Raw genomic sequence first — 144,179 nt, forward strand, 5'->3', positions numbered from 1 at the left:
GTAGATAGGCCGGCCATCATGGCTAGCTATTTTGACACCCACCAAGTTTGGTACTCACCAATCTCAGAATTACTATAAGAAAAATTGGATTACCTTTGCTGTTCTTTGTCAGAATGCACTCCCAGAACTTCTACTTCAACCACAAATGTTGTTTTGCTTCTAAATAATCCATAGTTATGTTCAAATATCTTCCGTTTTGTTTGTGCGTTCAGGTCCCAATCCGAACGGTGACGCGCGGACGCATGTCGTGACAAAAAATTCTAAATATTCCATTACCGTACTTTGAAGCATGTCAAATGCTGTTTAAAATCAATTTTTATGCTATTTTTCTCGTAAAATAGCGATAATATTCCGACCGGGAGACCTTGTTTTCGTTCAAAGGCTGAAAGAAAAACATGGCCACTTCTCGGGGCCGCGCATCTCCTGTCTCTGAGCCACCAGCCTGATCACTCACAAACAACGCTCCTGTACCTAGCCCAGAGACAGCAGAGATCTCATTCCACTTTCTGGCGCCTTCAGAGAGCCTATGGGAGCCTTAGAAATTGTCACGTTACAGCAGAGATCCTGTATTTTCGACAGAGATGCCACAGAAGCACAAGAAATGGTCAGAGAGGGCACTTCCTGTATGGAATCTTCTCAGGTTTTGGCCTGCCATATGAGTTCTGTTATACTCCCAGACACCATTCAAACAGTTTTATAAACTTTAGAGTGTTTTCTATCCAAATCTACCAATTATATGCATATTCTCGTTTCTGGAAAAGAGTAGTAACCAGTTTAAATCGGGTATGTTTTTTATCCGGCGTGAAAATACTGCCCCCTACCCTAGAGAGGTTTTAAATGAGCCGTAGTAAACATGTTTTATTCGCACTAATCAGTCAACACATTCCTGTCTTTGTATATCTCAATATAATAGTATTATTTAATTAAATCCATTTAAAATAATCTTTGTCTGAAAATAAAATATGATCCTCAGCTACGTTTCCCTCCAGTCAGCAGACGACGATGTGCGTCTTTCAGGCGATGCTGCCAGTGTGACGTATAATCTAGTGGACGGAACGGATCAACAGCAATGAGTCAACCACCTTGGTAGCCAACAGCCGAAACATTTACACTGTTTCTGTGCATATTTGCCTCTGTGTTTTAAATATACTTCTGACGTCTAGTTAATTGCCCCCATTTAAATGTTATAGGTACATTGTAAGTCAACTAGCTGGCGTGATAAGTTAGCCTAGCACTAAACAAGTCGCTCATGCTAACTAGCTAGCTAGCTAACATCCCCGACCATGAGCTCACTGATGTATTCCCCCCTGCTAAAGAAGAGGTCTGTTGGACGGAGAAAGAGGGTCTGGGGCTGAACATTGTCGTGAAAGATGAGAAGGAAGAGGAGGATGTTACAGTAAAACAAGAAGTAGAGGGTGAGGCTGTTACAGTGAAAGAAGAAGAGAAAGACGTTTCAGTGAAAGAAGAGAAAGAGGAGGATGTTACAGTAAAACAAGAGGTAGAGGGTGAGGCTGTTACAGTGAAAGAAGAAGATAAAGACGTTACAGTGAAAGAAGCGGAAGAGGTGTTCAGAGTGAAAGAGGAGGAGGATGTTACAGTTAAAGAAGAGGAGGAAGAGAAAGAGGAGGATGCAGTTTTTTGATTGAAGAAGGAGAAAGAGGGAGAGATAACGGTCATATTGACAGAGGAGTCAGGAGATCTGATGACCATCAGTAAGTACTGTCTTAAAAACGGGCTCCAAAGTTTTTGAACGAATGTGTTGTTTTAAAGCAGCATGCTACTGAAATTCTATACTTGAAAATGTTTTTCTATACTATAGGAATTTATGTTATAATATAATGTTAAAGCTAAATTTTAAAATGGGTGATTAATGCCCTGAATGCTGATTGGCTGACAGCCGTGGTATATCAGGCCATATACCACGGCTATGACAAAACGTATTTTTACTGTTATAATTACGTTGGTAACCAGTTTATAATAGCAATAAGACACCTCAGTGATATATGGCCAATATATCATGGCTAAGGGCTGTATCCAGGCACTCTGTGTTGTGTTGTGCATAAGGACAGTCTTTAACCATGCTATATTCAATCAATCAATCAATCAAATTTATTTTTATATAGCCCTTCGTACATCAGCTGATATCTCAAAGTGCTGTACAGAAACCCAGCCTAAAACCCCAAACAGCAAGCAAAGCATGTGAAAGAAGCACGGTGGCTAGGAAAAACTCCCTAGGAAAAACTCCCTAGAAAGGCCAAAAACCTAGGAAGAAACCTAGAGAGGAACCAGGCTATGAGGGGTGGCCAGTCCTCTTCTGGCTGTGCAGGGTGGATATTATAACAGAACATGGTCAAGATGTTAAAATGTTCATAAATGACCAGCATGGTCAAATAATAATAATCATAGTAGTTGTCGAGGGTGCAACAAGCACGTCCGGTGAACAGGTCAGGGTTCCATAGCCGCAGGCAGAACAGTTGAAACTGGAGCAGCAGCACGGCCAGGTGGACTGGGGACAGCAAGGAGTCATCATACCAGGTAGTCCTGAGGCATGGTCCTAGGGCTCAGGTCCTCCGAGAGAAAGACAGAAAGAGAGAAAGAGAGAGCATATTTAAATTCACACAGGACACCGGATAAGACAAGAGAAATACTCCAGATGTAACAGACTGACCCTAGCCCCCCGACACATAAACTACTGCAGCATAAATACTGGAGGCTGAGACAGGAGGGATCAGAAGACACTGTGGCCCCATCCGATGATACCCCCGGACAGGGCCAAACAGGCAGGATATAACCCCACCCACTTTGCCAAAGCACAGCCCCCACACCACTAGAGGGATGTCTCCAACCACCAACTTACCGTCCTAAGACAAGGCCGAGTATAGCCCACAACGATCTCCGCCATGGCACAACCCAAGGGGGGGCGCCAACCCAGACAGGAAGACCACGTCAGTGACTCAACCCACTCAAGTGACGCACCCCTCCCATGGACGTCATGGAAGAACACCAGTAAGCCAGTGACTCAGCCCCTGTAAAAGGGTTAGAGGCAGAGAATCCCAGTGGAAAGAGGGGAACCGGCAAGGCAGAGACAGCAAGGGCGGTTCGTTGCTCCAGCCTTTCCGTTCACCTTCACACTCCTGGGCCAGACTATACTTAATCATAGGACCTACTGAAGAGATAAGTCTTCAGTAAAGACTTAAAGGTTGAGACTGAGTCTGCGTCTCTCACATTGGTAGGCAGACCATTCCATAAAAATGGAGCTCTATAGGAGAAAGCCCTACCTCCAGCCGTTTGCTTAGAAATTCTAGGGACAATTAGGAGGCCTACGTCTTGTAACCGTAGCGTACGTGTAGGTATGTACGGCAGGACCAAATCGGAAAGATAGGTAGGAGCAAGCCCATGTAATGCTTTGTAGGTTAGCAGTAAAACCTTGAAATCAGCCCTTGCCTTAACAGGAAGCCAGTGTAGGGAGGCTAGCACTGGAGTAATATGATCAAATTTTTTGGTTCTAGTCAGGATTCTAGCAGCCGTATTTAGCACATATTGGCCGTATACCACACTTCCTCTGGCCTTATTGCTTAACTGTAACATGTGTATACCATCAGAGTCCCTCCCACCACAAATTCACAACTTAATTGTCTCACAGAATGGCAAACAAGTTATAAATGAAACGTTTGACGTGTGTCTATTGTAGGCCTTGCGTAGAGTGTGTATACTCGCAAAAAGCAGATTTCTAAATAATGTTGGAGAAATACATAAAATAAGAAGCATTATTGACATGAAATGGACAGTGGTTTTGGGGAGACTGAACATATTAGCAAACGTCTGTGAGTTTGTAAGTCTTCAAACAAAGGACCTATTTTGAAGGAAAGGTGTGTATAAACAAAAATATATAATTTAGAGAAGATAGTAATGTCCATTATTACTTTAGAGATGAAGTGGGACACCAACAAAACGTTATTAACAATGGATCAACTGCAGCCTATAACATTGACTGAAAAAGTTAGTAATATCTATTATTATAGATCTCTGCTCAGCCTATAAACATGACATTATCTATTATTATAGAGCTCTGCTCAGCCTATAAACATGACATTATCTATTATTATAGAGCTCTGATCAGCCTAAAAACATGACATTATCTATTATTATAGAGCTCTGTTCAGCCTGTAAACATGACATTATCTATTATTATAGAGCTCTGCTCAGCCTATAAACATTACATTATCTATTATTATAGAGCTCTGTTCAGCCTATAAACATGACATTATCTATTATTATAGAGCTCTGTTCAGCCTATAAACATGACATTATCTATTATTATAGAGCTCTGTTCAGCCTAAAATATGACATTATCTATTATTATAGAGCTCTGTTCAGCCTGTAAACATGACATTATCTATTATTATAGAGCTCTGCTCAGCCTATAAACATGACATTATCTATTATTATAGAGCTCTGTTCAGCCTATAAACATGACATTATCTATTATTATAGAGCTCTGTTCAGCCTATAAACATGACATTATCTATTATTATAGAGCTCTGTTCAGCCTAAAATATGACATTATCTATTATTATAGAGCTCTGTTCAGCCTGTAAACATGACATTATCTATTATTATAGAGCTCTGCTCAGCCTATAAACATGACATTATCTATTATTATAGAGCTCTGTTCAGCCTATAAACATGACATTATCTATTATTATAGAGCTCTGTTCAGCCTATAAACATGAAATGATCTATTATTATAGAGCTCTGCTCAGCCTGACACATGACATTCCCTGAGAAATTAGATTTGGAGCTCTACATCATTTGTTTTTAAATCTCAACGTCACCAAGTTTATTATTAATTATCTAATGTTGTGAAAACTGACCTCAGGTTATTGAGGGATCTATTCTAGATTAAACCTCATAGGAAAACAATTTTATTTAATGCAGGTTTCATTCAGGACTCTCTGTTTAACTAAATAATCTGTTTGTCTTTGGCAGGAGAGAGACCAGACTCTGACAGCAGGAAGAGTTCCTCAGAGGAAACAGACCCGGAGACGCCTAACCAACACCACTGTTCCCAGTGTGGAAAGAGTTTTAGGTGGTTAGGGAGCCTGAAAATGCATGAGAGAACACATACAGGAGAAAAGCCCTACCACTGTTCCCACTGTGGAAAGAATTTTACTCAGTTAGGGGCCCTGGTTGGGCATGAGAGAACACACATGGGAGAGAAGCCTTATCACTGTTCCCACTGTGGAAAGAGTTTTAGGTGGTTAGTGAGCCTGAAAACGCATGAGAGAACACACACAGGCGAAAAGCCTTTCCAATGTTCCCAGTGTGAAAGGAGTTTTAGGTGGTCAGGGAGTCTGAAAAAGCATGAGGGAATACACACAGGAGAAAAGCCTTTCCAACATACTAATACACAGGAGGAGAAGACATACCACTGTTCTCATTGTGAAAATACATTTTCCCAGTCAGAGGACCTGAAATCACACGAGAGAATAGAGAAGCTGTGTTCTGACTTGTGTTTTTGACAGAGAATTTGTCCACGGACAGGATTCATAGGGCCAGGGTGTCCGCTATGGACACCTGGAAAAAATCAGCAGTGGACATTTCTGAACGTTTTTCCAACAGACCTGTACATCCATGAATGGATTTCTATAATGTGTAACTATTTCTGATGTAGGTATTGTTTAATAAATGTACTATGTTAGGTATATTTATCTGTCGTTTTATTTCAACAGATTTTACTGATGCTATTAGATTGCTGGGTGGGGGGAGTTTTATATATACAGTGCCTTCAGAAAGTATTCACACCCCTTGACTTGTCCCACATTTCGTTGTGTTACAGCCTAAATTGAAAATGTATTTTTATTTATTTTTATTTCACCTGTTAACCAGGTAGGCTGGTTGAGAATAAGTTCTCATTTGCAACTGCGACCTGGCCAAGATAAAGGAAAGCAGTTCAACACATACAACAACACAGAGTTACACATGGAATAAACAAACATACAATCAATTATACAGTAGAAAAATCTATATACAGCATGTGCAAATGATGTTGGATAAGAGAGGTTAGGCAATAAATAGGCCATGGTGGCGAAGTAATTACAATATAGCAAATAAACACTGGAATGGTAGGGTGTGCAGAAGATGAATGTGCAAGTAGAGATACTGGGGTTAAATGGATTCAATACCCCATAATGTCAAAGTGGAATTATGTTTTTGGAAATGTTTACAAATTTAATTAAAAGCCTAAATAAGTTCAGGAGTAAAGATTTTGCTTAACAAGTCACATAATAAGTTGCATGGACTCACTGTGTGCAATAATAATGTTTAACATGATTTTTGAATGAATACCTCCTCTCTGTACCCCACACATACAATTATCTGTATTGTCCCTCAGTCGAGCAGTGAATTTCAATCACAGATTCAACCACAAAGACCAGGGAGGTTTTCCAACGCCTCGCAAAGAAGGGCACCTATTGGTAGATGCGTAAAAAAAAGCAGACATTGAATATCCCTTTGAGCATGGTGAAGTTATTAATTATACTTTAGATGGTGTATCAATATACTCAGTCCCTAACTCAGTTGCTGGAGAGGAAGGAAACCGCTCAGGGATTTCACCATGAGGCCAATGGTGACTTTAAAATAGTTACAGTGTTTAATGGTTGTGATATGAGAGAACTGCAGATGGATCAACAACATTGTAGTTACTCCACAATATTAACCTAATTGACAGAGTGAAAAGAAGGAAGCCTGTACAGAAATAAAAATATTCCAAAACATGCATCCTGTTTGCAATAAGGCAGTAAAGTAATACTGCAAAAAAATGTGTTGAAGAAATTACCTTTAAATCCTGAATACAAAGTGTTATGTTTAGGGCAAATCCAACACATCACTGACTACCACTCTTCATATTTTCAAGCATGGTGGTGGCTGCATCATGTTATGGGTATGCTTGTCATTGGCGTCACTAGAGTCGTCACTACAGTCCCTGGTTCTAATCCAGGCTGTATCACAACCGGCTGTGATCGGAAGTCCCATAGGGCGGCGCACAATTGGCCCAGCGTCGTCCAAGTTAGGGGAGGGTTTGGCCGGCCGGGAGTCCTTGTCCCTTGTGGCAGTTAGCATGCACGCTGACTTCGGTCGCCAGCTGGACAGTGTTTCCTCCGACACATTGTTGTGGCTGGCTTCCGGGTTAAACGAGCAGTGTGTCAAGATGTGCAGTGCGGCTTGGCAGGGTCGTGTTTCGGAGGACACATGGAACTCGACCTACGCCTCTCCCCCGAGTCCTTAGGGGAGTTGCAATTGGATATCATGAAATTGGTGAGAAAAAGGGGTAAAGGTACAACAACAAAAAATAGATATATATTTATACACTCGTACTGAAATTAGATTTTTTGATGACCTGGCAGATGTGTAAAACCATGTAAACACCTGCAAGACTTCGGTTAGAAGTGAATCACCTGCCTGAACATCCTAAGAAGCACACAGAGACCTGCATTTTGAAGTCGCTTTAATAATACTTGTGAAAACTGACTTCAGGTGATTGAGGGATCTAGTCGAGATTAAACATCGTAGGAAGTTTTATCATGTGGAGGTTTCATTCAGGTCTCTGTTTAATTAATTAAATAATCTGTTTCTCTTTGACAGGAGAGAGACCAGACTCTCCTTCTGACAGCAGGAAGAGTCCTTCAGAGGAACCAGACCCTGAGACGTCCAAACCAGCAGGACGACATCACTGCTCCCAGTGTGGAAAGTGTTTTACTCAGTTAGGGAGCCTGAGAACACATAAGAGAATACACACAGAAGAGAAGCCTTACCACTGCTCCTTGTGCGGAAAGAGTTTTAGATGGTTAGGGAGCGTGGAAAGGCATTAGAGGACACACACAGGAGAAAAGCCTTTCCAATGTTCGCATTGTGGAAAGAGTTGTACACAGTTAGGGAGCCTGAAGGAGCATGAGAGAATACACACAGGAGAAAAGCCTTACCAATGTTCCCATTGTGGAAAGCATTTTGCCCATTTAGGAAACCTGAACCAACATGAGAGGACACACACAGAAAAAAGACGCACCACTGCTCCCACTGTGGAAAGAGATTTACCCGGTTAAGGTACCTGAAAGAGCATGAAAGAATACATACAAATACACAACAGGAGAAGACATACCACTGCTCTCATTGTGGAAAGACATTTTCCCAGTCAGAGGACCTGAAATCACATGAGAGAATAGAGAGGCTGTGTTCTGACTTGTGTTTTTGACTGAAAATTTGTGATTTTGTTTGGACTGTCAGGCGTGAGTTCACTTTGTGTAATGTTAGTGCACTATTTTTTTATTGCGATTAATCCATTGTCTGAGAGCGTTGAAAATACACTGAAAACATCCAAAATACATCCTGTATACTGTTAAAATCTACAATGCCATGTAAAAACAAGATGACATTGAGGTTAAATAAAGGGTGCTTTACCAATGTAACATATTTTGACACGTCCACTGTGGGGCTCTGTAGAGTCATAATATCCATAATAACTACAGGTCAAACAGGGAAATGGTTCACATCGTTTTTCCACCATTCATTTTTCCCATAGGGCTGTGTTTTGTTTAGGCTCACCGTGGTGTGACGTTTTGATAACCATGTAAATCTCTCTAGGACAAGGTGACTGAGGACACACAGTGTGTTGTGAATGTATTGTAATGTTTTTAAAATGGTATAACTGCCTTTATTTTAGCTGGACCCCAGGAAGAGTAGCTGCTGCCTTGGCAGGAACTAATGGGGATCCATAATAAACCCCCAGGAAGAGTAGCTGCTGCCTTGGCAGGAACTAATGGGGATCCATAATAAATACAAAAACTTGTATCAATATATTTGTCTTTCTTTACTCTCGGATTCAAAAATGCTAATTAGCATCAAAGTAGACGACATGCAAGACTACAAATCCCTGCAAGCTCCTGCATGTCATCTCTAGCCGACACCTTTCACAGAACAGTTCACTGAATTGTCCATTGAAATACATTTTGACAATTTAATCATTGCTACATTAAGGCCTGATTGGTGGAGTGCTGCAGAGATGTTTGTCCTTCTGGAAGGTTCTCCCATCTCCACAGAGGAACTCTGGAGCTCTGTCAGAGTGAACATCGGGTTCTTGTTCACCACCCTGACCAAGGCCCTTCTCCCCCTATTTCTCAGTTTGGCTGGGTGTCCAGCTCTAGGAAGAGTCTTGGTGGTTCCAAACTTCTTCCATTTAAGAATGATGGAGGCATCTTTGTTCTTGGGGACCTTCAATGCTGAAGACATTTTTTGGTACCCTTCCACAGATCTGTGCCTCGACACAATCCTGTCTCAGAGCTCTATGGACAATTCCTTTGGACCTCATGGCTTGGTTTTTGCTCTGACATGCATTGTAAACTGTGGGACCTTACATAGACAGATGTGTGCCTTTCAAATCATGTCCAATCAATTGCATTTACCACAGGTGGACTCCAATCAAGTTGTAGAAACATCTCAAGGATGATTAATGGAATCAGGATGCATCTGAGCTCAATTTCGAGTCTCATAGCAAAAGGTCTGAATACCTAAGTAAATACATTTGCAAAAATCTCTAAAAACCTGTTTTCACTTTGTCATTATGGGGTATTGTGTGTAGATTGATGAGGGGGAAAAAAGATTACATTTTAGAATAAGGCTGTAACGTAACAAAATGTGGAAAATGTGAAGGGGTCTGAATACTTTACTTTTCTACCGCAGTTTTGTACATGATCAAATCAAATGAAAGTTTATACACTGTCATGTGATACGTGATATAGAAAAGTCCAATCTTAGGAGAGTTCATGGGAGGCACTATACTGTGTGTCTGCAGGTGTCTATCTGGTCAAAACCACTGATACAGGAGCCCCTCCACCTTCTGGTGGGATGGATCATGTCTAGAGAGAAACCTAGATTCAAAAACTTAGATTTGTGTGTATTGGGTATATGTTGTGAAATTGTTAGATATTACTTGTTAGATATTACTGCACTGTCGGAGCTAGAAACGCAAGCATTTCGCTACACCCACAATAATATATGCTAAACATGTGTATGTGACCAATAAAATGTGATTTAATTTGAAATAAATGTCCTATTTATCAAAGGTGCTGTTGGCTGGGGTCAAAATGACTACAAAGGATTTGAATTTGCTAAAAGTCCATGTTGACACAGAAACACTAAACCATGATTTAGATTTACTAACAACAGGTTGATTGACAAAGTCATGATGGCGATGTGCGTCTTTTAGGTTCAGGCGATGCTGCCAGTGTGACGTCTAATCTAGTGGACGGGACGCTCCTTCAACAACAAACAGCTAGTCAGACACCTCGGTAGCTTTCTAGCAAACATAGCTACAACATTCACGCTCTTTACACTGTTTTGGTGTATATTCGTCGCTGTGTATTAAACACACTTCTGTTGTCTGTACTTGTTGGCCCATTTAATTATATATTTACGTTGTTTGTCAGCTAGCTGGTTTGCTAAATTAGCTTAGAACTGGGCTAGTCGCTAATGCTAGCTAGCTAACATCCCGGACCATGAGTTCACTAAGCTACTCTCCTCCTGTTAAAGAAGAGCAGGTCTGCTGGACGGAGAAAGAAGAGAAAGATGTTACAATACAAAAACAAGTAGAGGGTGAGGCTGTTACAGTGAAAGAAGAAGAGAAAGACGTTTCAGTGAAAGAAGAGGAAGACGCATTCAGAGTAAAAGAAGAGGAGGAAGAGAAAGAGGAGGATGCAGTTTTTGGAGTGAAAGAGGAGGAGGGGGAGATGACTGTCACATTGGAGGAAGAAGAGGAGGTTGGAGATCTGTTTAACACCAGTAAGTACCGTCTCTGCAGTCGTTGAACCAATATGCAGTAAAGGGGTCCTACACTTTAATGTTGTTCTGTAGGAATGGCTGAAGCTACACTGTAACGTGTAGAACATCAAGAGTGGACCATCAACAAAACGTTAACAATCGATCAAATGCATCCAATGACAGTTCCTGAAATACTGTAGTCCTCAATATCTCCTATTAGATTAGCCCAAGATGTTCTCTTAAAGGGGCAATCAGCAGTTGTTACATCCATTTTGGGACTTATACATTAATGATATGTACCCATCTGTTTCTTGAAGAAGTAACTTATAAATGCTTAGTTAAACTGTCGTACCCCATCAGAACCCAAAATATAAGCTTTTTTTTATTCCAATGTTTGTCAGTAAATATAAACAAACACTGTATATCCTCAAAACATGGTTAAAACTAGAATGTTGATATCATGGATGGTTGCATTTCTCCAGCCCCATCCCTCAGCTTTTTACCGAAACGGGCAGGGAGTACGCTTTGTTATTGTTTCTACTGCTGATTGCTGCCCCCGTTACTCCTCAAGGTCCAAGGACTGTATGTTATTTTCAGAGGTAGACTGGCTCTGGCAGCTAAAATAGTCAACTATTCCATCTAAATGTGAATCGATTCTCAATTGCGATACGTTTCTAGAAACATAAATTGCTGAACTTTCATATCAATTCAGAATAGTTTCACACAATATTTAAATATCACATCAAAATAATTTCACATAATACTTTCCGGACTAGTCTCCCAGTCCCTGCTGCTGAAAAACATCCCCACAGCATGATGCTGCCACCACCATGCTTTACCGTAGGGATGGTGCCAGGTTTACTCCAGACTTGACACATGACATTCAGGCCAAAGAGTTGGCAGTCATGCCAATTAGATGCTTTCATCAAGCCAGAGAATCTTGTTTCTCATGGTCTTAGAGTCTTAAGGTGCCTTTTGTCAAACTCCAAGCAGGCTGTCATATGCTTTATACTGAGGAGTGGCTTCTGTCTGGCCACTCTACCATAAAGGTCTGATTGGTGGAGTGCTGCAGAGATGGTTGTCCTTCTGGAAGGTTCTCCCATCTCCACAGAGGAACTCTGGAGCTCTGTCAGAGTGACCATCAGGTTTTTGGTCACCTCCTTGACCAAGGCCCTTCTCCCCCAATCGCTCAGTTTGGCTGGGTGACCAGCTCTTGGAAGAGTATTCCATTTATGAATGATGGAGGCCACTGTGTTCTTGGGGACCTTCAATGCTGCAGAATTATTTTTGGTGCCCATCCCCAGATCTGTGCCTCGACACAATCCTGTCTCGGAGCTCTACGGAGAATTCCTTCGACCTCATGGCTTGGTTTGTGCTCTGACATGCACTGTCAACTCTGGGACGTTATATAGACAGGTGTGTGCCTTCCAAATCATATCCTATCAATTGAATTTACCACAGGTGGACTCCGAACAAGTTGTAGATACATCTCAAGGATGATTAATGGAAACAAGATGCACCTGAAAGCAATTTTGATTCTCATAGCAAAAGGTCTGAATTCTTAAGTAAATAAGGTTTTTTTTATTTTTTTTTTAACCTGTTTTCACTTTGTCATTATGGGCTATTGATGACACCCCTCTGAAACAAGATAGCCTAACATCAGAAAAAAAACTCTTCTTTAGCCTACTCCTCCTGCAGCTGCTTGCCTTTGTAAATTCTGATGTTATGCTCCTAAAGTTTCTGGTGATGGTGATGCGTGGTGCAGACCTCACTACCCTCTGGAGAGCCTTTCGGTTATGGGCGGAGCAGCTGCCATACCAGGCGGTGATACAGCCCGACAGGATGCTCTCGATTGTGCATCTGTAAAAGTTTGTGAGTGTTTTTGGTGACATGCTGACCATTACACCGGATAATCGCAGCTAGCTAGCTGCTACCGAGTGGCCCAGCCTAGAAGCTAGCCTTGAGTCAGGCCCATCTCCCGGCCTGCTCAGTGGACCCTATGATCACTCGGCTACACAGCTGATGCCTCCCAGACTCTTCACTAAGACGACTAGAAGCCACTACATCACCGGATTCCTGCCGTAAACTCTGGACCTTTGCACCAGATTGGCTATAGTGGCTAACGCCCTTGTCCCGAAGCTAGCACCAGTTAGCCTCGAGCCAGGTGCTTCTCCCGGCTAGCAAACAAAATTACTCCAGCTACAATACCTCTTTTGCCAATTGGCCTGGACCCTTTGTCAACACGGAGCCCCGCCGATCCATCACGACTGGTCTGCCGACGTAATTCCGTCCGATGTGCCCTCAACAGGCCTTTGCAGGACGTCGGTGATGCCCTTGTCCCGAAGCTAGCACCAGTTATCCTCGAGCCAGGCGCATCTCCCGGCTAGCGTAGTAATGACTACCTAACGGCTGCCCTGGTTCATATATTCCTGTTCACTGGACCCTATGATCACTTGGCTACATAGCTGATGCCTGCTGGATTGTTCATTAATCACGGGTCTCCATTTTGTTTATTTTGTTTATCTGTCGACCCCAGCCTCGAACTCAGGCCCTGTGTGTAGTTAACTGACCCTCTCTGCCCATTCATCGCCATTTTACCTGTTGTTGTCTTAGCTGATTAACTGTTGTCTTACCCGTTGTTGTCTTAGCTAGGTCTCCCAATCAACACCTGTGATTGCTTTAGGCCTTTATGTCTCTCTAAAGTCAATATGCCTTGTATACTGTTGTTTAGGGTAGTTATCATTGTTTTATTTTACTGCGGAGCCCCTAGTCCCACTCAACATGCCTCAGAGAACTCTTTTGTCCCACCTCCTCCAGAGATGCAACCTCTCTTATCGTAACTCAATGCCTAGCTTTACCTCCACTGTACCCACACCCTACCATACCCCTGTCTGTACCTTATGCCTTGAATCTATCCTACCACGCCCAGAAATCTGCTCCTTTTATTCTCTGTTCACAACACACTAGACGACCAGTCCTGATAGCCTTTAGCCGTACCCTCATCCTACTCCTCTGTTCCTCGGGTGATGTAGAGGTTAACCCAGGCCCTGTGTGTCCCCAGGCGCTCTCATTTGTTGACTTTTGTAACTGTAAAAGCCTTGGTTTCATGCATGTTAACATCAGAAGCCTCCTCCCTAAGTTTGTTTTACTCACTGCTTTAGCACACTCCGCCAACCTTGATGTCCTTGCCGTGTCTGAATCCTGGCTTTGGAAGGCCACCAAAAATTCAGACATTTCCATCCCCAACAACAACATTTTCTGTCAAAATAGAACTGCCAAAGGGGGAGGAGTTGCAATCTGCTGCAGAGATAGCTTGCAAAGATATGTCATGCTTTCCAGGTCTATGCCCATGTAACCGATGTGAAATGGCTAGTTAGTTAGCGGTGGTGCGCGCTAATAGCATTTCAATCGGTGACGTCACTCGCTCTGAGACTTGAAGTAGGGTTTCCCCTTGCGTCGCAAGGGCCGCGGCTTTTGTGGCGCGATGGGTAAGGAACCTACACTGTTACACCCAAACAGTTCAAGCTTCTAATTTTAAAAATGAATCTCTCCAGAAATATGTCTCTCACTGTTGCCGCCTGTTATAGACCCCCCTCAGCTCCCAGTTGTGCCCTGGACACCATATGTGAAACGATTGCCCCCCATCTATCTTCAGAGTTCGTTCTGTTAGGTGACCTAAACTGGGATATGCTTAACACCCCGGCCGTCCTACAATCCAAGCTAGATGCGCTCAATCTCACACAAATTATCAAGGAACACACCAGGTACAACCCTAAATCCGTAAACATGGGCACCCTCATAGATATTATCCTGACCAACTTGTCCTCCAAATACACCTCTGCTGTTTTCAATCAGAATCTCAGCGATCACTGCCTCATTGCCTGCATCCATTATGTGTTCGCGGTCAAACGACCACCCCTTATCACTGTTAAATGCTCCTGCGAGCAGGCCTTTCTAATCGACCTGGCCCGGGTATCCTGGAAGGACATTGACCTCATCCCATCAGTATAGGATGCCTGGTTGTTCTTTAAAAGTAATTTCCTAAATAAGCATTTTCTTAAATAAGCATGCCTCTTTAAAAAATGTAGAACTAAGAACAGATATAGCCCTTGGTTCACTCCAGACCTGACTGCCCTCGACCATTACAAAAACATCCTCTGGCGTACTGCACTAGCATCGAATAGTCCCCGTGATATGCAATTTTCCAGAGATGTCGGGAACCAATACACACAGTCAGTTAGGAAAGCAAAGGCTAGCTTTGTAAAACAGAAATTTGCCTCCTGTAGCTCTAACTCCAAAATGTTTTGGGACACTGTAAAGTCCATGGAGAATAAGAGCACCTCCTCCCAGCTGCCCACTGCACTGAAGCTAGGAAACACTGTCACCACCGATAACTCCACGATAATCGAGAATTTCAATAAGCTTTTCTCTACGGCTGGACATGCTTTCCTCCTGGCTACCTCAACCCCGGCCAACAGCTCCGTGCCCCCCGCAGCTACTTGCCCAATCCTCCCCAGCTTCTCCTTCATCCAAATCCAGATAGCTGATGTTCTGAAAGAGCTGTAAAACCTGGACCCGTACAAATCAGCTGGGCTAGACAATCTGGACCCTCTGTTTCTAAAATTATCTGCCGCCATTGTTGCAACCTCTATTACTAGACTGTTCAACCTCTCTTTCGTATAGTTCGAGATTCCTAAAGATCGGAAAGCTTCTGCGGTCATCCCACTCTTCAAAGGGGGTGACACTCTAGACCCAAACTGTTACAGACCTATATCCATTCTGTCCTGCCTTTCTAAAGTTTTCGAAAGACAAGTTAACAAACAGATCACTGACCATTTTGAATTCCATCGTACCTTCTCCGCTGTGCAATCCGGTTTCCGAGCTGGTCACGGGTGCACCTCATCCACGCTCAAGGTACTAAATTGTATCATAACCACCATCGTTAACAGACGGTACTGTGCAGCCGTCTTCATCGACCTGGCCTGTTGTGCGGACCTCTGGCAGTCTCTATGGGGGTACCACAGGGTTCAATTCTCGGGCCGACTCTTTTCTCTGTATATATCAGCGATGTCGCTCTTGCTGCGGGTGATTCCTTGATCCACTTCTCCGCAGACGACACCATTCTGTCTACATCTGGCCCTTCTTTGGACACTGTGTTAACAAACCTCCAAACGAGCTTCAATGCAATACGGCACTCTTTCGGTGGCCTCCAACTGCTCTTAAACGCTAGTAAAACTAAATGCATGCTCTTCAACCAATCGCTGCCCGCACCCACCCGCCCGACTAGCATCACTACTCTGGACAGTTTTGACTTACAATATGTGGACAACTACAAATACCTAGGTGTCTGGTTAGACTGTAAACTCTCCTTCCAGACCCATATTAAGCATCTCCAATCCAATATTAAATCTAGAATCGGCTTCCTATTTCGCAACATAGCCTCCTTCACTCACGCTGCCAAACATACCCTCGTAAAGCTGACTATCCTACCGCTCCTTGACTTTGGCGATGTCATTTACAAAATAGCCTCCAACACTCTACTCAGCAAACTGGATGCAGTCTATCACAGTGCCATCCGTTTTGTCACCAATGCCCCATATACCACCCACCACTGCGACCTGTATGCTCTCGTCGGCTGGCCCTCGCTACGTATTCGTTGCCTATCCCACTGGCTCCAGGTCATCTATAAGTATTTGCTAGGTAAAGCTCTGCCTTTACTCAGCTCACTGGTCACCATAGCAACACCCACCCATAGCACGCCTCCAGCAGGTATATCTCACTGGTCATCCCCAAAGCCAACACCTCGTTTGGCCGACTTTCCTTCCAGTTCTTTGCTGCCAATGATTGGAAGGAATTGCAAAAATCGCTGAAGTTGCAGACTTATATATCCCTCACTAACTTTAAGCATCAGCCATCTGAGCAGCTTACCGATTGCTGCAGCTGTACACAGTCCATCTGTAAATAGCCCATCCAACTACCTACCTCATCCCCATGTTGGTATTTTCTTTATTGCTCTTTTGCACACCAGTATTTCTACTTGCACATCATCATCTGCACATCTATCACTCCAGTGTTCATTTGTTAAATTGTATTACTTCGCTACTATGGCCTATTTATTGCCTTTCCTCCATACTCCATTTGCACACACTGTTTGTTTATCCCACGTGTAACTCTGTTGTTTTTTTGTCACACTACTTTGCTTTATCTTGGCCAGGTCGCAGTTGTAAATGAGAACTTGTTCTCGACTGGCCTACCTGGTTAAATAAAGGTGAAATAAAAAATAAAATCTTAACTTTATTGACAACACCCAAATGGATACTGTCATTAACGCAGTTCTTCAAACACATAATTCATAATACTGTAGCAAACATTATATTAAACAGGACATTCAAACGAGCCTTACAATTATAATCCAAAGTAGTGTGAAATGTACTCATAAGCAACCTGGAAATGGAGGTTACTCCCCTGAGTTTCCCCCATTCACATTCAGAATACATTGTGAAAAACTAGAATTTTGCTCACCATTTTTGCTCCAGGCAGATATAATACATCCATAATTATCGGTTTCCTCATTAGCAGGGAGGAGTTTCTGCAATCAAATTGCCCTCGTGCCGCAATTTTAGCAAACACAGAAAGGGGCCTATATTGGAGACCAAAAGTCGTCTGGCACACTGTTTAGAGTTTCAACAACATGAATATCTTATTTCTAGCCTACAATCATCGATGTTACTACTAATGTGAAAACAAGACAAAATATGACTATTCTTGCTCATTTTAACCTCTCTAGGGTATGTGGGACGCTAGAGTCCCATCTGCGGGAGACACTATTCAACAGCCAGTGAAATAGCAGGGTGGCAAATTCAAAACAACAAAAATCTCATAATTCAAATTTCTCAAACATACAACTATTATAACCCATTTTAAAGATACACTTCTCGTTAATCCAACCACATTGTCCGATTTCAAAAAGGCTTTACGGTGGAAGCATAACATTAGGTTATGTTAGGACAGCGCCGAGACAAGAAACACCACACAGCCATTTTCCAAGCAAGGAGAGGCGTCACAAAAACCAGAAATACAGCTAAAATTAATCACTACCCTTTGATGATCTTCATCAGATGGCACTCATAGGACTCAATGTTACACAATACATGTATGTTTTGCTCGATAAAGTTCATATTTATATCCCAAAAAAAACATTTTACATTGGCGTGTCATGTTCTGAAATGTTTTGCCTCCCAAAACTTCCAGTGAATGAGCACATCAATTTACAGAAATACTCATCATAAACGTTGATAAAATATTAAACTGTTATTCAAAGAATTATAGATGAACATCTCCTTTATGCAACCGCTGTGACAGATTTTTTTTTAAATTCACGGGGAAAGCACACTTTGCAATAATCTGAGTACTGCACTCAGAAAAAGACATCAAGCAATACAGATACCTGCCATTTTGGAGTCATCTAAAATCATAAATAGCATTAGAAATATTCACTTACCTTTGATGATCTTCATCAGAAGGCACTTCCAGGAATCCCAGGTCCACAATAAATGTTGTTTTGTTCGATAAAGTCCATAATTTATGTCCAAATAGCTCCTTGTTGTTTGCGCGTTCAGTAAGCTACTCCAAGTGTAGGAAGCGCGGCCAAAATGTCACAACAAAAATCTTTGAGATTGGGGATATCCCACCTAGCAAAATGTCATTGAAAAGACGTTGAAAATAAGACTATGCAATCAAATATTTCCTATTTACAATTCATGTAACATTTAGTAATGATAATTATTTATGCAACCAACTGACCATTTTTGGTACAATTATATTGACATTGTTGCCCTGCTTTTAGAATATCAGGGTTCATTCTCAGATGTGCCAACCCAAATGTACTAGAGCATGACATTGGGGACTGGGCCCCGATCCAACAACATGCCTATCGAGTGAACCCTGAAAAGAGAGAGAAGCTCTGCTGTGAGGTGGAAAGTTACTACGGATATTGCAGGAGTTTCCTCTTGAAATTAGACATGTCCGTGGTAAGGACAACTTGGTTGCTGATTGTCTCAAGGGTGGGCAGTTAAAAAGTTTTGTGTTTAGCCAGTGCTTTGTTATGGATCACAATTTATTTTGACTGCACGTATTGGAGATGAGTTTTGTTTGGGCTCGTTCCAAGGGGACGAGAGTTCTAGAAGCTAGTGAGTTTTAGGAAGACGAGAGTTCTAGAAGCTAGTGAGTTCTAGGATTCTATAGAAAGAAAAAGGAGAAAAAAATAATACTATTGTATATTATTATTTAGAAATGTTTTTTTCTTGTTTTTAATTGTTGACAGCCAGTAGACACCATGTTTATTTGTATAATCAAGCTTTGTAGTTGATTATAACATGAAATGGAAGTTGTTTTCTGTTGGTGGTGACCAAACTTGTCCAACAAAAACATAGGATATATTTGTTGTCATAAGGGGGAAGGTGTTACAGGCTTTGGTTTTTCCATTTATGTTTTGAGGTTGGACTTTAGCACGTCTAGCTCGTTAGCACGTCTAGCTCGTTAGCACGTCTAGCTCGTTAGCACGTCTAGCTCGTTAGCACGTCTAGCTCGTTAGCACGTAGGACGCACTGATTGGTGTCACCTCGTTAGTCAGTATGTGTTACACCTGTGCTGGCTTGTCCATCTCGTTAGTGGGAAGGTGTTTCACCTGAGCTGGTCCAGGTTCTATTTAAGAGTGTCTGGCCCAGTGCTCCAGTTGTCTTGATACATGTGGAGAGTCAACACCTTTAGTTGCTCCACCTTTTTGGTTTACTTCCTGTCTAAGTTTGGTGTGGATTTTTCTTTTGTTTGCCTCTTCTTGGGCAGATTTAGTGGGTCTCATGGTGGGTGTCTTTTAGGTCCCAGTTGTTGTTACTAGTCAACTCCGGTGGACACCCCCATAGTGTCTTTCAGAGACCCTCCTAAAAAACAAGCTTATTTTCGGTGTGATATTGCATCCGATTAATATTTTAATCAATGGCATTTCCTTAGAATGCTCATTAGTCTTTCAGTTGTTATTCTTCTGTTTTTTATCCTCATATTTGTGTACTAAATATTTCGATGTCTGACATGTGCTGTATAAATAAAGCTTGATTTGATTTGAACATATTGCCAAACAAATTAACCCAATGACTGACCAATCAATAGACTCTTGGTCCATCTTAGTATGAAAAACTGTATCAATCCCACTTTTCCAGCCTGCTGAAGGCGTGGTGGAGTGGTAAACACCACCCTCGGCTCTACCAGGGGCTTGAGGTGGTCTCCCACAGCTCTGATTATGTCATGTTCTGTGGCCTTGCCGTTCCATTTCTTCACTGCAACACAGAAACACATTTAGTCATATTATATAAAACACTCCAAGTAATGGATATGGAGCATCTGTAGCCTCAGTTATACCTGGCACCTTAATGTGACTTCTGTCATCCGATCACTCCAAGCTGCATTAGGTTCAGATCTACCAGGATGGGCCTTTGACAGTCTGGACGCAGTCAGGCCATTGAATATAAATAAGCAACGTAAAGGGGTGCGGTGAATGAGTGGGGAAAAGTACATTCTACACACATTACCTTCATAATAAAGAACAAATGCATGTGACTGAGGGGAAATTAACTTTCCTTCTGACAAAATAGGTGAGAAATTACACCAATATCAGTAGACAACTTGCACTGCTGCTGAAAAACATCTCCACAGCATGACGTTGCCACCACCATGCTTCACCGTAGGGATGGTACCAATTTTCCTCCAGACGTGACACATGACATTCAGGCCAAAGAGTTCAATCTTGGTTTAATCAGACATGAGAATCTTGTTTCTCATGGTCTGAGAGTATTTTAGGTGCCTTTTGGCAAACTCCAAGCGGGCTGTCATGTGCCTTTTATTGAGGAGTAGCTTCTGTCTGGCCTCTACCATAAAGGCCTGATTGGTGGAGTACTGCAGAGATGATAATCCTTCTGGAAGGTTCTCCACAGAGGAACTCTGGAGCTCTGTCAGTGACCATCGAGTTTTTTGTCACCTCCCTGATGAAGACCCTTCTCTCCCGATTGCTCAGTTTGGCCGGGCAGCCAGCTCTAGGAAGAGTCTTGGGGTTCCAAACTTCTTCCATTTAAGAATGATGGAGGCCACTGTGTTTTTGAGGACCTTCAATGCTGCAGACATTTTTTGGAACCCTTTCCCAGATCTGTGACTCGACACAATCCTGTCTCAGAGCTCTACGGACAATTCCTTTGACCTCATGGCTTGGTTTTAGCTCTGACATGAACTGTGGGACCTTATATAGACAGGTGTGTGCCTTTCCAAATCATGTCCAATCAATTGAATTTACCACAAGTGGACTCGAATCACGTTGTAGAAACATCTCAAGGATGATCAATGGAAACAGGATGCACCTGAGCTCAATTTCGAGTCTCATAGCAAAGAGCACTTAAGTAAATATTAAATATTAAATGTAAATACATTTGTAAAAATTTCTAAAAACCTGTTTTGGGTTTGTCTTTGTGGGGTATTGTGATGTCATTATGGGGTATTGTGATGTCATTATGAAGTATTGTATGTGGATTGATGAGGGCAAAAAATATTCAATTTTAGAATAAGGCTGTAACGTAACAAAATGTGGAAAAGGTGAAGGTGTCTGAATACTTTGCGAATGCACTGTATATCGCTGGCAGAGTTTTCTACCATTGGCAAATTTGTACACAGTCATGTGATACGTGGTATAGAAAAGTCCAATCTTAGGAGAGTACATGGGAGGCACTATACTGTGTGTCTTCAGGTGTCTATCTGGTTAAAACCACTGATACAGGAGCCCCTCCACCTTCTGGTGGGATGGATCATGTCTACAGAGAAACCTAGATTCAAATACTTAGATTTGTGTGTATTGGGTATATGTTGTGTAATTGTTAGATATTACTTGTTAGATATTACTGCACTGTCGGAGCTAGAAACACAAGTATTTCGTGACACCCGCAATAACATCTGCTAAACACGTGTATGTGACCAATATAATGTGATTTTGATTTGAAATAAACGTCCTATTTATCAAAGGTGCTTTTGGCTGGGGTCAAAATGACTCCAAAGGATTTAAATTTGTTATAAGTCCATTTTGATGCAGAAACACTAAACCATGATTTACATTTAATAAGAACCAGTTGATTGACAAAGTCATGAAAAATTGGATGAATTGATAAACCACATTTTGGCTATGATAAAAGATATGCCTCTGGGGTCGAAATGATCCATGTCAGAAGTATGGTTCAATGCAAATATGTAGTGAGTGTAAAGTTTGTTTTAAATACTCACTCATTAAAAACGAATCAATTAACACATGCTTCTCTTTGAACGACTTAATATAATATTATACTTTTATGAAATAAATGAAAAATAAACGTTTGGTTCCTCAACTGCGTTGCCCACTCCAGTCAGCAGATGGCGATGTGCGTCTTTTAGGTTCAGGCGATGCTGCCAGTGTGACGTATAATCTAGTGGACGGAGCGCTCCTTCAACAACAACAGCTAGTCAGACACCTCGGTAGCTTTCTAGCAAACATAGCTACAACATTCACGCGCTTTACACTGGTTGTGTATTAAACACACTTCTGTTGTATGTACTTGTTGACCTATTTAATTATATATTTACGTTGCTTGTCAGCTAGCTGGTTTGCTAAGTTAGCTTAGAACTAGGCTAGTCGCTAATGCTAGCTAGCTAACATCCCCGACCATGAGTTCACTAAGCTACTCTCCTCCTACAGTAAAACAAGAAGTAGAGGCTGAGGCTGTTACCGTGAAAGAAGAAGAGAAAGACGTTTCAGTTAAAGAAGAGGAAGACGAGTTTAAAGTGAAAGAGGAGGAGGATTCCGTTTTTGGAGTGACTAAGGAGGAGGAAAATGGATATCTGGGCCCGGTTTCCCAAACGCATCTTCAGGCACCCAATGGTTCTAACGATGAAAGGACCCTGATTAACACTAGTAAGTACTGTCTTAAAAACAGAGGCACAAACTCTGCAGTTGTTGAACAGATGTGTGGTGTTAAAGGGGAAATCTGCAATTGCTATATCCATATTTTGACTTTTAAATTATTAATTTATAGCCATTGATTCTTGAAGAATATAACACATGCCTCATGAGCTTAGTTCAACTGTTGTACCCCATCAGAACCCCAAATAAGCCTTTTTTACTCAGTTTAGAAACAATGTAAATCAACACTGTATCGCCTCAACATGGTTAAAACAATAATGTTGATATCATGGATGGTCAGTCCTTGCTTCCATAGGTCTGTCTATGAATTAGAGACCAGTTACATTTCTCCAGCCCCATCCATCATCTTATAACTAAAACAGTGGTGGAATTACAGCTTTGTTATTGTTTCAACTGCAAATTGGTTGATTGATTGTTGTGTGGCTTTTTTAAAGGGACAACCTAGGATTTAAACAACAACAAAATGGCTGCCCAGAGACTTGGTTTGGCAAACAGTTGAGGGATGGGGGCTGGAGAAATGTAACCACTCTCAAAATTAAATGTATTTATATAGCCCTTCTTACATCAGCTGATATCTCAAAGTGCTGTACAGAAACCCAGCCTAAAACCCCAAATAGCAAACAATGCAGGTGTAGAAGCACGGTGGCTAGGAAAAACGCCCTAGAAAGGCCAAAACCTAGGAAGAAACCTAGAGAGGAACCAGGCTATGAATGGTGGCCAGTCCTCTTCTGGCTTTGCCAGGGTGGAGATTAACAGAACATGGCCAAGATGTTCAAATGTTAATAAATGACCAGCATGGTCAAATAATAATAATCATAGTAGTTGTCGAGGGTGCAACAAGTCAGCAACTCAAGAGTAAGTGTCAGTTGGCTTTTTCATAGCCGATCTTTGAGAGTATCTCTACCGCTCCTGCTGTCTCTAGAGAGTTGAAAACAGCAGGTCTGGGACAGGTAGCACGTCCGGTGAACAGGTCAGGGTTCCAGCAGGTCTGGGACAGCAGGTCTGGGACAGGTAGCATGTCCGGTGAACAGGTCATGGTTCCATAGCCGCAGGCAGAACAGTTGAAACTGGAGCAGCAGCACGGCCAGGTGGACTGGGGACAGCAAGGAGTCATCATGCCAGGTAGTCCTGAGGCATGGTCCTAGGGCTCAGGTTCTCCGAAAGAGAGAAAGAGAGAATTAGAGAGAGCATATTTAAATTCACACAGGACACCGGATAAGACGAGAAATACTCCAGATGTAACAGACTGACCCTAGCCCCCCGACACATAAACTACTGCAGCATAAATACTGGAGGCTGAGACAGGAGGGGTCAGGAGACCCTGTGGCCCCATCCAGTTCAGACATCTTGGCATAACAATTATAAGGTGTTGACTTGACAGTCGCTGGACCCAGGTTTGAGTCCAGCTCAGGGCTACCCCCTGAATTGACTACACTATGAATACAAGGACTGGCCATCCATGATGTCATAATGATAGTTTAACCAGGTTTCTAGGCAATATAGAATATTCTAGAATTCATCCACAATGTCATAATGATAGTTTAACCAGGTTTCTAGGCTACAGTGGGGGGGGAAAGTATTTGATCCCCTGCTGATTTTGTACGTTTGCCCACTGACAAAGAAATTATCAGTCTATAATTTTAATGGTAGGTTTATTTGAACAGTGAGAGACAGAATAACAACAAAAATATCCAGAAAAACGCACGTCAAAAATGTTATAAATTGATTTGCATTTTAATGAGGGAAATAAGTATTTGACCCCCTCTCAATCAGAAAGATTTCTGGCTCCCAGGTGTCTTTTATACAGGTAACGAGCTGAGATTAGGAGCACACTCTTAAAGGGAATGCTCCTAATCTCAGTTTGTTACCTGTATAAAAGACACCTGTCCACAGAAGCAATCAATCAGATTCAGAACTCTCCACCATGGCCAAGAGCAAAGAGCTCGCCAAGGATGTCAGACAAGATTGTAGACCTACACAAGGCTGGAATGGGCTACAAGACCATCACCAAGCAGCTTGGTGAGAAGGTGACAACATTTGGTGCGATTATTCGCAAATGGAAGAAACACAAAAGAACTGTCAATATCCCTCGGCCTGGGGCTCCATGCAAGATCTCACCTTGTGGAGTTGCAATGAGAACGGTGAGGAATCAGCCCAGAATTACACGGGAGGATCTTGTCAATGATCTCAAGGCAGCTGGGACCATAGTAACCAAGAAAACAATTGGTAACACACTACGCCGTGAAGGACTGAAATCCTGCAGCGCCCGCAAGGTCCCCCTGCTCAAGAATACATATACATGCCCGTCTGAAGTTTGCCAATGAACATCTGAATGATTCAGAGGACAACTGGTGAAAGTGTTGTGGTCAGATGAGACCGAAATGGAGCTCTTTGACATCAACTCAACTCGCAGTGTTTGGAGGAGGAGGAATGCTGCCTATGACCCCAAGAACACCATCTCCACCGTCAAACATGGAGGTGGAAACATTATGCTTTTGGGGTGTTTTTCTGCTAAGGGGACAGGACAATTTCACCGCATCAAAGGGACGATGGACGGGGCAATGTACCGTCAAATCTTGGGTGAGAACCTCCTTCCCTCAGCCAGGGCATTGAAAATGGGTCGTGGATGGGTATTCCAGCATGACAATGACCCAAAACACACGGACAAGGCAACAAAGGAGTGGCTCAAGAAGAAGCACATTAAGGTCCTGGAGTGGCCTAGCCAGTCTCCAGACCTTAATCCCATAGAAAATCTGTGGAGGGAGCTGAAGGTTCGAGTTGCCAAACGTCAGCCTCGAAACCTTAATGACTTGGAGAAGATCTGCAAAGAGGAGTGGGACAAAATCCCTCCTGAGATGTGTGCAAACCTGGTGGCCAACTACAAGAAATGTCTGACGTCTGTGATTGCCAACAATGGTTTTGCCACCAAGTACTAAGTCATGTTTTGCAGAGGGGTCAAATACTTATTTCCCTCATTAAAATGCAAATCATTTTATAACATTTTTGACATGCGTTTTACTGGATTTTTTTGTTGTTATTCTGTCTCTCACTGTTCAAATAAACCTACTATTAAAATTATAGACTGATCATTTCTTTGTAAGTGGGCAAACGTACAAAATCAGCAGGGGATCAAATACTCCCCCCCCCCCCCCCCCCCCCCCACTGTATATAGTATATTCTAGAATTCATCCATGATGTTAAAATGATAGTTTAACCAGGTTTCTAGGCTATATAGTATATTCTAGAATTGCCAGTGTAGATTTCCTGTGGGGCGCAAATTATTAGAGCTGTTGATAAGTCATTGTATAATTTTCAGTATTTTTGTTTTCATGCCATTACATCAATATAGCCCAACCAGAGGAATAAACTCTTCCTGAACAACCACGTCCTGCTGGCCTTCATACATTCTGACGTTGCTGGTAATAGGCTACACAAGCAGTTGGCAACCTACATTTGGAGTGGAAATTTATCTTACCATTTTTACTGATCTGGTGCCAGTTATGATTTTAATATGCACATTTTACTGGAACAGTTTAATTGAATTTATAATAGTATCTCAAAATCATTGTCTGTGATTCATCTACATTCTATCTAAATCTAAATGAAAATTATAAAAATCTAAAAGTAACTTTTATTGCCAACTATGTAAAAAATTGCCTACATAAAGCCTGCAGGTAGAAAATATCCTCTGCTATTATTTTGACATTTTACATTCTTAAAATAAAGTGATGATCCTAACTGACCTAAGACAGTGAATTTTTGCTAGGATTAGATGTCAGGAATTGTGAAAAACTGAGTTTAAATGTATTTGGCTAAGGTGTATGTAAACGTCCGACTTCAACTGTATATTGCTGTTCACTGGACCCTATGATCACTTGGCTACATAGCTGATGCCTGCTGGACTGTTCATTAATAAGGTTCTCCATTTTGTTTATTTTGTTTATCTGTCGGTCCCAGCCTCGAACTCAGGCCCTGTGTGTAGTTAACTGATCCTCTCTGCCCATTCATCGCCATTTTACCTATTCTTGTTGTCTTAGCTGATTAGCTGTTGTTGTCTTACCCGTTGTTGTCTTAGCTACCTCTCCCAATCAACACCTGTGATTGCTTAATGCCTCGTTTATCTCTCTAATGTCAATATGCCTTGTATACTGTTGTTTAGGATAGTTATTGCTTTATTTTACTGCGGAGCCCCTAATCCCACTCAACATGCCTCAGAGAACTCTTTTGTCCCACCTCCCACACATGCGTTACCTCTGTGGTGGTTAATTTCTTTACTATCAAATGAGGAGAGACTAACTTCACACAAGTCAGAGTTATACTTAAACTAAATCTTTAATAATAAGAGCTTTGCAATAGCAATGATTTATCAACGATTCACCATTTTCTAATGATCCGTTGACAGTGGCAAAACAAAAGTACAAAGATCTTTTATAGCCAAGATACACATCTTTCAACCTACATGACGAACAACAGATACATAGAATGGTCACAAGGTTAACATTTGTATGAAAGATATCTATAATACATAGCAGACAGCATCTGCTGTGTCAACAGTTTTCATTGTATAGACCAGTGTCTGGTCCTCCTACTCCAAACTGGAACCGTCTCTTCCTGGTACGGTATAGAACAGAACCATTAACTCATGTTCTCTGGAATGCTCTTTAGGTTTTATTACCCAAAGACATCGTAAATCACCTCTGTCAGTGTTATCTCATAGAGGCCCATCCTCAGTAGAACACACACACAATAGTTAACAGAATACTCTATTCTGTCAAATAAAACAACCATTATAAGCATTATAACATAATCTTGCAATTTCCCTGACACATCACCTAGCATAACTGTTGCCTCCAGAGATGCAACCTCTCTTATCTTCACTCAATGCCTAGGTTTACCTCCACTGTACCCGCACCCTACCATACCCCTGTCTGTACATTATGCCTTGAATCTATCCTACCACGCCCAGAAATCTGCTCCTTTTATTCTCTGTTCACAACGCACTAGACGACCAGTTCTGATAGCCTTTAGCCGTACCCTCATCCTACTCCTCTGTTCCTCGGGTGATGTAGAGGTTAAGCCAGGCCCTGTGTGTCCCCCGGCGCTCTCATTTGTTGACTTCTGTAACCGTAAAAGCCTTGGTTTCATGCATGTTAACATCAGAAGCCTCCTCCCTAAGTTTGTTTGACTCACTGCTTTAGCACACTCCACCAACCTTGATGTCCTTGCCGTGTCTGAATCCTGGCTTTGGAAGGCCACCAAAAATTCTGAAATTTCCATCCCCAACTACAACATTTTCCATCAAGATAGAACTGCCAAAGGGGGAGGAGTTGCAATCTACTAGAGAGATGGCCTGCATAGTTCTGTCATACTTTCCAGGTCTATGCCCAAACAGTTTGAGCTTCTAATTTTAAAAATGAATCTCTCCAGAAATAAGTCTAACTGTTGCCACCTGTTACAGATCCCCCTCAGCTCCCAGCTGTGCCCTGGACACCATATGTGAATTGATTGCCCCTATCTATCTTCAGAGTATATTCTGTTAGGTGACCTAAACTGGGATGCCTGGTTGCTCTTTAAAAGTAATTTCCTCACCACCTTAAATAAGCATGCCCCTTTCAAAAATTGTAAAACTAAGAACAGATATAGCCCTTGGTTCTCTCCAGACCTGACTGCCCTCGACCAGCACAAAAACATCCTGTTGCGTACTGTACTAGCATCGAATAGTCCCCACGATATGCAACCTTTCAGAGAAGTCGGGAACCAATACACACAGTCAGTTAGGAAAGCAAAAGCTAGCTTTTACAAACAGAAATTTGCATCCTGTAGCTTTAACTCCAAAAAGTTTTGGGACACTGTAAAGTCCATGGAGAATAAGAGCACCTCATCCCAGCTGCCCACTGCACTGAGGCTAGGAAATACTGTCACCACCAATAAATCCACTATAATCGAGAATTTCAATAAGCATTTCTCTACAGCTGGACATGCTTTCCTCCTGGCTACCCCAACCCCGGCCAACAGCTCCCCACCCCCCACAGCTACTTGCCCAAACCTCCCCAGCTCCTCCTTCATCCAAATCCAGATAGCTGATGTTCTGAAAGAGCTGCAAAACCTGGACCTGTACAAATCAGCTGGGCTAGACAATCTGGACCCACTCTTTCTAAAATTATCCGCCGCCATTGTGGCAACCCCTATTACTAGTCTGTTCCACCTCTCTTTAGTATCGTACTATTCTAAAGTGGTTGTTCCACTGGATATCATAAGGTGAATGCACCAATTTGTAAGTCGCTCTGGATAAGAGCGTCTGCTAAATTACGTAAATGTAATGTCCGAGATTCCTAAAGATTGGAACGCTTCCGCGGTCATCCCCCCTCTTCAAAGGGGGTGACACTCTAGACCCAAACTGTTACAGACCTATATCCATCCTGCCCTGCCTTTCTAAAGTCTTCGAAAGCCAAGTTAACTAACAGATCACTGACCATTTTGAATCCCACCGTACCTTCTCCGCTGTGCAATCCAGTTTCCGAGCTGGTCACGGGTGCACCTCAGCCATGCTCAAGGTACTAAACGATATCATAACCGCCATCGATAAAAGACAGTACTGTGCAGCCATCTTCATCAACCTGGCCAAGGCTTTCGACTCTGTTAATCACCGTATTCTTATCGGCAGACTCAACAGCCTTGGTTTCTCAAATGACTGACTCACCTGGTTCTCACCTGGTGAGCCTGTTGTCCGGACCTCTGGCAGTCTCTATGGGGGTACCACAGGGTTCAATTCTCGAGCCGACTCTTTTCTCTGTATATACCAACGATATTGCTCTTGCTGCGGGTGATTCTATGATCCACCTTTACGCAGACGACACCATTCTGTATACATCTGGCCCTTTTTTGGACAATGTGTTAACAAACCTCCAACCGAGCTTCAATGTCATACAACACTCCTTCCGTGGTCTCCAACTGCTCTTAAACGCTAGTAAAACTAAATGTATGCTCTTCAACCGATCGCTGCCCGCACCCGCCCGTCCAGCATCACTACTCTGGACGGTTCTGACTTAGAATATGTGGACAACTGTAAATACCTAGGTGTCTGGCTAGACTGTAAACTCTCCTTCCAGACTAATGTTAAGCATTTCCAATCCAAAATGTGATCTAGAATCGGCTTCCTATTTCGCAACAAAGCCTCCTTCACTCACGCTGCCAAACATACCTTCGTAAAACTGACTATCCTACGGATCCTTGACTTCGGCAATGTCATTTTCAAAATAGCCTCCAACACTCTACTCAGCAAACTAGAATGCAGTCTATCACAGTGCCATTCATTTTGTCACCAAAGCCCCATATAGCACCCACCACTGCGACCTGTATGCTCTCTTCGGCTGGCCCTCGCTACATATTCGTCGCCAAACCCACTGGCTCCAGGTCATCTATAAGTCTTTGCTAGGCCGCCTTCACTCAGCTCACTGGTCACCATAGCAACACCCACCCATAGCACGCGCTCCAGGAGGTATATCTCAGTGGTCATCCCCAAAGCTAACACCTACATTGGCCGCCTTTCCTTCCAGTTCTCTGCTGCCAATGACTGGAACGAATTGCAAAAATCGCTGAATTTGGAGACTTTCACCTCCCTCACTAACTTTAAGCATCAGCTATCTGAGCAGCTTACCGATCGCTGCAGCTGTACATAGTCCATCTGTAAATAGCCCATCCAACTACCTACCTCATCCCCATGTTATTTACTTTTTTTTGCTCTTTTGTACACCAGAATTTCTACTTGCACATCATCTGCACATCTATCACTCCAGTGTTAATTTGTTAAATTGTAATTACTCTGCTACTATGGCCTATTTATTGCCGTGCCTTCTTACTCCATTTGCACACACTGTATATAGATTTTTCTATTGTGTTATTGACTGTTCGTTTGTTTATCCCACGTGTAACTCTGTGTTGTTGTTTTTGTCGCACTGCTTTTCTTTATCTTGGCCAGGTCGCAGTTGTAAATGAGAACTTGTTCTCAACTAGCCTACCTGGTTAAATAAAGGTGAAAAAAAAATGAAATTAAAACATCTTAACTTTATTTACAACAACCAAATGGATACTGTCATTAACGCGGTTCTTCAATAATTACACATAATTCTTAATACTGTAGCTGTTTTGTTAGTCACATGTTCAACTATCATCAGCTGATCCAGGAAATCTTTTTCTGAATGACAGTCACATGACAAACATCACGACATGCAACAACAACCAAAGTGCTTCTTCATTCATTACTCTGGTAAAGACAGTTATGCTGTGCTCCACTTTGGATCCAAGATCCTTAACAAATTGATGTTTATAATGTTATTGTCTGCTTGATTTACTGTAGGGTCTCGTTAGTCAGTTTGCACACAGAGATACTTTGCTCATAATGTGTAGAGAACTGTTCCTTGATGGATAGGCTATTGTACAACACACAGAGCTATTTTCCTATATTTGTTGTTAGAAGTCAGACAGTTCTCTCCCCTCTGCACAGGCCATACAAGCGCTTCACACCGCGTGGCCGCTGCCACTCTAACCTGGTGGTCCCAGCGCGCACGACCCACGTGGAGTTCCAGGTCTCCGGCAGCCTCTGGAACTGCCGGTCTGCAGCCAACAAGGCTGAGTTCATCTCAGCCTATGCTACCCTCCAGTCCCTAGACTTCCTGGCGCTGACGGAAACATGGATTACCACAGATAACACTGCTATTCCTACTGCTCTCTCTTCGTCTGCCCACGTGTTCTCGCATACCCCTAGAGCATCGAGCCAGCGGGGTGGTGGCACTGGAATCCTCATCTCTCCCAAGTGGACATTCTCTCTTTCTCCCCTGACCCATCTGTCTATCTCCTCATTTGAATTCCATGCTGTCACAGTTACCAGCCCTTTCAAGCTTAACCTCTTGGGGCTAGGTGGGACGCTAGCGTGCCACCCGTGGTGCACTCCATCAACAGCAGGTGCATTTCAAGAGCGGCAAATTTGAATCCAAATAAATGTCAAAATTCAAATTTTTCAAAAATACAACTATTTTACACCATTTGAAAGATAAACATCTCCTTAATCTAACCACGTTTTACGATTTCAAAAAGGTTTTACGGCGAAAGCATAAATTTAGAGTATGTTAGGACAGTACATTTACAAGAGTTGTGTGTAATGTTTTGTCAAGTCAAAGACAGGGTCACCAAAACCATAAAACCAGCTAAAATTATGCACTAACCTTTTACAATCTCCATCAGATGACACTCCTAGGACATTATGTTAGACAATGCATGCATTTTTAGTTCTATCAAGTTCATATTTATATCCAAAAACAGCGTTTTACTATGGCATTGATGTTGAGGAAATCGTTTCCCTCCAATAACCGGCAGTCAAGTCAGCGTCACAAATTAAATAATTAAAATTAGAAAACATTGGTAAAATATTATATTGTCATTTAAAGAATTATAGATTTACATCTCTTGAACTCAATCAACTTGCCAGATTTAAAAATAACCTTACTGGGAAATCACACTTTGCAATAATCTGAGCACTGCGCCCAGAAAAATACGCGTTGCGATACAGACTAGACGTCATGTTGGGGAGATCTAAAATCGAAAATACTATGTAAATAATCCATTACCTTTGATTCTCTTCATCAGATGTCACTTCCAGGTATCACAGGTCCATAACGAATGTAGTTTTGTTCAAAAAAGCTCATAATTTATGTCCAAAAATCTCCGTCTCGTTAGCACATGATGTAAGCCAGCCGGACTTCTCGTCATGAACGAGGGGAAAAAATATATTTCCGTTCGTTCAAACATGTCAAACGTTGTATAGCATAAATCATTAGGGCCTTTTTTAACCAGAACATGAATAATATTCAAGGTGGACGAATGCATACTCTTTTATAACGTATTGGAACGAGGGTACCCAACATGAACTCGCGCGCCAGGTGTCTAATGGGACATCATCGTTCCATGGCTCTTGTTCGGTCAGATCTCCCTCCAGAAGACTCAAAACACTTTGTAAAGGCTGGTGACATCTAGTGGAAGCAATAGGAAGTGCCAAAATATTCCTAAGCCCCTGTGTTTTTCAATGGGATAGGTTTAAAGTCAATACAACACATCAGGTATCCACTTCCTGTCAGAAAATGTCTCAGGGTTTTGCCTGCCAAATGAGTTCTGTTATACTCACAGACACCATTCAAACAGTTTTAGGAACTTTAGAGTGTTTTCTATCCATATATAATAAGTATATGCATATTCTAGTTAGGGGTAGGATTAGTAACCAGATTAAATCGGGTAAATTTTTTTTATCCAGACGTGCAAATGCTGCCCCCTAGACCCAACAGGTTAACATCCTTATCATTTATCGCCCTCCAGGTTCCCTTGGAGAGTTCATCAATGAGCTTGACGCCTTGATAAGTTCCTTTCCTGAAGATGGCTCACCTCTCACAGTTCTGGGTGACTTTAACCTCCCCACGTCTACCTTTGACTCATTCCTCTCTGCCTCCTTCTTTCCACTCCTCTCCTCTTTTGACCTCACCCTCTCACCTTCCCCCCCTACTCACAAGGCAGGCAATACGCTTGACCTCATCTTTACTAGATGCTGTTCTTCCACTAATCTCATTGCAACTCCCCTCCAAATCTCCGTCCACTACCTTGTATCCTTTTCCCTCTTGCTCTCATCCAACACTTCTCACTCTGCCCCTACTCGGATGGTATTGCGCCGTCCCAACCTTCGCTCTCTCTCTCCCGCTACTCTCTCCTCTTCCATCCTATCATCTCTTCCCTCTGCTCAAACCTTCTCCAACCTATCTCCTGATTCTGCCTCCTCAACCCTCCTCTCCTCCCTTTCTGCATCCTTTGATTTTCTCTGTCCCCTATCCTCCAGGCCGGCTCGGTCCTCCCCTCCTGCTCCGTGGCTCGACGACTCACTACGAGCTCACAGAACAGGGCTCCGGGCAGCCGAGCGGAAATGGAGGAAAACTCGCCTCCCTGCGGACCTGGCATCCTTTCACTCCCTCCTCTCTACATTCTCCTCTTCTGTCTCTGCTGCTAAAGCCACTTTCTACCACCCTAAATTGCAAGCATCTGCCTCTAACCCTAGGAAGCTCTTTGCTACCTTCTCCTCCCTCCTGAATCCTCCTCCCCCTCCCCCCCCCCCCCTCCTCCCTCTCTGCGGATGACTTCGTCAACCATTTTGAAAAGAAGGTTGACGATATCCGATCCTCGTTTGCTAAGTCAAACGACACCGCTGGTCCTGCTCACACTGCCCTACCCTGTGCTTTGACCTCTTTCTCCCCTCTCTCTCCAGATGAAATCTCGCGTCTTGTGACGGCCGGCCGCCCAACAACCTGCCCACTTGACCCTATCCCCTCCTCTCTTCTCCAGACCATTTCCGGAGACCTTCTCCCCTTCCTCACCTCGCTCATCAACTCATCCTTGACCGCTGGCTACGTCCCTTCCGTCTTCAAGAGAGCGAGAGTTGCACCCCTTCTGAAAAAACCTACACTCGATCCCTCCGATGTCAACAACTACAGACCAGTATCCCTTCTTTCTTTTCTCTCCAAAACTCTTGAACGTGCCGTCCTTGGCCAGCTCTCCTGCTATCTCTCTCAGAATGACCTTCTTGATCCTAATCAGTCAGGTTTCAAGACTGGGCATTCAACTGAGACTGCTCTTCTCTGTGTCACGGAGGCTCTCCGCACTGCTAAAGCTAACTCTCTCTCCTCTGCTCTCATCCTTCTAGACCTATCTGCTGCCTTTGATACTGTGAACCATCAGATCCTCCTCTCCACCCTCTCCGAGTTGGGCATCTCCGGCGCGGCCCACGCTTGGATTGCGTCCTACCTGACAGGTCGCTCCTACCAGGTGGTGTGGCGAGAATCTGTCTCCGCACCATGCGCTCTCACCACTGGTGTCCCCCAGGGCTCTGTTCTAGGCCCTCTCCTATTCTCGCTATACACCAAGTCACTTGGCTCTGTCATATCCTCACATGGTCTCTCCTATCATTGCTATGCAGACGACACACAATTAATCTTCTCCTTTCCCCCTTCTGATAACCAGGCGGCGAATCGCATCTCTGCATGTCTGTCAGACATATCAGTGTGGATGACGGATCACCACCTCAAGCTGAACCTCGGCAAGACGGAGCTGCTCTTCCTCCCGGGGAAGGACTGCCCGTTCCATGATCTCGCCATCACGGTTGACAACTCCCTTGTGTCCTCCTCCCAGAGTGCTAAGAACCTTGGCGTGATCCTGGACAACACCCTGTCGTTCTCCACTAACATCAAGGCGGTGACCCGATCCTGTAGGTTCATGCTCTACAACATTCGCAGAGTACGACCCTGCCTCACACAGGAAGCGGCGCAGGTCCTAATCCAGGCACTTGTCATCTCCCGTCTGGATTACTGCAACTCGCTGTTGGCTGGGCTCCCTGCCAGTGCCATTAAACCCCTACAACTCATCCAGAACGCCGCAGCCCGTCTGGTGTTCAACCTTCCCAAGTTCTCTCACGTCACCCCGCTCCTCCGCTCTCTCCACTGGCTTCCAGTTGATGCTCGCATCCGCTACAAGACCATGGTGATTGCCTACGGAGCTGTGAAGGGAACGGCACCTCCATACCTTCAGGCTCTGATCAGGCCCTACACCCAAACAAGGGCACTGCGTTCATCCACCTCTGGCCTGCTGGCCCCCCTACCTCTGAGGAAGCACAGTTCCCGCACAGCCCAGTCAAAACTGTTCGCTGCTCTGGCACCCCAATGGTGGAACAAGCTCCCTCACGACGCCAGGACAGCGGAGTCAATCACCACCTTCCGGAGACACCTGAAACCCCACCTCTTTAAGGAATACCTAGGATAGGATAAAGTAATCCTTCTAACCCCCCCCCCCTTAAAAGATTTAGATGCACTATTGTAAAGTGGTTGTTCCACTGGATATCATAAGGTGAATGCACCAATTTGTAAGTCGCTCTGGATAAGAGCGTCTGCTAAATGACTTAAATGTAAATGTAAATGTAGAAGAAGTTATGGGTCCTACAGTAGGTCTATGTTATTGTTAGGTGAAGTTATGGGCCAATTTGGCAAACAGTATACAAACCCTCATTGTCAGGCTGATGAAAAAGCCAAAGAGCATTTTACTGGTTGAAGTGTTTTTTAAGTACAAAGTGGTTGATTTGCGATGATGACACAAACATTATATTAAGCAAGACATTCAAACGAGCCTTACAATTATAATCCAAAGTAGTGTGAAATGTACTCATAAGCAACCTGGTAATGGAGCAAAGCATTTTTGCTCCAGGCAGATATACTACATCCATAACTAGTGGTTTCCTCATTACCAGATATACTACATCCATAACTAGTGGTTTCCTCATTACCAGACATACTACATCCATGACTAGTGGTTTCCTCATTACCAGATATACTACATCCATGACTAGTGGTTTCCTCATTACCAGATATACTACATCCATAACTAGTGGTTTCCTCATTAGCGGGAGGAGTTTCTACAACAACTTGCATCGCCCTCGTGCCGCAATTTTAGCAAACACAGAAACGGTCCTATATTGGAGACCAGAAGTCATCTGGCACATTGCTTAGGGTCTCAACAACATGAATAACTTATTTCTAGTCTACAATCTTAGATGTTACTACTAATGTGAAAACAAGAATAAATCTGACTATTGTTGCTATCTTGACTGTCTCCATTTTCAAATTTAACAGACTTCAATTGTTGTACAACTTCATGGGTATGCTCTGGGCATCACCCTTTACTTTAAATAAACAGTGGATTTCCACTGTTGTGGGACTTTAACCATCTGTCTGACTTTGTCATTCACACAGGAGAGAGACGTGACTATCGTGGATCCTCTGGGGAGCCTCAACAACCTCATGATGCTGACAAGGCAGAGAAGAGTCTCTCCAGATCAGAACACCTCAAGAAACACCAGCAGAGACCCACAGGGAAGAGAACTCACAGCTGCTCTGACTGTGGGAAGAAATTCACCTCATCAACAGCCATTAAAATGCATCAGAGAATCCACACACGAGAGAAACCTTATAGCTGTACTCAATGTGGGAAGAGTTTTGATACATCTAGCCGTCTTAATGTACACCAAAAAACACACACAGGAGACAAACCTTATAGCTGTGATCGATGTGGGAAGAGTTTTACTCGGCTAAGCAGCCTGATAGCACACCAGAGAATACACACAGGAGAGAAACCGTATAGCTGTGATGAATGTGGGAAGAGTTTTACTCAGCTAAGCAGCCTGATATCACACCAGAGAATACACACAGGAGAGAAACCATATAGCTGTGATGAATGTGGGAAGAGTTTTACTCAGCTAGGCAGCCTGATATCACACCAAAGAATACACACAGGAGAGAAACCATATAGCTGTGATGAATGTGGGAAGAGTTTTACTACGACGAGCCATCGGACTCTTCACCAGAGAACACACACAGGAGAGAAACCGTATAGCTGTGATGAATGTGGGAAGAGTTTTACTCAGCTAAGCAGCCTGATATCACACCAGAGAATACACACAGGAGAGAAACCATATAGCTGTGATGAATGTGGGAAGAGTTTTACTACGACGAGCCATCGGACTCTTCACCAGAGAACACACACAGGAGAGAAACCGTATAGCTGTGATGAATGTGGGAAGAGTTTTACTCAGCTAAGCAGCCTGATATCACACCAGAGAATACACACAGGAGAGAAACCATATAGCTGTGATGAATGTGGGAAGAGATTTACTAAGTCGAGCAATCTGACTCTTCACCAGAGAACACACACAGGAGAGAAACCTTATAGCTGTATTCAATGTGGGAAGAGTTTTACTCATTCAACCAGCCTGATATTACACCAGAGAACACACACAGGAGAGAAACCTTATAGCTGCGATCAATGTGGGAAGAGTTTTACTCAGCTAGGCAGCCTGATATCACACCAAAGAATACACACAGGAGAGAAACCATATAGCTGTGATGAATGTGGGAAGAGTTTTGCTACGACGAGCCATCGGACTCTTCACCAGAGAACACACACAGGAGAGAAACCTTATTGCTGTACTGAATGTGGGAAGAGTTTTGTTCAGTCTTGTGAACTGAAGATACACCAGAGAACACACACAGGAGAGAAACCTTATAGCTGTACTGAATGTGGGAAGAGTTTTGTTCAATCTTGCAAACTGAAGATACACCAGAGAATACACACAGGAGAGAAACCTTATAGCTGTATTCAATGTGGGAAGAGTTTTGTTCAATCTGGAGAACTGAAGATACACCAGAGAACACACACAGGAGAGAAACCTTATAGCTGTGATGAATGTGGGAAGAGTTATAATGATTCTAGCAATCTGACTCGACACCAGAGAACACACACAGGAAAGAAACCATATAGCTGTGATGAATGTGGGAAGAGTTTTGCTACATCTAGCATTCTGACTCTTCACAGGAGAACACACACAGGAGAGAAACCTTATAGCTGTACTCAATGTGGGAAGAATTTTACTCATTCAACCAGCCTGATATCACACCAGAGAACACACACAGGAGAGAAATCTTATATCTGTGATCAATGTGGGAAGTGTTTTACTCAGCTAAGCAACCTGGTATCACACCAGAGAACACACAGGAGAGAAACCGTATAGCTGTGATGAATGTGGGAAGAGTTTTACTTTGTCGAGCAATCTGACTGTTCACCAGAGAAAACACACTGGAGAGAAACCCTATAGCTGTACTCAATGTGGGAAGTTATTTATAACATCTAGCCATATGAAGATACACCAGAGAACACACACAGGAGAGAAACCTCAAGGCTGTGACCAGAGATAATCTGATTAAAGATCTCTGATCAAACATCAGAAAATACATACATGAAGGAGTTGTTTCATGATATCAATGAATTAATGTCACAATGTAGAATGTTTTAACATTGAAGAAGGAGCATTTTAATGATGTCACAATGTAGAACTCTAAACGTTTGTCTCCTGTTCTATTGATTTCAACATGATATGGAAATTAGCCTCAGGGGAAAAATCCAGGCTCGGAATTGAAAGAGTACTATTTATGTGATTTAACAAAAAAAGAGTTGTGTTACACTTACCACGTTGGTGACCCACTGGAATCAAAATGCAACACTTCAAAATGTAGTAATCTGTTTTCTACAAAGGTTCCTCTAACCAGTGATGTTCACATTATTCCCAGATTCCATGTGGTTTTTGAGCTGTTAGTTTAACAGGACGTGCAACCTCATCTCCCTTCTGTCACACAATTGATTTCAACATGATATCGATGAGTTATGACAAATAAGTGTTGTGTTCCTTTGTTTAGCGACCCCTACATTTAAATGCATCACTCCAAAATGTAGCTGACTGTCTTCTGCAGGTTGTCCTCTAATCAGTGAGGTAAAAGATATCTCCCATTTCCATGTGTTTTTTTAGTTGTGTTAGTTTCAACAGCACGCACAACCTGATTTTCCCCCTAATTGATATCACTGATTTATTGCTACTTGTCAAAACAACAGCATTTGAGGTGCTTGTGCAGTTTATAAGGTGCTTGTTTAAATAAATACAAGTAATATGATTATTGTGGCAGATGTTTGTGTACATAGCACATTTTATGTTTAGGTTTTCAATTAATCCCAAACTGTTTCTGCATATTGGTTATTGATTTAGACATGTTTAAACTGTGCTTTGACATTGAGCTATCCCACCTAGCAAAAAAATGTCATTAAAAAGACGTTAAAATGTACATTTCATGTAATATTTAGTAATCATAATTATTTATGTAACCGACTGACAATTGTTGGTACAATTATATTGACTTTGTTGCCCTGCTTTTAGAATATCAGGGTTCATTCTCAGATGTGCCAACCCAAATGTACTAGAGCATGACATTGGGGACTGGGCCCCGATCCAACAACATGCCTATCTAGTGAACCCTGAGAAGAGAGAGAAGCTCCGCAGTGAGGTGGAAAGTTACTACGGATATTGCAGGAGTTTCCTCTTGAAATCAGACATGTCCGTGGTAAGGACAACTTGGTTGCTGATTGTCTCAAGGGTGGGCAGTCAAAAAGATTTGTGTTCTGCATTTAACCAGTGCTTAAACCATGGATCACAATTTATTTTGACTGCACGTTTTTCCGTATTGGAGATGAGTTTTGTTTGGGCTCGTTCCAAGGGGACGAGAGTTCTAGAAGCTAGTGAGTTTTAGGAAGACGAGAGTTCTAGAAGCGTGTGTATATATAGAAAGAATATAGATAATAAACAATATAGAATATAGATTCGATAGAAAGAAAAATGAGAAAAAAATAATACAATTGAATATTATTATTTAGAAATACGTGTTTTTTCTGGTTTTTAATTGTTGACATCCAATAGACACCATGTTTATATTGTAGAAGGTGAAGCATTGTAGTTGATTATAATGTGATATGGACGTTTTCTGTTGGTGGTGAGAAAACTTGTCCAACAAAAATCTTGGATATATTTGTTGTCTTAACTGGGTTGGATATCGCATCCAATTAATATTTTAATCAATGGCATTTCCTTAGAATGTTCATTAGTCTTTCAGTTGTTAGTCTTCTGTTTTTTATCCTCTTATGTTTGTTGTGTACTAAATATTTATATTTTTTTTCATTGTTTTTTCCTGTGAAGCCAGTGTTGCCTCCATGTCTGACATGTGCTGTATAAATAAAGCTTGATTTTATTTGAACATATTATAAAACAAATGAACCCAATGACCGACCAATCAATAGACTCTTGGTCCATCTTAGTATGAAAAACAGTATCAATCCCATGTCATAGGATTCAACTACTGAAAACGGAAACAAACACATGGATCAAACAGATCAATCCCACTTTTCCAGCCTGCTGAAGGCGTGGTGGAGTGGTAAACACCACCCCCGGCTCTACCAGGGGCTTGAGGTGGTCTCCCACAGCTCTGATTATGTCATGTTCTGTGGCCTTGCTGTTCCATTTCTGACTGTCCCTACAACACAGAAAGAAACACATTTAGTCATATTATATAAAACACTCAAAGTAATGGATATGGAGCATCTATGGCCTCAGTTATACCTGGCACCTAAATGTGACTTCCGATCACTCCAAGCTGCATTAGGTTCTGATCTGCCAGGATGGGCATTGTGTTCGGAATTTGCGTCAGGCTACCGAATATCCATAAGCAATATAAAGAGATGGGTGGGGAAAAGTACATTTGACACAAATGACCTTCATATTATCAAAGAACAAATGTGTGTGTCTGAGGGGAAATTAACTTTCATACAGCCAAAAGGGGTGAGAAATTACACCAATATCAGTGGACAATTTGTACTAATGTAAATAAACATAGATGATGGAACATATTCCCTTTTGCTAATGTGATGAACCGCTAAGGGGACATAAATATTTACCATCTAAACCATGTGTGACCTCTCACCTCTCTGGCTGTAGAAGTGTTCTTCCTAACCAGTCCCTCAACAGCTCTCTGACTGAGCTCCACCCTCACTGGGTCTTCAGAGGAGAGGAAGGCTGAGGAGGGATGGAAGGATGAATGGATCAGTCAGTCAATAAAGTGTAGAGCTGCTGTCTATGCTGTCTGACAAAATCACTATTTTAGTAGTTCATTAAAGTAAATAAGGCTTTATGACTGCTGAATACCAAATATCAATCATTTAAATCATGTATTTTCAGGTAGAGATACATCCTTGGGACGTCCATAGCCCATTGAAGTTGACATTTAAAATGGTTAGGGTTAAGGTTAGGGTTTAGGGTAGGGATGTCCCAAGGATTCCAGATTGCATTGACCATCGTGTATTATTCTGTCTCTTTTACATAGCAGGTGTAAAATAAACACAGACAGGACAAGTAGGCACGCACTGCATTATGGTCATTGAAGTTTAAAAATAGCATCTAATTATGCCAATCTGTACGTGGGGTTGTTAGAGAAGAATGTGATTGTCAGTCCCAACAATCCATTCTTGCACCTCATCAGGCTCTGAAAAAGGCTTCACTGATGACGTGTTCCATCTATTCCAGGGGACAGCAGAGGAACTTCATCGATTCCACTCCTTCATCAATACAAGCAGTAAACATCTGAAATTCACCCTCACCTTTGATGTGCATGAAACAAGTTACCCGATGGTTGGACTTTTCTCATTAATCATCTTAAATACTTAAACTGGAAATCAACCAATCCTCCATTGTTAACGCAGTGGAAAGGTCAAATGCTTTATTATCTAAACATGTAAAGTGGGTGACGGAGAGAAATAAAATGGTTAGGTTATGGTAAAGTTTATAAAATATAAAATAAAATATTTTTCCCAAAAATTGTTTTAAGTCCCAATGCAAAGTTACACCTCACTGTTCTATTTTTTGGAGTTATTACATAAAACCAATCAGAATTCAGAAGAATGATAAAGTCAGGTGTGATGTAATATGGAGGACCAGCCTATTCCCTATGATGTAAACTACAAAATAAATAACTTCAAATGTATAACTTCAACTTAAACCATTCGTTTGCACTCATGACTTAAGTGATTAAAGTTTTGGAAATACATAACGCCATCTATCCAAATATCAAAGAATGTTAGCTATATGCAGTTATCTTAGCCAGCAAGCTAACATTAGTTATTTAGCCAACCAGCTATTAGCCTAACCAGCGTAGCCAATCAGCACGGCTATGGTCAGCGAGCTGGAGCCCAACTCATGGAGACCAGTTAGAACCCAACTAACAAAACCCAACTAAAACATGACTGCAGATCAAAAGAGCAGAGACATACAGAATGATGGTAGGGAAAATCCCCAACATCCAAAATAGATAGATTCCAGATGTCAGTCAGCTCGCGCCCTAGCAGTAAGCCAAGGTGGAAAACCTCACAAAACTCCTGTAGTCTAGTTCCCAGAGAACATGCTGAAAAGTAGTGATGGGGAAAAAACGTCCTGAAGCATTGACGCTTTCCAGCTGATTGTGTCAAAAATAGGTTCATTAGTCTTGGCTTTGAACAACACAGAATTTAGAACAGCCAAATTATTAGAGATAATGTTCCACACACGATATCGCGTTCGCAGCGTAGCCTTTATGTCATCTACTAAACCACTGGCCATGTTCGAGAGCATCAAATCCATGCTGCATTGTGGGTAAATGGTTAATGGCTGACTGATTTATAAATAATAATGAGTAATTATTTATGATGCAAGGTGATTTATAGATTTATAGATCAGTCAGTTGGCAGTCGCCTGCACTTTCGGCTGCAACATCAAACCAATCAAACCAAATTAAATGTTATTTGTCACATTCGCTGAATACAACAGGTGTAGACCTTAAAATGAAATGCTTACAAGCCCTTAACCAACCATGCCGTTAGAAAAATAGAGTTAAGAAAATAGTTACTAAATAAACTAAAGTATAAATAAAATAAGATAAAAAGTAACAATAAAATAACAATAACGAGGCTATATGCAGGGGTACAGGTAAGTCGAGGTAATTTGTACATGTAGGTGAAGTGACTCATAGAAAATAAACAATGAATAGCAGTAGTCTAAAAAATGTTTAAAAAAAATGTAAATACTCCGTATGCTGAGCAGTTGACAGTCACAATAATTTAGGTTAGGTTCAGTCAGGACTCATATACCAAAGGCTGATCCTAAAGTAACCTACCCAAGGCCCTACAAGAGGTTCAGCCAGGACTCATATACCAAAGACTGATCCTAAAATAATCTACCCAAGGCCCTACAAGAGGTTCAGTCAGGACTCATATGCCAAAGGCTGATCCTAAAGTAACCTACCCAAGGCCCTACAAGAGGTTCAGTCAGGACTCATATACCAAAGACTGATCCTAAAGTAATCTACCCAAGGCCCTACAAGAGGTTCAGCCAGGACTCATATACCAAAGACTGTTCCTAAAGTAATCTACCCAAGGCCCTACAAGAGGTTCAGTCAGGACTCATATACCAAAGACTGATCCTAAAGTAATCTACCCAAGACCCTACAAGAGGTTCAGTCAGGACTCATATACCAAAGACTGATAGCAAAGTAATCTACCCAAGGCCCTACAAGAGGTTCAGTCAGGACTCATATACCAAAATGCTGATCCTTAAGTAACCTACCCAAGGCCCTACAAGAGGTTCAGTCAGGACTCATATACCAAAGACTGATAGCAAAGTAATCTACCCAAGGCCCTACAAGAGGTTCAGTCAGGACTCATATACCAAAATGCTGATCCTTAAGTAACCTACCCAAGGCCCTACAAGAGGTTCAGCCAGGACTCATATACCAAAGACTGATCCTAAAATATTCTACCCAAGGCCCTACAAGAGGTTCAGTCAGGACTCATATGCCAAAGGCTGATCCTAAAGTAACCTACCCAAGGCCCTACAAGAGGTTCAGCCAGGACTCATTTGTGGATGAGGTTCAGAATGTGCGATGGCTGGAAGTGTGTAGTGAGGAGGATCCTGAAAGGGCACTGAGTGTGTTTATGAAATGATTTATGAGTATTGTTGATAAGCAAGGCCCCAAAAAGAAAACGGACTGAGGTCAAACGATGCCTCAGGGATTGCTGAGCTGAGAAATGGAACGGTTCAACTTAATGAAACCGAAAAATGTAGAGGACAGATCTGTCTGATGAGCAAAGTTATTGTAGATGAATACATCTAGTGACCAAGCTAGACCAGTTATTGTAGATTAATACATCTAGTGACCAAACTAGACCAGTTATTGTAGATTAATACATCTAGTGACCAAGCTAGACCAGTTATTGTAAATGAATACATCTAGTGACCAAGCTAGACCAGTTATTGTAGATTAATACATCTAGTGACCAAGCTAGACCAGTTATTGTAAATGAATACATCTAGTGTCCAAGCTAGACCAGTTATTGTAAATGAATACATCTAGTGACCAAGCTAGACCAGTTATTGTAGATTAATACATCTAGTGACCAAGCTAGACCAGTTATTGTAAATGAATACATCTAGTGACCAAGCTAGACCAGTTATTGTAAATGAATACATCTGGTGACCAAGCTAGACCAGTTATTGTAAATGAATTCATCTAGTGACCAAGCTAGACCAGTTATTGTAAATGAATACATCTGGTGACCAAGGTAAAAAGAAAGGATATTATCATCACTAAATCAAGGCTGATGGAAAACATCTATGGACAACTTTGGTTCAACACAAGTGGCAGACATGTTTGAATTCCTATCCATTATAACATTCATTACCAAAACCACCTGACATTGCAAATTACTTTAATTACTATTTGACGGGTCATGTGGACACATTGAGAAATGAGTCCAACTGACGGCTCCCTGAATCGGACCGTAGAGTGAAGGAAAAACAGCCAAGAAGTGATCAGCATATGTGGGAACTCCTTCAAGACTGTTGGAAAAGCATTCCAGGTGAAGCTGGTTAAGAGAATGCCAAGAGTGTGCAAACCTGTCAATAAGGCAAAGCGTGGCTATTTGAAGAATCTCAAATATAAAATATATTTTGAATTGTTTAACACTTTTTTTGGTTTCATAGTTTTTGGTTTCATAGTTTTGATGTCTTCACTATTATTCTACTATGTAGAAAATAGTAAAAATAAAGAAAAACCCTTGAATGAGTAGGTGTTCTAAGACTTTTGACCAGTAGTGTATATTATGTTATATAATAAATATGTAATAACATTAAAACAACTGTTTGTCCTTATAGGGATCCAGATTGTGACTACAACTCAGTTACTAAGTATTTAACCACACTGTGTTGTTACACTGGTGAGTAAAAACTCATGCTTCCTACACTTTAACTTCTTGTCTGAAAATTAAAATATACATTTTACTCAACTGCGTTACCCACTCCAGTCAACAGATGGCGGTGTGGGAATTTAAGGCAATGCTGTTAGTGTGACGTATAATGTAGTGGACGGAACGCTTCTTTCAACAGCAGCAACAGTTAGTCAGCCACCTCGTTAGCTTGCTAGATAAAATAGCCGAACCAATAAAGCTCTTTAGGCGCTTTAGTGTATATTAGCCACTGTGTTTTAAACCCAGATTTCATATTTACGGTGTTGTTGTTATTAGTCAGCTAGCGGGCTGGTTAAGTTAGCATTAGCCTAGCTAGCTAACATCTCCGACCATGAGTTCACTAAGCTACTCTCCTCCTGCTAAAGAAGAAGAGGTCTGCTGGACGGAGAAAGAAGCTCTCGTCAAAGAGGAGGAGGAAGAGAAGGATGTTACAATACAACAACAAGTAGAGGGTGAGGCTGTTACCGTGAAAGAAGAAGAGAAAGACGTTTCAGTTAAAGAAGAGGAAGAGGCGTTCAGAGTGAAAGAGGAGGATGCAGTTTTTGGAGTAAAAGAGGAAGAGGGGGGATGACTGTCACATCCAAAAAGGAGGTGGGGGAAGAGGAGGAAACTGGATATCTGGACCCTGTTTCCCAAACGCATCTTAATGCATCCAATGGTTCTAACAATGAACTTAGCCATAAGATGGTTATGAGAAACCGTTCCCTGATTACCACTAGTAAGTACTGTCTTAAATACAGAGGCACAAACTCTGCAGTTGTTGAACTGATGTTTGGTGTTAAAGGGGAAGTCTGCAATTGCTACATCCATATTTGGACTTTTAAATTATTTATATATAGCCATTGATTCTTGAAGAATATAACACATGCCTCATGAGCTTAGTTCAACTGTTGTACCCCATCAGAACCCCAAATAAGCTTTTTTTCTCTCCAATGTTTAGAAACAATGTAAATCAACACTGTATAGCCTCAACATGGTTAAAACTATTATGTTGATATCATGGATAGTCAGTCCTTGCATCCATAGGCCTGTCTATGCATTTGAGACTAGTTACATTTCTCCAGACCCATCATCATCTTATTACCAAAACAGTGTTTTAACTGCAGATTGGTTGATTGATTGATGTGGGTTTTTTTTTAAACAGCAACAAAATGGCTGCCCAGAGACTTGGCGTAACAGTAACATCTTGGCGTAACAGTTATAAGGTGTTGGCTTGACAGTCGCTGGACCCAGGTTTGAGTTCAGCTCAGGGCTACCTCCTGAATTCACTACACTTTGAATACAAATACTGGCCATCCATATTGTGATAATGATAGTTTAACCAGGTTTCTAGGATATATAGTATATTCTAGAATTCATCCATGATGTCATAATGATAGTTTAACCAGGATTCTAGGCTGTATAGTATATTATAGAATTCATCCATGATGTCATAATGATAGTTTAACCATTACATTTACATTACATTACATTTAAGTCATTTAGCAGACGCTCTTATCCAGAGCGACTTACAAAATGGTGCATTCACCTTATGATATCCAGTGGAACAACCACTTTACAATAGTGCATCTAAATCTTTTAAGGGGGGGGGGGGGTTAGAAGGATTACTTTATCCTATCCTAGGTATTCCTTAAAGCGGTGGGGTTTCAGGTGTCTCCGGAAGGTGGTGATTGACTCCGCTGTCCTGGCGTCGTGAGGGAGCTTGTTCCACCATTGGGGTGCCAGAGCAGCGAACAGTTTTGACTGGGCTGAGCGGGAACTGTGCTTCCTCAGAGGTAGGGGGGCCAGCAGGCCAGTGGTGGATGAACGCAGTGCCCTTGTTTGGGTGTAGGGCCTGATCAGAGCCTGAAGGTATGGAGGTGCCGTTCCCTTCACAGCTCCGTAGGCAATCACCATGGTCTTGTAGCGGATGCGAGCTTCAACTGGAAGCCAGTGGAGAGAGCGGAGGAGCGGGGTGACGTGAGAGAACTTGGGAAGGTTGAACACCAGACGGGCTGCGGCGTTCTGGATGAGTTGTAGGGGTTTAATGGCACAGGCAGGGAGCCCAGCCAACAGCGAGTTGCAGTAATCCAGACGGGAGATGACAAGTGCCTGGATTAGGACCTGCGCCGCTTCCTGTGTGAGGCAGGGTCGTACTCTGCGAATGTTGTAGAGCATGAACCTACAGGATCGGGTCACCGCCTTGATGTTAGTGGAGAACGACAGGGTGTTGTCCAGGATCACGCCAAGGTTCTTAGCACTCTGGGAGGAGGACACAAGGGAGTTGTCAACCGTGATGGCGAGATCATGGAACGGGCAGTCCTTCCCCGGGAGGAAGAGCAGCTCCGTCTTGCCGAGGTTCAGCTTGAGCTGGTGATCCGTCATCCACACTGATATGTCTGACAGACATGCAGAGATGCGATTCGCCGCCTGGTTATCAGAAGGGGGAAAGGAGAAGATTAATTGTGTGTCGTCTGCATAGCAATGATAGGAGAGACCATGTGAGGATATGACAGAGCCAAGTGACTTGGTGTATAGCGAGAATAGGAGAGGGCCTAGAACAGAGCCCTGGGGGACACCAGTGGTGAGAGCGCATGGTGCGGAGACAGATTCTCGCCACGCCACCTGGTAGGAGCGACCTGTCAGGTAGGACGCAATCCAAGCGTGGGCCGCGCCGGAGATGCCCAACTCGGAGAGGGTGGAGAGGAGGATCTGATGGTTCACAGTATCAAAGGCAGCAGATAGGTCTAGAAGGATGAGAGCAGAGGAGAGAGAGTTAGCTTTAGCAGTGCGGAGAGCCTCCGTGACACAGAGAAGAGCAGTCTCAGTTGAATGCCCAGTCTTGAAACCTGACTGATTAGGATCAAGAAGGTCATTCTGAGAGAGATAGCAGGAGAGCTGGCCAAGGACGGCACGTTCAAGAGTTTTGGAGAGAAAAGAAAGAAGGGATACTGGTCTGTAGTTGTTGACATCGGAGGGATCGAGTGTAGGTTTTTTCAGAAGGGGTGCAACTCTCGCTCTCTTGAAGACGGAAGGGACGTAGCCAGCGGTCAAGGATGAGTTGATGAGCGAGGTGAGGAAGGGGAGAAGGTCTCCGGAAATGGTCTGGAGAAGAGAGGAGGGGATAGGGTCAAGTGGGCAGGTTGTTGGGCGGCCGGCCGTCACAAGACGCGAGATTTCATCTGGAGAGAGAGGGGAGAAAGAGGTCAAAGCACAGGGTAGGGCAGTGTGAGCAGGACCAGCGGTGTTGTTTGACTTAGCAAACGAGGATCGGATATCGTCAACCTTCTTTTCAAAATGGTTGACGAAGTCATCCGCAGAGAGGGAGGAGGGGGGGGGGAGGGGGAGGAGGATTCAGGAGGGAGGAGAAGGTAGCAAAGAGCTTCCTAGGGTTAGAGGCAGATGCTTGGAATTTAGAGTGGTAGAAAGTGGCTTTAGCAGCAGAGACAGAAGAGGAGAATGTAGAGAGGAGGGAGTGAAAGGATGCCAGGTCCGCAGGGAGGCGAGTTTTCCTCCATTTCCGCTCGGCTGCCCGGAGCCTTGTTCTGTGAGCTCGTAGTGAGTCGTCGAGCCACGGAGCAGGAGGGGAGGACCGAGCCGGCCTGGAGGATAGGGGACAGAGAAAATCAAAGGATGCAGAAAGGGAGGAGAGGAGGGTTGAGGAGGCAGAATCAGGAGATAGGTTGGAGAAGGTTTGAGCAGAGGGAAGAGATGATAGGATGGAAGAGGAGAGAGTAGCGGGAGAGAGAGAGCGAAGGTTGGGACGGCGCAATACCATCCGAGTAGGGGCAGAGTGAGAAGTGTTGGATGAGAGCAAGAGGGAAAAGGATACAAGGTAGTGGTCGGAGATTTGGAGGGGAGTTGCAATGAGATTAGTGGAAGAACAGCATCTAGTAAAGATGAGGTCAAGCGTATTTCGTGCCTTGTGAGTAGGGGGGGGAAGGTGAGAGGGTGAGGTCAAAAGAGGAGAGGAGTGGAAAGAAGGAGGCAGAGAGGAATGAGTCAAAGGTAGACGTGGGGAGGTTAAAGTCACCCAGAACTGTGAGAGGTGAGCCATCCTCAGGAAAGGAACTTATCAACGCGTCAAGCTCATTGATGAACTCTCCAAGGGAACCTGGAGGGCGATAAATGATAAGGATGTTAAGCTTGAAAGGGCTGGTAACTGTGACAGCATGGAATTCAAATGAGGAGATAGACAGATGGGTCAGGGGAGAAAGAGAGAATGTCCACTTGGGAGAGATGAGGATTCCAGTGCCACCACCCCGCTGGCTCGATGCTCTAGGGGTATGCGAGAACACGTGGGCAGACGAAGAGAGAGCAGTAGGAGTAGCAGTGTTATCTGTGGTAATCCATGTTTCCGTCAGCGCCAGGAAGTCTAGGGACTGGAGGGTAGCATAGGCTGAGAGGAACTCAGCCTTGTTGGCTGCAGACCGGCAGTTCCAGAGGCTGCCGGAGACCTGGAACTCCACGTGGGTCGTGCGCGCTGGGACCACCAGGTTAGAGTGGCAGCGGCCACGCGGTGTGAAGCGTTTGTATGGCCTGTGCAGAGAGGAGAGAACAGGGATAGACAGACACATAGTTGACAAGCTACAGAAGTGTTGTTTCTTGTATTATTGTCTCCTGTGTCTTTAGAGAACTGTTTCACTTTGATATCCTTTTTCTTCTGAATAATAATAATAATAATAATAATAATAATAATTTAACCAGGTTTCTAAGCTGTATAGTATATTCTAGAATTCATCCATGATGTCATAATGATAGTTTAACCAGGTTTCTAGGATATATAGTATATTCTAGAATTCATCCATGATGTTATAATGATAGTTAAACCAGGTTTCTAGGCTATGAAGTATATTCTAGAATTCATCCATGATGTCATAATGATAGTTTAACCAGGTTTCTAGGATATATAGTATATTCTAGAATTCATCCATGATGTCATAATGATAGTTTAACCAGGTTTCTAGGCTATATAGTATATTCTAGAATTCATCCATAATGTCATAATGATAGTTTAACCAGGTTTCTAGGCTATATAGTATATTCTATAATTGCCAGTGTAGATTTCCTGTGGGGGTCAAATTATTAGAGCTGTTGATAAGTCATTGTATAATATTCAGCCAATTTTTTTCATGCCATTACGTTAAAGGCGAAACATACCTAGATTCAATTACATTCATGAATTGGTTTGAAACGTTTGTTTTAAAACCTTCTCAACGTTGTTCCCTTGACGAATTTGTAGAAAACAGTTTGTCATAAAACACTTTTTTTATTTATTTAAATGAAACCTTTATTTACCTAGCCAAGTCAGTTAAGAACAAATTCTTATTTACAATGACTGCCTACCCCGGACGACTCTGGGCCAATTGTGTGCCGCCCAATGGGACTCCCAATCAAGGCCGGTTGTGATACAGCCTGGATTTGAACCAGGGTGTCTGTAGTGACACCTCAAGCACTGAGATGCAGACCGCTGCGCCACTCTGGAGCCCCAAAATCATGTTCTAGTGCTGTCCCCAACTAAAATACATCTTGGCCAACCAAGACTCATCTGTTCTTTCTACCAATCACCCCATGTGTTTTTATAAAAATCAACTATATGTACTGAACTGGTCTGATATACTATCAGACATTCCCAAATGGGCACATTTATAGGCCTACATTTGTGTGCAGGACAGGTAGACTAGTCCTACTTCTATATGTGTAATCAGGTGTGTGTCCTTACTCAACATTGACAGGAGTGTTTCAAACAAAAGACAATTAATAAATTGACAAAACTGACGTATCTTGCGGGGTCAGGTCTGGGTGGTCTGCAAAGGGCCGTTTCATTTAGTATCCGTTTGGGTTGGCATGGGGAATGATTGTATTTCCCCATAGTATGTTGTACCGAAGTTGACCGACTGAAAGGGAGTGTAACTTTGACTATAATTACTGTTCCCTGAAGGAGGGAAACGAGGTGCAACACCTGTTTGGCCCCACCTCTTCCTGGGTCGGTGAAGAGTGGTATTAAATTTAGGAATAAACCCGAGCCTCACAATCATCACCTGTGGAAGGCGGGGCTTCCAGCGAGGCGTGGATTTAATAGTATGTTGTACCTAGTTTCCCTCCTTCAGGGAACAGTAGTTATAGTCATAACGTTAAGCTTGTCATATGATGAACTTCAACTGGATCTTGCTGTGGGACAGTTTGTTGTATTCAGATCTCTGAAATGCACTCTAACTACGTAACATTTAGTGTCTCCTTATGTTACGCTGGGAAAACAGTTTTCATGGGCACAGAAATCCTAAATCATTTCAGAGTTTGCTAAATCCAATGGTTCTAACCGAGAGTCACCTTAACTTTATTGACAACTCCCAAATGGATACTGTCATTAACGTGGTTGTTCAATAATTTCACATAATACTTAATACTGTAGATGTTTAGTTAGTCACATGTTCAACTATCATTAGCTGATCCAGGAAATAATTTTCTGAATTCCAGTCAAATGACAAACATCACGACATGCAACAACAATCAAAGTGCTTCTTCATTCATTACACAGGTAAAGACAGTTATGCCGTGCTCCACTTTCCAGTATGTCTGTAGTTATTGTGGTTCGGTGAAGTTATGGGTCCTACAGTAGGTCTATGTTATTGTTAGGTGGCGTTATGGGCCAATTTGTTAAACACTTAGTGTACAAACCCTCAGTTTCAGGCTGATGGCAAAGCTAGCCAAAGAGCATTTTTCTAGTTTAAATGTTTAACTATAAAGGAGTTGATTTGCGACAATAACACAAACATATTAACCAGGACATTCAAGCGAGCCTTACAATTGTAATCCAAAAGTAATGTGAAATACACTCATAAGCAACCTGGAAATGGAGGCTATTTTTGCTGTCAGCCTATGAGAACTCCCCTGAGTTTTCCCCCACGGTGGTGAATTAGTGAATAGACACAGAGCTTAATGTGAGTTTCCTTGAGTAGCACTCCCGATCTTGCGCTGATAGTAAGCTGTAATATTCAGAATACATTGTGAAAAACTAAAATCTTCGCTCACCATTTTTGCTCCAGGCAGATATACTACATTTTAACTAGCGGTTTCCTTATTAGCAGGGAGGAGTTTCTGCAATCAAATTGTGTGTGCATTGCCCTCGTCCTGCAATTTTATCAAACACAGAAAGGGGCCTTTATTGGAGACCAAAAGTTGTCTGGCACACTGCTTAGGATGTCAACAACTTTAATAACTTATTTCTAGTTACCACTAATGTGAAAACAAGACTAAATATGACTTGTCGCTAACTTGACTGTCTTAATTGTCAAATAATTTAAACAACTTCTTAGGGATATGGGGCAGTATTTTCACGTCTGGATTAAAAGCGTGCCCAAAGTAAACTGCCTGCTACTCAGGCCCAGAAGCTGGTATATGCATATTATTAGGAGATTTGAATAGAAAACACTCTGAAGTTTCTAAAACTGTTTGAATAATGTCTGTGAGTGTAACAGAACTGATTTTGCAGGTGAAACCCCGAGCACAATCCATCCAGGGAAATTATTTTTTGAGGTCAATCTGTTTTCCATTAGATTTCCATGGTATGCCCTTTTCAATAGGAATCTGGTTGCAGTTCCTATGGCTTCCACTAGATGTCAACAGTCTTTAGAAATTGGTTGATGTTTTTCTTTTGAGAAATGAAGAAGTAGCCTTGTTCTTTCCATGTGTCACTCCAGGTGGACTCTAGTCTTTTGGTGCGTGCGACCTGGAACGCGCTTCACTTTTGTTTTCGTCCGGTATTGAACACAGTTTATCCCGTCTTAAATTTGATCTATTATTTACGTTTTACGATACCTAAGTTTGGATTAGGAACGTTGTTTGAAATGTTTGGACCAAGTTTACAGGTAACTTATTAGATACTTTGTAGTCATGTTGGGCGAGTTGGAACCGGTGTATTTTCTGATTCAAACGTGCCAAATAAATTGACATTTTGGGGATATAAAGAAGGAATTTATCAAACAAAAGGACCATTTGTGATGTTTCTGGGACATTTTAGAGTGCCAACAGAAGAAGATCTTCAAAGTTAAGGCATGAATTATATCGTTATTTTTGAGTTTTGTGTCGCACCTGGCTGGTTGAAATATGATTTTCATGTGTTTGTATGCGGGGTGCTGTCCTCAGATAAGTGCAGTTTTCACCGTAAAGCCTTATTGAAAGTGAACACTGCGGCTTGGTTAACATGAAGTTAAGCTTTATTTTGATGTATTATACATGTATGTTTTGTGAATTTTTATTATGAGTTTTTCTGTTTTTGAATTTGGTGCGCTGCAATTTCACTGGATGTTGTCAAATCAATCCCGTCACCAGGATCTGAGCGGATCACTAAGAAGTTAACAGACGTCAATTGTTGTACAACTTCATGGGTATGCTCTGGGCATCACCTTTTACTTCAAATATACAGTGGATTTCTGATATTTTGGGTTAACCATCTGTCTGATTTTGTTGTTCACACAGGAGAGAGACAGGACTATCGTGGATCCTCTGGGGAGCCTCAACAACATCATGATGCTGACAGGGCAGAGAAGAGTCTCTCCAGATCAGAACACCTCAAGAAACACCAGCAGAGACCCACAGGGAAGAAATCTAGTTTTACTCAACAAACCAACCTCATAGTACATCAGCGGACACACACAGGAGAGAAACCTTATAGCTGTGATCAGTGTGGGAAGAGTTTTACTACATCTAGCCAGCTGATATTACACCAGAGAACACACACAGGAGAGAAACCTTATAGCTGTGATCAGTGTGGGAAGAGTTTTACTCAGCTACAAACCCTGAAATCACACCAGAGAATACACACTGGAGAGAAACCTTATAGCTGTAATCAATGTTTGAAGAATTTTACTCAGCGAAACGGCCTGATAGTACACCAGAGAACACACACAGGAGAGAAATCTTGTAGCTGTAATCAATGTGGGAAGAGTTTTACTCACCTAACCAACCTGATAGTACATCAGCGGACACACACAGGAGAGAAATCTTATAGCTGTGATCAATGTGGGAAGAGTTTTACTTGGCTAAACAGCCTGGTATCACACCAGAGAACACACACAGGAGAGAAATCTTATAGATGTGATCAATGTGGGATAGGTACTCTGATAAAAGATCTCTGATTAAACATCAGAAAATACATGAAGGAGTTTCATGATATCAATGAAATAATGTCACAATGTAGTATGTTTTTAATATTGTGGAAGTTTTTTTATATTTTTACAATAGAATGTTTTAACATTGTAGTAGGAGTATTTTAAATAATGTCAGAATATAGAACCCTTAACGTTTGCCCCCTGTTAAATGATTTTAGCCTCAGGGGAAAGATCCAAGCTCTGAAAGTGACTAACAAAAAAAGAGTTGTGTTACACTTACCACGTTGGTGACACACTGGAATCAAAATGCAACACTTCAAAATGTAGCTAACTGTTTTCTACAAGTTGTCCTCTAACCAGGGATGTACACATTATTCCCAGATTCCGTGTGGTTTTTGAGCTGTTAGTTTTAACAGGACATGCAACCTCATCTCCCTCCTGTCACACAAATGATTTCAACGTGATATTGATGAGTGATGACAGTTAAGTGTTGCGTTCCTTTGTTTAGCGACCCCTACATTTAAATGTATCACTCCCAAATGTAGCTGACTGTCTTCTGCAGGTTGTCCTCTAACCAGTGAGGTAAAATATATCTCCCATTTCCATGTGTTTTGTTTTAGTTGTGTTAATTTCAACAACATGTAGAACTGATTTCCCCCCTAATAGATATCAGTGATTTATTGCTACTTGTCAAAACAACAGCGTTTTTGGTGCTTGTGCAGTTTATAAGGAGCTTGTTTTAAAAAATACAAGTAATATGATTATTGTGGCAGATGTTTGTGTAAATAGTACATTTTATGTTTAGGTTTTCAATATATCACAAACTGTTTCTGCATATTGGTTATTGATTTGGACACGTTAAAACTGTGTTTTGACAGTGGGGCTATCCCACCTAGCAAAATGTAATAGAAAATAATAATATGTTTCCTCTTGAAGTCAGACATGTCTGTGGTAAGGACAACTTGGGTGGGCAGTCAAAAAGATTTGTGTTTTGCGTTTAGCCACTGCGTTGCCATGGATCACAATTTATTTTGACTGGACTTTTTTCCGTATTGGAGATGAGTTTTGTTTGAGTTCTAGAGTTCTGATTCTTAGGAAGACAAGTTTTATATTGTAGAAGGTGAAGCTTTGTAGTTGATTATCATGTGGAGTGGAAGTTGTTTTCTGTTGGTGGTGAGCAAACTCGTACAACAAAAATACAGGATATATTTGTTGTCTTAAGGGGGAAGGTGTTACAGGCTTTGGTTTTTCCATTTATGTTTTGAGGTTGGACTTTAGCACGTATAGCTCGTTAGCACGTAGGACGAACTGATTGGTGTCACCTCGTTAGTCAGTATGTGTTACACCTGTGCTGGCTTGTCCATCTCGTTAGTGGGAAGGTGTTTCACCTGAGCTGGTCCAGGTTCTATTTAAGAGTGTCTGGCCCAGTGCTCCAGTTGTCTTGATACATGTGGAGAGTCAACACCTTTAGTTGCTCTACCTTTTTGGTTTGCTTCCTGTCTTTAAGTTTGGTGTGGGTTTTTCTTTTGTTTGCCTCTTCTTGGGCAGATTTAGTGGGTCTCATGGTGGGTGTCTTTTAGGTCCCAGTTGTTGTTACTAGTCAACTTTCAGTGGACACTGAGAGCAAAACTGCAAGATTATGTTATAATACTTTTATTGCATCAAATGGTTGTTTTATGCAACAGAATAAAGGGTTCTTATAACTATTGTGTCTGTGTGTTCTACTGAGGATGGGCCTCTGGGAGAAAACACTGACAGGAGATTTACAATGTCTTTTGGGTGATAAAATGTAAAGAGACTGCATTCCAGAGCATGAGTTAATGTTTCTGTTCTATATGGTACCAGGGAGAGATGACCCCAGGGCCAGACCCTGGTCTCGACATAGTAGTGTTTTTACAGCAGATACTGTCTGCTGAGAATTATAAGTATCTTTCATACAAATCTTAACCTTGTGACCTGTTCTATACATCTATTGTTCGTCATGTAGGTTGAAAGGGCTATAAAAGACCTTTGTACTTTTGTCCCGTAGGTCCACCAGCCATCATTATCATAGGGCACTCAATTGATTCACTTTATATGTGTACGTTGTATTGACCTGCTCCCTTATAAGTGAATAAAGATTTAGTTTAAGAATAACTGACTTGTGTGTTAAGTTTGTTTCCTCAATTGATGTTAAAGAAATTAACAAACACATTTGGCGATGGGGATGTTAATCTTCACTTGGTGACCGCTCCTGATGACCTGGGTAAATGGTGCACGAGGGATTCCTCAAACTTGGGATCTCAGGGAGACCACACTTCGGGAAAGGAGCAAATCTCAGCTCAATGGTGGGTCACCTTTGATCTGAGAGGCAGAGAGCTGAGTGGATACCACATCTCAAACGTAGTTTAAAAAAAAGAGGTGAGCGAAACACGCAACGTGGAGTTTTTAGAAAAGCCTCGTCGGCTCTGAGTGTGTATTCCTGTGAGGAGGCGTAAACAGGGCCCAGTCAGTAGGCTCAGTGTGTATTGCTGTAAACAGGGCCCAGTCAGGAGGCTCTGAGTGTGTATTGCTGTGTGGAGGTGTAAACAGGGCCCAGTCAGGAGGCTCAGTGTGTATTGCTGTGTGGAGGTGTAAACAGGGCCCAGTCAGGAGGCCCAGTGTGTATTGCTGTGTGGAGGTGTAAACAAGGCTCAGTGTGTATTGCTGTGTGGAGGTGAAAACAGGGCCCAGTCAGGAGGCTCTGAGGCTGATTCAGCAATCTGTGTTTACTAGTTAAGACCATTTATGATATAGTATAAGATATCAATATACACTCTAAAAAGTAAAGGTTCCTTGACTGAAACTGTGGGGGAACCCCTAAAAGTTATTTGAAGAACATTTTGTGGGAACTCCTATAAGTTCTCAGATGAACCCCTTATCATGGTTCCTTTAAGAACCTTTTGGGGTTCATTTTTTAAACTCCCTGTCAACCCTCACTCCATTATAAAAACATAATAATAATAATAATAATATTGACAATATGGATTTAAATAATTCATTGTTTATTTAGTGGCACCACAAATGTGAATTAATATTTACAAAACAATTTACCAAACAAAACACATGACAAAATTGCAACATTTCTGCAGGCATGTCAGACCATAATAAATAATACATTTACTTTGTATAATGATTTTTATGACATTTAAAAATATATAAATAATGATGTACAATAAAAACAACATTAAAAATGAATCACAGGTCAACTAACTATATTGTAGACTTGATGCTAAATACAGATTTTTTTTCAGCTTTAGTGTGTATATCATATTCACTTAGTTATGTTAGGAAGTTTGCCATCTATATGACCGGCCCTGGTAACTTCACCTCAACTTCTCTGATCCCCAGAACACAGTAACTTAACAACATAAATGTTTTTCTGACATTTTGGGGAAATTGAAGGGGAAATAAAAATACAGCCGTAGCAGAGCTCCAAGTCCCATGGGGACGTCCTCGAGGGCGTGGATGTTCTCCCCATCAAAGGCCAGTGGGATTTCACTCTCATGGTGAAATGGATTTCCACCGATGTGCAGTAAAGGAGTGAAGAGCGGTGAAATCTGTGTCAACAAAAGTAAGAAAAGATTAATACAAAGAACATAACAAATGTATAGCTGTAGTTTTATATAAGCATGTACACCTATGTTAATGAAGAAACAGATGATTGGTGCATAGACATACCTTGTCATGGACATAAAGGCCACTCGGGTCCTCATTGAAGAGGTAGGGCAAGAGCAGAATCGCTGCTGTGGTCTCCAGTCCTAGTAAAGTAAAGCAATGATCTTACTACACTTGCCAATTTTATTACAAAATACATTAGAGAAAGGGAAGGAATAAGAGCAAATACCTCTTCTGTATTGTCCTTCAGGGACTGTCAAAATAGCAGGATGATGTCCTCACCCCTGCCTCGCCTCTCTACCTCTGATAGTCTTTGAATTATATTTTTGTCTATATCCATTCCATGGACTTGATTCATTTCTGAGAAGATCTGAGAAGATAATTTGCACACATTTGTACACTAATAGATGTCAGTTTGTATTGACTGCTATGTAGGTTAAATGTACACTTCAAATGCAGCTGTCCTACAACATATCTGTACCTTCTTCTTGATCCCAATTGCATTGTCCATGATCTGTCCTATAAGAATTTCAAAGGAAGAGAAAATGTGTCAAAGAATAGTCTTACAAGCATTAAAATATATATATATATATATGAAATAAATATTGAAAAATAAATGGCATCAACATACAATTGAATGTAAAATAGAAGAACATATTGGAGAAAGCACTAGCCAATACAGTACTGCCATACAGTAACAGTACTGCCATACAGGCCTAATATCACATTTCAAGATATCTTTGTACACAAATTGTTCAATATTTTATCAGGCTGACTTGAAAGATTATACGCAACATTTGCTGCGTGGCAATACTGTGTTTGGATTCTGAAGGGTATTTATACAAAAGAGGTAGTCTAGACACTGTATTAATCCCATTATGCATTTGAATCCCATCTACAGCTACCATCTAAGATATTAATTTCCCTCCACAAGGAGGCGGACATGTAACGTTTCCAAAATGGGATAGTATTGTACATGTAACGTTTCCAAAATGGGATGGTGTTGTACATGTAACGTTTACAAAATGGGATAGTATTGTCCATGTAACGTTTCCAAAATGGGATAGTATTGTACATGTAACGTTTCCAAAATGGGATAGTATTGTACATGTAACGTTTCCAAAATGGGATAGTATTGTACATGTAACGTTTCCAAAATGGGATAGTATTGTACAAGTAACGTTTCCAAAATGGGATAGTATTGTACATGTAACGTTTCCAAAATGGGATAGTCTTGTACATGTAACGTTTTCAAAATGGGATAGTATTGTACATGTAACGTTTCCAAAATGGGATAGTCTTGTACATGTAACGTTTCCAAAATGGGATGGTGTTGTACATGTAACGTTTACAAAATGGGATAGTATTGTCCATGTAACGTTTCCAAAATGGGATAGTATTGTACATGTAATGTTTCCAAAATGGGATAGTATTGTACATGTAACGTTTCCAAAATGGGATAGTATTGTACATGTAACGTTATGCCCCCTTGTGAGTTGCATGCTGCATGCTGTAGCAGGCTATATAAAGAGGAAGCCCTCCATTGACGATTCAGTTCGTTGTAACATCTCGTCTGGACAGGTCACCGTCCTTAGTTAGTTAGTTAGTTAGTTAGTTAGTTAGTTAGTTAGTTAGTTAGTTAGTTAGTTAGTTAGTTAGTTAGTTAGTTAGTTAGTTAGTTAGTTAGTTAGTTAGTTAGTTAGTTAGTTAGTTAGTTAGTTAGTTAGTTAACGAAGCTAACATTAGCTAGTTCATTATCACAAAAGTGAGAACTGCTCTAGATTGGAAACTTACGTTAATGAGTGTAAAGCCATGTTGGCTTTATGGAAACGATATACAATGTATGGGAAAGAATATAGTTGAGGAAATAATCCAAACCTAGTTGTGCCTAGTTAGGACATAACGTTAACTAGCTAGCTAACGGTACTGTACTGTAGCTCATACAACGCCGACGGTCAAACCCGGCTTTCTAATATTTACGTTAATTAGCTATAGTAACGTTATGAAAGATATTCACAGAAAACCATCATTGTCTTCGTTATTCATTATTAGTATGTTATATTATTATATAAATTATTTCGAGACATATTCAGAGCCAAACATCAACCCAACTTAACCTTTTTAACTGTTGTCGCATCCAAACTTGTCACCATCGTTTTCAGTTGTAATTGCGAAGTTCCCGGAAGAAGTCCAGCAACAACGGAGGTTCCTCGATGAACCCACCTTCTAACAAGTTCTTTGAAGAACCTTTTGGGGCTGTTTTTCATTGACCAAGAACCCTACGGTTCTTAGGGGATCTGAGAACAACTCCAGTTGAACCCTTCATTTTTAGAGTGTAGTCGGCTCTATTTACTCTCAGATTCAAACATGATGATTAGCATCAACGATCATGTCAGCTGCTGCTGCTCCAATACAGTATGAGGTGAGACGGTGAACTGATGTTGAATCATAAAGATTAAGTTAATTAAAATGAATTAGTGAAACTGTTAAAAAATAGTATATGGCATATTAAATATATTACTCTATTGTTATCAGAGAGAATAAAGTAGACGGCATCGGTCAAAATCGTGATTTATGACCCTATGTCCGGCTGGGGCGTACATGCCCAAATAAGGGCATCTGGTCAGGACATCCTGGCAGGTAGGTATGTCACGTGTTTAGGGTCATATAGTTTTATCCTGTTCTATCACGTGTTAGAGTGTATGTTATATCTATATTGCATCTCTTTGAAGTGGTCATGATGATTGATGTGTATTGCCCTCATTGAACTGGGAGGGTTGTGTTTGAACATTTCAAAGAGGATGACCCCACACCCCCCTATTTTATTGCTCTTAGGGTTGTTGTCTATGAATTAGGAATGTCCGGGGGGTTATGTGTTGGAGGCAGACGTCTTATAAATATGCCCCAGACACACATGCGGCCCCAGAACACTAAACAAGATTTTAAAAATAAAAACCCTGAACATTAAACAGAAAATTCTGACTCCTAGGCCAATTCTCGGGGTACTATGCGTCTCTTGTCGCGAACCCAATGATAAAAGCATCGAGGATCTTTGGGGTGAGGCCCCAGAATGTTTTAAAGCGTTTTTGGATACTAGTGATGGCCATATGACTTATATGTTCAAACCTGAGGATTCAACGGTGAAGATTTTCACAGACAGCGAACCCAGACCCCTTTATCATGCAAAACCCGGGAGTTTTTCTCCTGCACTGCGTATGAGAGAATGGCTTAAGATACGGCTAGCGCTCTGTCAAATTGAACAGGCCCTGAGTGGTACAGCCGTGCCAGGCTATGCTATGGAAGAGAGGGTGGATGGTCGCCATGATTTACAAGCCATCAGGATCTATTCAATGGCTTATAGCCCCGACTCCAAAGTGACAATTTTAGCATGTGAACAATTTGATAGTACAAATGCGACGAAGTCTGTAAGTTCACATGTATTATCGAAAGCCTGCAAGGATGTGAATTTTTTTATGCCTGTGTTTAGCTTTAAATGGAGGGATTACCCTATATTCATAACCCTGATGAATAAGCTGGACAATCTTTTCCAAAATCGTGAACAATTACGTCGATGGCCGCTTCTATCCTTAAGACACACGGGCGAGAGTCTACAGGCCAGAAGTAGGATCTATCCCTGGGGTGAAAACTTACCGAGTCTTGACGCTGGGGAGTTGGACACAGACGGCGGTTGGGGTTCAGTGACAACCCTATAGCCGGGCCCGTTATCCGTAAGAAAGGAACAGTAAAAATGTATTGTATTAATTATTCAAAGGTCTGTACTAAATATTATGAATTAAATTAATGTTTTTAAAGCTACCCCTTATCGAACAGGAATCTGTCATTTCTTCAAACGTTGTTTATACATAAAAAACATTAATGCGTGTTACAATATTGCACAAGCTGTTTTTAAAAAGGTCTGTACTAAATATTATGAATTAAATAAAATGGTTTTAAAGCTGTATCTCACCTTTAACGTAGGGACTATGCATTTTCGAGCCATCCCCCGGCAGGGCCCTGAGAGAAAAGGATTCCGTAATGACGTGTGCGCGCGCAGGGGGTGTGTGCGTGTGAGGGAGGGTAATTGTGTGTGTGTGTTTCAAAACAAAAAGGGGGGGGTGTCTCTGCATGGGGGGTTTTTGAAACCAGAAAAGGTGTGTGTAAGTTTGTTTAGGATTGCCGGCATCTCTTCAATTGGTCTAGACACTTTCCATTTTATTACCCCCCCAAGCCCTTTCAAATACGTATTTATCTCACCCACATGTGGGGGCTAAAAAAGTGAAAAAGCCCAGGCATAAGATATCATGTCTAGACGACCTCCTAAGGGTTTAAAACATTTGTTATTTTCTAATCAGCGCATATACTGAAGGTCCCCCACCCCGGGATATAAATTTACAGTAGACACCCCAAAGCTGTGCTATGAAGCATAAGTGCAATATCGGCAGACCGAATATGTCGGAACACCCGCCTGTGGTTTTGGGTCTCTAGACATTCGAGTACTTTATATGACCCTTTTTTGCATACGGGATGACTCCCGAAAAAACGGCACCCCCGCTCTGTAAACTCATTGCAGAATAGTGAAACTAGCCAGATGGTAAGACATCCTATAGCGCAACTCAAAAGACTCCCGGCCAACAGACAGAAGAGTTATCAGGCCAACAGATAATCTCGGAATCGGTCCTAATGGAGCTTTCTGAAGGTGAGTTAGTGAAAATAATATATTAGATTTGGAGAGGTATTTTCAGGGAATTGTATGGATATTAAAAATTTGATATCGCTATTCTAAAACGGATGGACAATGATTTTAAGGTAATATGTCAAATGCCCGTATTCTCATATTTTAAAAATGTGTATATTTCATATAAATATGTGTTAATATTATCTAACGTCTGTAGGCTCGCAATCCTTTATGCAGATGCTCCGTGGGCTAGATGATTTGGAACCGAATTTGTCAGAGGGATTCTCAGAATCAAACTGCGTGCAGCGCTTTAAGTAGCCAGTCTCCATCTCACTATTGTCGACGTAAGTTCAATAATAAAAATCCCTAAGAAAATGTATACATTAAAAACAAAAAGTGTGAACCCTATATTAAAAGCTATTTTTTGTGTTTACAGCGGACAGACCCAAAAGAAGGATCACGGGTGCTTCATGTACTCTGAAAGAGGACATCGATGCTATTCTGCCTTTCTGTTCGAACGGGTTTACCCTAACTCCACCCAGGAACCAAGCGACATATTTCCGCCCCAAACAGGGCACAACATCGGCGCAAGTGCATTGCGCAGAATCCCCCCAGCCCAAAAAGTTACTTCTTCAAGAAACGGCCCTACACTGACATGGTATGAAGCCCTTATATATGTTATTAGTAATACAGAGTTTATTATAATTTATACATTTTTATGATTGAAAATGCTAAAACAATGACAAATAATGTTTTTTCAGACTCCTCCCCGGCGTATAACGGCACAGAAGACCATACACACCGAGAACCCGCGGAGGATTTCGGAGCGCCTGATATTCACAATAAAACAATCAAACCAGATGATTTCAACGTTTTAAATGACATTTCACAGGTAGACGACTGGCTATTCTGTAACGCAGCCAATCTTCTTGATTCCTCCAATTCTTATGTAGAAACACCCAAACCTGAAATAGACCAAGCGGGGTTTATCAAGGCCTTTTCAAAGGCTCTAAAATCCAGAAATGTCTTACTACACCAACGAATGGTTGATTTACTCGAGCGGCAATACAGTCAGGATCTATCCTTCTGGCATAGAACAATGCCCCGGTTGTTAAAACCGTTTAAAAAACGCAAATAACGGCGCTAAAACCAGTTACCGAAATGGACGTGCCTATAATTGAGACAGTTGAAAGCCTTTTGGCGAAAATACCCCCGATCTACAAGCTTTAATTGAACGGATGAACGAGGGTGGGGTATCAGACATAATTCCGATAGACGAAAATCTATTTTCCCAAATTCCCGCCGACCTAATTGAAATAATTAAACATATGAACGAGTCAGGAACAACCGATGAAGACGAATTATCTCAAATCCCGCCCGCCCTAGTTTTTTTAATAAACCAGATGAACGAGAGCCTGAGATCTTCTACACCTGAGCCCCCAAGCAGCCTATTAACGCCCCTGTCAGAAGAGTCTGTAACGGAATATGATGTTTTTGAGGAATTGGAAAATTGTCTAATAAATCAGGAGGGAGATGGTCTTGATAGAAGTGTCAGGGTTGTGTACAGAAATAAATTCAGCAATACAGAGATTAGACAGTTTTTCAATTTCACATGGGTGAATCAAAATCTCGATTATGCGTTTTTTTACGTGATGATTTTGGATACTCTGAATGAACTGTTAGAGAGGGCAAGAGATTATGGCGAACCTCGTGATGTCTTACAGTTGGAAATTTGTGGAGATAGCATGCAAAACACTGTATCTCTTATTTTACCCAATGGTGAAGCCGATCTTGAACAATTTATAGCCTTGCTGGAACGACTTGTTCAATCAAATTTATCCATCATAGCCGATAGGTCGCTGGAGCTTGTTGTGCAAATAATACGGCAACCCCTGGGTGGTGGGGGGCAGAGAAGGAAGCTAGATAGCCTAATGCAATCAGAAATCATAAACAATAAAAGGGCATGCCTCATAAACGTTCACAATCCCGGTAATAAGCTATGCTTTGCAATAGGCCTAGCACATTTACTAAACCCAGGATGTACGGATCTAGAGGCGTTGCAAAAGGCTAGAGAGCTTCAAAATGCTGTCGGTCTGGGCATGCAGGATGCAGTGGCATTCTCTGACATAGTCAAATTTGAAAACTTTCTGAACATCAAGATTGTGGTTTTGTACCACAGTAGAGCTAATGCTTCTCTCTTGAAATTCCAAAACAACCCCCAACATCATCCTCAGATCCTGTACTTTTATGTGCAAAACGACCATTACTATGCAGTTACCAACATCGGAGCGTTTTTAGGCGCACCATATGTGTGTCCAGCCTGTCATACCGGCTACTCGTGCCGTTATAACTGTTCCGTATGTCTGGATGAAAAATGTCCGATGCAGCCCTTAAACCTGACACCCTGTGCCGATTGTCACCGGACATGCCGTTCGGCCTACTGTTACGAAAAACACAAAATTGAAACATGGCACCCCAAGGCCTGTAAATCTGTAAGCAGTTGTGATATTAACAGGAAATGTCCAAAATGTCAATGCAATTACAACCTTAAAATAGACAGCCCTAAACCTCATGTGTGTGGAATCATTTATTGCCCAATCTGTAAAGGGCCTTTGAAAAGCAGAGACTCTGAAGTGGTTCAAGAAGTGCCCCACAAGTGTTATATCTTGGCTGAAGATGAACATTCAGAGAAATACTTTTTTTATGATTTTGAGACTAATCAACAATCAGGGGTTCATTTGCCTATTTTTGTATCTACCATGACTTTCAAGGAGGATAAGTGGTCAGCCGAGGGACCCAATTGTGCACTCCTCTTTCTAAAACACTTCAGAAAACCCCAGTACAGAAACTTTACGTTTATAGCGCACAATTCTAGAGCATATGATTCGTACCTTCTTTTGAACCCTCTGATACAGCAAGGCGTTGCACCCAGTGTCATAGCTCAAGGTAGTAAAATCTTGTGTTTTGTAGACCCCGCTTTCAACCAGAGATACATTGACAGTTTAAGCTTCTTACCCATGAGATTGGCTCAAATGCCTGAGGCCTTGGGTTTTGAGAACTCTGTGAAAGGTTGGTTTCCCCATTTTTTTACATCTGAGGAGAATTTACACTATATAGGATCTTATCCGAGACCTGAAATGTACGGTTGTGATCAAATGTCTCCCAAAGAGCGAGAGAGATCATGACATGGTATGAGACAGTATGTCACAGCACTTTTGATTTCCACAAAGAGATGGAGTCATACTGTGACAACGACGTGGTTATCCTTCGCGAGGGGTGCCTCAGATTCAGAGCAGAGGTCATCAAAGATGCAGGCATTGACCCCTGGAGTTGTACAACTATTGCATCGGCATGCATGAAAACCTATCGTACACACTTTCTACCTCCAGCATCTATAGCTATCCCCTCGCCTGACAACTACCGACGCCAATTTAAGTCATACTCTAGTGGCTCCATTCAGTGGTTGGAGTACTTGGCCCAGGATAAAGACATTTTTATTCAACATGCTTTGAATAGGGGTGAGAAGGCTTTTGGGCCTTATCATGTAGATGGATACACACATATTGACGGTGTTGAGACCGTGTTTGAGTACAACGGTTGTTTCTTCCACGGTTGTAAATCTTGCTTTGAGACACAGGCCCTGTGTGTCCTAACCCAAAATACATTTGGTGAAATGTACCTAGAGTTTCAAGACAAATTGGAATCTTTACAGGCTACTTATGGTTTGAAAGTGAATGTTATGTGGGAGCATGAGTGGACCGCACTCAAAACGTCTGATCCTCATGTTCGAGCTTTCCTTTCCAGCTTTGACACACCCAAACCCTTGGAGCCACGACAGGCCCTGTATGGAGGCCGTACCAATGCTTTGACCTTGCGGTATGTAGCGCAACCAGACGAGACAATAGGTTATGTAGATTTTACATCTCTTTATCCTCATGTAATGAGTTCCTCATGCTATCCTATGGGGCATCCTGAAATTATTCACCTAGGGGTTTGTTTATACCAGTGTTGCCCTACAAGGGACCTCAAGGAAAACTTTTCTTTCCCCTTAGTCGCACCTGCAGTGAAAACAACAACCAGGAAAAGCCTTGTGATCACTCAGATCAGGAAAGAGCCCTTACAGCTGTCTGGGTTACACCTGAATTCACAAAGGCTCTATCGTGTGGGCAAAATCTTTGAAGTGTGGAACTTTTCCAGGAAATCAGACACTCTTTTTAAAGAGTACATCTTCTTGAGATGCAAGCAGATGGCTTCAGGCTATCCTTCATCGGTCACAGATCAAGAGAGCAAAGACAAGTACATTCGATACTATCACGACAGAGAAGGCATTCTTCTTGACCCTGACAGAATAGAGGTCAACAAGACCAAACAAAATGTGTCAAAATTGTACTTAAACTCGCTTTGGGGGAAGCTTTCGCAGAGATGCAATATGCTAACAACGTCAATCATTAAAGACCCCAAAGAATTTTTGGAATTTGTTTTTTCGGACCAATACGAAATTTCACATTTTTCATTCTTGAGTCAAGACATTGCCCTGGTGCAATGGAGACGTAACACGAAGTGGGTTCTACCCCCAGGTAATGTAAATGTGTTTCTTGCAGCATTTACCACGGCCTATGGCCGACTTGAACTGTACGCCCTCATGGACCACACTGCCCTTTGGCTACTGACTTATGCTTTAAGCCCCAGTGTGTCTTAAAGCTTAAGATATAATGGCTGTTGTAGAAGGTTTTGACCCCCGGTTGCAACTACCATTTTCGGCCTTAATCGCAGGCCCCTCCAACAGTGGTAAAACTTGTTTTGTAAAAAGTATTTTAGAGAATTCTGAACATGTGTTATCTCAGAAGCCTGACAATATTGTGTGGTGTTATTCATGTTATCAACCTATGTATGATGAATTGTTGAAGAAAATAAAAATCAAGTTTGTTGAAGGAATACCTGAATCCCTGTCTGATGATGAACTTTTACCTCCACATAAAAACAATCTGCTGGTTTTGGACGATATGCTATTTGCAGGTAGCGAACATCCTGAAATTGCACGAGCATTTACCCAATATACTCATCATAGAAACCTGTCTGTGCTTTACTTGGTGCAGAATGTGTTTCACCAAGGTAAAAACAGCCATACCATTAGTTTGAACGCCAATTACATGGTTTTGTTCAAAAACCCTAGAGACAAACTACAAATTAACACTCTAGCTCAGCAGATGTACCCGGGAAGGAAATCCTACTTTATGGATAGCTATAAGGACGCTACCAAAGCACCATTTTCTTATTTAATCGTGGATTTAAAAGCAAATACTCCAGAACACCTGAGGCTCCGAACAGGCCTGTTCCCGTGGGAGTGGCCGGCTGCGTACATTCCTAAAAAGTAACCGCTATGTCTCTGCGTTTAAAAAGAAACCAGCCCCTCTTGAGAAGCCTAGTTGGGGCTACAGCTAAAGAACGGAAGGCCATCTTGGATCACTGTTCTTCAGATCTCATATTATCCCTATGTGAGATTGCTTTGAATCTTCTCAAAGGGCGCATTCCACTCACCCTGACCCAATTAAAAAAATTAAAGAGACAAAAGACCGCGATCAAACTCTTTGTCAATAAAAGAGCCAGTCTTCGAAAGAAAAGACATAGCCTACAACAGTCTGGGGGTTTTCTTCTGCCGTTGCTAACTATAGCTGTGCCCTTCATCACCAGCCTTATTGCTGCCAGGTGTGGGGGTTGAACACAAGGTGTGATGGCAAATAAAATGTACTTGGTGCCTCAACAAGAGTTGGATAGACTTAAAAAACAAATGCAGGGTCCTGAAAATATCAGACAAACAGCGGAAAATGATTTGGATACGGTCATGAAGGATGTTTTGAACCGAAAAGGATTGAACCCCTATGATAAGGTTAAAAAATACACAAACCTCTTGCAAAGGTATTTGACCTTGGTAAAACAAGGTGAGAGAGATACCAACCATTTAACGCTTTCCCTACCTGAACCTTTAAAAGATGACGCACTTAGAGAGAGCCATGCCCCTGTAATGCCTGTACCTGCGATCTTACCGGCTGAAGATCATATGCCTGTTGAAGATAATGTTATGCATGATGTGTTGACACATGTTCCGGCACGTAACAGGAAAAATGCTAGATACATTATGAACAAGCTAAAAGACTCAAAGGGGACCGCTACTTGGAATGACAAATGAGAGTTTATCCTTCAGGGCGCTGTTGTCAAGGGTTCACATATGTTTGACTTGCTTAGAAGTACCACGACAGCCCACAAGGTTGCTGATGACAGAAGACCACCAGGGTGGCCTCAGTTTCTTAAGGCCCTGTCAATCCTCAACATTCCCCTCTCGGGGGTACCTAACCATAAGCTTCGTCAACAGATTCAAGCTTTAAAACAAAACCCTTCACCGAGCTACAGCACCCCTAAAGATGTCCCAACAACCCCTCCCCCCTATGAAGGGGATGATGATGACTCATTTAGCCCCATGAACGCCTCCGGACCTTTTCCTAATCCCGATCTCTCGGGGTGGTTAGACTTTTGAATGACTTTTGAATGAATTTTGAATGACTTTTGAACGACTATGATTAAATTCAATAAAGTTTATTAGAAAAATTAAGCAATTTAACATTTGTGGCATTCTTGAAACATTTGACGCGAGCATACGCCTTGATTACACGGTCTTAAAGGACACATATTTGAACACTTTTGATATTTTCTAACAAAACAATCTACGACGCTATCATTACTTCTTAAATCATCATTATAAAGAGACATAACATCTTCAAAAGAAACTCCACGGGCTCTTTGGCACAGGTAGAATACACAGTGTTGACCACATGTAGTGGAAAGGTTATCTTGCACTTGTTTGATGCTATAGTAGATCTTTGATCTGTTGTTGGTCAAAAAATCTTTAATAGATTTGGGAAAATGTGAAAAACCAGGGGGAAAGCCGTAGGAATAAAAAAAAGTTGAGATTTTTCTTCCTCCTTCATCTTCTAGTGTCACAGCTAGCCAGTGTTCACCTGGCATGTGTTTAGGATGGGTATTGACAATAAACATGGCCGGCCGCTCAGGCCATTTCTCAATAGGTAATTAATCACAAGCCCACACTCCATAAAATTGTTTTCCAATCAAGCGGGTCATGAGCCCTTCCAACTCTTGGGTATTCATGTCTTTGCTCAACAGTCCTTAGTAATAATCCACTAAGACCTGTCTTCGGGCATTCACTTCCAAGATTGAATCAGAGCACGCATAAACAATCATGCTAACTCTACAGGCTAAAGGTGTACGGAAACGCATTTCCAGCCTGAGGTTACCTTGGGACACCACAGACAGATTTCCTGAGGTGTCATCATCAGGGGATAAATTGAAAGCATACAATGTGTAACCCTCTGCAAAATCATTTCTGTCAATAGGTAAAGAGAGATCTTTTAGATGCCTCCTGGTAGCCAGGAATAGATTGTAAAATTCTCGCACAGATATGTTGTTATTAAATTGCGGTTGGAAAGCCTTAGCAGGGACCTGACGTCCGTCCTGACCGAGAGCTACATACTCTGCATTGAAGTGTTGAAAATTAAATGGGTTTTTAGGTAAGCTGCCCGTATTAGAGGCGTGATCAACCAAACCTATAACCACATAGCGGGGTAAAGGGCCTAGAAAAAGGTTTTCTTGACTGCAGATTCTACTGCCCACAGGTATGCTAAAGGTTTTCATGGTAATTCTTAGGAGAGGGTAAAGGGCATTTCCTTTCATCAAAGCCTGTGTGTGACCCAGACGAACTGCTGGAGATAGACACTTTTTTAATAAAAAGCGTTGCCCCCAACGCTTTTAAACTAAAGTCACCGTCTTGGGCAGACATCAGACAAAACTCATCCTTGGCCCTGGTTAATTTGAGTCTTAAATCAACTGAATTTAAGAGTAAACGTTCTTGAAAGAAAATGTCAGAGTGTATAGGACCTAGTGGAAGGGTCTATCGATTCCATAGAGACTCCTGCAGTATCCTTGCTAAACAGCCCGGCGCTGAATTGTGTCTTGAGAGTGTCTTCGGAGTAGTTGAGTAAACACTCCATGATGGCCCTATAGGGGTATGTGGCACTGCTTTGACTAATTAGACGTTCACCCAAAGTCACATCCACTTGGGAGAAGATGGTGGCCAAGGGGTAATTAATGAGACTCACTTTGGCATCGTTTGCAATATTAGTACCATCTCTTTTGGTCACTTTTAGACGTAAATGCACCAAGGTGTTGTTGAGGTCCAGATAGTTGTCACCGTGGCCTGGTATGAAAAATTCTATAGGACCGTTGTCTGTAATGGCAGAGAGTGGGGCTATCTCCACATAACTGGACCTATCTATTGAATGTTGGGTTAAGGGGGCCGTGAAAAGATCGAGCTCAGTCTTTATAGCTTCAGAGGACATGCGGTGTAAAAGAGCCATGTTGCTTGTTCTTTTAGAAAATACTTCTGAGTATTCTTTTTGTCGTTTTAGGTCCAGACCTCCTCACTTTACCACGTCTTTGACTTCCTGAGTTTCTTTTAACGGTCAACCTCTGCTTTTTAGGGGCTGGCCTGCGCCTTATACCTGGAGGTCTCTTTTTTGGTCTTCGAGACAACATCATAAGCCCCGAGCCTTCTTGATGCTCGGCATCTGGTGACGCCCTTCGGGTCATAGCATTGGCTACAACCTCACTTACTATATTTTTAGCCGCTGATTTTAAATGCGGTTTGGCTATGCTGAGGCCTCTCTTCATAAACGGTAAACCATCCTAAAGAGGTTACGAAATATACCGCCTATCCCCAAACCGTACATGGTCGGGGATCCATAATAGCCGGGTAACCCATTACCCACTTGATCAACATAGTATGAGACGTAGCGGTTAGGGTCGAGATGGTGGTTTTGTTCCATAACCATTTTAATTTATTTGTATTATGTTTATAAAAAAAATATATAAAATAAAATAATAATATATAATACTAATAATATATTATATATGTAGAGAGGCTTTGGAGGGCCTAAAGTGGAGTTTTACAATCGTTTTACCATAAGTAAATTCGATGTTTTCGTTCTGATCCATTTTAAGCTCAACCAGAATGTTCTCAATATATTTCTTGCTTACAGGTACGTAGTGTGGCTTGTCGTAGATGACAGTGACAATCCCTCCATCCTTTCCCTCTATATGAACTGTTCTCAGGAAGGGCACACAACTGTCTCCTACCCTCTGATATGATATGATGTCGGTATACACAAATATGTTGTAAAACCCTTCATGTATATCCGCAGGGAATTGGGTTAATTTATCTTTCACATACGTCCATTTATTGGGAACCAGCCCCAACACGTAGGCTAAATTACCGGTGGTCTTTATACCCCTATCCGCAGCCCCTGAGATTTGTACACGTTTATGAATAGGGTTGTAGCTCAAGAGTATTTCCGTATTGTTCTGGGTTAGGAGTTCGTTCAACTCTGAGACGATCCTGTCGACGGTTCTATAGAACCCTTTTTTAATCTTTATAAGTTTCGCAGGTTCCGATATCCTTTTGCAATAAAAATCCCGGTCCTTCTCTTTGATATTATACCAGCTGTGGGGGTATGTAATCTCGCTGAGACCTACTTCCCAGGCCTCGGATAACTCTATAGGCTTTGGAAAATTGGTTTTATAATTAGAACTTTGGTTCTTACGATATATGTGTGCAGACGCATTACTGGGGAGGGTCAGGTAGAAGCCGCTGTGTTCCATGATGCACTCCTGTGTACACACGTTGTATTTATCATGCCTGAGGGTTTAAGTTAACCCCCAATGCCTCCACCACAGCTTGCTCTAAAACCCAACTGTTAAACTTTTGGGGCCAGTTTTTCCAATGGACCAAGACCCATTTTTTACCCCTTTGTCTCTTATGATCTAGAATTTCCTCCACGTGAAAGACTTTGTCTTTAACCACCTGTACCTTCTGTAGTTCCTTCTCATAAAACGATCCCTCTATAAGCTCCCCGTCATAATCTTTTAACTTGTAGACAGGGGGTATGCGAGGTAGACATTCGGTAACGGTGAACACTTCGTCACTATAACCTTGCTCATATTTCTTGTCGAAAACACCCCTCAACTTTGATATACGTACCATGTCCCCCACTATGAATTTAAAATAAAAAAAAATCTTACGGCGAAGGGGGAACAAACCATACAGATTTTTAAAGACTTGAAAAGAGTTTTCAGAAGAGAGCTCTGCGGGCTTCATCCTTATACTCTTATGGTAGCTGTAGTTGTAACTCTTTACTAAATCTTGAACTATATCGATATATCTATGCGTGTTGTGAGCTGTAAAATATCTCCACATCCTCTCCTTCAGAGTTCTGTTAAAGCGTTCGACAACTGAAGCTTTCAAATCCGAGCCTGTAGCAAAATGTACTATATTGTGCTTCTTCATGAGTTTCTGAAAAGTATTATTAAAAAATTATTTTCCTCCATCAGTCTGCACTTTCTTGGGGACTCCTCCATCCTTCAAGATAGCGTCAAAGGCCCTGGTCACCTCTGCCCCACTCTTATTTTTTAAGACCCTTACAAATGCCATTTTAGAGAAAATATCTATAACCGTTAGCATGTATCGATTTCCATCATTTTTATCTGCATGGGCCTGCATGTCACATAGATCCGCCTGAAACTGGGACAAAAGGATGAGTAGAAAAAACTATATTTCTTGGAAATTGTTTTCGTACAGGTTTATGCAGAGTATAAGCATCCTGCGCGGCTAACCACTCATCCACTTGAGCAATGCCTAACCGGCTACCTGTTTCTTTGGCTATAGCTCTCTGTAAACGCTCCTTACCCCCATAAGACCCCGGGTTAGAGGGGGTATAAATACACGTTTTTCAACATCTGCTCCGCCATCCTTCCTGCCTCTCTGAGGTACAATAACGTTAATGAGCCACTTTCAAATAACGACAACATTTCAGTTTCATTTTTGTATTTTTATTTTAGCAAACATCATGTATTACATATACAGACAATTTAGGATTTGTTGCAGGATACTTGTCCCCGTTTTCTCAATGATCCCAGCATGCAACACCCTGTATATTTGGTTTAGATTTACAGGCTTTTGTCGCTGAATTTTTAAAACACACACATCAGCTATATAAGTATATAAACAACAAATGTGATACATGTTACAATTAAACGGTGTTTCAAACAAATAAAGTAAAATCTTAGACATGTTTGTTTCTAGTTCTTCAGAATCATCCACAAGACGGGAGACCAGTTGTGTCCATTGCATACTCTCGCCCGTATGGCGTACATGATTGATGATTTGCTCCATTTTTAGCACACGCTCTACATTAGCCCAGGTATTATGGGTTGTGTAGAATGATACATTGTTCACTTCATTTTCAATAATTTGATGCATCACATTTGTAAGTTCTCTCAAAAGAAAAAACATATTTATTCTCTCTAACAACGTATGTATATAGGTCCCCATTGCTTTACATCTAAATAACAAATAGGTATTGTCACTCGGTCTCTGGGGTTTTGTTGAGCGAGAAAGTCATCACGTCCTCCACCACAGCTTCCCGGTATTTGTTGTCGTCCACCAGGGTGTGTCGGATTTCTTTTCGTGGATGTAGATCGCCTCCTTCAGTTCATGTAGGAAAGCCTCGGTTACCCGTAAACTCTGGGAATAGACGGCACAAGACCCATAGACTCCAGGGCTCTGACCAGCGCAGGTATAAACCTGCAGGACCACAGTCTTTTCACCAGCTCCTCAAAATGGTTGAAGAAGTAGTATTTTGGGGGCTTGTATAAACACGGATGCCGGCGCTGGCTGGGGTGATTGATCTCACAACCTATGCATTTTTCACGTATATACTCTCCAATCACCACATTTAAAAGTGTGGCTACAGAGGCCTTGATGGTGTCCACAAAAATAGTACTGACCACCCCATCAAACACATCCTCAGGCTGTGGACATGTAGGGGGTGTCGAGGGTCTTGGCTGGGGGGAGTAGAATGGTTGGCTGCGAGGCATAGAGTCCGTAGGGTCTGGCCCCCATGACGTATCAGAGTCCAGGTATGTTGTAGGAATATCCATGGTATATGCTGAAATGAAGAAGTGGAAGATTTAAGGGACCTCCTTTTATTGTAGAACCAGGCCTTTGGGGGGTCAGGGCGTGGTTAACGCAGCCACGTACTTAGTTTTCTTCAGGGGCTGACCCTTCTGAGGATGACCCTTCTTGGGGTTCCTTTGAATCATAATCCTCAGGATTCGTATATATTATGCACTTCCTTAGCCGAACAATGCTCTGCCACTGTTGGCTCTGTACAAAAAGAACGTCCAACAACTCTAACATGCTCAATTCCATTAGATCCCAACTTTTAAAAGGAATAAGCATGCGCAACCTAAAATCCCCAGTCAGGCCACCACCACGAATGTTTTGGTTGCGGGTTTCCTCGTTGCTGATATAGAACTCCACGCAGCCACATGGAGTCTGGGGTACCTTCCCAATGGGTCTCGTAGCCCGTGAACAAGCTATACCCCTTGGTGATAACTCTCAGTTCGGGACACAAAACCTTGCGAAAAACCGCCCAGTCCTCAGCCCCATAGTCCACTCCTAAAGTCTGGTCTGTATATTCTCCACCTTCGGCTACAGTATAGAGTTTCACTCTACGGGCCGGGTAATCAAACTGATACCCCCAGTGCTGTCCATTAGACATCATCACTTGATCTTTCAGTGCAGTTGCGGGCGGTATTTGGGTTCTACACACACATATAAACCGCTTTTTTGGCGCGTCGTATATTGTTGCTTTATACTGGGTCTTTTCTCTATGTTTCAACCGAGGTCCTGCTTCCGTTGTTACGGTCATCACTGCTTTACCAAAATCCATGTTTATTTTTAAAATCTTGTTTAGTGTTCTGGGGCCGCATGTGTGTCTGGGGCATATTTATAAGACGTCTGCCTCCAACACATAACCCCCCGGACATTCCTAATTCATAGACAACAACCCTAAGAGCAATAAAATAGGGGGGTGTGGGGTCATCTTCTTTGAAATGTTCAAACACAACCCCCCCCAGTTCAATGAGGGCAATACACATCAATCATCATGACAACTTCAAAGAGATGCAATATAGATATAACACAAACTCTAACACGTGACAGAACAGGATAAAACTATATGACCCTAACCACGTGACACCTTCCCGCCAGGATGTCCAGACCGGATGCCCTTATTTGGGCATGTACGCCCCAGCCGGACATAGGGTCATAAATCACGATTTTGACCGATGCCGTCTACTTTATTCTCTCTGTTATCATATAGAAACATCATGGAATATTGTACATCATATTAAATATATTAGGCTATTGTTATCATATAGAAACATCATGGAATATTGTACATCATAGTAAATATATTAGGCTGTTGTTATCATATAGAAACATCATGGAATATTGTACATTATATTAAATATATTACTCTATTGTTATCATATAGAAACATCATGGAATATTGCACATCATATTAGCATCAACATACATTATTGTTTCATTCAATTTCACATAAAAAGGACATTTCATGTTTAAAAGTTCAGAAGTCAGAACCCATCACCTGCTATGTAAAAGAGACAGAAGAATGCACAATGGTCAATGCTATCTGGGATCCTTTGGACATCCCTACCCTAAACCCTAACCTTAACCCCTACCTTAACCATTTTAAATGTCATCTTCAATGGGCTAGGGACGTCCCATGGATGTATCTCTACCTGAAAATACATGATCTAAGTGATTGATAGTTGGTATTCAGCAGTCATAAAGCCTTATTTACTTTAATGAACTACTAAAATAGTGATTTTGTCAGACAGCATAGACAGCAGCTCTACACTTTATTGACTGACTGATCCATTCATCCTTCCATCCCTCCTCAGCCTTCCTCTCCTCTGAAGACCCAGTGGGGGTGGAGCTCAGTCAGAGAGCTGTTGAGGGACTGGTTAGGAAGAACACTTCTACAGCCAGAGAGGTGAGAGGTCACACATAGTTTAGATGGTAAATATTTATGTCCCCTTAGTGGTTCATCAGGGGCCTGTTGCACAAAACTAGGATAAGGGATTAAGCCAGGATATCTTGGTGATCCTGGCTCAATTGATCCGTAATCCGGTTGCACTAAAGATGGATAGGGGGCAGGAGGATATGTTATGGTATAAATTACCATGGAGATTTATTCTGTGGAGCTAGCCTGCTCCAGACCAGGCTAAATTCCAGGATCTATTTAATCTCATCCCTAATGTCAGTCAGCAGTCACCACAAATGGAAACCAATAGTTATTTCACTGCTCACTATACATTGTTATCACATAACTAGACCCACTGTCATTATTTAAACGTTTGTGATCATTAATTTCAATGATTTTGGATAAAAAATAATTTTTAGATTATGTTGCTATCATTAGATAATTTACAGTTTCCCATAGACTATAAGGCTATATATAAAATGATAGAATATTAGGGCCACAGAGGGGAAAAAAACACAAGTAATAATATTGTAACCGGTTGTTTTAAAGGAGGACAGTTGTTAAAATGACAGATGTGGGGCATTTCGTGAAATTGTACTTCAGTATGGTTTCATAAACAAAGACATGCTGATGTGCCAGAATATTAAGTATCACATTGTCATAAGTATCAAAACTGTAAAAACAATATGTAGCTTTTCTGCAGAAAGAACCAGCCTCATAAATTTATGACTTTATCCTTTTTCTTCAGTGTGGCCCTAGTACTCTGTCATATAAACAAATACACATTCCATATGAATATAAAAACACAATGTGTAACATTATGTTCCTTTATTGAATAAGGACAAAACAAAGCAGGTAAACCATCAGCTCCTTTCGAAACTGAAGTCCAGTGACTACAAGATGGAAAGCACAGAATCCAAGCATATTATACAAAATGATACATACACATTCAAAGGTCTGTATATAACACACCCTGCATGTCTGCACACTAAAATAAATGCAGGACAAATCCATACACATCAACTGAACAGACAAATGAATGGATGCAGTAGCCTCCCTGCAGCCTTGTATTACACACAGTATACCGCACAAACATCATAAGAGGCCAAATTCGTAAAAAAACGAACCCAAAAAAAACCCAATTCCTCTGCCACCGCAGGACATATTTAACCAAAATTGAAAGCACACATACTAACTAAAATAATTCAACACATATTGGTCCCTCAGCAGCCGACCACTGTCGTCATCAGGGAAGATTGCCGGATTGTCCCAGTCCATGGCTGGTGGCACTCTGGGGGCCCTCTCCTTCCTCAGGCAGGCCACATTGTGGAGGACAGCACAAGCCACAGTAATATCACATGCCCTAACAGGGCTGACCCTTAATTTGTGAAGGCAGTGAAAGCGTGCCTTCAGGAGGCCAAAGGTCATTTCAACTCTGGCCCTGGTCCTGGCATGGGCATGGTTGTAGGCCTGCTGTGCTTCCTGGGGGTCTGTGAAAGGTGTCAGGAGAAAAGGCTGGCAGCCATACCCCCTGTCTCCCAGCAGCACACCAGAGAATTCACCTGTCAACACAAAATCTCATCATTACTACCTCATAAACACAGTGATATTCTTGACACAGCCATGATGGTTATAAATAGGGGTTGTGTGGCTTACCTTGTGATAGGCACTGATAGATTTCAGAGGCCCGAAAGATTCTGGAGTCATGGACTGAGCCAGGCCATTTTGCCACAACATTGCTGATCACACAGTCAGCATTGCAGACCATCTGAAATCATAAGATGAGGAATATTACACCAATCAATGCACATCACTGGCAATGCAGAGTGTTCGTCAATGGACAATATCAAAAAGTTATGTTCACCTGAACATTAATGCTGTGAAAGGATTTCCTATTCACAAAATCGGCCTCATGGGCACCTGAGGGGGCTTTTATCCTTATGTGTGTGCAGTCCACTGCACCAATGACATTGGGGAAACCTGTCACACAAAGTAATGAGTATCCTACTATGTGTTAACAGTTGTCCTGTAATTTGTAGATCCTCTTACCTGCAATCCTATAGAACTCCTCTTTGATGTCACAGAGTCTTCTGTGGCCAGGGAAGGAGATGAAGACATCTGCTAATGCTTTGATAGCCAGACACACACTCCTTATTGTGCGGCAAATTGTGGCCTTGTTCAGCTGTTCTGCATCCCCCACTGAGTACAGGAAGGCTCCACTAGAAAAAAAGCGCAAGGCCACACAAACCATTTGCTCCACACTCAGTGCATGGCTCCGTGCAGTGCGGTGCTTAATCCTGGGACCCAGTAGTCTGCATAGATACCTGATGCCATCTGCAGAAAACCTGTATCTTTCATATAGATGGTCATCAGGGAAGGCCAGTGGGTCCAACCGGTCCCTGAAGACCCTTTCTCGCCTGAAGGCTCTCCTCAGCACAAGTGCTTCTTCATCCACCACATCTCGCACGAATGGGCATGCCATTGTCAGAGCAGAAAGGAACACACAATTTTGGGCCTTCATATAGGCTAGTGGCCACACCTGGTGCTGGGGGGGTGGGCAAAAGAGGGCGATGCCTTATAACGATGACTTGGTTGTACTGATTGCTGGGAAAATAAAAAAAACCTTAGAAAGATGCCACCGTCCTGTGTGCTCACAATAAGAGCTCATATGTCATGGCTCACTTGACTTTACGAGAATATACCTAATTTTTATTTTGAGCTGTGTCATCTTCTTGGAGCTGGGGGAGGAAAGAAAAATAATGATTAATACATTTGTGTTACAGTTAGCATACAGTGTACATTGAAGGCATATCTCACCTCCCTCTCAAGTTTTTTTATTTCAAGGTCCAGTTTCCTAATTGTCCTCTTTTTTATTTCGGACTCCAGTGCAAGATTTTCCATCTTTTTCTTCTTGTACTGAATGTCTATGTCTGCCAGTTCTATTTGGCGCCGGAGGTGGTTGCCATACAACTTTCTGATAGCTTGTGAGCTCTGTGAACACAATACAATTAGCGCAGCTGGAATTTGGCAGGATGTGGTGTCCTTTTATTAATACGCACTATGTTGCCAGGCTGGTTTTCCCACTGTATAGCATCTGGGTCCTGTAAAAGAAATTAGATTTTTTGATTTTGATGAGGACTCCTCACCATTGTAGAGTAAATAGTACTTTCACAGTCTTAACATGATACCTCATGCCTTCTGGAATCCAGAGAGATGGTCTCCTCCTCATCATCGTCTCCATCATGTGCTGTTGCTGCTGCACTGGGGCCTTCACCCTATCACATTTAATCGGATTCATATTGAAGCTAGTAGACAAGACATGCCAGGCCTACAGTATGCCTTTGATGGAGTACTCACTGGATCAGCATCGTCTGGTGCTTGTGCTGGTGGCTCTAACAGGAACACAGTGCTGCCAGACACTGCAAGGCAATAGGTAAACCAAAGTCAGACAGTCCAAATTGATTCAATATGAATGTGGTTGTATCCCATGTAGAGATGGAAGGACATACCTTGAATGAAGCGGGTGGCATCTTGGGAGGAACCTATGCTCGTCTCTTTCCCCCCAGGGATCCCCTCTAAGACGGGCCTGCCTTTATTTAGCTCCAAGGCCATGTCCTCTGCTGGGGTAAGGTCAGCCTTTGGTGACCCACCACCCGTGCCTTGTCTGTGGGTATTCTTTTTCACTGCTAAAACAGTACAGACAATGTGTGAGCAGGCACCTTCTGGGTACAATATATGCTTGTGCTTTGTTAAATATTAGTCAGGGACCATACCATTCTGCAGAATGTTCTTGTATTTGATTTTGACCTGCTGCCATGTCCGTTTTGGCCCGTTCATGTTTAATCTCACACACACACACACACACACACACACACACACACACACACACACACATTTAATGGAGTCACACTGCAAAAAATTACTTGGTATTTTTGTCTTGTTTTCAGTAAAAATATCAAAAAATCTATCATAGCTTTATACAGTGTGATGGAGTTACTTTACACAATTTCACTCATATCTGCAGTGCATTTCAATTAAAAATTTAACCGTTTCATAATTACAGTACAACTGCATTTTTGGAGATGTGAATTAAATATTTGAATTGTAATTGTGATGTTTCAGCGGAGCGGTGACTGTGTAATTGTGCACTACTTACGCATTCAGGCGGTCTGCAATACTTTGCCACGCTTTTTCTCTTTGCTTTATCACTGTGGCGGTGTTGCCTTTCTTCTTAATTATATATTTTACCTCCTCGTATGCCTCCATGAGGATTTGTGCTTCCGACGGGGAAAAGTACGCGGCTCTAGTTGCCATGGTAAATCAGTTAATCTGTGATCTGTGGCGGGGTCTATTTGAGTGAGCCGTGAGCGCGCACCTATCCAGGATTGGTTTCACCTGGCTTAATGAATCCGTGTCTGCTCATCCTGGCTTGGTCTTTGTGCAACCAATTAAGCCTGGACGCACATGTTTTGGCTTCATTGAGCTCAGCTGAGTCATTTATCCCGGATGTCTTAATTCTACTTTTGTGCAACAGGCCCCAGATCAGCAAAAGGGAATATGTTCCACCATCTATGTTTATTTACATTAGTGCAAATTGTCCACTGATATTGGTGTAATTTCTCAACCCTTCTGGCTGTATGAAAGTTATTTTCCCCTCAGACACACATTTGTTCTTTGTTATTACCCGAGCCACTGCCTTATGAAGGTCATTTGTGTCAAATGTATTTTCCCCCACTCATTCACCCCATCTCTTTACATTGCTTATATATATTCAGTGGCCTGACTGCATCCAGACTATGTCAAAGGCCCATCCTGGTAGATCTGAACCTAATGCAGCTTGGAGTGATCGGATGACAGTCACATTTAGGTGCCAGGTGTAACTGAGGCTGTAGATGCTCCACATCCATTACATTGAATGTTTTATATAATATGACTAAATGTGTTTCTGTGTTGCAGGGGCAGTCAAGAAATGGAACAGCAAGTCCACAGAACATGACATAATCAGAGCTGTGGGAGACCACCTCAAGCCCCTGGTAGAGCCGGGGGTGGTGTTTACCACTCCACCACGCCTTCAGCAGGCTGGAAATGTGAAGTTGATCTCTTTGATCCATTTGTTTGTTTCAGTTTTCAGTAGTTGAATCCTTTGACGTATTGTTGATTTCAACAAATGCATTGTGTTGGTTGAAAAGTGATACTAAATGTACATACCATGCACTATTTTGGCATAGTGGAAGATATACTGAATTTATACTGTTTTTCATACTAAGATGGACCAAGATACGTGTTGCTTTTGCACATATTTGTTAATTGGTTTAGCAAGTCTGTTGGGTTCATTTGTTTTACAATATGTTCAAATCAAGCTTTATTTATACAGCACATTTCAGACATGGATGCAACACAATGGCGTCACATGAAAAAACAAATAAATGAAAATAAACAAATATTTACCACAACAAACATAAGAGGATAAAACAGAAGATTAACAACTGAAAGAGTAATGAGCATTCTAAGGAAAATCCATTGATTAAAATATTAACAATTGGATGCAACATCCAACCCAAAATATAAGCTTGTTTTACCACATTGTTTGTTGTTACGTTCCCCAGCAAGAAAAACAGAAATGTCCCTTAAACAGAAGAGGAACTAACAAAGAGTCACTGACAACAACCACAACTAAACAGGTGGGATTTTAGGAGGGGCTCTGAAAGACACTATGGGGGTGTCCACTGAAAGTTGACTAGTAACAACAACTGGGACCTAAAAGACACCCACCATGAGACCCACTAAATCTGCCCAAGAAGAGGCAAACAAAAGAAAAACCCACACCAAACTTAAAGACAGGAAGCAAACCAAAAAGGTGGAGCAACTAAAGGTGTTGACTCTCCACATGTATCAAGACAACTGGAGCACTGGGCCAGACACTCTTAAATAGAACCTGGACCAGCTCAGGTGAAACACCTTCCCACTAACGAGATGGACAAGCCAGCACAGGTGTAACACATACTGACTAACGAGGTGACACCAATCAGTGCTAACGAGCTATACGTGCTAAAGTCCAACCTCAAAACAATAATGGAAAAACCAAAGACTAACACCTTCCCCTTTAAGACAACAAATATATCCTATATTTTTGTTGGACAAGTTTGCTCACCACCAACAGAAAACAACTTCCATTTCACATTATGATCAACTACAATGCTTCACCTTCTACAATATAAACATGGTGTCTACTGGCTGCAAACAATTAAAAACAAGAAAATAACATTTTTCCCCCACTAGCTTCTAGAACTCTCGTCCCCTTGGAACAACAAAGCTCAATACAGGAAAAACGTTGCAATCAAAACTAATTGTGATCCATGGCAACTCACCGCCTAAACGCAAAACTTTTCGACTGCCCACCCTTGAGACAATCAGAAACCAAATTGTCCTTACCACAGACATGTCTGATTTCAAGAGGAAACTCCTCCAATATCAGTAGTAACTTTCCACCTCACTGCGGAGCTTCTCTCTCTTTTCAGGGTTCACTAGATAGGCATGTTGTTGGATCGGGGCCCCAATTTTATTAACAATTTATTATACTGCGTCCATGTGTATAGGCTGCAAGTACGTTGAAATTAAATCACTGATATCGATAAGGAGGGAAATCAGATTGTACGTGCTGTTGAAACTTTCACAAAAAAAAAAACAAACACACCTCACTGGTTAGAGGACAACCTGCAGAAGACAGTCAGCTACATTTTGAGTTTATGGGTCCCCAAAACTAAGAGAAACGCAACACTTATTTGTCATCACTTATATCAATTGTGCGAGATCCTGTTTAACATCCTGTTAAAACTAACAGCTCAAAAACCACACAGAATCTGGGAGTAATTAGTACATCACTGGTTAGAGGACAATTTGTCGAAAACAGCTCGCTACATTTTGAAGTGTTACATTGTGATTCCAGTGGGTCACCAATGTGGTAAACAGCTAGCTACATTTTGAAGTGTTACATTGTGATTCCAGTGGGTCACCAACGTGGTAAACAGCTAGCTACACTGTGAAGTGTTGCATTTTGATGCAAGTGGGTCACCAATGTGGGAAGTGTAACAACTCTAACTTTTTGTTAAATCTCATAAATAGTAACTCATTCAATTCAGAGCCTGAATTTTTCCCCTGAGTCTAATATCCATATCAGGCTAATATCAATAGAACAGGGGGCAAACGTTTAGGGTTCTACATTGTGACATCATTAAAATACTGCTACTACAATGTTAAAACATTCTACATTGTGACATCATTAAAATACTCCTACTACAATGTTTAAACATTCTACATTGTGACATCATTTCATTGATATCATGAAACAACGTCTTCAACTCCATGTATTTTTTTATGTTTAATCAGAGATCTTTTATCAGAGTATCTCTTCCCACATTGATCACAGCTATGAGGTTTCTCTCCTGTGTGTATTCTCTGGTGTAGAGTCAGATTTCTAGATGCAGCAAAACATTTCCCACATTCATCACAGCAATAGGGTTTCTCTCCTGTGTGTATTCTCTGGTGCACTGTCAGATCTCTAGATTGACCAAAACTCTTCCCACATTGATCACAGCTATAAGATTTATCTCCTGTGTGTGTTATCTGGTGTAAAGTCAGAGAGACAGATTGAACAAATCTCTTCCCACATTGAGTACAGCTATATGGTTTCTCTCCTGAGTGTGCTCTCTGGTGTACTATCAGGCTGCTTGACTGATTAAAACCCTTCCCACATTGACCACAGCTATAAGGTTTCTCTCCTGTGTGTGTTCTCTGGTGCACTATCAAGGAGCTTGACACAGTAAAACTCTTCCCACATTGACCACAGCTATAAGGTTTCTCTCCTGTGTGTGTTCTCTGGTGCACTATCAAGGAGCTTGACACAGTAAAACTTTTCCCACATTGATCACAGCTATAAGATTTCTCTCCTGTGTGTGTTCTCTGGTGTAAAGTCAGAGAGCCAGATTGAACAAAACTCTTCCCACATTGAGTACAGCTATATGGTTTCTCTCCTGTGTGTGCTCTCTGGTGTATTTTAAGTTCTGATTAATATTTGCAACGTTTCCCACAGTCAGAGCAGCAGTGAGATTTCTTCCCTGTGGTTCCCTGCTGGTGTTTCTTGAGGTGTTCTGATCTGGAGAGACTCTTCTCTGCCTCGTCAGCATCAAGAGGTTGTTGAGGCTCCCCAGAGGATCCACTATAGTCACGTCTCTCTCCTGTGTGAATGACAAAGTCATACAGATGGTTAAAGTCCCACAACAGCAGAAATCCAATGTTTATTTGAGGTAAAAGGTGATGCCCAGAGCATACCCATGAAGTTGTACAACAATTGACATCTGTTTAATGATTTGACAATTAAGACAGTCAAGTGAGCAACAATCATATTTTGTCTTGTTTCCACATTAGTAGTAACATCAATGATTGTAGGCAACAAAGAATTTATTAAAGTTGTTGAAACCCTAAGCAGTGTGCCAGATTACTTTTGGTCTCCAAAATAGGCCCCTTTAAGTGTTTGCTAAAATTGCATCACGAAGGCAAAGCACACACAATTTGGTTGAAAAAACACCTCCCTGCTAATGAGAAAACCGATAGTTATGGATGCAGTATGGAGCAAAAATGGTGAGCGAAGATTTTAGTTTTTCACATTGTATTTTGAATATTACAGCGCAAGATCAGGAGTGATACTCAAGGAAACTCACATTAAGCTCTGTGTCTATTCACTAATTCACCACCATGGGGGAAAACTCAGGGGAGTTCTCATAGGCTGACAGCAAAAATAGCCTCCATTTCCAGGTTGTTTATGAGTGCATTTCACACTACTTTTGGATTATAATTGTAAGGCTCGTTTGAATCGCCTGCTTAATTTCTGTGTGTTATTGTCGCAAATCAACTGCTTTATACTTAAAAAACACTTCAACCAGTAAAATGCTCCTTGGCTAGCTTTGCCATCAGCCTGACAATGAGGGTTTGTACACTAAGTGTTTAACAAACAATAACATAGTAGAGGTCGACCGATTATGATTTTTCAACGCCAATACCGATTATTGGAGGACAAAAAAAAAGCCGATACCGATTACATCAGACGATTTTACATATATATTTGTAATGATGACAATTACAACAATACTGAATGAGCACTTTTATTTTAACTTAATATAATACATCAATAAAATCAATTTAGTCTCAAATAAACAATGAAACATGTTCCATTTGGTTTAATAATGCAAAAACACAGTGTTGGAGAAGTAAAAGTGCAATATGTGCCAAAAGCTAAACGTTTAAGTTCCTTGCTCAGAACATGAGAACATATGAAAGCTGGTGGTTCCTTTTAACATGAGTCTTCAATATTCCCAGGTAAGAAGTTTTAGGTTGCAGTTATTATAGGAATTATAGAACTATTTCTCTCTTTACCATTTGTATTTCATATACCTTTGACTATTGGATGTTCTTATAGGCACTTTAGTATTGCCAGCCTAATCTTGGGAGTTGATAGGCTTGAAGTCATAAACAGAGCTGTGCTTCATGCATTGCGAAGAGCTGCTGGAAAATGCAGGAAAGTGCTGTTTGAATGAATGTTTGAATGAATGCTCACGAGCTTGCTGCTGCCTACCACCGCTCAGTCAGACTGCTCTATCAAATATCAAATCATAGACTTAATTATAATATAATAAACACAGATATACGAGCCTTAGGTCATATTCAATTTAATATCGCTCTTCACCGAGCCCAAGAACAGGCGGGGCCAAACAGGTGTTGTACCCCGTTTCCCTCCTTCAGGGAAGAGTAATTACAGTTATAAAGTTACGCTCCCTTTCAGTCGGTCAACTTCGGTACAACATACTATGGGGAAATACAATCATTCTCCATGCCGACCCTGAAGGAGGGAAACTAGGTACAACATACTATGGGGAAATACAATCATTCTCCATGCCGACCCTGAAGGAGGGAAACTAGATACAACATACTATGGGGAAATACAATCATTCCCCATGCCGACCAAAACGGACACTAAATGAAATGGCCCCAGGCAGACCACCCAGACCTGACCCCGCAAGATGCGTCAGTTTTGTCAATTTATTAATTGTCTTTTGTTTGAAACACTCCTGTCAATGTTGAGTAAGGACGCACACCTGATTACACATATAGAAGTAGGATTAATCTACCTGGCCTGCACACAAATGTAGGCCTATAAATGTGCCCATTTGGGGATGTCTGATAGTATTTCTGATTGTCTTAATGCAGCACCACTAATGAGTTGTGGAGCTTCTCAAAGCAAATGTTTCTTCACCTCAAACAGCAAGTAAACAAAGTCGGGAAGAGGTTTTTTCCCTTCTGGTTAGGTTATATTGATGACTGGCTCCCTCAAGTCATTTGTGTGTCTTAGTTACTTGCGCATGCTTTATAGCATCAGACAAGTTCAGTACATATAGTTCATTTTATTAAAACACATGGGATGTGTCTATAAATTGGGTGAAATATAATAACGTGTATTTTTCAATCGATTGGTAAAAAGAACAGATGACTCTTGGTTGACCTAGATATATTTTAGGTGGGGACAGCACTTTAACATGATTTTGGGGTTCCTGAGTGGTGCAGCGGTCTAAGACACTGCATCTCAGTGCTTGAGGCGTAACTACAGACACCCTGGTTCGAATCCAGGCTGTATCACAACCGGCCGTGATTGGGAGTCCCATAGGGCGGTGCACAATTGGCCCAGCGTCGTCTGGGTTTGGCCGTTATAGGCCGTCATTGTAAATAATAATTTGTTCTTAACTGGCTTGCCTAGTTAAATAAATGTTAAATTTTTTAAATTATAAAACATACAGTGCATTCAGAAAGTTTTCAGCCATAATGAAAAAGTGAAAACAGAAATACCTTATTTACATAAGTATTTAGACCCTTTGCAATGAAACTCAAAATTGTTTCCATTAATCATCCTTGAGATGTTACTACAGCTTGATTGGAGTCCACCTGTGGCAAATTCAATTGATTGGACATGATTTGGAAGGCACACACCTGTCGATATAAGGTCCCACAGTTGTCAGAGCAAAAACCAAGCCCTGAGGTCAAAGGAATTGTCCGTAGAGCTCTGAGACAGGATTGTGTCGAGGCACAGATCTGGGGAAGGGTACCAAAAAATGTCTGCAGCATTGAAGGTCCCCAAGAACACAGTGGCCTCCATCATTCTCAAATGGAAGAAGTTTAGAACAACTAAGAGCTCCAAAGTTCCTCTGTGGAGATGGGAGAACCTTCCAGAAGGACAACCAACTCTGCAGCACTCCACCAATCAGGCCTCTATTGTAGAGTGGCCAGATGGAAGCCACTCCTCAGTATAAAGCATATGACAGCCTGCTTGGAGTTTGCCAAAATGCACCTAAAGACTCACAGACCATGATGAAACCAAGATTGAACTCTGGCCTGAATGCCAAGTGTCCTAGAGGGAGCCAGTCGTCACTATAACCTGACTAGAGGGAGCCAGTCGTCAATATAACCTGACTAGAGGGAGCCAGTCGTCAACATGACCTGACCTAGTGGGAGCCAGTCGTCACTATAACCTGACTAGAGGGAGCCAGTCGTCAATATAACCTGACTAGAGTGAGCCAGTCGTCAATATAACCTGACTAGAGGGAGCCAGTCGTCACTATAACCTGACTAGAGGGAGCCAGTCGTCACTATAACCTGACCTAGAGGGAGCCAGTCGTCACTATAACCTGACTAGAGGGAGCCAGTCATCACTATAACCTGACTAGAGGGAGCCAGTCGTCATTATAACCTGACTAGAGGGTGCCAGTCGTCACTATAACCTGACTAGAGGGAGCCAGTCGTCAACGTAACCTGACTAGAGGGAGCCAGTCATCAACGTAACCTGACTAGAGGGAGCCAGTCGTCAACGTAACCTGACTAGAGGGAGCCAGTCGTCACTATAACCTGACTAGAGGGAGCCAGTCGTCAATGTAACCTGTCTAGAGGGAGCCAGTCATCAATATAACCTGACTAGAGGGAGCCAGTCGTCACTATAACCTGACTAGAGGGAGCCAGTCGTCACTATAACCTGACTAGAGGGGGCCAGTCGTCAACATAACCTGACTAGAGGGAGAAGGTCGTCAACATAACCTCACTAGAGGGAGCCAGTCGTCAACGTAACCTGACTAGAGGGATCCAGTCATCACTATAACCTGACCAGAGGGAGCCAGTCGTCACTATAACCTGACTAGAGGGAGCCAGTCGTCACTATAACCTGACTAGAGGGAGCCAGTCGTCAATATAACCTGACTAGAGGGAGCCAGTCGTAACTATAACCTGACTAGAGGGAGCCAGTCGTCACTATAACCTGACCTAGAGGGAGCCAGTCGTCACTATAACCTGACTAGAGGGAGCCAGTCATCACTATAACCTGACTAGAGGGAGCCAGTCGTCACTATAACCTGACTAGAGGGTGCCAGTCGTCACTATAACCTGACTAGAGGGAGCCAGTCGTCAACGTAACCTGACTAGAGGGAGCCAGTCATCAACGTAACCTGACTAGAGGGAGCCAGTCGTCAACGTAACCTGACTAGAGGGAGCCAGTCGTCACTATAACCTGACTAGAGGGAGCCAGTAGTCAACGTAACCTGACTAGAGGGAGCCAGTCATCAATATAACCTGACTAGCGGGAGCCAGTCGTCACTATAACCAGACTAGAGGGAGCCAGTCGTCACTATAACCTGACTAGAGGGAGCCAGTCATCAACATAACCTGACTAGAGGGAGAAGGTCGTCAACATAACCTGACTAGAGGGAGCCAGTCGTCAACGTTACCTGACTAGAGGGAGCCAGTCATCAATATAACCTGACTAGAGGGAGCCAGTCGTCAACGTAACCTGACTAGAGGGAGCCAGTCATCACTATAACCTGACCAGAGGGAGCCAGTCGTCACTATAACCTGACCAGAGAGAGCCAGTCGTCAATATAACCTGACTAGAGGGAGCCAGTCGTCACTATAACCAGACTAGAGGGAGCCAGTCGTCACTATAACCTGACCTAGAGGGAGCCAGTCGTCACTATAACCTGACTAGAGGGAGCCAGTCATCACTATAACCTGACTAGAGGGAGCCAGTCGTCACTATAACCTGACTAGAGGGAGCCAGTCGTCACTATAACCTGACTAGAGGGAACCAGTCGTCAACGTAACCTGACTAGAGGGAGCCAGTCATCAACGTAACCTGACTAGAGGGAGCCAGTCGTCAACGTAACCTGACTAGAGGGAGCCAGTCGTCACTATAACCTGACTAGAGGGAGCCAGTCGTCAACGTAACCTGACTAGAGGGAGCCAGTCATCAATATAACCTGACTAGAGGGAGCCAGTCGTCACTATAACCTGACTAGAGGGAGCCAATCGTCACTATAACCTGACTAGAGGGAGCCAGTCGTCAATATAACCTGACTAGAGGGAGCCAGTCGTCAACATGACCTGACCTAGAGGGAGCCAGTCGTCACTATAACCTGACTAGAGGGATTCAGTCGTCAATATAACCTGACTAGAGGGAGCCAGTCGTCACTATAACCTGACTAGAGGGAGCCAGTCGTCACTATAACCTGACCTAGAGGGAGCCAGTCGTCACTATAACCTGACTAGAGGGAGCCAGTCATCACTATAACCTGACTAGAGGGAGCCAGTCGTCAGTATAACCTGACTAGAGGGTGCCAGTCGTCACTATAACCTGACTAGAGGGTGCCAGTCGTCACTATAACCTGACTAGAGGGAGCCAGTCGTCAACGTAACCTGACTAGAGGGAGCCAGTCATCAACGTAACCTGACTAGAGGGAGAAGGTCGTCAACATAACCTGACTAGAGGGAGCCAGTCGTCAACGTTACCTGACTAGAGGGAGCCAGTCATCAATATAACCTGACTAGAGGGAGCCAGTCGTCAATGTAACCTGACTAGAGGGAGCCAGTCGTCACTATAACCTGACTAGAGGGAGCCAGTCGTCAACGTAACCTGACTAGAGGGAGCCAGTCATCAATATAACCTGACTAGAGGGAGCCAGACGTCACTATTACCTGACTAGAGGGAGCCAGTCGTCACTATAACCTGACTAGAGGGAGCCAGTCGTCAATATAACCTGACTAGAGGGAGCCAGTCGTCAACATGACCTGACCTAGAGGGAGCCAGTCGTCACTATAACCTGTCTAGAGGGAGCCAGTCGTCACTATAACCTGACTTAGAGGGAGCCAGTCATCAATATAACCTGACTAGAGGGAGCCAGACGTCACTATTACCTGACTAGAGGGAGCCAGTCGTCACTATAACCTGACTAGAGGGAGCCAGTCGTCAATATAACCTGACTAGAGGGAGCCAGTCGTCAACATGACCTGACCTAGAGGGAGCCAGTCGTCACTATAACCTGTCTAGAGGGAGCCAGTCGTCACTATAACCTGACTTAGAGGGAGCCAGTCGTCACTATAACCTGACTAGAGGGAGCCAGTCGTCACTATAACCTGACTAGAGGGAGCCAGTCGTCACTATAACCTGACTAGAGGGAGCCAGTCGTCACTATAACCTGACTAGAGGGAGCCAGTCGTCAACGTAACCTGACTAGAGGGAGCCAGTCATCAACGTAACCTGACTAGAGGGAGCCACTCGTCAACGTAACCTGACTAGAGGGAGCCAGTCGTCAACGTTACCTGACTAGAGGGAGCCAGTCATCAATATAACCTGACTAGAGGGAGCCAGTCGTCACTATAACCTGACTAGAGGGAGCCAGTCATCACTATAACCTGACTAGAGGGAGCCAGTCGTCAGTATAACCTGACTAGAGGGTGCCAGTCGTCACTATAACCTGACTAGAGGGTGCCAGTCGTCACTATAACCTGACTAGAGGGAGCCAGTCGTCAACGTAACCTGACTAGAGGGAGCCAGTCATCAACGTAACCTGACTAGAGGGAGAAGGTCGTCAACATAACCTGACTAGAGGGAGCCAGTCGTCAACGTTACCTGACTAGAGGGAGCCAGTCATCAATATAACCTGACTAGAGGGAGCCAGTCGTCAACGTTACCTGACTAGAGGGAGCCAGTCGTCAACGTTACCTGACTAGAGGGAGCCAGTCATCAATATAACCTGACTAGAGGGAGCCAGTCGTCAATGTAACCTGACTAGAGGGAGCCAGTCGTCACTAGAACCTGACTATAGGGAGCCAGTCGTCAACGTAACCTGACTAGAGGGAGCCAGTCCTCAATATAACCTGACTAGAGGGAGCCAGACGTCACTATTACCTGACTAGAGGGAGCCAGTCGTCACTATAACCTGACTAGAGGGAGCCAGTCGTCAATATAACCTGACTAGAGGGAGCCAGTCGTCAACATGACCTGACCTAGAGGGAGCCAGTCGTCACTATAACCTGTCTAGAGGGAGCCAGTCGTCACTATAACCTGACTTAGAGGGAGCCAGTCGTCACTATAACCTGACTAGAGGGAGCCAGTCGTCACTATAACCTGACTAGAGGGAGCCAGTCGTCACTATAACCTGACTAGAGGGAGCCAGTCGTCACTATAACCTGACTAGAGGGAGCCAGTCGTCAACGTAACCTGACTAGAGGGAGCCAGTCATCAACGTAACCTGACTAGAGGGAGCCACTCGTCAACGTAACCTGACTAGAGGGAGCCAGTCGTCAACGTTACCTGACTAGAGGGAGCCAGTCATCAATATAACCTGACTAGAGGGAGCCAATCGTCACTATAACCTGACTAGAGGGAGCTGGTCGTCAATATAACCTGACTAGAGGGAGCCAGTCGTCAACATGACCTGACCTAGAGGGAGCCAGTCGTCACTATAACCTGACTAGAGGGAGCCAGTCGTCACTATAACCTGACTAGAGGGAGCCAGTCGTCAACGTAACCTGACTAGAGGGAGCCAGTCATCAATATAACCTGACTAGAGGGAGCCAGTCGTCAATGTAACCTGACTAGAGGGAGCCAGTCGTCACTATAACCTGACTAGAGGGAGCCAGTCGTCAACGTAACCTGACTAGAGGGAGCCAGTCATCAATATAACCTGACTAGAGGGAGCCAGTCGTCACTATAACCTGACTAGAGGGAGCCAGTCGTCACTATAACCTGACTAGAGGGAGCTGGTCGTCAATATAACCTGACTAGAGGGAGCCAGTCGTCAACATGACCTGACCTAGAGGGAGCCAGTCGTCACTATAACCTGACTAGAGGGAGCCAGTCGTCACTATAACCTGACTAGAGGGAGCCAGTCGTCACTATAACCTGACTAGAGGGAGCCAGTCGTCAACGTAACCTGACTAGAGGGAGCCAGTCATCAATATAACCTGACTAGAGGGAGCCAGTCGTCAATGTAACCTGACTAGAGGGAGCCAGTCGTCACTATAACCTGACTAGAGGGAGCCAGTCGTCAACGTAACCTGACTAGAGGGAGCCAGTCATCAATATAACCTGACTAGAGGGAGCCAGTCATCACTATAACCTGACTAGAGGGAGCCAGTCGTCACTATAACCTGACTAGAGGGAGCTGGTCGTCAATATAACCTGACTAGAGGGAGCCAGTCGTCAACATGACCTGACCTAGAGGGAGCCAGTCGTCACTATAACCTGACTAGAGGGAGCCAGTTGTCACTATAACCTGACTAGAGGGAGCCAGTCGTCAACGTAACCTGACTAGAGGGAGCCAGTCATCACTATAACCTGACTAGAGGGAGCCAGTCGTCACTATAACCTGACTAGAGGGAGCCAGTCGTCAACGTAACCTGACTAGAGGGAGCCAGTCGTCACTATAACCTGACCTAGAGGGAGCCAGTCGTCACTATAACCTGACTAGAGGGAGCCAGTCGTCACTATAACCTGACTAGAGGGAGCCAGTCATCACTATAACCTGACTAGAGGGAGCCAGTCGTCACTATAACCTGACCAGAGGGAGCCAGTCGTCAACGTAACCTGACTAGAGGGAACCAGTCGTCACTATAACCTGACTAGAGGGAGCCAGTCATCACTATAACCTGACTAGAGGGAGCCAGTCGTCACTATAACCTGACTAGAGGGAGCCAGTCATCACTATAACCTGACTAGAGGGAGCCAGTCATCAACATAACCTGACTAGAGGGAGCCAGTCGTCAACGTAACCTGACTAGAGGGAACCAGTCGTCACTATAACCTGACTAGAGGGAGCCAGTCATCACTATAACCTGACTAGAGGGAGCCAGTCGTCACTATAACCTGACTAGAGGGAGCCAGTCATCACTATAACCTGACTAGAGGGAGCCAGTCGTCAACGTAACCTGACTAGAGGGAGCCAGTCATCACTATAACCGGACTAGAGGGAGCCAGTCGTCACTATAACCTGACTAGAGGGAGCCAGTCGTCAACGTAACCTGACTAGAGGGAGCCAGTCGTCACTATAACCTGACCTAGAGGGAGCCAGTCGTCACTATAACCTGATTAGAGGGAGCCAGTTGTCACTATAACCTGACTAGAGGGAGCCAGTCGTCACTATAACCTGACTAGAGGGAGCCAGTCTCAACGTAACCTGACCAGAGGGAGCCAGTCGTCACAATAACCTGACCAGAGGGAGCCAGTCGTCACTATAACCTGACTAGAGAGAGCCAGTCGTCACTATAACCTGACTAGAGGGAGCCAGTCGTCACTATAACCTGACTAGATGGAGCCAGTTGTCGCTATAACCTGACTAGAGGGAGCCAGTCTCAATGTAACCTGACCAGAGGGAGCCAGTCGTCACTATAACCTGACCAGAGGGAGCCAGTTGTCACTATAACCTGACCAGAGGGAGCCAGTCATCACTATAACCTGACTAGAGGGATCCAGTCGTCACTATAACCTGACTAGAGGGAGCCAGTCGTCACTATAACCTGACTAGAGGGAGCCAGTCGTCAACGTAACCTGACTAGAGGGAGCCAGTCGTCACTATAACCTGACTAGAGTGAGCCAGTCGTCAACGTAACCTGACTAGAGGGAGCCAGTCGTCAACGTAACCTGACTAGAGGGAACCAGTCGTCACTGTAACCTGACTAGAGGGAGGCAGTCATCACTATAACCTGACTAGAGGGAGCCAGTCGTCACTATAACCTGACTAGAGGGAGCCAGTCGTCAATATAACCTGACTAGAGGGAGCCAGTCATCAACGTAACCTGACTAGAGGGAGCCAGTCGTCAACGTAACCTGACTAGAGGGAGCCAGTCGTCACTATAACCTGACTAGAGGGAGCCAGTCGTCAATGTAACCTGACTAGAGGGAGCCAGTCATCAATATAACCTGACTAGAGGGAGCCAGTCGTCACTATAACCTGACCTAGAGGGAGCCAGTCGTCACTATAACCTGACTAGAGGGAGCCAGTCATCACTATAACCTGACTAGAGGGAGCCAGTCGTCACTATAACCTGACTAGAGGGTGCCAGTCGTCACTATAACCTGACTAGAGGGAGCCAGTCGTCAACGTAACCTGACTAGAGGGAGCCAGTCATCAACGTAACCTGACTAGAGGGAGCCAGTCGTCAACGTAACCTGACTAGAGGGAGCCAGTCGTCACTATAACCTGACCTAAAGGGAGCCAGTCGTCACTATAACCTGACTAGAGGGAGCCAGTCATCACTATAACCTGACTAGCGGGAGCCAGTCGTCACTATAACCTGACTAGAGGGAGCCAGTCGTCACTATAACCTGACTAGAGGGAACCAGTCGTCAACATGACCTGACCTAGAGGGAGCCAGTCGTCACTATAACCTGACTAGAGGGAGCCAGTCGTCAATATAACCTGACTAGAGGGAGCCAGTCGTCACTATAACCTGACTAGAGGGAGCCAGTCGTCACTATAACCTGACCTAGAGGGAGCCAGTCGTCACTATAACCTGACTAGAGGGAGCCAGTCGTCAGTATAACCTGACTAGAGGGTGCCAGTCGTCACTATAACCTGACTAGAGGGAGCCAGTCGTCAACGTAACCTGACTAGAGGGAGCCAGTCATCAACGTAACCTGACTAGAGGGAGCCAGTCGTCAACGTAACCTGACTAGAGGGAGCCAGTCGTCACTATAACCAGACTAGAGGGAGCCAGTCGTCACTATAACCAGACTAGAGGGAGCCAGTCGTCACTATAACCTGACCTAGAGGGAGCCAGTCGTCACTATAACCTGACTAGAGGGAGCCAGTCGTCACTATAACCTGACTAGAGGGAGCCAGTCGTCACTATAACCTGACTAGAGGGAGCCAGTCGTCAACGTAACCTGACTAGAGGGAGCCAGTCATCAACGTAACCTGACTAGAGGGAGCCAGTCGTCAACGTAACCTGACTAGAGGGAGCCAGTCGTCACTATAACCTGACTAGAGGGAGCCAGTCGTCAACGTAACCTGACTAGAGGGAGCCAGTCATCAATATAACCTGACTAGAGGGAGCCAGTCGTCACTTTAACCTGACTAGAGGGAGCCAGTCGTCACTATAACCTGACTAGAGGGAGCCAGTCGTCAATATAACCTGACTAGAGGGAGCCAGTCGTCAACATGACCTGACCTAGAGGGATCCAGTCGTCACTATAACCTGACTAGAGGGAGCCAGTCGTCACTATAACCTGACTAGAGGGAGCCAGTCATCAACATAACCTGACTAGAGGGAGCCAGTCATCACTATAACCTGACTAGAGGGAGCCAGTCATCACTATAACCTGACTAGAGGGAGCCAGTCGTCACTATAACCTGACCAGAGGGAGCCAGTCGTCACTATAACCTGACTAGAGGGAGCCAGTCGTCACTATAACCTGACTAGAGGGAGCCAGTCGTCACAATAACCTGACTAGAGGGAGCCAGTCATCAACATAACCTGACTAGAGGGAGAAGGTCGTCAACATAACCTGACTAGAGGGAGCCAGTCGTCAACGTTACCTGACTAGAGGGAGCCAGTCATCAATATAACCTGACTAGAGGGAGCCAGTCGTCAACGTAACCTGACTAGAGGGAGCCAGTCATCACTATAACCTGACCAGAGGGAGCCAGTCGTCACTATAACCTGACTAGAGGGAGCCAGTCGTCAATATAACCTGACTAGAGGGAGCCAGTCGTCACTATAACCAGACTAGAGGGAGCCAGTCGTCACTATAACCTGACCTAGAGGGAGCCAGTCGTCACTATAACCTGACCTAGAGGGAGCCAGTCGTCACTATAACCTGACTAGAGGGAGCCAGTCATCACTATAACCTGACTAGAGGGAGCCAGTCGTCACTATAACCTGACTAGAGGGAGCCAGTCGTCACTATAACCTGACTAGAGTGAACCAGTCGTCAACGTAACCTGACTAGAGGGAGCCAGTCATCAACGTAACCTGACTAGAGGGAGCCAGTCATCAACGTAACCTGACTAGAGGGAGCCAGTCGTCAACGTAACCTGACTAGAGGGAGCCAGTCGTCACTATAACCTGACTAGAGGGAGTCAGTCGTCACTATAACCTGACTAGAGGGAGCCAGTCGTCAATATAACCTGACTAGAGGGAGCCAGTCGTCAACATGACCTGACCTAGAGGGAGCCAGTCGTCAACGTAACCTGACCAGAGGGAGCCAGTCATCACTATAACCTGACTAGAGGGAGCCAGTCGTCAATATAACCTGACTAGAGGGAGCCAGTCGTCACTATAACCAGACTAGAGGGAGCCAGTCGTCACTATAACCTGACCTAGAGGGAGCCAGTCGTCACTATAACCTGACTAGAGGGAGCCAGTCATCACTATAACCTGACTAGAGGGAGCCAGTCGTCACTATAACCTGACTAGAGGGAGCCAGTCGTCACTATAACCTGACTAGAGGGAACCAGTCGTCAACGTAACCTGACTAGAGGGAGCCAGTCATCAACGTAACCTGACTAGAGGGAGCCAGTCGTCAACGTAACCTGACTAGAGGGAGCCAGTCGTCACTATAACCTGACTAGAGGGAGCCAGTCGTGAACGTAACCTGACTAGAGGGAGCCAGTCATCAATATAACCTGACTAGAGGGAGCCAGTCGTCACTATAACCTGACTAGAGGGAGTCAGTCGTCACTATAACCTGACTAGAGGGAGCCAGTCGTCAATATAACCTGACTAGAGGGAGCCAGTCGTCAACATGACCTGACCTAGAGGGATCCAGTCGTCACTATAACCTGACTAGAGGGAGCCAGTCGTCACTATAACCTGACTAGAGGGAGCCAGTCGTCAACATAACCTGACTAGAGGGAGCCAGTCATCACTATAACCTGACTAGAGGGAGCCAGTCGTCACTATAACCTGACCAGAGGGAGCCAGTCGTCACTATAACCTGACTAGAGGGAGCCAGTCGTCACTATAACCTGACTAGAGGGAGCCAGTCGTCACAATAACCTGACTAGAGGGAGCCAGTCATCAACATAACCTGACTAGAGGGAGAAGGTCGTCAACATAACCTGACTAGAGGGAGCCAGTCGTCAACGTTACCTGACTAGAGGGAGCCAGTCATCAATATAACCTGACTAGAGGGAGCCAGTCGTCAACGTAACCTGACTAGAGGGAGCCAGTCATCACTATAACCTGACCAGAGGGAGCCAGTCGTCACTATAACCTGACTAGAGGGAGCCAGTCGTCACTATAACCTGACTAGAGGGAGCCAGTCGTCACTATAACCAGACTAGAGGGAGCCAGTCGTCACTATAACCTGACCTAGAGGGAGCCAGTCGTCACTATAACCTGACTAGAGGGAGCCAGTCATCACTATAACCTGACTAGAGGGAGCCAGTCGTCACTATAACCTGACTAGAGGGAGCCAGTCGTCACTATAACCTGACTAGAGGGAACCAGTCGTCAACGTAACCTGACTAGAGGGAGCCAGTCATCAACGTAACCTGACTAGAGGGAGCCAGTCGTCAACGTAACCTGACTAGAGGGAGCCAGTCGTCACTATAACCTGACTAGAGGGAGCCAGTCATCACTATAACCTGACTAGAGGGAGCCAGTCGTCACTATAACCTGACTCGAGGGAGCCAATCGTCACTATAACCTGACTAGAGGGAGCCAGTCGTCAATATAACCTGACTAGAGGGAGCCAGTCGTCAACATGACCTGACCTAGAGGGAGCCAGTCGTCACTATAACCTGACTAGAGGGAGCCAGTCGTCAATATAACCTGACTAGAGGGAGCCAGTCGTCACTATAACCTGACTAGAGGGAGCCAGTCGTCACTATAACCTGACCTAGAGGGAGCCAGTCGTCACTATAACCTGACTAGAAGGAGCCAGTCGTCACTATAACCTGACTAGAGGGAGCCAGTCGTCAGTATAACCTGACTAGAGGGTGCCAGTCGTCACTATAACCTGACTAGAGGGAGCCAGTCGTCACTATAACCTGACTAGAGGGAGCCAGTCGTCACTATAACCTGACTAGAGGGAGCCAGTCGTCAATATAACCTGACTAGAGGGAGCCAGTCGTCAACATGACCTGACCTAGAGGGAGCCAGTCGTCAACGTAACCTGACTAGAGGGAGCCAGTCGTCACTATAACCTGACTAGAGGGAGCCAGTCGTCAATGTAACCTGACTAGAGGGAGCCAGTCATCAATATAACCTGACTAGAGGGAGCCAGTCGTCACTATAACCTGACCTAGAGGGAGCCAGTCGTCACTATAACCTGACTAGAGGGAGCCAGTCGTCACTATAACCTGACTAGAGGGAGCCAGTCGTCAATATAACCTGACTAGAGGGAGCCAGTCGTCAACATGACCTGACCTAGAGGGAGCCAGTCGTCAACGTAACCTGACCAGAGGGAGCCAGTCATCACTATAACCTGACTAGAGGGAGCCAGTCATCAACGTAACCTGACTAGAGGGAGCCAGTCGTCAACGTAACCTGACTAGAGGGAGCCAGTCGTCACTATAACCTGACTAGAGGGAGCCAGTCGTCAATGTAACCTGACTAGAGGGAGCCAGTCATCAATATAACCTGACTAGAGGGAGCCAGTCGTCACTATAACCTGACCTAGAGGGAGCCAGTCGTCACTATAACCTGACTAGAGGGAGCCAGTCGTCACTATAACCTGACTAGAGGGAGCCAGTCGTCACTATAACCTGACTAGAGGGTGCCAGTCGTCACTATAACCTGACTAGAGGGAGCCAGTCGTCAACGTAACCTGACTAGAGGGAGCCAGTCATCAACGTAACCTGACTAGAGGGAGCCAGTCGTCAACGTAACCTGACTAGAGGGAGCCAGTCGTCACTATAACCTGACTAGAGGGAGCCAGTAGTCAACGTAACCTGACTAGAGGGAGCCAGTCATCAATATAACCTGACTAGCGTGAGCCAGTCGTCACTATAACCAGACTAGAGGGAGCCAGTCGTCACTATAACCTGACCTAGAGGGAGCCAGTCGTCACTATAACCTGACTAGAGGGAGCCAGTCATCACTATAACCTGACTAGAGGGAGCCAGTCGTCACTATAACCTGACTAGAGGGAGCCAGTCGTCACTATAACCTGACTAGAGGGAACCAGTCGTCAACGTAACCTGACTAGAGGGAGCCAGTCATCAACGTAACCTGACTAGAGGGAGCCAGTCGTCAACGTAACCTGACTAGAGGGAGCCAGTCGTCACTATAACCTGACTAGAGGGAGCCAGTCGTCAACGTAACCTGACTAGAGGGAGCCAGTCATCAATATAACCTGACTAGAGGGAGCCAGTCGTCACTATAACCTGACTAGAGGGAGCCAGTCGTCACTATAACCTGACTAGAGGGAGCCAGTCGTCAATATAACCTGACTAGAGGTAGCCAGTCGTCAACATGACCTGACCTAGAGGGATCCAGTCGTCACTATAACCTGACTAGAGGGAGCCAGTCGTCACTATAACCTGACTAGAGGGAGCCAGTCATCAACATAACCTGACTAGAGGGAGCCAGTCATCACTATAACCTGACTAGAGGGAGCCAGTCGTCACTATAACCTGACCAGAGGGAGCCAGTCGTCACTATAACCTGACTAGAGGGAGCCAGTCGTCACTATAACCTGACTAGAGGGAGCCAGTCGTCACAATAACCTGACTAGAGGGAGCCAGTCATCAACATAACCTGACTAGAGGGAGAAGGTCGTCAACATAACCTGACTAGAGGGAGAAGGTCGTCAACATAACCTGACTAGAGGGAGCCAGTCGTCAATATAACCTGACTAGAGGGAGCCAGTCGTCACTATAACCTGACTAGAGGGAGCCAGTCGTCACTATAACCTGACCTAGAGGGAGCCAGTCGTAACTATAACCTGACTAGAGGGAGCCAGTCATCACTATAACCTGACTAGAGGGAGCCAGTCGTCAGTATAACCTGACTAGAGGGTGCCAGTCGTCACTATAACCTGACTAGAGGGTGCCAGTCGTCACTATAACCTGACTAGAGGGAGCCAGTCGTCAACGTAACCTGACTAGAGGGAGCCAGGCATCAACGTAACCTGACTAGAGGGAGCCAGTCGTCACTATAACCTGACTAGAGGGAGCCAGTCGTCACAATAACCTGACTAGAGGGAGCCAGTCATCAACATAACCTGACTAGAGGGAGAAGGTCGTCAACATAACCTGACTAGAGGGAGCCAGTCGTCAACGTTACCTGACTAGAGGGAGCCAGTCATCAATATAACCTGACCAGAGGGAGCCAGTCGTCACTATAACCTGACTAGAGGGAGCCAGTCGTCACTATAACCTGACTAGAGGGAGCCAGTCGTCACTATAACCAGACTAGAGGGAGCCAGTCGTCACTATAACCTGACCTAGAGGGAGCCAGTCGTCACTATAACCTGACTAGAGGGAGCCAGTCATCACTATAACCTGACTAGAGGGAGCCAGTCGTCACTATAACCTGACTAGAGGGAGCCAGTCGTCACTATAACCTGACTAGAGGGAACCAGTCGTCAACGTAACCTGACTAGAGGGAGCCAGTCATCAACGTAACCTGACTAGAGGGAGCCAGTCGTCAACGTAACCTGACTAGAGGGAGCCAGTCGTCACTATAACCTGACTAGAGGGAGCCAGTCATCACTATAACCTGACTAGAGGGAGCCAGTCGTCACTATAACCTGACTCGAGGGAGCCAATCGTCACTATAACCTGACTAGAGGGAGCCAGTCGTCAATATAACCTGACTAGAGGGAGCCAGTCGTCAACATGACCTGACCTAGAGGGAGCCAGTCGTCACTATAACCTGACTAGAGGGAGCCAGTCGTCAATATAACCTGACTAGAGGGAGCCAGTCGTCACTATAACCTGACTAGAGGGAGCCAGTCGTCACTATAACCTGACCTAGAGGGAGCCAGTCGTCACTATAACCTGACTAGAGGGAGCCAGTCGTCACTATAACCTGACTAGAGGGAGCCAGTCGTCACTATAACCTGACTAGAGGGAGCCAGTCGTCAATATAACCTGACTAGAGGGAGCCAGTCGTCAACATGACCTGACCTAGAGGGAGCCAGTCGTCAACGTAACCTGACTAGAGGGAGCCAGTCGTCACTATAACCTGACTAGAGGGAGCCAGTCGTCAATGTAACCTGACTAGAGGGAGCCAGTCATCAATATAACCTGACTAGAGGGAGCCAGTCGTCACTATAACCTGACCTAGAGGGAGCCAGTCGTCACTATAACCTGACTAGAGGGAGCCAGTCGTCACTATAACCTGACTAGAGGGAGCCAGTCGTCAATATAACCTGACTAGAGGGAGCCAGTCGTCAACATGACCTGACCTAGAGGGAGCCAGTCGTCAACGTAACCTGACCAGAGGGAGCCAGTCATCACTATAACCTGACTAGAGGGAGCCAGTCATCAACGTAACCTGACTAGAGGGAGCCAGTCGTCAACGTAACCTGACTAGAGGGAGCCAGTCGTCACTATAACCTGACTAGAGGGAGCCAGTCGTCAATGTAACCTGACTAGAGGGAGCCAGTCATCAATATAACCTGACTAGAGGGAGCCAGTCGTCACTATAACCTGACCTAGAGGGAGCCAGTCGTCACTATAACCTGACTAGAGGGAGCCAGTCGTCACTATAACCTGACTAGAGGGAGCCAGTCGTCACTATAACCTGACTAGAGGGTGCCAGTCGTCACTATAACCTGACTAGAGGGAGCCAGTCGTCAACGTAACCTGACTAGAGGGAGCCAGTCATCAACGTAACCTGACTAGAGGGAGCCAGTCGTCAACGTAACCTGACTAGAGGGAGCCAGTCGTCACTATAACCTGACTAGAGGGAGCCAGTAGTCAACGTAACCTGACTAGAGGGAGCCAGTCATCAATATAACCTGACTAGCGTGAGCCAGTCGTCACTATAACCAGACTAGAGGGAGCCAGTCGTCACTATAACCTGACCTAGAGGGAGCCAGTCGTCACTATAACCTGACTAGAGGGAGCCAGTCATCACTATAACCTGACTAGAGGGAGCCAGTCGTCACTATAACCTGACTAGAGGGAGCCAGTCGTCACTATAACCTGACTAGAGGGAACCAGTCGTCAACGTAACCTGACTAGAGGGAGCCAGTCATCAACGTAACCTGACTAGAGGGAGCCAGTCGTCAACGTAACCTGACTAGAGGGAGCCAGTCGTCACTATAACCTGACTAGAGGGAGCCAGTCGTCAACGTAACCTGACTAGAGGGAGCCAGTCATCAATATAACCTGACTAGAGGGAGCCAGTCGTCACTATAACCTGACTAGAGGGAGCCAGTCGTCACTATAACCTGACTAGAGGGAGCCAGTCGTCAATATAACCTGACTAGAGGTAGCCAGTCGTCAACATGACCTGACCTAGAGGGATCCAGTCGTCACTATAACCTGACTAGAGGGAGCCAGTCGTCACTATAACCTGACTAGAGGGAGCCAGTCATCAACATAACCTGACTAGAGGGAGCCAGTCATCACTATAACCTGACTAGAGGGAGCCAGTCGTCACTATAACCTGACCAGAGGGAGCCAGTCGTCACTATAACCTGACTAGAGGGAGCCAGTCGTCACTATAACCTGACTAGAGGGAGCCAGTCGTCACAATAACCTGACTAGAGGGAGCCAGTCATCAACATAACCTGACTAGAGGGAGAAGGTCGTCAACATAACCTGACTAGAGGGAGAAGGTCGTCAACATAACCTGACTAGAGGGAGCCAGTCGTCAATATAACCTGACTAGAGGGAGCCAGTCGTCACTATAACCTGACTAGAGGGAGCCAGTCGTCACTATAACCTGACCTAGAGGGAGCCAGTCGTAACTATAACCTGACTAGAGGGAGCCAGTCATCACTATAACCTGACTAGAGGGAGCCAGTCGTCAGTATAACCTGACTAGAGGGTGCCAGTCGTCACTATAACCTGACTAGAGGGTGCCAGTCGTCACTATAACCTGACTAGAGGGAGCCAGTCGTCAACGTAACCTGACTAGAGGGAGCCAGGCATCAACGTAACCTGACTAGAGGGAGCCAGTCGTCAACGTAACCTGACTAGAGGGAGCCAGTCGTCAACGTAACCTGACTAGAGGGAGCCAGTCATCAACGTAACCTGACTAGAGGGAGCCAGTCGTCAACGTAACCTGACTAGAGGGAGCCAGTCGTCACTATAACCAGACTAGAGGGAGCCAGTCGTCACTATAACCAGACTAGAGGGAGCCAGTCGTCACTATAACCTGACCTAGAGGGAGCCAGTCGTCACTATAACCTGACTAGAGGGAGCCAGTCGTCACTATAACCTGACTAGAGGGAGCCAGTCGTCACTATAACCTGACTAGAGGGAGCCAGTCGTCAACGTAACCTGACTAGAGGGAGCCAGTCATCAACGTAACCTGACTAGAGGGAGCCAGTCGTCAACGTAACCTGACTAGAGGGAGCCAGTCGTCACTATAACCTGACTAGAGGGAGCCAGTCGTCAACGTAACCTGACTAGAGGGAGCCAGTCGTCAATATAACCTGACTAGAGGGAGCCAGTCGTCACTATAACCTGACTAGAGGGAGCCAGTCGTCACTATAACCTGACTAGAGGGAGCCAGTCGTCAATATAACCTGACTAGAGGGAGCCAGTCGTCAACATGACCTGACCTAGAGGGATCCAGTCGTCACTATAACCTGACTAGAGGGAGCCAGTCGTCACTATAACCTGACTAGAGGGAGCCAGTCATCAACATAACCTGACTAGAGGGAGCCAGTCATCACTATAACCTGACTAGAGGGAGCCAGTCATCACTATAACCTGACTAGAGGGAGCCAGTCGTAACTATAACCTGACTAGAGGGAGCCAGTCGTCACAATAACCTGACTAGAGGGAGCCAGTCATCAACATAACCTGACTAGAGGGAGAAGGTCGTCAACATAACCTGACTAGAGGGAGCCAGTCGTCAACGTTACCTGACTAGAGGGAGCCAGTCATCAATATAACCTGACTAGAGGGAGCCAGTCGTCAACGTAACCTGACTAGAGGGAGCCAGTCATCACTATAACCTGACCAGAGGGAGCCAGTCGTCACTATAACCTGACTAGAGGGAGCCAGTCGTCAATATAACCTGACTAGAGGGAGCCAGTCGTCACTATAACCAGACTAGAGGGAGCCAGTCGTCACTATAACCTGACCTAGAGGGAGCCAGTCGTCACTATAACCTGACTAGAGGGAGCCAGTCATCACTATAACCTGACTAGAGGGAGCCAGTCGTCACTATAACCTGACTAGAGGGAGCCAGTCGTCACTATAACCTGACTAGAGGGAACCAGTCGTCAACGTAACCTGACTAGAGGGAGCCAGTCATCAACGTAACCTGACTAGAGGGAGCCAGTCTTCAACGTAACCTGACTAGAGGGAGCCAGTCGTCACTATAACCTGACTAGAGGGAGCCAGTCGTCAATATAACCTGACTAGAGGGAGCCAGTCGTCACTATAACCTGACTAGAGGGAGTCAGTCGTCACTATAACCTGACTAGAGGGAGCCAGTCGTCAATATAACCTGACTAGAGGGAGCCAGTCGTCAACATGACCTGACCTAGAGGGATCCAGTCGTCACTATAACCTGACTAGAGGGAGCCAGTCGTCACTATAACCTGACTAGAGGGAGCCAGTCATCAACATAACCTGACTAGAGGGAGCCAGTCATCACTATAACCTGACTAGAGGGAGCCAGTCGTCACTATAACCTGACCAGAGGGAGCCAGTCGTCACTATAACCTGACTAGAGGGAGCCAGTCGTCACTATAACCTGACTAGAGGGAGCCAGTCGTCACAATAACCTGACTAGAGGGAGCCAGTCATCAACATAACCTGACTAGAGGGAGAAGGTCGTCAACATAACCTGACTAGAGGGAGCCAGTCGTCAACGTTACCTGACTAGAGGGAGCCAGTCATCAATATAACCTGACTAGAGGGAGCCAGTCGTCAACGTAACCTGACTAGAGGGAGCCAGTCATCACTATAACCTGACCAGAGGGAGCCAGTCGTCACTATAACCTGACTAGAGGGAGCCAGTCGTCAATATAACCTGACTAGAGGGAGCCAGTCGTCACTATAACCAGACTAGAGGGAGCCAGTCGTCACTATAACCTGACCTAGAGGCAGCCAGTCGTCACTATAACCTGACTAGAGGGAGCCAGTCATCACTATAACCTGACTAGAGGGAGCCAGTCGTCACTATAACCTGACTAGAGGGAGCCAGTCGTCACTATAACCTGACTAGAGGGAACCAGTCGTCAACGTAACCTGACTAGAGGGAGCCAGTCATCAACGTAACCTGACTAGAGGGAGCCAGTCGTCAACGTAACCTGACTAGAGGGAGCCAGTCGTCACTATAACCTGACTAGAGGGAGCCAGTCATCACTATAACCTGACTAGAGGGAGCCAGTCGTCACTATAACCTGACTAGAGGGAGCCAATCGTCACTATAACCTGACTAGAGGGAGCCAGTCGTCAATATAACCTGACTAGAGGGAGCCAGTCGTCAACATGACCTGACCTAGAGGGAGCCAGTCGTCACTATAACCTGACTAGAGGGAGCCAGTCGTCAATATAACCTGACTAGAGGGAGCCAGTCGTCACTATAACCTGACTAGAGGGAGCCAGTCGTCACTATAACCTGACCTAGAGGGAGCCAGTCGTCACTATAACCTGACTAGAGGGAGCCAGTCATCACTATAACCTGACTAGAGGGAGCCAGTCGTCAGTATAACCTGACTAGAGGGTGCCAGTCGTCACTATAACCTGACTAGAGGGAGCCAGTCGTCACTATAACCTGACTAGAGGGAGCCAGTCGTCACTATAACCTGACTAGAGGGAGCCAGTCGTCAATATAACCTGACTAGAGGGAGCCAGTCGTCAACATGACCTGACCTAGAGGGAGCCAGTCGTAAACGTAACCTGACCAGAGGGAGCCAGTCATCACTATAACCTGACTAGAGGGAGCCAGTCATCAACGTAACCTGACTAGAGGGAGCCAGTCGTCAACGTAACCTGACTAGAGGGAGCCAGTCGTCACTATAACCTGACTAGAGGGAGCCAGTCGTCAATGTAACCTGACTAGAGGGAGCCAGTCATCAATATAACCTGACTAGAGGGAGCCAGTCGTCACTATAACCTGACCTAGAGGGAGCCAGTCGTCACTATAACCTGACTAGAGGGAGCCAGTCGTCACTATAACCTGACTAGAGGGAGCCAGTCGTCACTATAACCTGACTAGAGGGTGCCAGTCGTCACTATAACCTGACTAGAGGGAGCCAGTCGTCAACGTAACCTGACTAGAGGGAGCCAGTCATCAACGTAACCTGACTAGAGGGAGCCAGTCGTCAACGTAACCTGACTAGAGGGAGCCAGTCGTCACTATAACCTGACTAGAGGGAGCCAGTAGTCAACGTAACCTGACTAGAGGGAGCCAGTCATCAATATAACCTGACTAGCGTGAGCCAGTCGTCACTATAACCAGACTAGAGGGAGCCAGTCGTCACTATAACCTGACCTAGAGGGAGCCAGTCGTCACTATAACCTGACTAGAGGGAGCCAGTCATCACTATAACCTGACTAGAGGGAGCCAGTCGTCACTATAACCTGACTAGAGGGAGCCAGTCGTCACTATAACCTGACTAGAGGGAACCAGTCGTCAACGTAACCTGACTAGAGGGAGCCAGTCATCAACGTAACCTGACTAGAGGGAGCCAGTCGTCAACGTAACCTGACTAGAGGGAGCCAGTCGTCAACGTAACCTGACTAGAGGGAGCCAGTCGTCAACGTAACCTGACTAGAGGGAGCCAGTCGTCACTATAACCTGACTAGAGGGAGCCAGTCGTCAACGTAACCTGACTAGAGGGAGCCAGTCATCAATATAACCTGACTAGAGGGAGCCAGTCGTCACTATAACCTGACTAGAGGGAGCCAGTCGTCACTATAACCTGACTAGAGGGAGCCAGTCGTCAATATAACCTGACTAGAGGTAGCCAGTCGTCAACATGACCTGACCTAGAGGGATCCAGTCGTCACTATAACCTGACTAGAGGGAGCCAGTCGTCACTATAACCTGACTAGAGGGAGCCAGTCATCAACATAACCTGACTAGAGGGAGCCAGTCATCACTATAACCTGACTAGAGGGAGCCAGTCGTCACTATAACCTGACCAGAGGGAGCCAGTCGTCACTATAACCTGACTAGAGGGAGCCAGTCGTCACTATAACCTGACTAGAGGGAGCCAGTCGTCACAATAACCTGACTAGAGGGAGCCAGTCATCAACATAACCTGACTAGAGGGAGAAGGTCGTCAACATAACCTGACTAGAGGGAGAAGGTCGTCAACATAACCTGACTAGAGGGAGCCAGTCGTCAATATAACCTGACTAGAGGGAGCCAGTCGTCACTATAACCTGACTAGAGGGAGCCAGTCGTCACTATAACCTGACCTAGAGGGAGCCAGTCGTCACTATAACCTGACTAGAGGGAGCCAGTCATCACTATAACCTGACTAGAGGGAGCCAGTCGTCAGTATAACCTGACTAGAGGGTGCCAGTCGTCACTATAACCTGACTAGAGGGTGCCAGTCGTCACTATAACCTGACTAGAGGGAGCCAGTCGTCAACGTAACCTGACTAGAGGGAGCCAGTCATCAACGTAACCTGACTAGAGGGAGCCAGTCGTCAACGTAACCTGACTAGAGGGAGCCAGTCGTCAACGTAACCTGACTAGAGGGAGCCAGTCATCAACGTAACCTGACTAGAGGGAGCCAGTCGTCAACGTAACCTGACTAGAGGGAGCCAGTCGTCACTATAACCAGACTAGAGGGAGCCAGTCGTCACTATAACCAGACTAGAGGGAGCCAGTCGTCACTATAACCTGACCTAGAGGGAGCCAGTCGTCACTATAACCTGACTAGAGGGAGCCAGTCGTCACTATAACCTGACTAGAGGGAGCCAGTCGTCACTATAACCTGACTAGAGGGAGCCAGTCGTCAACGTAACCTGACTAGAGGGAGCCAGTCATCAACGTAACCTGACTAGAGGGAGCCAGTCGTCAACGTAACCTGACTAGAGGGAGCCAGTCGTCACTATAACCTGACTAGAGGGAGCCAGTCGTCAACGTAACCTGACTAGAGGGAGCCAGTCATCAATATAACCTGACTAGAGGGAGCCAGTCGTCACTATAACCTGACTAGAGGGAGCCAGTCGTCACTATAACCTGACTAGAGGGAGCCAGTCGTCAATATAACCTGACTAGAGGGAGCCAGTCGTCAACATGACCTGACCTAGAGGGATCCAGTCGTCACTATAACCTGACTAGAGGGAGCCAGTCGTCACTATAACATGACTAGAGGGAGCCAGTCATCAACATAACCTGACTAGAGGGAGCCAGTCATCACTATAACCTGACTAGAGGGAGCCAGTCATCACTATAACCTGACTAGAGGGAGCCAGTCGTCACTATAACCTGACCAGAGGGAGCCAGTCGTCACTATAACCTGACTAGAGGGAGCCAGTCGTCACTATAACCTGACTAGAGGGAGCCAGTCGTCACAATAACCTGACTAGAGGGAGCAAGTCATCAACATAACCTGACTAGAGGGAGAAGGTCGTCAACATAACCTGACTAGAGGGAGCCAGTCGTCAACGTTACCTGACTAGAGGGAGCCAGTCATCAATATAACCTGACTAGAGGGAGCCAGTTGTCAACGTAACCTGACTAGAGGGAGCCAGTCATCACTATAACCTGACCAGAGGGAGCCAGTCGTCACTATAACCTGACTAGAGGGAGCCAGTCGTCAATATAACCTGACTAGAGGGAGCCAGTCGTCACTATAACCAGACTAGAGGGAGCCAGTCGTCACTATAACCTGACCTAGAGGGAGCCAGTCGTCACTATAACCTGACCTAGAGGGAGCCAGTCGTCACTATAACCTGACTAGAGGGAGCCAGTCATCACTATAACCTGACTAGAGGGAGCCAGTCGTCACTATAACCTGACTAGAGGGAGCCAGTCGTCACTATAACCTGACTAGAGGGAACCAGTCGTCAACGTAACCTGACTAGAGGGAGCCAGTCATCAACGTAACCTGACTAGAGGGAGCCAGTCGTCAACGTAACCTGACTAGAGGGAGCCAGTCGTCACTATAACCTGACTAGAGGGAGCCAGTCGTCAACGTAACCTGACTAGAGGGAGCCAGTCATCAATATAACCTGACTAGAGGGAGCCAGTCGTCACTATAACCTGACTAGAGGGAGCCAATCGTCACTATAACCTGACTAGAGGGAGCCAGTCGTCAATATAACCTGACTAGAGGGAGCCAGTCGTCAACATGACCTGACCTAGAGGGAGCCAGTCGTCACTATAACCTGACTAGAGGGAGCCAGTCGTCACTATAACCTGACTAGAGGGAGCCAGTCGTCAATATAACCTGACTAGAGGGAGCCAGTCGTCACTATAACCTGACTAGAGGGAGCCAGTCGTCACTATAACCTGACCTAGAGGGAGCCAGTCGTCACTATAACCTGACTAGAGGGAGCCAGTCATCACTATAACCTGACTAGAGGGAGCCAGTCGTCAGTATAACCTGACTAGAGGGTGCCAGTCGTCACTATAACCTGACTAGAGGGAGCCAGTCGTCAACGTAACCTGACTAGAGGGAGCCAGTCGTCAATATAACCTGACTAGAGGGAGCCAGTCGTCACTATAACCTGACTAGAGGGAGCCAGTCGTCACTATAACCTGACTAGAGGGAGCCAGTCGTCAATATAACCTGACTAGAGGGAGCCAGTCGTCAACATGACCTGACCTAGAGGGAGCCAGTCGTCAACGTAACCTGACCAGAGGGAGCCAGTCATCACTATAACCTGACTAGAGGGAGCCAGTCGTCAATATAACCTGACTAGAGGGAGCCAGTCGTCACTATAACCAGACTAGAGGGAGCCAGTCGTCACTATAACCTGACCTAGAGGGAGCCAGTCGTCACTATAACCTGACCTAGAGGGAGCCAGTCGTCACTATAACCTGACTAGAGGGAGCCAGTCGTCACTATAACCTGACTAGAGGGAGCCAGTCATCACTATAACCTGACTAGAGGGAACCAGTCGTCAACGTAACCTGACTAGAGGGAGCCAGTCATCAACGTAACCTGATTAGAGGGAGCCAGTCGTCAACGTAACCTGACTAGAGGGAGCCAGTCGTCACTATAACCTGACTAGAGGGAGCCAGTCGTCAACGTAACCTGACTAGAGGGAGCCAGTCATCAATATAACCTGACTAGAGGGAGCCAGTCGTCACTATAACCTGACTAGAGGGAGCCAGTCGTCACTATAACCTGACTAGAGGGAGCCAGTCGTCAATATAACCTGACTAGAGGGAGCCAGTCGTCAACATGACCTGACCTAGAGGGATCCAGTCGTCACTATAACCTGACTAGAGGGAGCCAGTCGTCACTATAACCTGACTAGAGGGAGCCAGTCATCAACATAACCTGACTAGAGGGAGCCAGTCATCACTATAACCTGACTAGAGGGAGCCAGTCGTCACTATAACCAGACTAGAGGGAGCCAGTCATCACTATAACCTGACCTAGAGGGAGCCAGTCGTCACTATAACCTGACCTAGAGGGAGCCAGTCGTCACTATAACCTGACTAGAGGGAGCCAGTCGTCACTATAACCTGACTAGAGGGAGCCAGTCGTCACTATAACCTGACTAGAGGGAACCAGTCGTCAACGTAACCTGACTAGAGGGAGCCAGTCATCAACGTAACCTGATTAGAGGGAGCCAGTCGTCAACGTAACCTGACTAGAGGGAGCCAGTCGTCACTATAACCTGACTAGAGGGAGCCAGTCGTCAACGTAACCTGACTAGAGGGAGCCAGTCATCAATATAACCTGACTAGAGGGAGCCAGTCGTCACTATAACCTGACTAGAGGGAGCCAGTCGTCACTATAACCTGACTAGAGGGAGCCAGTCGTCAATATAACCTGACTAGAGGGAGCCAGTCGTCAACATGACCTGACCTAGAGGGATCCAGTCGTCACTATAACCTGACTAGAGGGAGCCAGTCGTCACTATAACCTGACTAGAGGGAGCCAGTCATCAACATAACCTGACTAGAGGGAGCCAGTCATCACTATAACCTGACTAGAGGGAGCCAGTCGTCACTATAACCTGACCAGAGGGAGCCAGTCGTCACTATAACCTGACTAGAAGGAGCCAGTCGTCACTATAACCTGACTAGAGGGAGCCAGTCGTCACTATAACCTGACTAGAGGGAGCCAGTCGTCACAATAACCTGACTAGAGGGAGCCAGTCATCAACATAACCTGACTAGAGGGAGAAGGTCGTCAACATAACCTGACTAGAGGGAGCCAGTCGTCAACGTTACCTGACTAGAGGGAGCCAGTCATCAATATAACCTGACTAGAGGGAGCCAGTCGTCAACGTAACCTGACTAGAGGGAGCCAGTCATCACTATAACCTGACCAGAGGGAGCCAGTCGTCACTATAACCTGACTAGAGGGAGCCAGTCGTCAATATAACCTGACTAGAGGGAGCCAGTCGTCACTATAACCAGACTAGAGGGAGCCAGTCGTCACTATAACCTGACCTAGAGGGAGCCAGTCGTCACTATAACCTGACTAGAGGGAGCCAGTCATCACTATAACCTGACTAGAGGGAGCCAGTCGTCACTATAACCTGACTAGAGGGAGCCAGTCGTCACTATAACCTGACTAGAGGGAACCAGTCGTCAACGTAACCTGACTAGAGGGAGCCAGTCATCAACGTAACCTGACTAGAGGGAGCCAGTCGTCAACGTAACCTGACTAGAGGGAGCCAGTCGTCACTATAACCTGACTAGAGGGAGCCAGTCATCACTATAACCTGACTAGAGGGAGCCAGTCGTCACTATAACCTGACTAGAGGGAGCCAATCGTCACTATAACCTGACTAGAGGGAGCCAGTCGTCAATATAACCTGACTAGAGGGAGCCAGTCGTCAACATGACCTGACCTAGAGGGAGCCAGTCGTCACTATAACCTGACTAGAGGGAGCCAGTCGTCAATATAACCTGACTAGAGGGAGCCAGTCGTCACTATAAACTGACTAGAGGGAGCCAGTCGTCACTATAACCTGACCGAGAGGGAGCCAGTCGTCACTATAACCTGACTAGAGGGAGCCAGTCGTCACAATAACCTGACTAGAGGGAGCCAGTCATCAACATAACCTGACTAGAGGGAGAAGGTCGTCAACATAACCTGACTAGAGGGAGCCAGTCGTCAACGTTACCTGACTAGAGGGAGCCAGTCATCAATATAACCTGACTAGAGGGAGCCAGTCGTCAACGTAACCTGACTAGAGGGAGCCAGTCATCACTATAACCTGACCAGAGGGAGCCAGTCGTCACTATAACCTGACTAGAGGGAGCCAGTCGTCAATATAACCTGACTAGAGGGAGCCAGTCGTCACTATAACCAGACTAGAGGGAGCCAGTCGTCACTATAACCTGACCTAGAGGGAGCCAGTCGTCACTATAACCTGACTAGAGGGAGCCAGTCATCACTATAACCTGACTAGAGGGAGCCAGTCGTCACTATAACCTGACTAGAGGGAGCCAGTCGTCACTATAACCTGACTAGAGGGAACCAGTCGTCAACGTAACCTGACTAGAGGGAGCCAGTCATCAACGTAACCTGACTAGAGGGAGCCAGTCGTCAACGTAACCTGACTAGAGGGAGCCAGTCGTCACTATAACCTGACTAGAGGGAGCCAGTCGTCACTATAACCTGACTAGAGGGAGCCAGTCGTCACTATAACCTGACTAGAGGGAGCCAGTCGTCACTATAACCTGACTAGAGGGAGCCAATCGTCACTATAACCTGACTAGAGGGAGCCAGTCGTCAATATAACCTGACTAGAGGGAGCCAGTCGTCACTATAACCTGACTAGAGGGAGCCAGTCGTCAATATAACCTGACTAGAGGGAGCCAGTCGTCAATATAACCTGACTAGAGGGAGCCAGTCGTCACTATAAACTGACTAGAGGGAGCCAGTCGTCACTATAACCTGACCGAGAGGGAGCCAGTCGTCACTATAACCTGACTAGAGGGAGCCAGTCGTCACTATAACCTGACTAGAGGGAGCCAGTCGTCAGTATAACCTGACTAGAGGGTGCCAGTCGTCACTATAACCTGACTAGAGGGAGCCAGTCGTCACTATAACCTGACTAGAGGGAGCCAGTCGTCACTATAACCTGACTAGAGGGAGCCAGTCGTCAATATAACCTGACTAGAGGGAGCCAGTCGTCAACATGACCTGACCTAGAGGGAGCCAGTCGTCAACGTAACCTGACCAGAGGGAGCCAGTCATCACTATAACCTGACTAGAGGGAGCCAGTCATCAACGTAACCTGACTAGAGGGAGCCAGTCGTCAACGTAACCTGACTAGAGGGAGCCAGTCGTCACTATAACCTGACTAGAGGGAGCCAGTCGTCACTATAACCTGACTAGAGGGAGCCAGTCGTCACTATAACCTGACTAGAGGGTGCCAGTCGTCACTATAACCTGACTAGAGGGAGCCAGTCGTCAACGTAACCTGACTAGAGGGAGCCAGTCATCAACGTAACCTGACTAGAGGGAGCCAGTCGTCAACGTAACCTGACTAGAGGGAGCCAGTCGTCACTATAACCTGACTAGAGGGAGCCAGTAGTCAACGTAACCTGACTAGAGGGAGCCAGTCATCAATATAACCTGACTAGCGTGAGCCAGTCGTCACTATAACCAGACTAGAGGGAGCCAGTCGTCACTATAACCTGACCTAGAGGGAGCCAGTCGTCACTATAACCTGACTAGAGGGAGCCAGTCATCACTATTACCTGACTAGAGGGAGCCAGTCGTCACTATAACCTGACTAGAGGGAGCCAGTCGTCACTATAACCTGACTAGAGGGAACCAGTCGTCAACGTAACCTGACTAGAGGGAGCCAGTCATCAACGTAACCTGACTAGAGGGAGCCAGTCGTCAACGTAACCTGACTAGAGGGAGCCAGTCGTCACTATAACCTGACTAGAGGGAGCCAGTCGTCAACGTAACCTGACTAGAGGGAGCCAGTCATCAATATAACCTGACTAGAGGGAGCCAGTCGTCACTATAACCTGACTAGAGGGAGCCAGTCGTCACTATAACCTGACTAGAGGGAGCCAGTCGTCAATATAACCTGACTAGAGGTAGCCAGTCGTCAACATGACCTGACCTAGAGGGATCCAGTCGTCACTATAACCTGACTAGAGGGAGCCAGTCGTCACTATAACCTGACTAGAGGGAGCCGGTCATCAACATAACCTGACTAGAGGGAGCCAGTCATCCCTATAACCTGACTAGAGGGAGCCAGTCGTCACTATAACCTGACCAGAGGGAGCCAGTCGTCACTATAACCTGACTAGAGGGAGCCAGTCGTCACAATAACCTGACTAGAGGGAGCCAGTCATCAACATAACCTGACTAGAGGGAGAAGGTCGTCAACATAACCTGACTAGAGGGAGCCAGTCGTCAATATAACCTGACTAGAGGGAGCCAGTCGTCACTATAACCAGACTAGAGGGAGCCAGTCGTCACTATAACCTGACCTAGAGGGAGCCAGTCGTCACTATAACCTGACTAGAGGGAGCCAGTCATCACTATAACCTGACTAGAGGGAGCCAGTCGTCACTATAACCTGACTAGAGGGAGCCAGTCGTCAACATAACCTGACTAGAGGGAACCAGTCGTCAACGTAACCTGACTAGAGGGAGCCAGTCATCAACGTAACCTGACTAGAGGGAGCCAGTCGTCAACGTAACCTGACTAGAGGGAGCCAGTCGTCACTATAACCTGACTAGAGGGAGCCAGTCATCACTATAACCTGACTAGAGGGAGCCAGTCGTCACTATAACCTGACTAGAGGGAGCCAATCGTCACTATAACCTGACTAGAGGGAGCCAGTCGTCAATATAACCTGACTAGAGCGAGCCAGTCGTCAACATGACCTGACCTAGAGGGAGCCAGTCGTCACTATAACCTGACTAGAGGGAGCCAGTCGTCAATATAACCTGACTAGAGGGAGCCAGTCGTCACTATAAACTGACTAGAGGGAGCCAGTCGTCACTATAACCTGACCGAGAGGGAGCCAGTCGTCACTATAACCTGACTAGAGGGAGCCAGTCGTCACAATAACCTGACTAGAGGGAGCCAGTCGTCACTATAACCTGACTAGAGGGAGCCAGTCGTCACTATAACCTGACTAGAGGGAGCCAGTCGTCAGTATAACCTGACTAGAGGGTGCCAGTCGTCACTATAACCTGACTAGAGGGAGCCAGTCGTCACTATAACCTGACTAGAGGGAGCCAGTCGTCACTATAACCTGACTAGAGGGAGCCAGTCGTCAATATAACCTGACTAGAGGGAGCCAGTCGTCAACATGACCTGACCTAGAGGGAGCCAGTCGTCAACGTAACCTGACCAGAGGGAGCCAGTCATCACTATAACCTGACTAGAGGGAGCCAGTCATCAACGTAACCTGACTAGAGGGAGCCAGTCGTCAACGTAACCTGACTAGAGGGAGCCAGTCGTCACTATAACCTGACTAGAGGGAGCCAGTAGTCAACGTAACCTGACTAGAGGGAGCCAGTCATCAATATAACCTGACTAGCGTGAGCCAGTCGTCACTATAACCAGACTAGAGGGAGCCAGTCGTCACTATAACCTGACCTAGAGGGAGCCAGTCGTCACTATAACCTGACTAGAGGGAGCCAGTCATCACTATAACCTGACTAGAGGGAGCCAGTCGTCACTATAACCTGACTAGAGGGAGCCAGTCGTCACTATAACCTGACTAGAGGGAACCAGTCGTCAACGTAACCTGACTAGAGGGAGCCAGTCATCAACGTAACCTGACTAGAGGGAGCCAGTCGTCAACGTAACCTGACTAGAGGGAGCCAGTCGTCACTATAACCTGACTAGAGGGAGCCAGTCGTCAACGTAACCTGACTAGAGGGAGCCAGTCATCAATATAACCTGACTAGAGGGAGCCAGTCGTCACTATAACCTGACTAGAGGGAGCCAGTCGTCACTATAACCTGACTAGAGGGAGCCAGTCGTCACTATAACCTGACTACAGGGAGCCAGTCGTCAATATAACCTGACTAGAGGTAGCCAGTCGTCAACATGACCTGACCTAGAGGGATCCAGTCGTCACTATAACCTGACTAGAGGGAGCCAGTCGTCACTATAACCTGACTAGAGGGAGCCGGTCATCAACATAACCTGACTAGAGGGAGCCAGTCATCCCTATAACCTGACTAGAGGGAGCCAGTCGTCACTATAACCTGACCAGAGGGAGCCAGTCGTCACTATAACCTGACTAGAGGGAGCCAGTCGTCACTATAACCTGACTAGAGGGAGCCAGTCGTCACAATAACCTGACTAGAGGGAGCCAGTAATCAACATAACCTGACTAGAGGGAGAAGGTCGTCAACATAACCTGACTAGAGGGAGAAGGTCGTCAACATAACCTGACTAGAGGGAGCCAGTCGTCAACGTTACCTGACTAGAGGGAGCCAGTCATCAATATAACCTGACTAGAGGGAGCCAGTCGTCAACGTAACCTGACTAGAGGGAGCCAGTCATCACTATAACCTGACCAGAGGGAGCCAGTCGTCACTATAACCTGACTAGAGGGAGCCAGTCGTCAATATAACCTGACTAGAGGGAGCCAGTCGTCACTATAACCAGACTAGAGGGAGCCAGTCGTCACTATAACCTGACTAGAGGGAGCCAGTCGTCACTATAACCTGACTAGAGGGAGCCAGTCGTCACTATAACCTGACTAGAGGGAACCAGTCGTCAACGTAACCTGACTGGAGGGAGCCAGTCGTCAACGTAACCTGACTAGAGGGAGCCAGTCGTCACTATAACCTGACTAGAGGGAGCCAGTCGTCAACGTAACCTGACTAGAGGGAGCCAGTCGTCACTATAACCTGACTAGAGGGAGCCAGTCGTCACTATAACCTGACTAGAGGGAGCCAATCGTCACTATAACCTGACTAGAGGGAGCCAGTCGTCAATATAACCTGACTAGAGGGAGCCAGTCGTCAACATGACCTGACCTAGAGGGAGCCAGTCGTCACTATAACCTGACTAGAGGGAGCCAGTCGTCAATATAACCTGACTAGAGGGAGCCAGTCGTCACTATAACCTGACTAGAGGGAGCCAGTCGTCACTATAACCTGACTAGAGGGAGCCAGTCATCACTATAACCTGACTAGAGGGAGCCAGTCGTCAACATAACCTGACTAGAGGGAGAAGGTCGTCAACATAACCTGACTAGAGGGAGAAGGTCGTCAACATAACCTGACTAGAGGGAGCCAGTCGTCAACGTAACCTGACTAGAGGGAGCCAGTCGTCAACGTAACCTGACTAGAGGGAGCCAGTCGTCAACGTAACCTGACTAGAGGGAGCCAGTCATCACTATAACCTGACCAGAGGGAGCCAGTCGTCACTATAACCTGACTAGAGGGAGCCAGTCATCAACGTAACCTGACTAGAGGGAGCCAGTCGTCAACGTAACCTGACTAGAGGGAGCCAGTCGTCACTATAACCTGACTAGAGGGAGCCAGTCGTCAATGTAACCTGACTAGAGGGAGCCAGTCATCAATATAACCTGACTAGAGGGAGCCAGTCGTCACTATAACCTGACCTAGAGGGAGCCAGTCGTCACTATAACCTGACTAGAGGGAGCCAGTAGTCAACATAACCTGACTAGAGGGAGCCAGTCGTCAACGTTACCTGACTAGAGGGAGCCAGTCATCAATATAACCTGACTAGAGGGAGCCAGTCGTCAACGTAACCTGACTAGAGGGAGCCAGTCATCACTATAACCTGACCAGAGGGAGCCAATCGTCACTATAACCTGACTAGAGGGAGCCAGTCGTCAATATAACCTGACTAGAGGGAGCCAGTCGTCAACATGACCTGACCTAGAGGGAGCCAGTCGTCACTATAACCTGACTAGAGGGAGCCAGTCGTCACTATAACCTGACTAGAGGGAGCCAGTCGTCAATATAACCTGACTAGAGGGAGCCAGTCGTCACTATAACCTGACTAGAGGGAGCCAGTCGTCACTATAACCTGACTAGAGGGAGCCAGTCGTCAATATAACCTGACTAGAGGGAGCCAGTCGTCAACATGACCTGACCTAGAGGGAGCCAGTCGTCACTATAACCTGACTAGAGGGAGCCAGTCGTCAACATAACCTGACTAGAGGGAGCCAGTCGTCAATATAACCTGACTAGAGGGAGCCAGTCGTCACTATAAACTGACTAGAGGGAGCCAGTCGTCACTATAACCTGACCGAGAGGGAGCCAGTCGTCACTATAACCTGACTAGAGGGAGCCAGTCGTCACAATAACCTGACTAGAGGGAGCCAGTCATCAACATAACCTGACTAGAGGGAGAAGGTCGTCAACATAACCTGACTAGAGGGAGCCAGTCGTCAACGTTACCTGACTAGAGGGAGCCAGTCATCAATATAACCTGACTAGAGGGAGCCAGTCGTCAACGTAACCTGACTAGAGGGAGCCAGTCATCAATATAACCTGACTAGCGTGAGCCAGTCGTCACTATAACCAGACTAGAGGGAGCCAGTCGTCACTATAACCTGACCTAGAGGGAGCCAGTCGTCACTATAACCTGACTAGAGGGAGCCAGTCATCACTATAACCTGACTAGAGGGAGCCAGTCGTCACTATAACCTGACTAGAGGGAGCCAGTCGTCACTATAACCTGACTAGAGGGAACCAGTCGTCAACGTAACCTGACTAGAGGGAGCCAGTCATCAACGTAACCTGACTAGAGGGAGCCAGTCGTCAACGTAACCTGACTAGAGGGAGCCAGTCGTCACTATAACCTGACTAGAGGGAGCCAGTCGTCAACGTAACCTGACTAGAGGGAGCCAGTCATCAATATAACCTGACTAGAGGGAGCCAGTCGTCACTATAACCTGACTAGAGGGAGCCAGTCGTCAATATAACCTGACTAGAGGTAGCCAGTCGTCAACATGACCTGACCTAGAGGGATCCAGTCGTCACTATAACCTGACTAGAGGGAGCCAGTCGTCACTATAACCTGACTAGAGGGAGCCAGTCATCAACATAACCTGACTAGAGGGAGCCAGTCATCACTATAACCTGACTAGAGGGAGCCAGTCGTCACTATAACCTGACCAGAGGGAGCCAGTCGTCACTATAACCTGACTAGAGGGAGCCAGTCGTCACTATAACCTGACTAGAGGGAGCCAGTCGTCACAATAACCTGACTAGAGGGAGCCAGTAATCAACATAACCTGACTAGAGGGAGAAGGTCGTCAACATAACCTGACTAGAGGGAGAAGGTCGTCAACATAACCTGACTAGAGGGAGCCAGTCGTCAACGTTACCTGACTAGAGGGAGCCAGTCATCAATATAACCTGACTAGAGGGAGCCAGTCGTCAACGTAACCTGACTAGAGGGAGCCAGTCATCACTATAACCTGACCAGAGGGAGCCAGTCGTCACTATAACCTGACTAGAGGGAGCCAGTCGTCAATATAACCTGACTAGAGGGAGCCAGTCGTCACTATAACCAGACTAGAGGGAGCCAGTCGTCACTATAACCTGACTAGAGGGAGCCAGTCGTCACTATAACCTGACTAGAGGGAGCCAGTCGTCACTATAACCTGACTAGAGGGAACCAGTCGTCAACGTAACCTGACTGGAGGGAGCCAGTCGTCAACGTAACCTGACTAGAGGGAGCCAGTCGTCACTATAACCTGACTAGAGGGAGCCAGTCGTCAACGTAACCTGACTAGAGGGAGCCAGTCATCAATATAACCTGACTAGAGGGAGCCAGTCGTCACTATAACCTGACTAGAGGGAGCCAATCGTCACTATAACCTGACTAGAGGGAGCCAGTCGTCAATATAACCTGACTAGAGGGAGCCAGTCGTCAACATGACCTGACCTAGAGGGAGCCAGTCGTCACTATAACCTGACTAGAGGGAGCCAGTCGTCAATATAACCTGACTAGAGGGAGCCAGTCGTCACTATAACCTGACTAGAGGGAGCCAGTCGTCACTATAACCTGACTAGAGGGAGCCAGTCATCACTATAACCTGACTAGAGGGAGCCAGTCGTCACTATAACCTGACTAGAGGGAGCCAGTCGTCAACATAACCTGACTAGAGGGAGAAGGTCGTCAACATAACCTGACTAGAGGGAGAAGGTCGTCAACATAACCTGACTAGAGGGAGCCAGTCGTCAACATAACCTGACTAGAGGGAGCCAGTCGTCAACGTAACCTGACTAGAGGGAGCCAGTCGTCAACGTAACCTGACTAGAGGGAGCCAGTCGTCAACGTAACCTGACTAGAGGGAGCCAGTCATCACTATAACCTGACCAGAGGGAGCCAGTCGTCACTATAACCTGACTAGAGGGAGCCAGTCATCAACGTAACCTGACTAGAGGGAGCCAGTCGTCAACGTAACCTGACTAGAGGGAGCCAGTCGTCACTATAACCTGACTAGAGGGAGCCAGTAGTCAATGTAACCTGACGAGAGGGAGCCAGTCATCAATATAACCTGACTAGAGGGAGCCAGTCGTCACTATAACCTGACCTAGAGGGAGCCAGTCGTCACTATAACCTGACTAGAGGGAGCCAGTAGTCAACATAACCTGACTAGAGGGAGCCAGTCGTCAACGTTACCTGACTAGAGGGAGCCAGTCATCAATATAACCTGACTAGAGGGAGCCAGTCGTCAACGTAACCTGACTAGAGGGAGCCAGTCATCACTATAACCTGACCAGAGGGAGCCAATCGTCACTATAACCTGACTAGAGGGAGCCAGTCGTCAATATAACCTGACTAGAGGGAGCCAGTCGTCAACATGACCTGACCTAGAGGGAGCCAGTCGTCACTATAACCTGACTAGAGGGAGCCAGTCGTCACTATAACCTGACTAGAGGGAGCCAGTCGTCAATATAACCTGACTAGAGGGAGCCAGTCGTCACTATAACCTGACTAGAGGGAGCCAGTCGTCACTATAACCTGACTAGAGGGAGCCAGTCGTCACTATAACCTGACTAGAGGGAGCCAGTCGTCACTATAACCTGACTAGAGGGAGCCAGTCGTCACTATAACCTGACTAGAGGGAGCCAGTCGTCAACGTAACCTGACTAGAGGGAGCCAGTCGTCAACGTAACCTGACTAGAGGGAGCCAGTCGTCAACGTAACCTGACTAGAGGGAGCCAGTCGTCACTATAACCTGACTAGAGGGAGCCAGTCGTCAACGTAACCTGACTAGAGGGAGCCAGTCATCAATATAACCTGACTAGAGGGAGCCAGTCGTCACTATAACCTGACTAGAGGGAGCCAGTCGTCACTATAACCTGACTAGAGGGAGCCAGTCGTCACTATAACCTGACTAGAGGGAGCCAGTCGTCAACGTAACCTGACTAGAGGGAGCCAGTCGTCAACGTAACCTGACTAGAGGGAGCCAGTCATCAACGTAACCTGACTAGAGGGAGCCAGTCGTCAACGTAACCTGACTAGAGGGAGCCAGTCGTCACTATAACCTGACTAGAGGGAGCCAGTCGTCAACTATAACCTGACTAGAGGGAGCCAGTCATCACTATAACCTGACTAGAGGGAGCCAGTCGTCACTATAACCTGACTAGAGGGAGCCAGTCGTCACTATAACCTGACTAGAGGGAGCCAGTCGTCACTATAACCTGACTAGAGGGAGCCAGTCGTCACTATAACCTGACTAGAGGGAGCCAGTCGTCACACATAACCTGACTAGAGGGAGCCAGTCGTCAACGTAACCTGACTAGAGGGAGCCAGTCGTCAACGTAACCTGACTAGAGGGAGCCAGTCATCACTATAACCTGACTAGAGGGAGCCAGTCATCAACGTAACCTGACTAGAGGGAGCCAGTCGTCAACGTAACCTGACTAGAGGGAGCCAGTCGTCACTATAACCTGACTAGAGGGAGCCAGTCGTCAATGTAACCTGACTAGAGGGAGCTAGTCATCAATATAACCTGACTAGAGGGAGCCAGTCGTCACTATAACCTGACCTAGAGGGAGCCAGTCGTCACTATAACCTGACTAGAGGGAGCCAGTAGTCAACATAACCTGACTAGAGGGAGCCAGTCGTCAACGTTACCTGACTAGAGGGAGCCAGTCATCAATATAACCTGACTAGAGGGAGCCAGTCGTCAATATAACCTGACTAGAGGGAGCCAGTCGTCAACATGACCTGACCTAGAGGGAGCCAGTCGTCACTATAACCTGACGAGAGGGAGCCAGTCGTCACTATAACCTGACTAGAGGGAGCCAGTCGTCAATATAACCTGACTAGAGGGAGCCAGTCGTCACTATAACCTAACTAGAGGGAGCCAGTCGTCACTATAACCTGACTAGAGGGAGCCAGTCGTCAATATAACCTGACTAGAGGGAGCCAGTCGTCAACATGACCTGACCTAGAGGGAGCCAGTCGTCACTATAACCTGACTAGAGGGAGCCAGTCGTCAACATAACCTGACTAGAGGGAGCCAGTCGTCAATATAACCTGACTAGAGGGAGCCAGTCGTCACTATAAACTGACTAGAGGGAGCCAGTCGTCACTATAACCTGACCGAGAGGGAGCCAGTCGTCACTATAACCTGACTAGAGGGAGCCAGTCGTCACAATAACCTGACTAGAGGGAGCCAGTCATCAACATAACCTGACTAGAGGGAGAAGGTCGTCAACATAACCTGACTAGAGGGAGCCAGTCGTCAACGTTACCTGACTAGAGGGAGCCAGTCATCAATATAACCTGACTAGAGGGAGCCAGTCGTCAACGTAACCTGACTAGAGGGAGCCAGTCATCACTATAACCTGACCAGAGGGAGCCAGTCGTCACTATAACCTGACTAGAGGGAGCCAGTCGTCAATATAACCTGACTAGAGGGAGCCAGTCGTCACTATAACCAGACTAGAGGGAGCCAGTCGTCACTATAACCTGACCTAGAGGGAGCCAGTCGTCACTATAACCTGACTAGAGGGAGCCAGTCATCACTATAACCTGACTAGAGGGAGCCAGTCGTCACTATAACCTGACTAGAGGGAGCCAGTCATCAACGTAACCTGACTAGAGGGAGCCAGTCGTCAACGTAACCTGACTAGAGGGAGCCAGTCCTCACTATAACCTGACTAGAGGGAGCCAGTCGTCACTATAACCTGACTAGAGGGAGCCAGTCATCACTATAACCTGACTAGAGGGAGCCAGTCGTCACTATAACCTGACTAGAGGGAGCCAATCGTCACTATAACCTGACTAGAGGGAGCCAGTCGTCAATATAACCTGACTAGAGGGAGCCAGTCGTCACTATAACCTGACTAGAGGGAGCCAGTCGTCAATATAACCTGACTAGAGGGAGCCAGTCGTCAATATAACCTGACTAGAGGGAGCCAGTCGTCACTATAAACTGACTAGAGGGAGCCAGTCGTCACTATAACCTGACCGAGAGGGAGCCAGTCGTCACTATAACCTGACTAGAGGGAGCCAGTCGTCACTATAACCTGACTAGAGGGAGCCAGTCGTCAGTATAACCTGACTAGAGGGTGCCAGTCGTCACTATAACCTGACTAGAGGGAGCCAGTCGTCACTATAACCTGACTAGAGGGAGCCAGTCGTCACTATAACCTGACTAGAGGGAGCCAGTCGTCAATATAACCTGACTAGAGGGAGCCAGTCGTCAACATGACCTGACCTAGAGGGAGCCAGTCGTCAACGTAACCTGACCAGAGGGAGCCAGTCATCACTATAACCTGACTAGAGGGAGCCAGTCATCAACGTAACCTGACTAGAGGGAGCCAGTCGTCAACGTAACCTGACTAGAGGGAGCCAGTCGTCACTATAACCTGACTAGAGGGAGCCAGTCGTCACTATAACCTGACTAGAGGGAGCCAGTCGTCACTATAACCTGACTAGAGGGTGCCAGTCGTCACTATAACCTGACTAGAGGGAGCCAGTCGTCAACGTAACCTGACTAGAGGGAGCCAGTCATCAACGTAACCTGACTAGAGGGAGCCAGTCGTCAACGTAACCTGACTAGAGGGAGCCAGTCGTCACTATAACCTGACTAGAGGGAGCCAGTAGTCAACGTAACCTGACTAGAGGGAGCCAGTCATCAATATAACCTGACTAGCGTGAGCCAGTCGTCACTATAACCAGACTAGAGGGAGCCAGTCGTCACTATAACCTGACCTAGAGGGAGCCAGTCGTCACTATAACCTGACTAGAGGGAGCCAGTCATCACTATAACCTGACTAGAGGGAGCCAGTCGTCACTATAACCTTACTAGAGGGAGCCAGTCGTCACTATAACCTGACTAGAGGGAGAAGGTCGTCAACATAACCTGACTAGAGGGAGAAGGTCGTCAACATAACCTGACTAGAGGGAGAAGGTCGTCAACATAACCTGACTAGAGGGAGCCAGTCGTCAACATAACCTGACTAGAGGGAGCCAGTCGTCAACGTAACCTGACTAGAGGGAGCCAGTCGTCAAGGTAACCTGACTAGAGGGAGCCAGTCGTCAAGGTAACCTGACTAGAGGGAGCCAGTCGTCAACGTAACCTGACTAGAGGGAGCCAGTCATCACTATAACCTGACCAGAGGGAGCCAGTCGTCACTATAACCTGACTAGAGGGAGCCAGTCATCAACGTAACCTGACTAGAGGGAGCCAGTCGTCAACGTAACCTGACTAGAGGGAGCCAGTCGTCACTATAACCTGACTAGAGGGAGCCAGTCGTCAATGTAACCTGACTAGAGGGAGCCAGTCATCAATATAACCTGACTAGAGGGAGCCAGTCGTCACTATAACCTGACCTAGAGGGAGCCAGTCGTCACTATAACCTGACTAGAGGGAGCCAGTAGTCAACATAACCTGACTAGAGGGAGCCAGTCGTCAACGTTACCTGACTAGAGGGAGCCAGTCATCAATATAACCTGACTAGAGGGAGCCAGTCGTCAACGTAACCTGACTAGAGGGAGCCAGTCATCACTATAACCTGACCAGAGGGAGCCAATCGTCACTATAACCTGACTAGAGGGAGCCAGTCGTCAATATAACCTGACTAGAGGGAGCCAGTCGTCAACATGACCTGACCTAGAGGGAGCCAGTCGTCACTATAACCTGACTAGAGGGAGCCAGTCGTCACTATAACCTGACTAGAGGGAGCCAGTCGTCAATATAACCTGACTAGAGGGAGCCAGTCGTCACTATAACCTGACTAGAGGGAGCCAGTCGTCACTATAACCTGACTAGAGGGAGCCAGTCGTCAGTATAACCTGACTAGAGGGAGCCAGTCGTCAGTATAACCTGACTAGAGGGTGCCAGTCGTCACTATAACCTGACTAGAGGGAGCCAGTCGTCAACGTAACCTGACTAGAGGGAGCCAGTCATCAACGTAACCTGACTAGAGGGAGCCAGTCGTCAACGTAACCTGACTAGAGGGAGCCAGTCGTCAACGTAACCTGACTAGAGGGAGCCAGTCGTCACTATAACCTGACTAGAGGGAGCCAGTCGTCAACGTAACCTGACTAGAGGGAGCCAGTCATCAATATAACCTGACTAGAGGGAGCCAGTCGTCACTATAACCTGACTAGAGGGAGCCAGTCGTCACTATAACCTGACTAGAGGGAGCCAGTCGTCAATATAACCTGACTAGAGGGAGCCAGTCGTCAACATGACCTGACCTAGAGGGAGCCAGTCGTCAACGTAACCTGACCAGAGGGAGCCAGTCGTCACTATAACCTGACTAGAGGGAGCCAGTCGTCAATATAACCTGACTAGAGGGAGCCAGTCGTCACTATAACCAGACTAGAGGGAGCCAGTCGTCACTATAACCTGACCTAGAGGGAGCCAGTCGTCACTATAACCTGACTAGAGGGAGCCAGTCATCACTATAACCTGACTAGAGGGAGCCAGTCGTCACTATAACCTGACTAGAGGGAGCCAGTCGTCACTATAACCTGACTAGAGGGAACCAGTCGTCAACGTAACCTGACTAGAGGGAGCCAGTCATCAACGTAACCTGATTAGAGGGAGCCAGTCGTCAACGTAACCTGACTAGAGGGAGCCAGTCGTCACTATAACCTGACTAGAGGGAGCCAGTCGTCAACGTAACCTGACTAGAGGGAGCCAGTCATCAATATAACCTGACTAGAGGGAGCCAGTCGTCAGTATAACCTGACTAGAGGGAGCCAGTCGTCACTATAACCTGACTAGAGGGAGCCAGTCGTCAATATAACCTGACTAGAGGGAGCCAGTCGTCAACATGACCTGACCTAGAGGGATCCAGTCGTCACTATAACCTGACTAGAGGGAGCCAGTCGTCACTATAACCTGACTAGAGGGAGCCAGTCATCAACATAACCTGACTAGAGGGAGCCAGTCATCACTATAACCTGACTAGAGGGAGCCAGTCGTCACTATAACCTGACCAGAGGGAGCCAGTCGTCACTATAACCTGACTAGAGGGAGCCAGTCGTCACTATAACCTGACTAGAGGGAGCCAGTCGTCACAATAACCTGACTAGAGGGAGCCAGTCATCAACATAACCTGACTAGAGGGAGAAGGTCGTCAACATAACCTGACTAGAGGGAGCCAGTCGTCAACGTTACCTGACTAGAGGGAGCCAGTCATCAATATAACCTGACTAGAGGGAGCCAGTCGTCAACGTAACCTGACTAGAGGGAGCCAGTCATCACTATAACCTGACCAGAGGGAGCCAGTCGTCACTATAACCTGACTAGAGGGAGCCAGTCGTCACTATAACCTGACCTAGAGGGAGCCAGTCGTCACTATAACCTGACTAGAGGGAGCCAGTCATCACTATAACCTGACTAGAGGGAGCCAGTCGTCACTATAACCTGACTAGAGGGAGCCAGTCGTCACTATAACCTGACTAGAGGGAACCAGTCGTCAACGTAACCTGACTAGAGGGAGCCAGTCATCAACGTAACCTGACTAGAGGGAGCCTGTCGTCAACGTAACCTGACTAGAGGGAGCCAGTCGTCACTATAACCTGACTAGAGGGAGCCAGTCATCACTATAACCTGACTAGAGGGAGCCAGTCGTCACTAAAACCTGACTAGAGGGAGCCAGTCGTCACTATAACCTGACTAGAGGGAGCCAGTCGTCACTATAACCTGACTAGAGGGAGCCAGTCGTCACTATAACCTGACTAGAGGGAGCCAGTCGTCACTATAACCTGACTAGAGGGAGCCAGTCGTCACAATAACCTGACTAGAGGGAGCCAGTCATCAACATAACCTGACTAGAGGGAGAAGGTCGTCAACATAACCTGACTAGAGGGAGCCAGTCGTCAACGTTACCTGACTAGAGGGAGCCAGTCGTCAACGTAACCTGACTAGAGGGAGCCAGTCGTCAACGTAACCTGACTAGAGGGAGCCAGTCATCACTATAACCTGACCAGAGGGAGCCATTCGTCACTATAACCTGACTAGAGGGAGCCAGTCGTCAATATAACCTGACTAGAGGGAGCCAGTCGTCACTATAACCAGACTAGAGGGAGCCAGTCGTCACTATAACCTGACTAGAGGGAGCCAGTCGTCACTATAACCTGACTAGAGGGAGCCAGTCGTCACTATAACCTGACTAGAGGGAACCAGTCGTCAACGTAACCTGACTGGAGGGAGCCAGTCGTCAACGTAACCTGACTAGAGGGAGCCAGTCGTCACTATAACCTGACTAGAGGGAGCCAGTCGTCAACGTAACCTGACTAGAGGGAGCCAGTCATCAATATAACCTGACTAGAGGGAGCCAGTCGTCACTATAACCTGACTAGAGGGAGCCAATCGTCACTATAACCTGACTAGAGGGAGCCAGTCGTCAATATAACCTGACTAGAGGGAGCCAGTCGTCAACATGACCTGACCTAGAGGGAGCCAGTCGTCACTATAACCTGACTAGAGGGAGCCAGTCGTCAATATAACCTGACTAGAGGGAGCCAGTCGTCACTATAACCTGACTAGAGGGAGCCAGTCGTCACTATAACCTGACTAGAGGGAGCCAGTCATCACTATAACCTGACTAGAGGGAGCCAGTCGTCACTATAACCTGACTAGAGGGAGCCAGTCGTCAACATAACCTGACTAGAGGGAGAAGGTCGTCAACATAACCTGACTAGAGGGAGAAGGTCGTCAACATAACCTGACTAGAGGGAGCCAGTCGTCAACATAACCTGACTAGAGGGAGCCAGTCGTCAACGTAACCTGACTAGAGGGAGCCAGTCGTCAACGTAACCTGACTAGAGGGAGCCAGTCATCACTATAACCTGACCAGAGGGAGCCAGTCGTCACTATAACCTGACTAGAGGGAGCCAGTCATCAACGTAACCTGACTAGAGGGAGCCAGTCGTCACTGTAACCTGACTAGAGGGAGCCAGTCGTCACTATAACCTGACTAGAGGGAGCCAGTCGTCAATGTAACCTGACTAGAGGGAGCCAGTCGTCACTATAACCTGACTAGAGGGAGCCAATCGTCACTATAACCTGACTAGAGGGAGCCAGTCGTCAATATAACCTGACTAGAGGGAGCCAGTCGTCAACATGACCTGACCTAGAGGGAGCCAGTCGTCACTATAACCTGACTAGAGGGAGCCAGTCGTCAATATAACCTGACTAGAGGGAGCCAGTCGTCACTATAACCAGACTAGAGGGAGCCAGTCGTCACTATAACCTGACTAGAGGGAGCCAGTCGTCACTATAACCTGACTAGAGGGAGCCAGTCGTCACTATAACCTGACTAGAGGGAACCAGTCGTCAACGTAACCTGACTAGAGGGAGCCAGTCGTCACTATAACCTGACTAGAGGGAGCCAGTCGTCAACGTAACCTGACTAGAGGGAGCCAGTCATCAACGTAACCTGACTAGAGGGAGCCAGTCGTCAACGTAACCTGACTAGAGGGAGCCAGTCGTCACTATAACCTGACTAGAGGGAGCCAGTAGTCAACGTAACCTGACTAGAGGGAGCCAGTCATCAATATAACCTGACTAGCGTGAGCCAGTCGTCACTATAACCAGACTAGAGGGAGCCAGTCGTCACTATAACCTGACCTAGAGGGAGCCAGTCGTCACTATAACCTGACTAGAGGGAGCCAGTCATCACTATAACCTGACTAGAGGGAGCCAGTCGTCACTATAACCTGACTAGAGGGAGCCAGTCGTCACTATAACCTGACTAGAGGGAACCAGTCGTCAACGTAACCTGACTAGAGGGAGCCAGTCATCAACGTAACCTGATTAGAGGGAGCCAGTCGTCAACGTAACCTGACTAGAGGGAGCCAGTCGTCACTATAACCTGACTAGAGGGAGCCAGTCGTCAACGTAACCTGACTAGAGGGAGCCAGTCATCAATATAACCTGACTAGAGGGAGCCAGTCGTCAGTATAACCTGACTAGAGGGAGCCAGTCGTCACTATAACCTGACTAGAGGGAGCCAGTCGTCAATATAACCTGACTAGAGGGAGCCAGTCGTCAACATGACCTGACCTAGAGGGATCCAGTCGTCACTATAACCTGACTAGAGGGAGCCAGTCGTCACTATAACCTGACTAGAGGGAGCCAGTCATCAACATAACCTGACTAGAGGGAGCCAGTCATCACTATAACCTGACTAGAGGGAGCCAGTCGTCACTATAACCTGACCAGAGGGAGCCAGTCGTCACTATAACCTGACTAGAGGGAGCCAGTCGTCACTATAACCTGACTAGAGGGAGCCAGTCGTCACAATAACCTGACTAGAGGGAGCCAGTCATCAACATAACCTGACTAGAGGGAGAAGGTCGTCAACATAACCTGACTAGAGGGAGCCAGTCGTCAACGTTACCTGACTAGAGGGAGCCAGTCATCAATATAACCTGACTAGAGGGAGCCAGTCGTCAACGTAACCTGACTAGAGGGAGCCAGTCATCACTATAACCTGACCAGAGGGAGCCAGTCGTCACTATAACCTGACTAGAGGGAGCCAGTCGTCACTATAACCTGACCTAGAGGGAGCCAGTCGTCACTATAACCTGACTAGAGGGAGCCAGTCATCACTATAACCTGACTAGAGGGAGCCAGTCGTCACTATAACCTGACTAGAGGGAGCCAGTCGTCACTATAACCTGACTAGAGGGAACCAGTCGTCAACGTAACCTGACTAGAGGGAGCCAGTCATCAACGTAACCTGACTAGAGGGAGCCTGTCGTCAACGTAACCTGACTAGAGGGAGCCAGTCGTCACTATAACCTGACTAGAGGGAGCCAGTCATCACTATAACCTGACTAGAGGGAGCCAGTCGTCACTAAAACCTGACTAGAGGGAGCCAGTCGTCACTATAACCTGACTAGAGGGAGCCAGTCGTCACTATAACCTGACTAGAGGGAGCCAGTCGTCACTATAACCTGACTAGAGGGAGCCAGTCGTCACTATAACCTGACTAGAGGGAGCCAGTCGTCACAATAACCTGACTAGAGGGAGCCAGTCATCAACATAACCTGACTAGAGGGAGAAGGTCGTCAACATAACCTGACTAGAGGGAGCCAGTCGTCAACGTTACCTGACTAGAGGGAGCCAGTCGTCAACGTAACCTGACTAGAGGGAGCCAGTCGTCAACGTAACCTGACTAGAGGGAGCCAGTCATCACTATAACCTGACCAGAGGGAGCCATTCGTCACTATAACCTGACTAGAGGGAGCCAGTCGTCAATATAACCTGACTAGAGGGAGCCAGTCGTCACTATAACCAGACTAGAGGGAGCCAGTCGTCACTATAACCTGACTAGAGGGAGCCAGTCGTCACTATAACCTGACTAGAGGGAGCCAGTCGTCACTATAACCTGACTAGAGGGAACCAGTCGTCAACGTAACCTGACTGGAGGGAGCCAGTCGTCAACGTAACCTGACTAGAGGGAGCCAGTCGTCACTATAACCTGACTAGAGGGAGCCAGTCGTCAACGTAACCTGACTAGAGGGAGCCAGTCATCAATATAACCTGACTAGAGGGAGCCAGTCGTCACTATAACCTGACTAGAGGGAGCCAATCGTCACTATAACCTGACTAGAGGGAGCCAGTCGTCAATATAACCTGACTAGAGGGAGCCAGTCGTCAACATGACCTGACCTAGAGGGAGCCAGTCGTCACTATAACCTGACTAGAGGGAGCCAGTCGTCAATATAACCTGACTAGAGGGAGCCAGTCGTCACTATAACCTGACTAGAGGGAGCCAGTCGTCACTATAACCTGACTAGAGGGAGCCAGTCATCACTATAACCTGACTAGAGGGAGCCAGTCGTCACTATAACCTGACTAGAGGGAGCCAGTCGTCAACATAACCTGACTAGAGGGAGAAGGTCGTCAACATAACCTGACTAGAGGGAGAAGGTCGTCAACATAACCTGACTAGAGGGAGCCAGTCGTCAACATAACCTGACTAGAGGGAGCCAGTCGTCAACGTAACCTGACTAGAGGGAGCCAGTCGTCAACGTAACCTGACTAGAGGGAGCCAGTCATCACTATAACCTGACCAGAGGGAGCCAGTCGTCACTATAACCTGACTAGAGGGAGCCAGTCATCAACGTAACCTGACTAGAGGGAGCCAGTCGTCACTGTAACCTGACTAGAGGGAGCCAGTCGTCACTATAACCTGACTAGAGGGAGCCAGTCGTCAATGTAACCTGACTAGAGGGAGCCAGTCGTCACTATAACCTGACTAGAGGGAGCCAGTCGTCACTATAACCTGACTAGAGGGAGCCAGTCGTCAATATAACCTGACTAGAGGGAGCCAGTCGTCAACATGACCTGACCTAGAGGGAGCCAGTCGTCACTATAACCTGACTAGAGGGAGCCAGTCGTCAATATAACCTGACTAGAGGGAGCCAGTCGTCACTATAACCAGACTAGAGGGAGCCAGTCGTCACTATAACCTGACTAGAGGGAGCCAGTCGTCACTATAACCTGACTAGAGGGAGCCAGTCGTCACTATAACCTGACTAGAGGGAACCAGTCGTCAACGTAACCTGACTAGAGGGAGCCAGTCGTCACTATAACCTGACTAGAGGGAGCCAGTCGTCAACGTAACCTGACTAGAGGGAGCCAGTCATCAACGTAACCTGACTAGAGGGAGCCAGTCGTCAACGTAACCTGACTAGAGGGAGCCAGTCGTCACTATAACCTGACTAGAGGGAGCCAGTAGTCAACGTAACCTGACTAGAGGGAGCCAGTCATCAATATAACCTGACTAGCGTGAGCCAGTCGTCACTATAACCAGACTAGAGGGAGCCAGTCGTCACTATAACCTGACCTAGAGGGAGCCAGTCGTCACTATAACCTGACTAGAGGGAGCCAGTCGTCACTATAACCTGACTAGAGGGAGCCAGTCGTCACTATAACCTGACTAGAGGGAGCCAGTCGTCACTATAACCTGACTAGAGGGAGCCAGTCGTCACTATAACCTGACTAGAGGGAGCCAGTCGTCAACATGACCTGACCTAGAGGGAACCAGTCGTCAACGTAACCTGACTAGAGGGAGCCAGTCATCAACGTAACCTGACTAGAGGGAGCCAGTCGTCAACGTAACCTGACTAGAGGGAGCCAGTCGTCACTATAACCTGACTAGAGGGAGCCAGTCGTCAACGTAACCTGACTAGAGGGAGCCAGTCATCAATATAACCTGACTAGAGGGAGCCAGTCGTCACTATAACCTGACTAGAGGGAGCCAGTCGTCACTATAACCTGACTAGAGGGAGCCAGTCGTCAATATAACCTGACTAGAGGTAGCCAGTCGTCAACATGACCTGACCTAGAGGGATCCAGTCGTCACTATAACCTGACTAGAGGGAGCCAGTCGTCACTATAACCTGACTAGAGGGAGCCAGTCATCAACATAACCTGACTAGAGGGAGCCAGTCATCACTATAACCTGACTAGAGGGAGCCAGTCGTCACTATAACCTGACTAGAGGGAGCCAGTCGTCACTATAACCTGACTAGAGGGAGCCAGTCGTCACTATAACCTGACTAGAGGGAGCCAGTCGTCACAATAACCTGACTAGAGGGAGCCAGTCATCAACATAACCTGACTAGAGGGAGAAGGTCGTCAACATAACCTGACTAGAGGGAGCCAGTCGTCAACGTTACCTGACTAGAGGGAGCCAGTCGTCAACGTTACCTGACTAGAGGGAGCCAGTCATCAATATAACCTGACTAGAGGGAGCCAGTCGTCAACGTAACCTGACTAGAGGGAGAAGGTCGTCAACATAACCTGACTAGAGGGAGAAGGTCGTCAACATAACCTGACTAGAGGGAGCCAGTCGTCAACATAACCTGACTAGAGGGAGAAGGTCGTCAACATAACCTGACTAGAGGGAGAAGGTCGTCAACATAACCTGACTAGAGGGAGCCAGTCGTCAACATAACCTGACTAGAGGGAGCCAGTCGTCAACGTAACCTGACTAGAGGGAGCCAGTCATCACTATAACCTGACCAGAGGGAGCCAGTCGTCACTATAACCTGACTAGAGGGAGCCAGTCATCAACGTTACCTGACTAGAGGGAGCCAGTCGTCAACGTAACCTGACTAGAGGGAGCCAGTCGTCACTATAACCTGACTAGAGGGAGCCAGTCGTCAATGTAACCTGACTAGAGGGAGCCAGTCATCAATATAACCTGACTAGAGGGAGCCAGTCGTCACTATAACCTGACCTAGAGGGAGCCAGTCGTCACTATAACCTGACTAGAGGGAGCCAGTAGTCAACGTAACCTGACTAGAGGGAGCCAGTCATCAATATAACCTGACTAGCGGGAGCCAGTCGTCACTATAAACTGACTAGAGGGAGCCAGTCGTCACTATAACCTGACTAGAGGGAGCCAGTCGTCACTATAACCTGACTAGAGGGAGCCAGTCGTCAATATAACCTGACTAGAGGGAGCCAGTCGTCAACATGACCTGACCTAGAGGGAGCCAGTCGTCACTATAACCTGACTACAGGGAGCCAGTCGTCAACGTAACCTGACTAGAGGGAGCCAGTCGTCAACGTAACCTGACTAGAGGGAGCCAGTCGTCACTATAACCTGACTAGAGGGAGCAAGTCGTCACTATAACCTGACCAGAGGGAGCCAGTCGTCACTATAACCTGACCAGAGGGAGCCAGTCATCACTATAACCTGACCAGAGGGAGCCAGTCGTCACTATAACCTGACTAGAGGGAGCCAGTCGTCAATATAACCTGACTAGAGGGAGCCAGTCGTCACTATAACCTGACTAGAGGGAGCCAGTCGTCACTATAACCTGACCTAGAGGGAGCCAGTCGTCACTATAACCTGACTAGAGGGAGCCAGTCATCACTATAACCTGACTAGAGGGAGCCAGTCGTCACTATAACCTGACTAGAGGGAGCCAGTCGTCACTATAACCTGACTAGAGGGAACCAGTCGTCAACGTAACCTGACTAGAGGGAGCCAGTCATCAACGTAACCTGACTAGAGGGAGCCAGTCGTCACTATAACCTGACTAGAGGGAGCCAGTCGTCAACGTAACCTGACTAGAGGGAGCCAGTCATCAATATAACCTGACTAGAGGGAGCCAGTCGTCACTATAACCTGACTAGAGGGAGCCAGTCGTCACTATAACCTGACTAGAGGGAGCCAGTCGTCAATATAACCTGACTAGAGGGAGCCAGTCGTCAACATGACCTGACCTAGAGGGAGCCAGTCGTCACTATAACCTGACTAGAGGGAGCCAGTCGTCAATATAACCTGACTAGAGGGAGCCAGTCGTCAATATAACCTGACTAGAGGGAGCCATTCGTCACTATAACCTGACTAGTTGGAGCCAGTCGTCACTATAACCTGACCTAGAGGGAGCCAGTCGTCACTATAACCTGACTAGAGGGAGCCAGTCATCACTATAACCTGACTAGAGGGAGCCAGTCGTCAGTATAACCTGACTAGAGGGAGCCAGTCGTCAACGTAACCTGACTAGAGGGAGCCAGTCATAAACGTAACCTGACTAGAGGGAGCCAGTCGTCAACGTAACCTGACTAGAGGGAGCCAGTCGTCACTATAACCTGACTAGAGGGAGCCAGTAGTCAACGTAACCTGACTAGAGGGAGCCAGTCATCAATATAACCTGACTAGCGTGAGCCAGTCGTCACTATAACCAGACTAGAGGGAGCCAGTCGTCACTATAACCTGACCTAGAGGGAGCCAGTCGTCACTATAACCTGACTAGAGGGAGCCAGTCATCACTATAACCTGACTAGAGGGAGCCAGTCGTCACTATAACCTGACTAGAGGGAGCCAGTCGTCACTATAACCTGACTAGAGGGAACCAGTCGTCAACGTAACCTGACTAGAGGGAGCCAGTCATCAACGTAACCTGACTAGAGGGAGCCAGTCGTCAACGTAACCTGACTAGAGGGAGCCAGTCGTCACTATAACCTGACTAGAGGGAGCCAGTCGTCAACGTAACCTGACTAGAGGGAGCCAGTCATCAATATAACCTGACTAGAGGGAGCCAGTCGTCACTATAACCTGACTAGAGGGAGCCAGTCGTCACTATAACCTGACTAGAGGGAGCCAGTCGTCAATATAACCTGACTAGAGGTAGCCAGTCGTCAACATGACCTGACCTAGAGGGATCCAGTCGTGACTATAACCTGACTAGAGGGAGCCAGTCGTCACTATAACCTGACTAGAGGGAGCCAGTCATCAACATAACCTGACTAGAGGGAGCCAGTCATCACTATAACCTGACTAGAGGGAGCCAGTCGTCACTATAACCTGACCAGAGGGAGCCAGTCGTCACTATAACCTGACTAGAGGGAGCCAGTCGTCAACGTAACCTGACTAGAGGGAGCCAGTCGTCAACGTAACCTGACTAGAGGGAGCCAGTCGTCACTATAACCTGACTAGAGGGAGCCAGTCGTCAACGTAACCTGACTAGAGGGAGCCAGTCATCAATATAACCTGACTAGAGGGAGCCAGTCGTCACTATAACCTGACTAGAGGGAGCCAGTCGTCACTATAACCTGACTAGAGGGAGCCAGTCGTCAATATAACCTGACTAGAGGTAGCCAGTCGTCAACATGACCTGACCTAGAGGGATCCAGTCGTCACTATAACCTGACTAGAGGGAGCCAGTCGTCACTATAACCTGACTAGAGGGAGCCAGTCATCAACATAACCTGACTAGAGGGAGCCAGTCATCACTATAACCTGACTAGAGGGAGCCAGTCGTCACTATAACCTGACCAGAGGGAGCCAGTCGTCACTATAACCTGACTAGAGGGAGCCAGTCGTCACTATAACCTGACTAGAGGGAGCCAGTCGTCACAATAACCTGACTAGAGGGAGCCAGTCATCAACATAACCTGACTAGAGGGAGAAGGTCGTCAACATAACCTGACTAGAGGGAGCCAGTCGTCAACGTTACCTGACTAGAGGGAGCCAGTCATCAATATAACCTGACTAGAGGGAGCCAGTCGTCAACGTAACCTGACTAGAGGGAGCCAGTCATCACTATAACCTGACAAGAGGGAGCCAGTCGTCACTATAACCTGACTAGAGGGAGCCAGTCGTCAATATAACCTGACTAGAGGGAGCCAGTCGTCACTATAACCAGACTAGAGGGAGCCAGTCGTCACTATAACCTGACTAGAGGGAACCAGTCGTCACTATAACCTGACTAGAGGGAGCCAGTCGTCACTATAACCTGACTAGAGGGAACCAGTCGTCAACGTAACCTGACTAGAGGGAGCCAGTCGTCAACGTAACCTGACTAGAGGGAGCCAGTCGTCACTATAACCTGACTAGAGGGAGCCAGTCGTCAACGTAACCTGACTAGAGGGAGCCAGTCATCAATATAACCTGACTAGAGGGAGCCAGTCGTCACTATAACCTTACTAGAGGGAGCCAATCGTCACTATAACCTGACTAGAGGGAGCCAGTCGTCAATATAACCTGACTAGAGGGAGCCAGTCGTCAACATGACCTGACCTAGAGGGAGCCAGTCGTCACTATAACCTGACTAGAGGGAGCCAGTCGTCAATATAACCTGACTAGAGGGAGCCAGTCGTCACTATAACCTGACTAGAGGGAGCCAGTCGTCACTATAACCTGACTAGAGGGAGCCAGTCGTCACTATAACCTGACTAGAGCGAGCCAGTCGTCAACATAACCTGACTAGAGGGAGAAGGTCGTCAACATAACCTGACTAGAGGGAGAAGGTCGTCAACATAACCTGACTAGAGGGAGCCAGTCGTCAACATAACCTGACTAGAGGGAGCCAGTCGTCAACGTAACCTGACTAGAGGGAGCCAGTCATCACTATAACCTGACCAGAGGGAGCCAGTCGTCACTATAACCTGACTAGAGGGAGCCAGTCATCAACGTAACCTGACTAGAGGGAGCCAGTCGTCAACGTAACCTGACTAGAGGGAGCCAGTCGTCACTATAACCTGACTAGAGGGAGCCAGTCGTCAATGTAACCTGACTAGAGGGAGCCAGTCATCAATATAACCTGACTAGAGGGAGCCAGTCGTCACTATAACCTGACCTAGAGGGAGCCAGTCGTCACTATAACCTGACTAGAGGGAGCCAGTAGTCAACGTAACCTGACTAGAGGGAGCCAGTCATCAATATAACCTGACTAGCGGGAGCCAGTCGTCACTATAAACTGACTAGAGGGAGCCAGTCGTCACTATAACCTGACTAGAGGGAGCCAGTCGTCACTATAACCTGACTAGAGGGAGCCAGTCGTCAATATAACCTGACTAGAGGGAGCCAGTCGTCAACATGACCTGACCTAGAGGGAGCCAGTCGTCACTATAACCTGACTAGAGGGAGCCAGTCGTCAACGTAACCTGACTAGAGGGAGCCAGTCGTCAACGTAACCTGACTAGAGGGAGCCAGTCGTCACTATAACCTGACTAGAGGGAGCAAGTCGTCACTATAACCTGACCAGAGGGAGCCAGTCGTCACTATAACCTGACCAGAGGGAGCCAGTCGTCACTATAACCTGACTAGAGGGAGCCAGTCGTCAACGTAACCTGACTAGAGGGAGCCAGTCGTCAACGTAACCTGACTAGAGGGATCCAGTCATCACTATAACCTGACCAGAGGGAGCCAGTCGTCACTATAACCTGACTAGAGGGAGCCAGTCGTCAATATAACCTGACTAGAGGGAGCCAGTCGTCACTATAACCTGACCAGAGGGAGCCAGTCGTCACTATAACCTGACCAGAGGGAGCCAGTCATCACTATAACCTGACTAGAGGGAGCCAGTCGTCAACGTAACCTGACTAGAGGGAGCCAGTCGTCAACGTAACCTGACTAGAGGGATCCAGTCATCACTATAACCTGACCAGAGGGAGCCAGTCGTCACTATAACCTGACTAGAGGGAGCCAGTCGTCAATATAACCTGACTAGAGGTAGCCAGTCGTCAACATGACCTGACCTAGAGGGATCCAGTCGTCACTATAACCTGACTAGAGGGAGCCAGTCGTCACTATAACCTGACTAGAGGGAGCCAGTCATCACTATAACCTGACTAGAGGGAGCCAGTCGTCACTATAACCTGACTAGAGGGAGCCAGTCGTCACTATAACCTGACTAGAGGGAACCAGTCGTCAACGTAACCTGACTAGAGGGAGCCAGTCATCAACGTAACCTGACTAGAGGGAGCCAGTCGTCAACGTAACCTGACTAGAGGGAGCCAGTCGTCACTATAACCTGACTAGAGGGAGCCAGTCGTCAACGTAACCTGACTAGAGGGAGCCAGTCATCAACATAACCTGACTAGAGGGAGCCAGTCGTCACTATAACCTGACTAGAGGGAGCCAGTCGTCACTATAACCTGACTAGAGGGAGCCAGTCGTCAATATAACCTGACTAGAGGTAGCCAGTCGTCAACATGACCTGACCTAGAGGGATCCAGTCGTGACTATAACCTGACTAGAGGGAGCCAGTCGTCACTATAACCTGACTAGAGGGAGCCAGTCATCAACATAACCTGACTAGAGGGAGCCAGTCATCACTATAACCTGACTAGAGGGAGCCAGTCGTCACTATAACCTGACCAGAGGGAGCCAGTCGTCACTATAACCTGACTAGAGGGAACCAGTCGTCAACGTAACCTGACTAGAGGGAGCCAGTCATCAACGTAACCTGACTAGAGGGAGCCAGTCGTCAACGTAACCTGACTAGAGGGAGCCAGTCGTCACTATAACCTGACTAGAGGGAGCCAGTCGTCAACGTAACCTGACTAGAGGGAGCCAGTCATCAATATAACCTGACTAGAGGGAGCCAGTCGTCACTATAACCTGACTAGAGGGAGCCAGTCGTCACTATAACCTGACTAGAGGGAGCCAGTCGTCAATATAACCTGACTAGAGGTAGCCAGTCGTCAACATGACCTGACCTAGAGGGATCCAGTCGTCACTATAACCTGACTAGAGGGAGCCAGTCGTCACTATAACCTGACTAGAGGGAGCCAGTCATCAACATAACCTGACTAGAGGGAGCCAGTCATCACTATAACCTGACTAGAGGGAGCCAGTCGTCACTATAACCTGACCAGAGGGAGCCAGTCGTCACTATAACCTGACTAGAGGGAGCCAGTCGTCACTATAACCTGACTAGAGGGAGCCAGTCGTCACAATAACCTGACTAGAGGGAGCCAGTCATCAACATAACCTGACTAGAGGGAGAAGGTCGTCAACATAACCTGACTAGAGGGAGCCAGTCGTCAACGTTACCTGACTAGAGGGAGCCAGTCATCAATATAACCTGACTAGAGGGAGCCAGTCGTCAACGTAACCTGACTAGAGGGAGCCAGTCATCACTATAACCTGACCAGAGGGAGCCAGTCGTCACTATAACCTGACTAGAGGGAGCCAGTCGTCAATATAACCTGACTAGAGGGAGCCAGTCGTCACTATAACCAGACTAGAGGGAGCCAGTCGTCACTATAACCTGACTAGAGGGAACCAGTCGTCACTATAACCTGACTAGAGGGAGCCAGTCGTCACTATAACCTGACTAGAGGGAACCAGTCGTCAACGTAACCTGACTAGAGGGAGCCAGTCGTCAACGTAACCTGACTAGAGGGAGCCAGTCGTCACTATAACCTGACTAGAGGGAGCCAGTCGTCAACGTAACCTGACTAGAGGGAGCCAGTCATCAATATAACCTGACTAGAGGGAGCCAGTCGTCACTATAACCTTACTAGAGGGAGCCAATCGTCACTATAACCTGACTAGAGGGAGCCAGTCGTCAATATAACCTGACTAGAGGGAGCCAGTCGTCAACATGACCTGACCTAGAGGGAGCCAGTCGTCACTATAACCTGACTAGAGGGAGCCAGTCGTCAATATAACCTGACTAGAGGGAGCCAGTCGTCACTATAACCTGACTAGAGGGAGCCAGTCGTCACTATAACCTGACTAGAGGGAGCCAGTCGTCACTATAACCTGACTAGAGCGAGCCAGTCGTCAACATAACCTGACTAGAGGGAGAAGGTCGTCAACATAACCTGACTAGAGGGAGAAGGTCGTCAACATAACCTGACTAGAGGGAGCCAGTCGTCAACATAACCTGACTAGAGGGAGCCAGTCGTCAACGTAACCTGACTAGAGGGAGCCAGTCATCACTATAACCTGACCAGAGGGAGCCAGTCGTCACTATAACCTGACTAGAGGGAGCCAGTCATCAACGTAACCTGACTAGAGGGAGCCAGTCGTCAACGTAACCTGACTAGAGGGAGCCAGTCGTCACTATAACCTGACTAGAGGGAGCCAGTCGTCAATGTAACCTGACTAGAGGGAGCCAGTCATCAATATAACCTGACTAGAGGGAGCCAGTCGTCACTATAACCTGACCTAGAGGGAGCCAGTCGTCACTATAACCTGACTAGAGGGAGCCAGTAGTCAACGTAACCTGACTAGAGGGAGCCAGTCATCAATATAACCTGACTAGCGGGAGCCAGTCGTCACTATAAACTGACTAGAGGGAGCCAGTCGTCACTATAACCTGACTAGAGGGAGCCAGTCGTCACTATAACCTGACTAGAGGGAGCCAGTCGTCAATATAACCTGACTAGAGGGAGCCAGTCGTCAACATGACCTGACCTAGAGGGAGCCAGTCGTCACTATAACCTGACTAGAGGGAGCCAGTCGTCAACGTAACCTGACTAGAGGGAGCCAGTCGTCAACGTAACCTGACTAGAGGGAGCCAGTCGTCACTATAACCTGACTAGAGGGAGCAAGTCGTCACTATAACCTGACCAGAGGGAGCCAGTCGTCACTATAACCTGACCAGAGGGAGCCAGTCATCACTATAACCTGACTAGAGGGAGCCAGTCGTCAACGTAACCTGACTAGAGGGAGCCAGTCGTCAACGTAACCTGACTAGAGGGATCCAGTCATCACTATAACCTGACCAGAGGGAGCCAGTCGTCACTATAACCTGACTAGAGGGAGCCAGTCGTCAATATAACCTGACTAGAGGGAGCCAGTCGTCACTATAACCTGACCAGAGGGAGCCAGTCGTCACTATAACCTGACCAGAGGGAGCCAGTCATCACTATAACCTGACTAGAGGGAGCCAGTCGTCAACGTAACCTGACTAGAGGGAGCCAGTCGTCAACGTAACCTGACTAGAGGGATCCAGTCATCACTATAACCTGACCAGAGGGAGCCAGTCGTCACTATAACCTGACTAGAGGGAGCCAGTCGTCAATATAACCTGACTAGAGGGAGCCAGTCGTCACTATAACCTGACTAGAGGGAGCCAGTCGTCACTATAACCTGACCTAGAGGGAGCCAGTCGTCACTATAACCTGACCTAGAGGGAGCCAGTCGTCACTATAACCTGACTAGAGGGAGCCAGTCATCACTATAACCTGACCAGAGGGAGCCAGTCGTCACTATAACCTGACTAGAGGGAGCCAGTCGTCAATATAACCTGACTAGAGGGAGCCAGTCGTCACTATAACCTGACCAGAGGGAGCCAGTCGTCACTATAACCTGACCAGAGGGAGCCAGTCATCACTATAACCTGACTAGAGGGAGCCAGTCGTCAACGTAACCTGACTAGAGGGAGCCAGTCGTCAACGTAACCTGACTAGAGGGATCCAGTCATCACTATAACCTGACCAGAGGGAGCCAGTCGTCACTATAACCTGACTAGAGGGAGCCAGTCGTCAATATAACCTGACTAGAGGGAGCCAGTCGTCACTATAACCTGACTAGAGGGAGCCAGTCGTCACTATAACCTGACCTAGAGGGAGCCAGTCGTCACTATAACCTGACCTAGAGGGAGCCAGTCGTCACTATAACCTGACTAGAGGGAGCCAGTCATCACTATAACTTGACTAGAGGGAGCCAGTCGTCACTTTAACCTGATTAGAGGGAGCCAGTCGTCACTATAACCTGACTAGAGGGAGCCAGTCATCAACGTAACCTGACTAGAGGGAGCCAGTCGTCAACGTAACCTGACTAGAGGGAGCCAGTCGTCACTATAACCTGACTAGAGGGAGCCAGTCGTCAACGTAACCTGACTAGAGGGAGAAGGTCGTCAACATAACCTGACTAGAGGGAGCCAGTCGTCAACGTTACCTGACTAGAGGGAGCCAGTCATCAATATAACCTGACTAGAGGGAGCCAGTCGT

At 45.5% G+C, this 144,179-nt stretch overlaps 2 protein-coding genes, 1 long non-coding RNA gene and 1 pseudogene across 4 annotated transcripts; all 4 read left to right on the plus strand.

Moving 5' to 3' along the window:
• The first annotated feature begins 1,003 nt into the window (after positions 1-1,003).
• Positions 1,004-5,705, plus strand: LOC123732552 (uncharacterized). The gene is made up of 2 exons (XR_006763219.2): positions 1,004-1,712; positions 4,990-5,705. It is a non-coding gene; the product is annotated as an uncharacterized LOC123732552 (long non-coding RNA).
• Positions 5,706-6,046: 341 nt separating this feature from the next.
• On the plus strand, positions 6,047-8,469 carry LOC145863947 (uncharacterized; annotated as a pseudogene).
• Positions 8,470-10,309: 1,840 nt separating this feature from the next.
• LOC123732493 (uncharacterized) lies at positions 10,310-40,506 on the plus strand. Of its 2 annotated transcripts, none has more exons than XM_082968049.1 (3): positions 10,310-10,833; positions 22,574-22,789; positions 36,628-40,506. In XM_082968049.1, the coding sequence occupies exons 1-3, from the start codon at positions 10,551-10,553 to the stop codon at positions 38,439-38,441; spliced, it is 2,313 nt and encodes a 770-aa protein (XP_082824175.1). In that variant the 5' UTR covers positions 10,310-10,550; the 3' UTR covers positions 38,442-40,506. The 2 variants fall into 2 exon arrangements, with proteins under 2 accessions (XP_082824175.1, XP_082824178.1); XM_082968052.1 differs by lacking the exon at positions 36,628-40,506 and adding an exon at positions 26,148-31,588.
• A 2,034-nt stretch (positions 40,507-42,540) lies between these two features.
• Positions 42,541-55,474, plus strand: LOC145863948 (uncharacterized). Its single transcript, XM_082968518.1, has 2 exons — positions 42,541-42,580; positions 54,035-55,474. The coding sequence occupies exons 1-2, from the start codon at positions 42,541-42,543 to the stop codon at positions 54,691-54,693; spliced, it is 699 nt and encodes a 232-aa protein (XP_082824644.1). The 3' UTR covers positions 54,694-55,474.
• Positions 55,475-144,179: the final 88,705 nt, after the last annotated feature.

The sequence above is a fragment of the Salmo salar genome, chromosome 02, assembly GCF_965601325.2.
Source record: "Salmo salar chromosome 02, fSalSal1, whole genome shotgun sequence".
NCBI classification, from domain to species: domain Eukaryota; kingdom Metazoa; phylum Chordata; class Actinopteri; order Salmoniformes; family Salmonidae; genus Salmo; species Salmo salar.

What these genes read in the sequence shown, in the direction of transcription:
- LOC145863948 (XM_082968518.1), top strand. Translation starts at nt 42,541, where the DNA reads ATGACTGCAGATCAAAAGAGCAGAGACATACAGAATGATG. An exon ending in CAGAGACATACAGAATGATG is followed by an intron (nt 42,581 to 54,034) that starts GTAGGGAAAATC and finishes TTGTTCACACAG; the next exon opens with GAGAGAGACAGGACTATCGT.
- LOC123732493 (XM_082968049.1), top strand. Translation starts at nt 10,551, where the DNA reads ATGAGTTCACTAAGCTACTCTCCTCCTGTTAAAGAAGAGCAGGTCTGC. An exon ending in TGGAGATCTGTTTAACACCA is followed by an intron (nt 10,834 to 22,573) that starts GTAAGTACCGTC and finishes CTCCTCCTACAG; the next exon opens with TAAAACAAGAAGTAGAGGCT. An exon ending in AAGGACCCTGATTAACACTA is followed by an intron (nt 22,790 to 36,627) that starts GTAAGTACTGTC and finishes TCATTCACACAG; the next exon opens with GAGAGAGACGTGACTATCGT.